Below are 113,604 nucleotides of genomic sequence, written 5' to 3'. Positions count from 1 at the left end.
ACTCAGTAGAAAATCCAGCTGCAGCCAGCCTAAATAACAACAGCTAGAGAAACAAAAAGGTAAAAAAAGATCTAGAGAAAAAGATCTCATCGATAGGAGAGGCAACTTAAATTCACACAAAGTGAGTCTAAGTTATACTGAAAAAGTCAGTGCAAGTTTGAAATTTCCCATGTCAGTAGAATAATAGAGAACTGTGTCTTTCTCATAGTGTTGACCTGTTACCAATCCGGTGAAAAGAAAGGTCATAACATTTTCCTTCCTTTTATAATGAATGTGCAAAACAATTCTAGGAGCACTTTACAGAATCTAGGAAGGTAGTATCAGAAGGAATTGCTTAATAACAGTGAAACATCAGTGTGTTATCAATGCTGTTTTAGTTACCAGTTCAAGACATAGCATGGTACTGGCTGCCATGAAGAAAATTAACTCCATTGCAGACAGACTCAGTACACACCTGAAGATTTGGTTGCTAGTTTCCAAAAGCAGTCAATTTATATATCTGAATCTTATCCCACATCAAGTATTCCAGTCCACAGTTATTGAGTTCTTTTGGCCCAGTGTAGCTATAGCTGCTGCTGTAGCTTTCAAACAACCTTTTATCAATTAACTAGACTGATCCTGCTTTTTGTGGTGAGCTTAGTAAGAAATGCATTCCTCAAGGTTGCAGGTGAACCTTATCCTTGAGGTAGCCCATCCCTATTGACATGATACATCTTTCAGTAATACCGTAATAGTTTTCCCTTCAGCTAGTTCACCCATTTTAGTTTATCTACTGATTTTCACCTTTCTCACTTGATGAGTAGATACCCTGTCTTTGTCAGTCTACATAGACCATACCTACCTAGATGGTATCTCCCTTGTCTAAAAAACCTTTCAGCAAAGAAAACTGTCACATCAATCTGACACAATGTACCTGAAGTAAACTTGTGTTGCAACATATCGTATTTTCCACTTACCCAAGGGCTTTGTCAATTATTCTTTTCTCACCCTGAACGTTATGCCAAGAGAAATCAGTTGGAAGTGTATCAGTAAATGCTTTTATATAATCTATCAATCTATGAAGATATCATCTCCTTGTGAACAATTCACAATAAGATAAACTCTGTTTACTGAATAAATAAATGACTGCAACTGATTTTTTAAATATAGTGAAAATGAATGTATCTTTTCAATCACTTTTGTGGTCAGCCTTTCAATGGTCAGTCTTCATTGATCTCATCCAAAGAACTGGACATATATGAGCTGAATGAATCTTGGTATGGGAAATTCACTACTATCCCTTTTCTGCGAAGTCTGACAGACCTGCTCAAGGTCATGTATAATGTCAGCCTCAAAGGCAAGATTAGAACACAGGGCTCCTTACCTTGACCTCTCCAGAAATACATTTATCTCCACCACTAAAGTGCAAGTGTTATAGTGGTGACTGCTATACCTAAACACACAATTCTGTGTTCGCTGCAGCACATGCCAACCATGCTTTCCATGTGATCTCACCTAATTAGTTCCCTAGACTCCTAGCCTCTCTTTTACTAGCCTCTCTATAGCATGGAAAAATATTCTGAGTTGCAATCTGCTTGGTGGAACTTGAACTTCTGTTCCAGCAGCTTTTCTCCCAGAAAGAGATCCTTTTTGGTTATACTCATGGTTATCTGCATAGGTCTTTAAGGAGCCCCCATAATACATGGAAAAGTCTGTTACCAGTCCAATTACACAAAGATGAAGATGTGAAGAGGTGAGAGCCTGTTCCTCCATTCCTTCATGGTTCCACCTGCTTTTCTATAAGTATCTTAACTGGAAGGTACTGGTGACCCAGTACAGTTGCCTGTCATAGTGAATAAAGCCACCTCATTATTTCCTTGTTCTCCTTTATGACTGTGGCAAATTCCTCATTCTTCCTTTGTGCCTGAGTTGCAAAGTTGCAATTTTCAGGGAGAAAATATGATCCAATGGCTATAGTTATATAAATTGCTTAAATGAACTGAGATTCTAATCCATGAACGGGTTTTTAGCTGCCTTAATTGTATGAGCAGTGTCATAAGTCAGTTGCATACCTTGGTATGGAATTACTCAGATGGATGCTTTCTTTTGAAATCGTCATGGAGGGTTAGGTTCGCAGACACCTGAGCTTGATTTTCTTGAATAGATAATTATTCCAGTCAAAAAATGAGCTTGACATATCTGTAAAGTACCATTTAGCAGCCTCCTACTCATGCTCTGTTGTGCTTCTGATGTCTACATAAGATGCAGGGCAGGAGATGATCAAGCCTGATGCTACCGCCACAAACTGTGTGCCATGTCAGTGCAACACATCAGCAATGTAAGACAAGGATGACTGCACCATTAAATATGCTGTGCTTTGACAGAAAAATGGTCCCCATCTGAATAACTAAACTTAAATTAATTTTGAAACATCTATTGTGCCCAGCAGGCATTCTTGTCACTAACCAGAGTGACAGAGGGCTCTGACTCACGGAGGGTAAACAGCTGCAGTTCAAGATGTTATCATCCTCACTCCCTCCTCTATTTTATTCCACACCTCTGCCGGCGGTTACCACCACAGCAAGAAGTTTGGAAGGAACAAATGTGCACCCACACCTCCCCACCCCACAGCCTCCTGCCCTTCTTCGTAGGAACTCGTCTTCACTATGGACTCAGCCATGCCCTGAGCAGCAAGCCTGGGCAAGTATTCCTTATGCCATTTTGGTTATGCAGCAAACCAGCTGATGTCCCAGCTGGGCAGTGGAGGATCTCAGTCAGATTCAGCGTCTGGCCTGGGGGAGCTTTAATAAACATATTCTTTTGGATATTGTTGGTATTACTTAACACAGCGCAGCTCTGTGATAATGTAGCTCAGCTGAAATGACAAAAAGCTGTAGTTTCAGAGACCTTTCCTGTCCATCTTTCTTACTGTACACAAGTGAAAGTAAAATGAGAGAAGATTGCTGACAATCTGTGAGTCTGACCATCAAAATAATGTCTGAGATAACTGATTTTCAAAACTCTACTTAGTACTAATTTTCTGCTGGTGTGTTATCAGAACCCATGACTCACTCAAAACGCTTTCGTTCAGCACTAGTCAGTGTGCTCCCAACTTAATTTCCTCCTAGGAAATGCTTTATCTTTGAAGCCGCTTTATTTACCAGTTCCAAAACTATGGGTGTTCCAGACAGACCTGGATTAGCTTTATGTTATGATTATCTCAGATCTGGGTTTAGCTAAACTATTAGCAGACAGAGGAATACCGAAAGTGGTCAGGAAGGAAGAGATTAATGGGAAGCACCCCAAAAAAGTTAAACAATGTCCATGACAGAATTTGCGTAACTAATTTTGTACTGAAGTAGACCATGTAATTAAAGTCTTGAGACTATGCAAGTGTTACTAGCAGGAGATTGGGTGTTCTTTTCAGTGTCCTGAGGCTTGCACCACATACCCTTGTAACATCTAGAAGTGCTTCCAGTCCTATTGATTTTACTAAATTATTCTTCAGGGAGAATGACTGCCAGTTAATAACAAAATGAAGAGATTTGTTTTCACTTGGCAATGTGTTAAATAATTTCAGCACATGCACATTGCATTGGCTGTGAAATACTAAGAAATACTATGAAAATTAAGTACTGTGAAAAATGCACACCTAGAGTGCTAAGAGAAACAAGATGCAAGCATACAATTAGATATGTAAGTTTTTCTCACCACGAGATACCATTTGAACTGTTTGGTGTGATTTACTTTGGTCATTTGGAACTAGAGTAAACATTTTTGTAAGAAAATGTGATATTGGTCTTGATGGTGTTCCCTTCAGTGGACAAACACATGTGCACATACAGCTGCTGTACACACAGACTCGTGTGTATGTGACAACTGGAGCACATCAAGTGAAGTGGCTCAATTCTAGACTCTCACTGGCAATCATAAACGTGCTGGATGCTGCACAACTCTGACACTTTGCTGTGGTGCTTCAGTGGCAGCTGTAATCTTCTGAAAAGAAAAAAAAAATTGCTCTTATAAATGTCTGAGCTCTTTGGCCAAGTTCCTGAGATCTTTCGCCTACGCAAAACTGCCTTGTCCTGAAGCTCTGTTAATGCATTAAAGTGTTACCAGAGATCTCCACTGATCTCACTTTGTCATCCAAGAGCTTTTCCAAAATATTCGCTGCTAGATTTTAGCATTAATTGGTGTGTGTTGGTATGTTTTCATTTGTCCTGAAACATTCGATGACTCTCAAGTGTAATCCAAGGATCTTTGTGCCAGACTCTTGCCATGAGCATGTAAAGAATTTTTTGAGATCAAAGGAGAAAATCTGGCTGGACTGAAGAATGATATAACTCCTAACCCTGGTTTATTTTCTGCCTGGTGAGAACGAAGAGAAGAAAGCTTTATACAATATACAATGTAAACATAACAGAAGGCACGAGCCTGTCAGCCTATCATTGACATGAGACATGCATACCTGGATTCTGACAACGATATTTTGTGAGCAAATGCAATAATGAAGCTTTTAAAAGCATGCATTTAAGGATGGTGGCTGGTGTTGAGCTGTGTTCATACAAGTTGTGATTTAAAAGGCTGGAGGCCTCAATGTGAGCCACTAAATTCAAAATGACAGAAACTTTAAAAAATTTATTGCTCTGCATTTAATAAAATATACATTTACAAGCTGTCATTTTGAAATACTGAATAACTCAGAGTTTGGAATGCTGAGCACCAGTTCAGATTGTGCCTGAGGTACATTGCTTCCTATTTACAAAGTTTCTCAGATACTCAGACAATAATCTTTCAGTCCAGGAGATGTCCTTTTGTTATATCTCTGTTAATTTGGATTTGTGTTCCCCCTCTCTTCCCACCCCCCTCCCTTCCCCCCCTCTCCCTCCCCAAATTCTAACTTTGCATGAAGAAATATGTCTTGTCATTAAAAATAAAAAGGCATGATTAAAAGCTCCCTTTCTTCTTGTTTAATGTGCTAATATGAGAACATTAAGGCCAATGTACCATCTACTGCTTGGTTGCTGCAGCTGTCTGGAGCTTTTATTAATTTACAGACTCAATTATGTAGACTCTTAAATCCAGAATATTGGTGGGTGGTAAGGTAGATGGCTAATGAAGAAACATAGGGTAGGAAACTCCTTTAATGCCTGTTTTATGTGTATCTTGAGTAATGGTTTTAGGAGAACAAGGATCAAAGATCATAACTTTAAGAAACTCTCAAGATGAAAATAAATGTACACGGTTTTAGGCACCCCTAAAAATTATGAGATGGCTAATATCCCCATGATTCTGTGGTCTGATCTAAAACAAAAATATTAAGCCAAATGTTTGGCTCTGTACAATAAAAACAGATTATCTAATAGTTTCCAGTGGGAAATATGAGAAAGACCATTCATAAAGCCTCCTAGTAGTTATGAATTATAAGGACTTCCTCGTTTTCAGTATAAACTGAGACCCTGATAGAAACTGTTAGATATTTATGCATATGCCCTCCAAGGGACTGCACATGGACATTTTTAATTAACATTATTTGCAACACCTTCCTCAAGTTGTTCATTATTAATTTGACATGTTTTGAAGTTCTTACCAGAAAGTTTTCATCACTCACTCTAATTATACCATTCTTATGTGACTTTAATACTTTCAAAAGGATATAGTGATTTGCAATTTACACTTATTTTACTTTTAAAAGAAAACTCTGTTTAAGTAATTCAGGTCATAGCATACCAAAAAAAAAAGAGAGAGGAGAGGAGGGAAAAAAGAGGGAGGGGAATGGGAGGGGAGGGGAGGGGAGGGGAGGGGAGGGGAGGGAAGGGAAGGGAAGGGAAGGGAAGGGAAGGGAAGGGAAGGGAAGGGAAGGGAAGGGAAGGGAAGGGAAGGGAAGGGAAGGGAAGGGAAGGGAAGGGAAGGGAAGGGAAGGGAAGGGAAGGGAAGGGAAGGGAAGGGAAGGGAAGGGAAGGGAAGGGAAGGGAAGGGAAGGGAAGGGAAGGGAAGGGAAGGGAAGGGAAGGGAAGGGAAGGGAAGGGAAGGGAAGGGAAGGGAAGGGAAGGGAAGGGAAGGGAAAATTAAACAGCTGTTGGGTCATTCCTGTTAACATGTCAATAGGCCTTCTCTGTAATGAAAAAAAAAAAAAAAAAAAAAAAAAAAAAAAAAAAAAAAAACAAGATAATTTATAATTCGTAAGACTTTCTTCATTTCCAGATATGCCTCTGTTGTCCTCATTTCACCCTGCCCTTTCCAGCTCCCCAAATGTTTCAGTGTTTCCTAGTGGGTATAAAGGAGTATATTGCCCTCAGTTCACCTCATCTGTCTTCCCTGTCCAGTTGTCACTGCCAAGACATGGCAAATACCCCTTCACATATGTACAGCGGGACACTGGAAAGACATGAAGGATCAGCAAAGCCTGAGGTGAACTATGATTGGTGCAGGAAAACCTGCTTCTCCTTTGAGAAGGTCCGATGAGTTCCAAGTGTGCTTAGATTTGCTCTTTAGTTAAGAAGCTCGTGCTGCAGTGTAGTGCCTTGGAGAAAACCGGCACTAGGCACTTCCCAGTTGTTAAATCGTCTGCAGAATCTACTACCGTTTTTATTTGCAAGTATACCTTTTCGTTGAAACTTGGTGACAGTGACCTGTTTTGTAGCTGATAGCGTGCACTGCAGAACACGAGGTGGCAGTGTCACACGCGGTGTGCCAAAAGGGACTGCGGGCGTTCGGCTATGCCCCGGGGGATGGGGCAGAAGTGGGCACCACTGATGGTTTGGTGCTTCCTGTGGGTCCTCTGTGTTCCCAGAATATCCATAAAACATTCCACGGAAGGAATAAAGAAACAGTATTTGCCGCTGAACAAATTTTGCTTCCTTGCAGATCTCCGTAGTCTCCAGGTTTGAGATGGTGCATAGAAACATAAAATATGTATCTTCCGAAGTTACCAAGAAAAGCCGACCTTCTGCCGGTGGGAATTTACTCGTCTTTTTTTTTTTTTTTTTTTTTTTTTTTTTTTTTTTTCCTAGGTTTCTCTTAGCAGAGAACAGAGTTTTAGGTTGTTAAAAAGACGGACATTTTTCCCCCAGATATTCATACCAGCTCCCTCCGTAGCAAGCGAGAGGCACGCATGTAGTAAGCGCCCAATCTTTGTCAAAGGCATACAGTATTAATTAGTTCTTAAATGCCATGTTTTTGTCACATCGCTTGCCTTTGGAAGCTCACTGCAATTAACGTGGGTGAGCAGGCGAAGGTGAGAAAGAGTGAGCGTGATCCAAAACCTGTGACCAAAGTCCCAGATCAAACCTCGTAGAAACTGACCCTTCTGGAGCCCAGACACCTGGCAAGGTCTCGGTGGGCACCACACCAGTGTATCCAACCCAGTGATGGTAGCTAACAACTGTTCCGCTGAGTTTGGGGGCTTCCTACTCAGGTATTTTTCCAATGCTGCCCTACTCCTCCTCCCACTGAGGGCCATGGATCTGTTACCTTGAATGATACAGTTTCAGACCCTCAGCTTCTCGCTTCCAGCTGAGCAAAATTTTCACTGAGTTTCACTGCTCAAACAAGGACCACTTCATTATTGCACTGGCTTTTCTTTATGCTAATTAAATGGCTCTAAGCTTGTCCCTATAAGGAAAGAAAAATGGAAGAAAGAGTAAGGAAGATCTCTGACAAGAAATAGCCAACACGATCTTGCAAAATATATACAGTAATGAACACTTTTCTTGTTGAGAACGTATTTAGAAACATATAAGAGCATTTCATGCAGTTCTCCCATTGACCCAAACCTGGGCAGAGTCGCCAGGAGCAGGAGAAGGGGTGCGGAGGTGCCGGAGGAGCACATGGAGCAGAACAGCACCGGGCCCTCCAGAAGCTGCCGTCGGGGCAAACAGCCGGGCTGCAACCTGTGTCGGCCACGCCGAAACGATGCTCCTCCTCCTCATAAAAACATTCCTGGGAACCCTCAGCCGGGCAACCCCCTCAGAGTCCTTATTTGAAGGCGCGTAGAAATTGAGAAAATAGACGGCTTGCTTCGTTAAAATGAAGATCCGCGGTCCCCAGGCGGCAGGTGTCCGAACGGACTCTCCTTTTGGGGCCGCTTCCCTCGGTCACTGCGGGGCTCACAATGTTTCCCGCAACGGCGAAAACGAGCCGCGCTGTGCGGGACCGCAACGCAGCGCCGGGAGCCGACCTCGGCCCCTCCATCCCCACCCTTCGTTGGGATTCGTTCAAAATCAAATTAAATTAAATTAAAAATGAGGAGAAATGATATTCCGAGTGCGCGTCCGGAGTGGAGGGGCGGGAGGGCGCAGTAGGTGCGCCAGGGGAGTCCCGACGCCCGCAGGCACCGGGGGAAGGATTTCAATGGAAAGCAGCTCTGCTGCCGTTCGTTTTACCGCTCATCCTCCCCACCGCCCTTTTCTTCTCTCCCTCCGTAGGACTGTATGCCCTCACGTTGAGGACTGCCGGGAATCCCATCGTTGTGCAGACACAAACGCGGGGGCATCGCCCGCAGGGCCGCCTCCGGCTTTCGGAGCGTCATCCGCGGCACGGAGCTGCTGCCGGGGCTCTCGATGGCCGGGGCCGGCTCCTGGGGAAGGGCTGGGGCCGGGGGAGGGGGGGGGGGGGGGTGGCTTCCCAGGTGCCGGGCATCCCCGACGGAGAGGGGCGAAAGCCGTCGGGGCCGGCGGCCGCAGAGACACATATGGTGCGTGGATTTAGGTGTCAAAAGTCGGTGAATTAGAAATGGTAATTGTCCGTCATTATGGGTGAAACGCGATCTATCACAACAACTGGAACATGTCTGGGCGCTAGCAAAAATAATTTGAATGATTAGCGATCATTATGGATGTCAAGCCGCGTCCATTAAGTCGTATGAAGAAATTACCCTTGACGTGCGAAATCAAACTACAAATACACACGACGGGCACAGAGGGACCCTCCCCGCTCCTTCACAGCGGCGATCGAGGGACTTGGGGGAGGGGGGGGAGGCCGGAGCCTCTGGCGGTGCCGTCCGGGGACAGCAGCTGAGCTGCGCTGCGCAGCATTGCGCGGTGGCACCGCGAGGGACGAACCCGGGTGTCCTGGCCCTCGGCAAAGGGACCGCGCCGCTTCCGGGGCCTCTGGTAAAGGGCTTTGGGAACGAGATTCTTCCCGAGGCGCGAGCAATTTCTAAGCAATTTCCACTTCTCTATATTTTTCATAAGATAAAATGTCGTTTTATTATTATTATTATTATTACTTTCCCCTTTAAGGAGTGCTTGCTACATATTTTTTTTCGCAGCCTCTCCCTTCGCTTCTAATTCTTCTTTCGTGAAGTCGTTTGTTAGGAATTAAAAACAAAATAAAAATAGAAAAAAGAAAGGAAAAAAAAAAAAAAAAAGAAAGAAAGAAAGAAAGAAAGAAAGAAAGAAAGACAGACAGACAGAAACAGCGAAGCGGATATCTGAGCATCTCCGGGAGTACTTTTGGTCACACTCTGCCATTCGGACGCTGCCATTCGCCCACCGCTCCCGGGGCCGCGATGCCGTGGCTGCAGATCGCAAAGCACCGCGTTAAGGGTTTCGCTGAGAGCGAGCAAAGCGCCCATCTCTCCCAGGCATCGTTATTATTTTGTAATCCGGTAAATTGGTCAAAATGGAAACAAATTAAAGCAGCCTCGGAGACACCTGACAGAGTGACAGCCCGCACCCCGCAGGGCAGCAACACAATCACCCAACGACCTCACAGATCTTTCTCTTGCTGCATTCTCCGGGAAAAAAGCAGCAGAAATCTCCCGTTCGCGACGATTGTTTGCTCCTAATTAGATAAAAGGAGCTGCGAATAGTCCTTTTTAAAAACAGAATAATTCTTTTAATTAGAGAAAGTGAAATAGTTGTTTGCTTTGCTCCCTTGAAGCACCATTCGGCACAACGGCGGCACAAAGCCATCCCCCCTATGCGGCGATGCCACCGCCCAGGATCGGCTCCTCCCGCACCCCCGGCACTGCCCGGGCCGCTCCCCAGCCCGCTGCTACTCGACCTCCGAGCCGGCTCTCTCTCCTCTCTTTTATTCACCCGCTTCGCCAATCTGTATTATTCCCTCGCGAGCCAAAGATAATATTAGTTCTCTCCACGCGCATTTCATCCCCAATTATCACTCGAGTCCTTTGCGACACGAAGGCTTTCTTTCTCTGGCCGTGTGCGGCGCGGCGCAGCGCAGAGCTGAGGGCAGAACGCCGACAGCCCGAGGGCTGCCCACCGCTCCGCTCTACAGCGCGGGGGAGAGACCCTGTGCGGGGCTGGAGCCGTTCCGTGCCGGGATACGGTTTGCGGCTGCAGCCGACCGAGTGAGAAGAAGCTTGTAGAGCCTTTTGGGTTCCCGTGCTTTGGGTGTTTGATTTAGAAATGAAATGATAGAAATAATAGAAATAGAAATGTAACAGAAATAGAAATAAGAATAATAGTAATAATGGTAACAATAACAGCAATAATAGGTTGAAGTTTCCCGAGTACCAGCAGCAGCCGAGCACCAGGTCACCACTTCCCCCCCGCCTCCCGTCCCCCCGCCGTTTCCCATCAAGAAGGACATCCAATAGTTCGTCCCTGCGGGATGCTCCCGGTCTTTGTCCCGGACAAGAAGGGCTCTGCCCGCTGCAGGGCGCTTCTATCCTTTCGATCTCTTTGCTACTGAGCGAGATGTGGGGGCTAAAAGTACCTGAAAGCCCCCCTCAGCCCCGTTTCCAAGAAACCCTTGGAGAGCAGCACCGCGATGGACACCCCGCTACTGCAGGGCACGGCCGCTGCTTGGAGCCCACGGGGCTCGGACAGCCGAGCTATCCCAGACAGAACCATAGGCACAGAACAGCCCTCCTGTGGTCCTCGGGAAGCGCGGCCAAAGGGTGCCGGGCAAAACCCCTCACACAGCTGCCGGGATCCCGCAAAGCAGACGAGCACGGGGCAATTCCGAGCTACGGTACCCGCAGGGCCAGGGAGCGTGCGGGCTGCGGGCATCCGAATTGCGCCCGAGGTTTTCCAGCATCCTCTCTCTCCTGGAGATGAGAGGCTGATCTCTACCTGAGCGGTGTACCATGTGTGCAGGGAAATGCCCACGGTTTCCTGGTTTATGGCCCTGTGGGCGGGGGACACCTGCCTTCAGTCGGCCTCGGGTCTCGGGATCTATCTGTGAGCGCGCTTCAACCCCGACACAGGCGCCTGGGGAGACACACGCAGAGATGTACGCCATTCATATTCTATGGCAACAATCGGATTGCTCGGAGCTGCGGCTGTTCCCTCTCTTTCCCTGTCCTGCTTTTCCCTTAGGTAACTGCGCAGTCTGCACACGGCCGGCTGTAAACCATTCCCAGGGCCTCGAAGCCGATCCGAACTTTGAGGCAAAGCCTAGGGCAGGGACACGGCGACGGGAGGGGGTTTCTGCATTGGGACCGGGGCTGCGCTGCGGGGCCGAACGCGTCCGGGGTTGAGAGCTGTGTCCCTAAACCGGGCGGATCCCTTCGGCCCCGGCGCCGCTCCGGGCGGTGCGCTGCGGTTTGTCATCGGGAAGAGACAGAAAGGCACAGAGCGCTGCTTTGTGCTTCACATCGTACTCTTACGGGGGACAGGAACGCCTCCGAACTGCCGCGAAATTCCGTCAAACGATCCATTCGATTTCCCCGATGCAAATATCGACGTTTCTCCAATTTTGCCAACGCCAAATGACGGCGTCGGAGGAGCTCGGACACTCGGTGTCGAACGTTGCCCCCACAACTCAAATAACAGCATTCGGATCCTCCGTTTTAGCTATTTCCGTCTCGCACGAAGCGCATCTCAGCTGTTCGGGCTCCTACAGCGCAGCTCGAGGCTGTGCCGCCGTCCCCCGCGCGTTGTGCCGCATCGGGCTATCCCTCCCGCGGCCACGAAGGGAAAGAACGAAACGCGGAGCGCTGCGGGGAAGGAGCGCCTCGGGGTGAGCTCTGCCCGCCCCGGAGCCCGCAGTGACATCGAGGGACAGCGGTGTGACAGCGACCCGGCACCGCTCGCCCCGCCGGGGCGAGGCCCTGTTTTGCCCTCAGTGGTCCCATAGGATCCGGCGGCTCTGTGCCCGTAGGGGACGACCGGAACGTGCGGGAGGGAACGGAGCGTTGGGGCGGGTAGCACATAAGGGCTCTGCTAGCTATGGGAAACCCTTGTTCGTTTTCCCGGGAAGGAAAGAAGAGAGAAAGGAGGGAGGAAATGGTTAAAAAGAAAAAGAAGAAGAAGAAGAAGAAAGAAAGAAAGAGAAAGAAAGAAAGGAAAATGGTTTCAGCATAGGGCCTCATCGCTGTCAGCGTTCCCCGAATCGCTGCACGCAAAACCCCACCGGCTCCCGGCTCCGGAACCTACTGCGTCCGCGGCTGCGCCTGAGCCCCGTCCGCCTGGATAAGGGCTAAACAGGTAAAAACGATGAAAGAACTGAAATAAAAATCAAACCCGGACCCAACGCTGAGGCGGGCGGCTCGGTCTCGGCCTCTCGCTGCGGGATCCCCGCTGGGTCCCACCCGCAGGGAGCCTGGGAAGAGCGAAACTACAGCGGGGCCCGAGATGACGGATGGGGGAACGCGGCCCCAGCGCCGGCACCGCGCTCCCGGTCCGGGCCGATTGAGGGCGGCGACCGAGGCTGCTCGAAGCGGCTACGGGGCCCCGGCGGGTTACGCGGGCCGGGCTCCGAGCTGTCTCCGGGAGCTGCCGAGCTGCTCGTCCCGCCCCGGCTCTGCCAGAACGACGGATTCCGTGCTCCCCGCGCTCCCCCCGCCGCATCCTCCTCGTGCCCGCGGCTCCCAACCGCTGTTCCCGGGAGCGGCCCCGGGGCTCCGCGTCCCCCCGCAAGCGGCCGAGGAACGACACACGCGGCACAGCGAGGTGGTAACGTAACATTTATAAATTAAAAAAAAAAAAAAAAAAAAAAAAAAAGTACAGCGGGCTGCTTACACACATTCACAATTCATTTGGAGTCGATAACGTCGTTGAGTGCACAGTGCCATTAAAGGGAGAAAAAGAAAGAAAGAAACAAAGCGATAGGTTACCTCGAGGGAAAGAGACCGTAATTACACTTCTGAGGAGGGCTGCAGAACGACTGCACAAAAGGCACAATGGCATTAACATTTCTCGTTACATCGATTTTTCTTTCCTTTTTTTTTTTTTTTTTTTTTTTTTTTTTTTTTTTTTTAAAGCCTGCCTAGAAATATTCACATTGAATATAAAAATAATAACAACAACTTTAATACAACTGGAAAGTGCGAAAAATCCAGAATCCTCCCTCCCCGAACACGGAAAGATCTCAGGAAAAAAAAAAAAAAAAAAAAAAAAAAAAGAAGAAGAAGAAGAAGAAGCCTGGAGCGTTGGGGCGGGTCTCACCCTTGGGACACGGCTATCCTTCGCAGTGCGCCGATACGGGCGGGGGTGGGAGAGGCTCTGTACATTCAGCCCCGCTCATGGCACTCTCAGAGCCCCCCTGGATCCATTCTCCTCGGAGCTGCGCTCAGTTCCGCGGCGCTTCGGGTGTTGTTTTTTTTTCCCCCCTCTCTCTTTGTCTCTCTCTGGTCAGTCTCCGCCAATCCGACACAGGACGGAGCAAACAAACCAACAAACAGTCCGCAGCCGTCGCACCACAGCGTGGATCCCACGGAACGGCGGTGCCAGGCCGCGAGTCCTCGGCGGCCGGGGCGGATGGGGAGAGGCTGAGCGACCGTCCGAATAATATTATTAATAAAAATAACAATAAAATAGCAATAAATACTGTCCGGGGCGCCGCGGCGCTGCCGTCGGGGCGGTGCCGTCGGGGCGCTCACTGCGTGCCGGCGGCCGCGGCGCAGGACAGGGCCCAGCCGGGCAGGCAGTAGTAGGGGTAGTAGTAAGAGGGCTGCAGGGCGAGCAGCGAGGGCGGCCGCAGCACCTCGCCGGGCTGGTACTGTCTCTGGTCGTCGCGCACCAGCACCTTGACGGCCACCTTCTTGGCTGCGGGGGCGGCGGCGAGCAGGTCGGCCGCCATCTGCCGCCGTTTGGTTTTGTAGCGGCGGTTCTGGAACCAGATCTTCACCTGCGTCTCGGTCAGCTTGAGGGAGGCGGCCAGGTCGGCGCGTTCGGGCCCCGACAAATAGCGCTGGTGGTTGAAGCGCCGCTCCAGCTCGAACACCTGCGCGTGGGAAAATGCGGCGCGGGAGCGCTTCTTGCGCGGCTTCGGCGCCGCCGCCTCCTCCTCGGCCGCCAGCAGCCTCCCGCCCGCCGCCTCCTCCTCGTCGGCCGGGCCGCGACCTGCGGGCAGGGCAGAGCGCGGCGTCACGGCCCGCGGACGCCGGGACACCCCGCGTCCATCACCCCCCCCCCCGCCCTCCCGACTCTCCGCCCGCCGCCCCCCGCCCAACCCCGTCCCGTCCCGCCGCTATACCTGAAGCGGCGGCCGACGCTTCGCTGTCGCTGCGCGCTCCGTCCCGGTCCCGATCCCGCTCCGCCGCCGCCTCCGAAGTTCGCGCCTCCGCCGCCGGCCGCCCCCTGCCCGCCGCCTCGTTGGGGCGGGCGCTGCCCCCGGCGCTCTCCTCCTCGGAGCGCCGCTCGCTCTCGGGCTCCTCGCTCAGCGCCGAGTCCGAGTCCCAGGCGGGCGGCGGGCGCGGGGCGGGCGGCGGAGGGGCCTCGGCGCGGGCAGCACACAGCCGCCAGCCGCGGGCGCGCTCCTCCTTCTTGTTGAGGATGGCCTGGATGGAGAAAGGCGTCAGGGCGGTGCCGCCGCCGCCGCGGACGGCCATGGCCCGGCGGCCCCGGGCGGAGAGCAGCGACGGCGCCGCAACTTCAGCTGGGCGTCCGCATCGCCGCCTCCGGCCGCGGCCGTGCCGCCGCCGTTGCCGGGCCCTTGTGTGCCGCCGGGAGGGCGGGCGCCAGCGGGGGCAGGCTGTGTGCGCCGCCGGCCCGCCCGCCCATAGGGCCGGGGCCGGGCCGCGCTCCACCGGGCGCCGCCGCGGGTCCCTGGCGGCGCGGGCGCTGCCTCCGCCCCGCTCTGTCCCGCCCCGCGCCCGCCCTCCGCTTTTTCTCCCGGCGGCGCTGTCATCCCTCACCGCCGCGTGACAGCGCCGGCCCCGCGCCTCCCCATTGGGCGGCGGGCGCGCGGGGCGCGCTCCGATTGGCTCCCCGCCGCGGGGCGATGCCGCTCCGCGGGGCGCGCGGCGGGGCGCGCGGAGCATTAACCCCTTCTGGCCCGGCGGGGCCGAGCGGGACGGGGCGGCCGAGGAGGGTGCGGGTGGCGCGGCGGGGCCTTCCTGGAGCACGGCGGTCCCGGACCGAGGGCGAGTCGGAAAGCGACGCGCACGGAACGCGACTGCAGCGCGAGGGGGGTACCGCGCACCGCCCCGCGTGGTTCTGGGGACGGCGTCGGTGCGCGGAGGGCTGCGGGAACCGACGAACAGCGCTCCCGTCCGAAAATAAAGGGAGAAAATACAGAATGCCTCTCCGGTAAGCGGTGCGGAGCCGGCGGCGTCGGCCGTCTGACGGAGCTCCCGCTGTGCCCCTGAGCCCGCCGCCCCGCCCCGACGGAGCCGCTTGTGAGAACTGCAGGGGAGTGCGAGGCGGAGAGCGCTGTGCGGGGCTGTGCAGGGCTGTGCGGGGCTGAGCGGGCGCTGTCGGAGGGGCGCGGGGCTCTGAGGCCGGGAGGCACCGGGCTGTGCCTCCCGATTCCCACCCAGGGAGCAAGAGGCCGAGGAGCCGCACTTCTTTCTTTTCCTTTTTTTTTTTTTTTTTTTTTTTTTTTTTTTCCATTTTGATCTTTATTCTCCCACCCAGGGCGATCTCTTCTCCATCGGCCCGACATCAGCAGCTCGGAGGGAAAACGAGCGGGGTAAGCGCCTGGGATTGGCGGCGGGGCCGTCGGCGCCGGGAAGGGGGAGGCGGATGGAAGCACAGAGTCGAACCCACCGCCCGGGTCGCTTTACGGGAGATCCCCGTGTCGGTTCCTCGGCGCGGACCCTCCACGGGCAGCCCCCGCCGCGCCGCTCCCGTGCAGCCGGGGCTGGGGCCGGCCCGGAGCTGCCGGCGGGCGGCTGCCCCCCCTAGAGGTGGTCCGGCCGCACTGCCCGCTGCGGGACGCCGGGGGGGAACGGGGGCTGCGCTCGTTTGCTTCGTTTTTGTTTTTGTTTTTTTTTTCCCCCTTTTCATTTTTTTCTTTCTTTTTCTTTTCTTTTTTTCTCGCTTAAAAATATTTTATTTTATTTTATTTTATTTTATTTTATTTTATTTTATTTTATTTTATTTTATTTTATTTTATTTTATTTTTTTTATTATTATTATTTTTTAAATTTTATTTTATTTTCTATATTATCTTTCTATAAGCCCGAACATTTCTCAGGTAACCAGCAACTTGTGCGCTGAGGCACCGGAACTGAGGACGTGTCGTAGAATTATAGAGTCGTTTGAGTTGGAAGAGTCCCTGAAGGGCCATTTAGCCCAACTCCCCTACAACAAACAGGAACACCTACAGCTCCATCAGGTGCTCGCAGCCTCGTCCAGCCTGAACTTGAGTGCCTCCAGGTATGGGGCAGCCAGCGTCTCTCTGGGCAACCTGTTCCAGCCTGACCAGCCTTATCGTAACACACATTTCCCTTAAATTCGATCTTCGATCTCCCCTTTAGGAGCAGAATCCTGCTTGGGTTGAGCATCACGTTACAATGTCCCCGCTTCTTCTCCCGACAAACACGGAGTCACAAACCCCGCAGCCTCCTCCGGCTCTGCCGGAGACGTCTGGGAGACGGTAACTGCAAGAACGGAGCTCCCCCCGAGGAGCGGCTGCAGGCTGGGGGGAGCCGCCTCCTGGTTGCACCCGGGCTGTGCCACCAACGAATGCCAGCGTGCCCCGTGCAGCTCGCTGCTTCTGTAGGAAAATCTCGTCTGCTTTTGTCTCTATTTCCTAAATGACGGCCATCTATTTCCGAGGTAACGCGGCCGCACGGCGGTGACAGCCCCGTCGGGTCACCGCAGTCCCGTCCCTGCGTCGCTCCGAACTCGTGGGCTCCAGCGGCAGAGGGATGCACAGCCCGTATCTCCCCCTAATATGAAAAAATATTCCTTATTTTTGGATTTGAATGTATTGTCAAACGTGGGGAGCGCGCAGATGTCTTGCCGGCAGCCGGGATTTTCATCGCACCGACGTGACAAACCCTCAGCAAATGAGCTCGGAGGGCTTTCATAGCGGGCGGCAGTGCCCTCTCCGCTCACAGTCCTTATATGGGGAAAAGCCGTGTCCCTGGGGCCGGGAGCTCCGAGCACCAACATTCCTATGGACGTTTACAGCCGAAGCGCACAGCCGCCGGAGCGCTGCCCGCCGTGCGCGGCGCGGTGCGGCCGTGGCGTCGCTCGGGGCCGCGGGGCGAAGCGATCCCACTGCACCTCCCGCTGCTCCGTACCCCCCCTTCTGCCCCCTCCCCCCCCCCCCCGTAGATCTCCCCGAAGGATCCCGGTGAGCACCCGCTGCTCTCGCACCACACGGCACGGGAGGAGTGGGGCCGTCCCCGGGCAGAGCAGCGCCTCGCGTCAGTCCGCTCCTCCGCTCCGTCCCTGCTTTTATGTCGGCTTTCCCACTGCTGCGCCGTTATATGTTGTCATCTTCCGACCTATTTATTTCCCTGCAGGACAGAAACACGGCCCAGGCAGGATTCAATTGATTTGCTAATAAGAGGCAAAAGCGACACATCCAAACGGCCAGGTGCGTCTCTCAGTCAGTAACTGAAGCTTTTGAATTTCCCAGTGCAATAAATACAGCAGTGTGTAACTCCTGCGTTCGGCTTTTCATCTATTTCCAGGAATTTTCAGAAGTGGGATTCATTTGCAGTCTCTGATAGAAGAACGGAAGCAGAAACGGATCGAACAGTGCACCAAAGTCGCACTGTGTCATCTGAACAGCTCTGCTCCATTTATCCCGAATGTGTGCACACTATCTGTTGGAGCACTGTAACGAGTATTTACTGTATTACACTGAAGGTTTCACTGTGTGAAAAGCTTTAGGATCTTAAAAACACCCATAGCACGGATTCATTATCAGTACAAGCACCTAAGGTTTCCTCTACCAATCTCCAACAACATAATATTTCCGACTTGTATGTTCCTTCCTTCCTTCCTTCCTTCCTTCCTTCCTTCCTTCCTTCCTTCCTTCCTTCCTTCCTTCCTTCCTTCCTTCCTTCCTTCCTTCCTTCCTTCCTTCCTTCCTTCCTTCCTTCCTTCCTTCCTTCCTTCCTTCCTTCCTTCCTTCCTTCCTTCCTTCCTTCCTTCCTTCCTTCCTTCCTTCCTTCCTTCCTTCCTTCCTTCCTTCCTTCCTTCCTTCCTTCCTTTTCCCTCCTTTTCCCTCCTTTTTCCCTCCTTTTCCTTCCTTTTCCCTCCTTTTCCTTCCTTTTCTTTTCCTTCCTTTTCTTTTTTCTTTTCTTTTCTTTTCTTCTTTTTTTCTTTCTTTTCTTTTCTTTTCTTTTCTTTTCTTTTCTTTTCTTTTCTTTTCTTTTCTTTTCTTTTCTTTTCTTTTCTTTTCTTTTCTTTTCTTTTCTTTTCTTTTCTTTTCTTTTCTTTTCTTTTCTTTTCTTCTCTTCTCTTCTCTTCTCTTCTCTTCTCTTCTCTTCTCTTCTCTTCTCTTCTCTTCTCTCTCTTCTCTTCTATTCTCTCTCTCTTCTCTTCTCTTCTCTTCTCTTTCTCTCTTTCTCCATCTTTCTCTCTTTCTCTCTCTCTCTCTCTCTCTTTCTCTCTTTCTTTCTTTCTTTCTTTCTTTCTTTCTTTCTTTCTTTCTTTCTTTCTTTCTTTCTTTCTTCTTCTTTCTTTCTTTTCTTTCTTCTTTCTTTCTTTCTTTCTTTCTTCTTTCTTTCTTTCTTTCTTTCTTTCTTTCTTTCTTTCTTTCTTTCTTAACACTCACTGTACACAGAATTTGGACTGACACACCAGTTAACCAGTGGGATGGCATTTAAATATACTCTGTTGCTTCTGGTCCTTACCTGCACAGAGCCAGCCCCTTGACTCACATGGTGCAGAACTGCTCATATTTATATGTGATTACAGACCTTTGTCCATCTTTATGGACGGCAAATCCATGGGTGTACTTGTGTGGAGCAAAGGGTGGGACTCGATGAACCCTGGGAGTCTCTTCCAGCTCAGGATGCCAGCACTCCTTTCATATTCATTTTTCCTCTGTCTTTGTTATACATCGCCCACCAGCATTAAGATTTGAGTCTTTGGGACTCAAATATTACAAGTTTTTACAAAATGCCAATCACTCAAAACCTTTTAACTTAAGATCAGATTAAGATAAGATTAGATTCCCTCGTTCCACAGCCTTTTTGCCCAATGGAATCCTGAACCATGGAGTGCATGGAGGCAGTGCCTGGGTCACGCAGTCCCAGCGACAGCAGCTCTGCTGTGTGTGCTGTTTCCACTGGCACTGATGTTGTATGCACAGAGACTGCAAATTTCATTCAAACACAGCTTTTGCATTAAACCATAGAATCTCTTGGCTTGCCCAGTGACAATACAAATACTTTCACAAACCTCACAATTAAATCAGTGACCCCGTTGTGATCAGTTCCCATGCAAATGGAGTTGGCTGATGGAAAACTAGCAAACGAGCCGTCTGTGGGCGGCACAGCCATTGCCCACAGTGTCTGTGCTCATCGTGGGAGCAGAGGCTCTGAACGTGGCAATGAGAGATATCTGCAGCCTCATCCTTGCCACATGCACTCTCTGCTCTCAGATTTCCCCATTGCATTTGCTACTTAGTGCTGTTTCACCTAAGTGGAGAGGTTCCTGATAACTCGTTCTCTCCTGCTGAGCATTTTTGTGGTGTTGAGTGGAATGTAGTCCGAGTGGATTATGGGGGTATTGCTGCCATAGGAGTAATGCTTGTATGGTTTATTAGTTAGCCAGCTTATATGGCTTATTAGCCAGGTACATTTTGGGATTTAGCTAACAAATAGGATATGGAAAAAAGATGTACACCGAGCAAAGAAGAAGAGCTCAGATAAACAGTGAGAACAGAATGAGAGAAATGGGAAGATATGGGCAGGAAACTGTGACTTAAGTTGATAGCTGATGTTACTGATGTTACACCTCCAAATCCAACTCCACAGAATCGTGAAGACTGGAAAAGCCCACTAAAATCAGCCAGTCCAGCCACCAGCCCATCCCCACCATGCCCACTGTCCATGTCCCTCAGTGCCACATCTCCACAACTCTTTAACACCTCCAGGCACAGTGACCGCACCAACCTGGGCAGCCTGTGCCAATGCATCACCACTCCATCTGAAGGAATTGTTCCTAAAACCCAACCTGAACCTCCCTTTGTGGCCCTGAAGCCACTCCCTCTTGCCCTATCAGCTGGAGTGAACGCATTGAATGTGCTGTTGCTCGGAAAGTTCGTTGTGTCTGTAAACATAAAGCTGTGTTATGCATGGAATACACACATATATGTACATGCACCTATAGGTATGGGAATTTACTGCGCAGACATTGCATCCATATACCGGCAGGATTTGAACCTACACCTGGTGCTGTGGAGCGTGTTCATGAACGTCGAGTTGAAAACAGCCATCCCTGCAGCTCCGCGGGAGCTTTGCCTGCCGCCGTGCCTTGGCACCTCGGGGCCCGCCGGGCGGTGACAGCGGTGACAGCGGTACCCGCTTCCGCACGGCGCCGCAGCGCAGCGCCACCTGGCGGTGTGTGCGGGGCGGCTCGGGAGGCTCCGGAGGCGCGGAAATTCCCGAGTGCTGCGCCGCGTTCTGGGCAGCGCTTCGTGGGAGGAAAGCAAAGCCGGAGATGGACAACAGCACAGCCGTGCGATGTGGCACGGCCGCCTTCTTCCTTTCTTAGAATCATAGGATCATAAAGGCCGGAAAAGACCTCCAAGATCATCCAGCCGTTCACCTGTCACCAATATCCAGAACACTTGCATTGTCTTTTATGTTTCATTCAAAACAGAATAAAACTTGATGTTTCTTTCTAAAAGTGAGCTTTCCTGCTGTTTCTCCTTTTCTTTTTCTTTTTCTTTTTTTCTTTTTTTTTTTTTTCTGCAGCAAGAAGTCACGTGAGACATTGACTGCAGGGAATGACTTTTGATGAGGGAGAATTGCAGATGAGGAGGAATGTTGCGAGTCTGACCAACTTCAATTGAGGAGAAGGGAATGGGGAACAGCCCCAGGCCTGCAGGAAGGCTGAGGTAAGGGCCAAGTGGCAAATTGAGTTCACGATTAGTTGAAAGATGCTTTCCCATCAGCTTATTATTATTATTATTATTTTAAAGCAGTTCATATTGCCTGTTTACTTAGCCTGAATAGAGTTAGGCTGAATGGAGTTAAGTAAGCAGTGTATTACTGCACAGTTCTTAGCCCTTGTTTATACAGAAAGCAGAGTGAAGCTATCGGTGTCTGAAGGGGAAAGCACACGCCAGATCTCTGCTTGCTTTGGGCACTGAAGCAGGAATAACTATTTGATTTTAACATCTTTAAGTTTATATACTGGAATTGATGCCGGGATACCATGGATCAGTGAGCATGTTTCTCCTGTATTCCTCTATATTGTCACGTATTCCTTACAACCACCCATCTTAAGAAATGTTAACAGAAAATGTTGCATCGTGTGTACATGTCACAATAAAATATGGTCAGGAAGGAGTATCAATCCACCAATCTACCTACCTACCTACCTACTTACCTACCTACCTATTTATTTTTAATAACTCACTCTCACTGCAGCATAAAAGAACTTTTCCTACTTTGCATTCGTGGAAGAAAGACCAACAAAGGTCCATCCTTGGTGAAACCAAAGCAGCTGTAGAGTATCATGGCTGTGCTGGGTGATGGTAGAGTCCCCTTCCCTGGAGCTGGTCAAGAAACATGGAGATATGGCAGTGAGGGACATGGTACGGTGGTGGTGGTATGGTGGTGGTGGGTTGATGTTTGGACTTCATTATCTGAGTGATCATTTTCAATGATTATGATTTTTTGATTCTGTGATCACCTCCCAGCACTACACGCCTGTCCCTGAGGAGCTAATCCCAGACGTTTCCTGCAAGTCAGTGCTGCAGCTTCCAGCACAGCTTGCTCAACACTGGGAACTGCACCTGAGGCACCTGTGCTTCCTCATACAGAAAGCTGTGATGCTTTGCTTGCATTCCTTACTTAGGGAACCATTTGGCTTAAATTCAGATGTTTCATACTAGATCTGATTTCAGTCTTGAGCACAAGCCTATCTTCTACAGCTAGAAAAAGGGCATCAGTTCCTAAAGAGCCCTAAAAAGTCTTTTCCTGCATCTGATTTAAAGCATTCCACTAAGGGAGAATTCTTCCCAGCAAGTCATTCCTGCTGGAGGACCTGCATTGCTGAGATCAGCACAGCAAATTACAGCCATTCCAAAATTGTCTTCAGCTTTCAACTATCGCATGCCTTCCTCCTGACACGTGGTATATAACAAGGATCCCTAACTAGGTTGGATAATCTGTGCTTCTCACAGGAAGCCCAAATGCACTGTCACTAGGAAAGGATACAACCCACAACATAGCTCGTTGTGCATTTACACACCAATTAGGAGAATTTTTTACTCAGAGTGTGGTGAAGCATGGGATTAGGAAGCCCAGAGAAGCTGTGGATGCCCCAGTCCTGGAGATATTCAAGGCCAGGTTGGACAGGTTGTGGGCATCCTGAGCTGGCGGGTGACAATCAGCCCACAGCAGGGGATTAGAACTAGGAGATCTTTAAGGTTCCCTCCAACCTAAGCTATTCTGTGATTGTCTGAACCTATAGTTATTTGATACGCATGTGAGAGCCTATGGTGCACCTGGATGACCAACCAAAACGTACCCCAACTATGCTGCAACAGAAGGCTGATTTCTACTTCTCGGCCATATGACACAGCCTTGTCAACAGCTGGTGTAGTGATGTGACAACTTTAGAACTTTTCAGGCTTCCCGACCAAGCAGGCTGTGAGCATACAACCCAGCACTGGCACTGGTCATGGGGCAGAAGACAAGGAGAAAGGCGCCTTGCACTGGCTGCTCTGACCATTAAGCCACACCCTCAGCTAATTAATTGCATACTCGGTTCCAGAGACCTTTTCCTGCCCTTCTACACTGTGACCATTTCAAACCACATTTTTCTTCTCAAGTTATTTGGCAAATGTTTTGTTCCTGGCTTTAAATAAAGTTATCTAGTAACTCCCTCAACTGTGTTTACTTTTATTTTGCTTTACTTTTGAGACTTTTTTTTCCCCTATGAAGGCAGGAAGTGCAAGAGCTAAAAAGCTGAGATTTGAAGAAAGGGTTTAAGTCAGAAACAGTCTTTAGGGGAGATTTGGTGAAATATCAGAATCCAGAAATAAAGATTAGAATACAAATGGAATTTCCTTGGTGTTTGAACTTTCATGCTTAATAGAAAAACAACCTGCTTGAGGCAGGCCTGGATTTTTTGAGAAGCTGATGGAAGTAATGGAGTGTGACCTCCATAGCTGGGACAAGGAGTCTATTGGAAGAAGCAAGCACAGCATCTTTAAGAGGTTGCCAAAACTTGCAGAAGGCTGACATGGACAGTTTCCTCTGAAATGCAGCTGCAGGCAAGAGGAGGGCTGTGGAAGTCACGAAGATCTTCTGAACCAGTATGAGAAATGGCTGAGTGCTAATACCGATAATCGTGGATGCAGTATCAAGCATCTCCAAGATCAAGAGCTTGGCGTAGGTATACAGACTATGGAATGCGCACTCAGCTTACTTCATTAGGATGTCTACATTACACCTTAAAACTAAAAACATTTCACATGGAATGGCTTTAATGGGAAGAGAGCTAAAATGGACCAGCTAAATTTACTCTTTACAATATAAACAGGTACAGCTCCAAGGAAATCAAACGCTGCTTTGGAAGGAAATAGAGAGGTCACTCAGCACATCCCAGCTTTGGGGCAGTGACTGAACCACACAGGTCCCACCACCTCTTCCACAAGCAAGGAGTGGCAGAAATCTGGGATAGAAAATTCTTTTCCCATTACAGCACTTGATAGAGGAATCAGAATTTGACTGTTTTTAATACTGTCATTCAAGCCTGTATTGGACTTGCATCAAGCAGACTTAGGCAAGAAACAGTGGATGTGTGTATTTGGGATCTATGTCACAGCTTTAAAAAATACCTAAGAAGGAGATGTGCTATTAGAGACACTGTTGGAATAGAAAACTGAGGCATTCATAGAGCTGCCAGCATCAGCAAAAGCCTTGCCTCAGCTGCTGAGTGCACCTACTGACTTTGGATCAGGTTCTAGATGGAAATTTCATCAATTGCAAGAGCCACAAGCCTGCCAGACCTCATCAAAAAGTGACAACTGCAAACAAACTTTTACTGATGATCTTTCAGTTAGTTAAAAAAACAATTCCCCCTCAACCCACTTAGGTGATTTAAAACCTATATAGTGGGTAAACCCATAGAGCTTTAGGTTGAAGACAGTGAAGCACATGCCAGAAAATATGAAGAGATCCTGACAGCTTGCCAAGTCCTCTGGCTAACAGACAGCTGAGAGCTGGTGAGCAGGACACAAGTTCTCCTTCCGTAAAACTCAGCAGGAGGCTGAAACTCCATCTTCCACCAAGATCTCTCTGGTTGATTCGGTGTTACAGCATCCAGCAAAATGAAAGAGTTTCAGGAGAATGAGCTGAAGAAAAAACAGGCCCTATAACACTGAAAGAAACCAAGACTGTATAAATTTATTGGGGTCTCAGGGCAGCTGTGTTCTCACACCAACGTAGGCAAAAGAGGTTGGAGCCGCACTGTGAAGCGCTTTAGGGCCACTGCTCTCTCACAGCACAAAGCAGTTTCTCCCTCTACTCTCAAATTCTCAAGAAGTAACACAGGGTAAGAATGCATTTGCCATCTCTACTTTCCACTCAGCACCTGATTGGTCTTCCACAACTGAATACAATCACATTAGCAGCTAACACCTTAGCCATGCTTCTTTCCAAATGCAGCTCAGCTCTTCAGCACAGTGGATATTACCTTCTCCATGTCCAAGTAACAAAAAAAAAAAAAAATTCTCCATTGGAACTGCTGCGATTTTACAGTGATTTTACAAACCTTCTGTGCTGTAAAAGTTGTTTTTTTTACGTACACCAAGGCTCACGTCAGACTACAAGCCCAACTTCTGAACCACACAGATGTCACTGATCTTCAAGGTTGTGTTTCTCTGCTCATTAGGCAAAAGACAGTCAGGAGGCTCTGACACTTCAGCAGGGGCTTAACTGATCACCAAAAACAATGAGAAAAGATCTGCCTGTGAAAAAAGCACATACAGTCTGCACTGTGGCAGGAGAAGCATTACCAGCAGGAAGAGAGAAGCAGAAATGACTGTCACATACAGTGCGGGGGGCAGTTTGTTAGGAATTGCCAGAGCAATCTCACTACTGAATCCAGACGTAAGGAAATTGGGAGAGATGTAGAGGACTCCAAATAAAAGCTGGGAAAGCTCCAGTAGGGGAGGACAGAAGAGACAAATACCACAAAAAGCTCAGCTTGCAATTCTGTGTTCATGTGCTTCCATAGCACACTAGGCTTGGTGGACTGTTAGGTGTTTTCCCTGCTGTTAATAGACCTGACACATAAATGTATGTAGAGTAATTAAAGGCACTAATCAGAATCAGCATTCATTACAGAAATGGCTCCAACCAAGAATATCTGTAAAAACAAGTTTCACAGCAATATGGTTAAAGAGTAATAAAATATGGCAACTCAGATTTTTGGCAAACATTTTATAATTTTTATATAAAAGTTTCAGTAAGAAACCAAGCAGAATATCTGATGGAAACATCTGCCTTACAACAAGTTCAAAACCAAACAAAAATAAAACCTAAACCATCCCACAAAAGAGAGGGGAAAACAACCACAAAAAAAAAAGGAGAATTCCAACCCTCCCAAACCCTTTGTAATTATAAACCAGAATATGAACAGAACACTTAAAATAATCTCAGATTGTTTGGCAACTCATCACATCATTACAAGAGACACATTTGATCATAAGAAAAGTTTAACTTTATATACAACTTCACTTGAACATTTGCTCTTACCAGAGTAAATATACATTAAAAAAAGATTCTGGCAATAATACCAGGTTCAATTTTTAATACCTGTGTATAAAACATAACATAAAATGCTGAAGCTCTATAGTTAGAAGTGATGTTTCATTTCAGTGGGTCCCTCTTTGTTGAAAAAGACAAATTCTGAAAGAACGGGTGTTTAGTTGCAAAATAAAATTGCTGTTTCAGGCTAGAGTTGGCTGACTCAAATAAACCTCACCTAATGCTACAGGTTGGTAGTAAAATCACAAATGAAAAATAGAATCTATTAAGATCATACTTTAAAGTTCTTGTTTCTCACGCATGAAGAGAAAGGAGCCCAGTTGCTTTCACTACGCTAACCTACTGCGATGCATGCGAAAGAAGTGTTTTACCAACTGTCTGAGTTTATTTTAGAGAACTTCAGATTTTAGACAGCTCTGGGGGAGTGAAGTTTCCTACTGACATCTGCATAGAATGTAAAATATATAATTAAAAAAGCCTACAGTATATACTAAAGTTTACAGACCAATGCTTTCCATATAATAAATAAGATGTCCGTTGTTGATTAGATTCATACACAGAGTAAAATACAACCTATTTTTACAAGTTTATGTACAAAGTGTATTAGTAGGCCAGGGGTGTCTCAGGAGTTGGAAGCATCTGCATTAGCATGTCACATTGGGTATCCCCAACTTTCCAAGTCAGTGATAAAATATATAACTGCTTTGTTTTTCATTCTGATACAAAGTAAACTTATTTTTCCATCTGAAATAAATGTACATAATATTCTGTATAAACAATAGTTTATAAAGCTGTTTAAAATGTAACTTAAAAGTACTGCGTCGATTAACTTAGAGCTCTGAAAGAAGCACGTGCAAATCCCTTTGCTTTAAAAAAAATAGAAGCACAGATATTTTTTTCCTCCTTTTGACTCCTCCACAAACAGTACCAGCTGGTAGAGATTATCGCTTTGCTTTCTTCACTGGTGTCTCTTCTGTTTTTTGCTGGCCTTTTCTTCGTACTGCTGTTGGGCTGCCTTCTCTTTTACGCTTTGTAGACTGCACCTTTTGCCTAAAATAAATAAATACATACGTACACACATACAGTCAGAAATTAACAATGGTACAGCTGGAAAACAAGAAGGGTGGTCAGGCACAATCCTGCTTCAATGACGGGCTTAAACGCTCATGTCTGATGAATTATGAGGATGTGTTATTTGAAAGCTTACTGTTACATCTTCATAGAGCTGCACAGACCCTACGGAGACCTTGCACACTCCCATCATGTCTTAGCAGGGTACTGCATACTAGCTCTGCATGTTGGAGAGTGCTTCAAATGTAGAATATGGGGCCAGAGCACTCCTACCTCCTCTCTTCTGGAATGATGTGTGAATCAGAACAGGGTAGTTAACTATATTCTACCTGCTACTCCCTCACACAAAGACAGAAAAAGAGCAAAAGCAGCTTAAGACTTGCATGCACGAGAGGGAATAAAGGGAATAAAGGGCAGACGTCATGTGCCCTTACCTCCAATTAAGCATCTATATAAGCCCACTCTCTTTCAGGTGCACAGCTTAAACTCTTGCCCATTCATAGTAATGCTAAATAATTAATGTCAGGTGAACTGTGGCAGCTGATCAATGCATGATGCACATCCGCCACAGTTCCAGACATTGTTTGAAAACACTGTTGTCTCCACTATGGATCACAACAATGTGTTTGAAGTATAGCCTGCCTGACTACAAACTACAAGACAAACAGCAACTGAGCATTGCATTTGTTGATCCCTTGGGATTTTAATAGTGATCTCAACTTCAAAAATTAATAAGTGTACCAAGGAAGGAGAAAAATGGAAGTACACTGCTGTAAGGATTCAGAAGTTCCTCCTTTCTTATCACCTGATCTTAGAAATATCTTCAAGCATTAGAATAATGACATATGTTGCTTTAACTTGAACTACAGATGCTCTTCCCACCTCCTACTTTCAGGAAAGAACCACAGCTTCATTTAAAATACTGCTTAACAGCATTTTCAGAAAAGAAACTAAGAACTTTCCAAGGACACACACACACAGTCTAGTCTTGCAAATGTTAAAGAAAGGAAGAAAAAACGTAAACAGAAGAAAATCCTTTGAAAGCTTTTATATAACACAAAAGAACAGAACAAAGCAAGACTGATGTTCAGATTTTGAACTAGCATTTTACATCTAAATGTAGTTGCTTCCAAAACAAATAATAAAAGTGGTTTTAGCTTTCATACTTACTGTGTTGATGGAGGAGATTTGTTAACTTTTGCATCACTTGGAGATCTCTTTTTTGCTGATAATTTCTGTTGTTTTCTGGGAGAAACTGAACTCGGACTGTTGCCTTTAGAAGTCGCACGAGTGGTTGGCTTGCTGGACTGCATTCTGTAATAAAAAAAGAATGATGAATGTGTATAACAAAATACTTTTCCAAGTGCAGAAAACTAAGACTGAACAGTATTTGCAACATATAAATCAAAGTTGCCAAAAGAAATGGTGGAAAAATACCATTTGCATGCTTTTAGACACAAAATGACAAGCAGAGCTGTGTGCCTCCATAGCAAATGTAAAATCAGAACTGGCCACGTTATTGATAGTATTTACAGAACAACAAAAAAATGCAGTTCAAAATCTGCAACAATTCTGCTACGTAAACACCCATGGCTTCAGCATTCATCAGTTCAAAAACATGAAAAAGTGATTATTGGCGATCAACTTCATAGTTCACAAGCCAGACTGTTGAATTATCAGGTTTTCTGACCTAAGTAAAGCTGAAAATAAAGAGACATCTCCTTCCATTAAACTATTCCCAAATGCTACTTATAAAACACAGAATATTTGTGGCACTTTCAGATAGAGATGCTTTGTTCTGTTGCAGCCAGAAAGTTAGCACTGGAAATCTGAGAAACAAGACCAACAAGAACATCTGTAAATACAAAGTAGATGTTTTCACAAGCAATAGGAATGAAAATACTAATGTCTTACCTTTCTAGAGTTAACGGTTAGACCGCAACAGAACTGCTGTTCACAAAGTGGTAAGCTTCCAAAGTTTTAGTCAAGAGGATGACCTCTGCTACACTTCTTTAGCCTGCCTTTTTGCACACAAACTACAGATAAATAAGGGCTTCTTGGTATCACACTAATCTTTCATGGTTTGATTTTTTTTTCCTGAGCCGGCAGTTCACTAAAATATAAATGAAATCCTAGAGTACTGCATATTCATGTATTTAGCTGGGCTAATATGTGGAAAAAGAAACTGACATTAAAAATTATATTTTTGCCTTGCTCCAACTCCAAATGCTAAATGGTGAATTGCAGTCAAGTCCTTTTTAACCCGTTAGTTAAATGTGCTCAGACCCATTTTCTGAGACATCACCGAGATGCAAGATTGCTCACAGGATCAGTTCTTCTGACATCTTAAGCCTGTCTTTTGTTACCCTAACACTTTCTCATCTCCTAGCAATGCTGAATTGAGGCAAAACATTGCCTCTTCTGCTTGTTATTCATAATTAGAATAACAGCTATCCTCTGTCATACAAAGACAAAAACTCCAGTTCTAACAAGACTTTCCATTCCTCGTTACTGAAAGGAAAATCTCCTAATGCTAGAATTAGATCCAACCTTATATGGGAAGTTTCAATCAAAACAAATTGCAAAGAAAAGCTCAATCCACAACTGAAAATAACGTAGCAAAAAAATATCTGTGCCTCTACAATGAGTTACCTTTGAGCCTCTAGTCTTGTGGCTGGTCTAGCTGTGGACTCATCTTCTTCCTCATTGTCTTCTTCCTCACCTTCCTCCTGCTCTCTTATCTCCTCTTCAGAAGATGTTAATTTCCGACGTTTTCTTTCTGGCTCCAGCATTTCTGTCCATGTAAAATTGTACACATGTGCTATAATTTTCCAAAAGCCCTCCAAAAGGATATGGACACTTAGTTTAGAAAAGGTATTCTATTCACAAATCCCATTTTAAGCAAGTAATTTTCCATTTCCTTTATGCTTTCAATGTTTTTAATTCACACTTGTTTGACTTAATCTTGTTAACACATTTGCAACAGTTTACTTATGCAGCTCATAGCCAGAATTCATAGAAAATTCATGAGGCTTTATGGAAGCATCTGGGATGTAGCAATTTTGACATGAGATTACAGCAATTTACACATATTTACATAATATTTACACTAGCTGTAACTCAATGATTTTTCCTCAAGAAAGGAAAAATTGAATAAAGCTTATCTTATTGCTATCAGTATACAGAAAGGCACAGTAATATCTTTTCATTCTGTTAGGAATAGCAGAGTTTCTTCTTTTTACCAGTTTCCTCTGCCTGAACCAGAGAACGCCTGGGTTTTCTTCCCCTTTTACGCACAGTCGTCTCTGCTTTCCCAGCTTCATCTTCCTGAAGAAATAAAATGGAAGCAAGCAAGACAAGAACAGTTTTAATAAGACAGACATTTTTCATTACATACTGCGTACAGACTTACAAATTAAATCTCCTGCACTTACATTCGCTGTTTCTTTCTTATTAGGTATGTCTGTACCTAGAAAAGAAAGAACAAAACTGAATCCTGAACTTCAAATCTTTTATTAAGCAATTTTAAAAGGAATTCTTTCAAACGTTGTCAAGTTTGCATAAGCATCACAGAAAGTCAGCCTAAACTAGAACTTGCCTTTCTTGCATTTTGTTATACACAGACCGACAACAATGATTTTTTTTTTTTTTTTAAAGCAGTGAAGCCTTTATATGCTTGATGCAATATTTACTGCTTTGTTGCACATACTTTTTTTTTTTTAATATTATTATTTTTCTTTTTTTAAGTGGAAAAGCAGAAGTTAGATATCTATCAACCAACAGCAGAATCAAGAAGGATTTAGCTTGGAAGGCGTCTCTGGAGATCATCTAGACCAGTCCTTGCTCAATGTACAGCTAAACTCAAAATGTGATCCTACTGCTCAAGATCAATGCAGTTCTGAAAACTCTCTAAAACCAGAAATTATAAAGCTCCTCTGGGCTAATTCTTTACTGTGTCTGCCATGAAGCACCAAGATGGCTGTAGCTCAACAAGGAAATTTAAAATTTAAATCTAAATCCTGACTAATACCTGGCATACAAATTAGTTAACTTTCTCTGTTGAAGAAGCCTGGTTTTTCAATCCAGTGCTTCTTACAGACTGGCTTGTGCACACTGAAATAATTTTATGTACTCTATGAAGCACGTTGTCCCAAGCTGGCCTCCATGGTAAGAAAGATGATTTTATAAAGTTTCAAGTTTGTCAGATAGAGTTACCTGCAATACCGCAGTGATAAAAATCCCCAGTCACTGAAGGAGAGAAGCATCCTAAATAACATGGAGGTTTTTACACCATCTTTTTAAACACTTTTTTATGCGACAAAATTGCTGTCTCTTTTTGTTTCTGAAAGCTGAAAATAAGGCCAAAAACTCTAAATTCATTTCTGCTTAGACCAACAGAGCAAATACAGAAGAATGTCAATTTGGTGCATCAAAACAGAGGTCTCAAAGCAGAGACATATTCTTAACTCACACACAGGTCCTCTGAAGTTAGGTTGTCCAAATTACAGGGCAAATCTTTTACACAGAAACAAATGAAATAAAGTACAAGCATGCAACTATTTGATGAAGAAGCACAGTAAAATGAAGAACAGTACACTGTATTAAGTGTTTTACACAAGATAAGTCTAATTAACATATTAAAAAGATTTATTAATTCTTTCATGTACTGAAGGCAGGTATTTAAAATCCTGGCAAATGTTAGCAAATGTATAGCAAAACACCCTGTGACAATTTAACTACAAGTCACGTCCTTCTTAACAGACCCAATCTTCTCCTCGTATGTGAAAAGGCTGTACTTTTACCTTGAGTATGAAAACAATTAGCGATAATAATAACAAAAGCCATATCAACTTTCCAGCAGCAATTAGTGCAAGAATAATTTTGGTTTCAAGCCTATTGTCAGTTGTTTCTACTTACACAGGAAGAGTTCTCCACAGAAGTCCTTTTCCACTACTAATTACATAAGAGAACTGTTAAGCTGGGACGCTGCCTCTAGAAATCAGTTGTTTCCAACTGTATGAGTTCCACTGACTGAAAACTTCCCTTCCCATTATGTATGCGAATGCATCTACTGTAAAGCCATGTGCAGAACAACTTCCAGTTAAAAGGACATGAGTGTTTGTATTTGTTTATAAGCCGTTTTTCAACTTCCTTTCAGCTTCCTGAGTGAATTTTAAAATATATTCATGAATGGCTTTTACTAAAAAGAGCCTAAGCAACCAGCGCAGTACAGATCACTTATCGTAATTAACTACACTGCTTAAAATTCACCACAATTTTACCTCTTACAAATGACAGTTGTCTGAATGAAAAAGAGAAATAGGAAAGTCTCTTTTGATTTGACTTCAGTTTATAACAATAAAAGCATTTCTAATGGAAGCTAAGCAATCATCTTATTAACGATTTTATAGTAGTTACGATAGGAGAAAGAGATATCCCCTCAAGCTACCACTTACCTCTTCGAATTCACATCCACAGATAATGTAATTAACTGAACATAATTAGATTGCTTTCTGATATGCATTTTAAAACACAATATTTAAGAAGGACTCATCTGATATTCTAGATCACCCCCTTGGATTTCTCTCATGGTTTGCTTACCTTTTTGAGGACTTTTCCCTCTACTTGCAGAGGTAGGAAATTGCAGCTAGAAACAAAAAAGAAAGACGACAAATCAGAAAAGCCCAGATCTGTATTACATAAACATGGAAACTTCATTCATATATATGTGCATATATCTGCAGTCTCAGAAAAAAAAATGAACATTCTAATCAACAGGCAGAAAGTTTGCACCTAGTTACCCTCCAAACAAATGAAATGACAGTAGTTTCAGTAACCTGACAGAGTAATTGACAAAGGAAGTCATTACAATAATAGACACTAACTTAAAAGTAGTTTCAGTTAAATACATTTCTGAAAAAAACTTAATTCTTGGTGATACAAAAAGCTTAGCGCAGTCATTTTATGTAAGCACAGATTTACAAATTACAGCCATGAGAGTTTTGTATTTATTCAGAACACAGAAAAAGTCAGTTACAACCACATGATCTCCTATGATGACTGTTATAAAATCCAATTGCTTTAATCACTGAATGACTACACTAAGATGTCTATGCCATCTCTGAAGTAGTAACAATTCTCAAAGCAGCCTGAGAAGACTGTCTTGCAAAAACAGCATGCAGCCTTGCAGAACCATTTTCTCAGATGACGGCTAAATACTGTTCCTCCTGAAGCCAGCCTGTAGCTGACTGGTACAAATACCCATCATCAGTGGGAAGTATAAGACCTTTAAAATGGCTACCTAGAACAAGACAACTCAGTTTCAGCACTGTGTAAAGGCATATGTATTCTAGAGGGGATTTTAAGTTAACTCTAATTTTTATTTGGGACAACTAAACAAACAAGACTGAAACACATTTCACTGAAGAAATACTGAAAGATACTGATTAGGAAAATTGATTCAGACACAAAACTGTACCAGACCTGCAAAAGGGACAGGACCCTGAACAGGCTGCCTGAAATACTGCATGGACAGAATAAACATAGGCAGAAGAATACCTGCTATTTATAGACTAGGTAAATTCCCAAGACTTTTGACAACCAGCAGGTGCTTTACCAGGCAAGCATGCAGAACACACAAGTTTCAATATAATTTCTTTGTTTATTTTTTAATCATTACCTCTTTTTATGCAAGAATTTTTTGCTCAATCCACGCTTGATCACAGTGCTGTAACCCAACTGGACTACAGAAGCACTTTCAACAGAATACTTACTTATTTAGCAGTGACTTATGGCTCATAGCTTAAGAAATCAAGATACTGCTGAGCTTTAGAAGACTGAGTTGTTTCAGGAGTGCTTAACTTACTACCAGCATATCTCTGTCTTATGAGTTAACCACACACAGTGTAATGGAGATTGCACAAGTTTATTTTAAAGATGTTAAGAGCTACTATATGCTGTTACAACAATAGGCTCAGTGAAGACAAGAGCCTTAAATTTTCTACATTAAGTCATCCTTGAACGTTAGGTCAAATTTATTCACAGCACAAACTAAAAGACATGTGCATATGATCAGAATTTCATCCTGCTTGCAAGTATACTGCTAGACAGTGTAACTATGCTGTACTAAGACTAATCCTGTTATTTGCCATGTTCAGACTTAATAGTATATTTTGCTTGTAAACTCTATTAGAACAGGATTTAGTTTTTATAGTTTTATTATAGTGTGAATTCAGTTATCAAGCTTGCTATAGAATGTTTCTGAAACATTGTTACCTGTTAAAACAGAATAATGGATCTCATGCTTAAATGCACTCAAACAAAATAAAGGCACTTACATTGCCAGTGCTCATATCAGCTTTTGACTCCCCACCTGAGGGAAGAAATATGAATTCAGAACTTGAATGTTACTATTTTTACTCTTTCTCCACACAAGTGTTATGAATTACTTACCACCATCACCAGGCTGTACATCTTCAACAGGATGTTTACGAGGCCTCCCTCTCTTCCGTTTTACTATCACGGGTTGATTATCCTATAAAAAGTAAAAGTAAAGTATTTCAGTTACTACAACTAATGTCCAGTATTGGGGCAATATAGTATAAAGACTGTTGTCAATATAATGTGATGTGAGCAGAAATAGTGCTTGTCTGTTTAGAGACATAACTTAGGTGAAAGAGGTTTTGTACGAATAGACATTGCTTTTCATAAAATTCATTGACAAAGCTAAAAAGAAACAAGTCAACTTCTGATTATGCAAAATTCTCATGCCTTTTACATCCCTATCAACTGTATCACCTCATTTAACAAATGCTTCTAACCTTCTCCTGTACATCTCACCATGTTTTTTCAGTCTTAAGAGAACTCCCAGTCTGATTTCTTCTTCTAGATAGTATAGGCAACATCTTGTAACAGCTGAGGTAGTGCTATTTAACAGTCAGTATCCTAATTATCTCAGTGCACAGATTTGTGAAGCTTGCTACATACATCAGGCCTTTAGTTTGAAGGAGGAGAAAAAAAAACAAAAGCTCCCTACTTTGAAGCTGCTGAAGCTTAAGGTATTAAGGACACCTACAAGTAATGAAGATGGTCTGACTGTTTCCAATAACAAAACCATTGCTCCCCTTTACATGAAAGAGAATTAAGTGCTTCATTCAGCATTTACAGAAATCTAGAGGTGTCCTGATCCCCCTACTGGTGACTCAAACATTGAGCCCACATAGGTGGCAATTTAAACTTCTAAAAGCTTTTCCACTTTCAATGCAGAGGCAAAAAAAAAAAAAAAAAAAAAAAAAAAAAGCAAACCACAAAACACAAGTTTCTATAACTGTGTCCACTTCTAGACTCAGATAACAATGTTATTCTCAAAGTATGTTCAGACAGACTTTTACAACAACCACTGCAGAATATCACAAGTATATGGTTAAAAGATAATTAAAAAGAGCTTAAAAGTGTTTGAATGGTAATATTTTTGTAGAGCCAGCTTGGATTTGATGAAGTGATACAACTGTCCACACGTCAATTATGAAGCTTCCAGGAAACATGATTTGTATAGAATTGTATACAGTTATTTTATATACAATTTGTAAGCACCATTAAATGCAGGAAGGAAGTTACTGCTACGTTAATAACAACCACTGACGCCTTACGGTGCATGTTTATGCTTTGTGACAGATAATTACAAGAGCCTTTGGCACTTTAGAGTAGCAAAAAAAACTCACCAAAATTTGTACAGCTATTTATACACTGGTTGAATCAAAACTGTAGTATTGCTGTCAGCAAAATACAAAGTACTTGTTTTCTGTCTGAACCAACATTATCTCAATTAGTTAACATGAATAAGACCACTCACCTCTACAGAATTTTCATTTGATTCTAGACTCTGCTTCGTCTTTTCAAATATTTCCTGCTCAGTGGTAAGTTCATCTTCACGTGCACATAGAAAAAAAAAATAAACTGTGCATCTTTATTTTATTAGACAGAGTAAAAGGTACAGGCCACAATCCTGCACTAAAAGTATTGTATCACATTACAGCCTCAAATTCAACTTCCCTATAAACATCCATCTCATAGCAACAGTATGTTGGACTGCCAGAATGCCTCCTTAACCCTAGATGATTCAGAAGTGATTTTTAATTTAAGTTAAAACAAAGTTCAACAAACAACTATTTAATTTCCTCACACATTCTCTGAAACAGTAACCTGAGGATACAAGCTCACTGCTAAACAGTTAAAGATTTTTCAACAGAGAGCACACAACTGTTAATACAAAACAGAAAGACAGAATGAAGTTACATCCAAGTCAGTATTAGCACTGTGGCCACAACACTTTTTTTTTTTTTTTTGAAGTGTTTTCACAAAGTAAACTACAACAGCTTAACTCGTACACTCCTTCCTGGTTGGTTTTCCTACATAAACAAACATAACTGTTTTTGACAGTGCATTTGTCATGATTTTTTCTTAGAACAACTCTCCTCTTATTACTGGTTTGAGTTAGAAGTTCTTGCCCATGTCCTGAACTTGCTGTATCATTTTCCAATTGTCTACTTGCAAGTGGCTTCCCAGACTGCACAATGCAGCAGATGCATGATATCCCCCATAACTCCTTATCTGTGTCAAGCTACCTCCACAGCAGGAACATCACATTTGCTCTCACTATTAAAGGAATTAAGAACAATGCATTATTTGATAGCAAGAACAGAACACAACTACAGAACTTATGCAACCATTTGGCTGGGATTGGATTTCTCATTGCTCTCAGAAACATTCAAATAATACTAGCATTCAAGTACAGGGTCAGTAAATTGCAGATTCTTTACTTTCGTTACCTTTTTCTTCCACAGCATTTGCAGGAGGTGTATGTGTTACAACAACTTCTTCGGAGACTTCAGCTGCATCACATGAAGTAATTTCCTGCATTATTTTGAAACAGAGCATCTTACTACAAATTAAAGATTACAGTCAATTACTTGCATTCAGAAAAAAAGCAGTTATTTTATTCATCAAGATTTTGTAGTGTCTCTTGAAAACTTGGATGCTGAGAACCTTAATCAAAATCAATAGGTGAGATAAAGTAAAACATTCTGTACCTTCTCTTAAAAGGGAGATATTTTTCATTAAGTACCTATTCTGACTCAAAGGGGAAGTGCAAATACAGAATTCAGGTCAAGTCTGATAACATTTTGCAGATTTTAAATCAGTACAAGCATCAAGATGGTGAACTTATTGGGCAGTTGGAACCCTGTGGTACTTCACATGATTCCAAGCTCTTAACTACAGTGCAAATTGGCCCACAATGCATCAAAGATGTATTATATAGATATTTCATAGAACACCAAATCTACCTTTTTTTTTTTTTTCCTGAGTACCTCCTGAAAACTTGAGTTATCATTCCATAATCATTTTCTATTCAACACGATGTAAGAGTAATTAACAGTTAAAAATGAAAACACCTCCCAAAATAAACTGCTATAGAAATAAACACTGAAGTCTTTTCCACGTTAAAATTACACAAAATTAAAAAAGAAAAACATTCTCGAAAAATACCTTCATATTATTAGGTTTTGTTCTGGAACACGGACTTGGATCATCATCTGTTCCTACATCCTGAGCAATCAGCTGGCTGGCTGTAAAAACAAACAATTCAAACAGTTTACCTGTCAGATTTTATATGGCTTTTATACCAGCACACTATTGCAAAGTTTTTTTTTTGTTTGTTTGTTTTTGTTTTTTTTTAAATCAAAAAGCAACATCTTAATTTCAAAGCTATGAACAGAAAGTTAGGCTAGCCTATCTTGGTAAAGGAATATAAAAAAATTACATAAAAGAATTCCATGTCTCTTGCTTTTTTTTTTTTTTTTTTTTTTTTAATTTTGTGATATGGTATCTGTCAAATTCAAACATGAATCTTATCTTCAAACCAACCAAAAAAAGCAGGTAGTGCTATGAGGTACACTATAATGAATACCACATGGTTTCCAATCACACACTTTAAGAAATCAATATTCTTGGGAGCAGAACAAAAAGAGTTATCACAGAAATTATAATACCAATTAGCCTCATGCTTTTTTGTTGTTGTTGTTCTGATGCAGAAAAAAAAAAAGCACAAAAAAGCACAAAAACTTATAGTAAGGTTTTTTGCAGTAAGTCTTTCCTGCAGTTAAGAGCAGAGGTTGAATAGATATTACATAGACCCATAACAATTATCTTAACAGAAAGTCTAAATGAATAGATTAACTGAAATATTTAGGCTATTCAATGGACTACCTTCCTTCTCTCCTGATTCTAGACAAAGATGTCAGTCCTCCCAGTCTAACAGTAGGAAAAACCAGCCTCACAAAGTTCAGTGAATGGCTAGATATTTCCCTGATGATCAGCTTTCTTCAGCTTTATTCTCCACCTCTGTTTTTTTCGTTTAATGATAAAATTAGTAAATATTTTATAGATTAAAAGTGAATTGTTCCCTCTATGATTAAAATCTACTATAAAACTCCTCTGTGTACTACTGACTGAATTTACCACCATACATTGATAGAAACATTAAGTTGCATCAAATATATTGAGCTGTTTTCAAAAAAAAAAAAAAAAAAAAAAAAAAAAAAGAATTGCTATGGATTTTGGAGTTCCCCACTGCCCTCTGTCCTCCAAAAGAGAACTGTACGGACTGCTCACAGCAGGACTTTCTTTTGCAGCAGCAAGGCTTTATACACATTTGCGTAGATCTGGATCACTTACATTTTTCTTTATCCATTATTCCTGAAGTTTTACATTCTATTACCCTAGGTTGCTGCTCTTCAGCTATCTGGGTGTCCAGGTTTTCCACCTATGAATAAAATACAAAGAAATATAACTCCTCACCTTTCCTCCTCCACCCCCCTCCACAATTAAGTTTGTAAACACAGAAGGGGAAAAAAGTTATTGCTACTAGCTACTTCTAAATTAAGCAAGTACCAAAATGGAAGGCAGTGATATTCTAAAAGCAGTTTGTTCACAGAACTCAAACAATGTTATCATTAGCATGAAAGAACTTCTGACTTGTCACATTTTCAGATTTTTTTAATTGATCCTTTTAATGAAAAGAGGCTTAATTTTAATTAGGCATCCAAACGTGTGCTGTAAAAGCAATTCATCATAGCAACTTACACAAAATATTTTCAGATTTAAAGTAACGACACTGTCCTACATGCAGGATCAAAACTGATACCTTGCTAGAACCAACACAGAACCAACCAGCATGGGCATATTAATTGGCAAAATTAATATATATATAGTTAATAAATTAAATTAATAAATTAAAATTCAAGTTAAAGAAATCACAGACTTTTTTTTTTTTTTTTTTTTTTACTCGTCATCTGTGTTCAATATCTTGTTTCTGCTCCCTAAGAAAAACTTGGTATTGCAACTTTCCTAATCATCCTCATTATAATTACAGGCTCTGTGTTCTTTTAAGACTACAGTGGACTGCATCAAAACAACAGCTTTCTAGATCTGACTCAAGTCCCCAGTATAATCCCTATTTTTTGTTCTCTGTTCTCAAGGAGGACAATTAAGCTTTTCTATCAGCTAACAATTGTGGAATAGTCATAGACTGTTAAATAAGACAAGATTTATTTACTAAATTCAAAAGAGTAATTGGGCATCAACGTATACAGCTGCACAGTCTCAATATACATAGGCTCTGCTTATATAAGAAACAGTATTTTCTTTTAAAGAATATTTAATGTAAATAGAAGTAAATGCAAGCAAGAAGAAAGCAGCATAAACAGAGTAAATTAAATAAATCTTACGTGAATAGTTTCTCTTTCCACAGCACTATTCTTCTGCAGTGAACCTATTAAAAATAGGAAAAAAAAAAAAAGTCAGAAATGCTCAGCAATAGCAAAGTATGATAGTATTTTCTACTTCGCCTCCCTAGAAGGGTCCTAAAGTACTAACTATGCAACTTATTTTCACTACTGGAAATGATTCATCCAAGCACATTAATCACCTCTTTAACCATATTTGACAAAAAACAAAGAATACGATTTTCCAATGCATAGGATGGCTGAGAATCAAGTTAAGGCTACAACAAATCAGTCGAGACACTGGGACCTATGAAATACCTTGCAACTTCAAAATCTCAGATTTAGTTTAGCATTTGTGTAAGTCATAGTTTTGTCCATCACAAATCTAGATGCTACATCATAGGATAAAGTAAAATACACTGAAAACTAAGCTGTAACAATGGGCTTGGCAGAGAACTGATGCTTGCATAACCGTAGCAGTGACTCCAGTGATACAGTGCACATAGAAGTTACTAGATTGCTAAGCTCTATTGTCCTATAATTGGATCTAATAAAACAAAGCCGTACCCTTACATACCACATGAATCTGGAAAATAATTAGAAATAACTAATGAGCCCTTTGCATCTTTTAAAGCTATTTCATGTAAGTACAAAAGAAAATAATCATAAAAAGGCTGTTCTACAAGAAGACTCTACAAATCCTTTAGATCTGATTCACATAGGAAACTGAATTAATATTTTTACTTTAAAAAGCTGCTGAAACAGTCCAAACATTTTTTCTTTCAGTTAAGTAAGAACACAAACTTAAAATACAATGGAAACATTTATGTACAACTTTATATAACATGTACTCATTTCTTACATCTTCATATTTTAGAAACAATTTATGCACAGCTATAGAGCATAGTTGCACAATATCTTTTCAATTTTTAAAGCAGCATCAAATGAAGAGCTAGATCCTACCCACTCAAACAGCAATGATTTGTTTACATTCCAAGGAATCTTGGACTACTAAACTACTGTGTCTGCTGTTCATACTCATGACAGGACACACATTTGTCTTTTAAACAACTTCCTTTTACGTACGTTGGGCCATATGCATATATACATATACGTATATATATAAAAATAAAAGATTATTGTATGGTGGAAGAGAAAGAAAAAACTCCATGAAGAGCTACGAAGCATTATTCTTCTGTGTGTGTCATAACCAAGATGATTTACACAACAAATGGATTTTTGTTAAACATTTTACATGGAACAAGATTATCACAGCCAGTTCAATCTGCGCATTTTAAAATGTAAGTATTGTCTGCTGCACGACTGCATGATATAAAGTGGCAGTTTTTCAGGCCCTTGGAACAAATCTCAGAGTAGAGGAAAACTGGTTGTAGTTTTGGATCTGGTCTCTCCAAGACAACATTCTTCTGATCGATTCTCAGGATTTACATTTTCTTTCTTGTGAACAGAGCACGTCTTACCACCTAAAAGAATATGCTCAGACCAATTAAACTAGCTATCTGACCTACCTCAAGAATAAAAAGGAATCTAAAACTTGACACCAACACGTGTATCACCTTACTCAATTTGTTCCCTATTTGGTAAACAGTTATTTTGGTATACATGTAAAAATTTACAATTGAGATTTACAGTTTGTCCTTTCAATTTATGCTTTCAGCAACATTCTGTAATAGGAAACGCATCTTTCAACTCTTTGGACTCTATACAGCAGTACTGTTGGTACCTCCTGGAATTCATTTTAGTTTTGCTTTTTACTCTACCAACTGAAGATTAACTCTCATCTGGTAGTGTTGTAAACATCTTTGTAAAGCATCTGGAGCACAGAATCCATCAAGATGGGAACAAAGCAGGGGTTTGTTTCTGCTTTAATAAGAAAGCCAAACAACTGCAACACATTTTAAAATAACGTGCTTCTGGGAAGGAGGGCTTTTTCTTTTCTTCCTCCATTTAAGAATAACATTATGCATTGAAAAGGAATTACTGAGCAGAGATGTAGAGTTGACTGAGATTTCTAGCGAGGTGACTACCTACTTACTTCAGTGGATGACCAGAAACACTTTAATCTTCTGGAGAGCAGGACAGAACAACAGCAACAAGTAAATACATAAATAAAAATCTTCCTGTTAATTCTGACTTGATCATACAGCACTTTTGTCACAGCCCCAAAGCACCTCTCACAACACCAGAAACAAGGACATTCTTAGGTAAGAAAGAAGCAAGTCATTCTTTGGGAAGTCTCTGTACCTCAGCTGAGCAAACTTTTTTTCCTCCCTCAAATATTTATTAATGTCAAATAAAACATTAGCAGTCTACTTTATTTTTTTTAAATACTCAACGCTTTCCACCTTCTTTTAGTACTTCCTAGTAGAAGATATATTCACCTCCCTCCTTCTTGCAGACCAAATGCAAATGAGTTCCAAAGCAACATGAACTCCTAGAAGCCTGTCACAAAAGGTTTCTGTAGGCTTTACTTCAATCTCTCTAGAGAGAGTATTTTTCAAATCTAGAAATAGATTTATGGAATCACCTTTCTGTAGCTCCTTAATACGAAGATCCTCATATACTTCTTCACTTTTTGGACTTTCAGGCTGTGGTGGCTAAACACAAGATGAAAGGAAACAAAAAATATGACAGACATCTAGTACAAACACATTTAATTCCCCTCCCTCACATAATTATGACTATTGTTTTATGGTGTGTAAGTCTTCAAAAGCATTCTTAAGATAGTAATACAAATATTAATAACAGACTGACGAAGATTAGTCACGTTACTGTTGAACAATGTAATACCATGAGCTTGACTTCATAGTTAAAGCTGGTCAGTAAGAACAAATTAATATAACCAGATCTCAAGAGAAACCTCAGGAATTCAAGGTGCAAATTCCTACTGTGAGAGGAGTTCCAATCACTATAAGTATTATAGAAATGTTCACATACACAGAAAAATATGCAACTGCAAAGCATAACAAAGTGTAGTGAAGCCTTCCCAACTCGGGTTTTTTTTCCCCTTTACTTTTTAATTCAAGCTGTAGATCAGCTATATGTTAAAAATGCATAGGTAAGTATACTTAACTCCACATAGCATTAAGTCAAATCCAGACGTTGTAAACTCGAACACAACGCCACGTGAATACGAGCGTAATGACTGTAGGACCATCTTATCCCAGCAAACAGTACAGCCACTTGCCAGGGGTACTCAAATCAATAAACCCCACTAGACCAAAAATGACTCAGGTTTTCCTGAAATGCATTTCAGGCTTGATTCAGAAAAACTGAAGTGGTCTGCCCTGGAGCTGAAGGCAGCATCCCTATGCAAGTCCCAGGTGGCCCTATTAGAGATGCTTGTGAGTTTTCTGAACCATACTCTGAATCAAGCGAAAGATGCACTTCTATTCATTTTGTTGTATACCACTTCAAAACACTAAACCAGCGACTGCCAAACATAAGTATTAAGGCATATATAACTATTTTTACAAGTAAGATCACAAGCAAGCATACAGTATGACTAGTTCTAATGAAAAGCAATCTTGGATGTCACTGTCATAGAAGAAAACACAGCTAAGGAAGGGAATTGGTTCTACCACAGAATAACATGGACATCACACAACTTTAATGCCAATTGTTTAAAAGAATACAGCTGAAAGTTCTGAAAAAAATGACTCTTTGAAAGTTTTGAAATGTAGTTCTTATTGAACAGAAATAAAAGGCTTAGTAAGAAATCTTAGAAATTAAAACCATGCAAGAAATAGTGAAGAAATTTAAAATATCATAAATACCTCTTCAGTTCTCAAGTTAGTTTCAAATTCTAGTTCTTCTGCCAACTTTGGTAAAGCTCCATTATTGCCTAATGAAATACAAACATGTTGAAATTATTCAATTACATTACACTGTATTTAGTTCAGTACTGTATTCAGCTACAGTAGAACACCATCCTTTAGCATCATCTCATGAGCACAACATGCGAAGACAGCCTCATCTTGTAGGCAATGGAAACTACAGCAAGTTTGTCTGCAGCAAACCAGTTCAAAAGAATAACTCAGCATCTGCAAGAACACACGTATTTCTCTGTTTTCCTTAAATACAAGAAGTGGTGAATATAGGCTGTCAGGATTTACCAGCTTACTAATGACTTCTGACTTTGCCTTATTTCCATGCTTTTCCTTCAAAAACATCAATAGATTTTCTGACCCAATTCTAAATAGCAAATTACTACTGTATTAATGAATCCACAGGTACAAATTAATACTAAGAATAATATTTTTTCCTTTAAGTGACAATTAGGTCTAAACCCATAAGCTCTAAAACCACAACCACTGAAATTATCCAATTTCCATAGACTCAGTACCTCCTGTCAGTGATGGTTGTTTCACAAAACCTTAAAACCCCACCCATTTAATTCTGTATGGGAACTACATGCTTTCAACATCTGAAAAAGAAGCCACGCAGACACAAACTCTGTATGATTTATACAGCTATTTTGGGCACCTTTTTTTATAAGCAAAGGCAACTAGAGAATACAACCAACCCTTGAGAAACTAGACCCAAATTTACACCATAAAATTTTAGTGCATTTTTGAAACAACAGCAAAGTCAAACAGGAAAAGGAAAAACCTATTAAAATAAATATATGAATAGCAGTCCATTCCCATTGGTGTACACAAAGATAAGAACATTTCTCTACTGATTCTTCTACCATTTAGTTTCTCCAAAATTTACAACGAACTTGATCTTTAAAGAATTTACTATTTCCTAAACCTGGTGTTGCAGCTAATCTGGAGAATAAGAAAGGCTGAAAACAGAAGAATGCTCATTAGGTGGTATTTTAAGGAACTTGCAACCATGCAAATTCACTTGAAGTAATAACCTCCTAAGAAAAATTGAACTAGAAATAAAACATGACGTTCTTAGTGCCAACGTATTCTTAGTGCCATATGCTATCACAAGCATTCTATCTAAAATAGATACCTAAAATCATTGGCGACTTAAAATATTTGTGTATTTAGGATCATTGCCCAATTCCTCTAGTAACATAAAGGATGACTATTTCAAGTGTATTAGTGTATCAGCAAGAAAAGAATTCAAAAATTCAGTGTAAAAGTTCAGTGTAAGCGAGCCCAAGTCCACAGCCCCCAGTACAGGAAGGATGTGGAGTTGCTGGAGCAGGTCCAGAGTAGGACCACATAGACGATGAAAGGGCAACAGCACCCTTCCTATAAAGACAGATTGAAGGAGTTGGACTTGTTTATCTTGGAGAAGGTTCCAGACAGATCTCATTGTGGCCTTCCAGTACCTGAAGTGAGTGCATACAAGCAGGAGGAAGACCAACTTTTTATGTAGTTTGATAATGACAGAACAAGGGGGAATTTAAAATAGAAGAGAGGAGATTTAGATTAGACATTAGGAAGAAGACACTAGGGGTTTGTTCTTTTTTTCCCCCCCCTTTTTTTATTTATTTATTTTTTTTTTTTTTTTTTTTTTTTTTAAACTCAGAGGGTGGTAAGGCACTGGAACAGGATGCCCAGAGAGGCTGTGGATGCTCCATCTCTGGCAGTGCTTTCAAGGCCAGGTCAGATGGGGCACTGGGCAGTCTGATGTGGTGGGTGGCAACCCAGCCCACAGCAGGATGGATTGGAACTAGATGAACTTCAACCTAAGCTGAACCCTCCCAACCTATGCCATTCTATGGCTCTATAAAGAGACTGAAGCAAATTTTTTTTTTTTTTTTTTTTTTTTAAAATATAAGAGCTCCTGAGAAAATCTGCAGTTATGATTAAGGATGGTCATTCTTGATTTTCAAAGATCACTACAAAGTTGCCATTTTTAAACTGCTGAACATATGTCTAAATAAAATATATCCTCCTTCCTATAAAAGTATTTTTGGATTTCTGAACGTTGGTAATGAAATCTCTTGCAAACAACATATTAGCTCATAATTTTAAGTTGATACATTTTAGTAACCATTCTGCAATCCAGTAACATTTCTTTCAACACGTATCGGATACTGATTTCTTTAGTCACACCAATACAGACACAATTACATGCTTAACTATTTTTCATTAATTCATAATTAGCAAGTATTTGGCAAACTACAAAGAAGTCTGATATATCTGAACAGCATAAGTTACTGCTAATTCTAGTCATGGTAAAAAACATTTATTGAGGATATCTATAAACTCAAGAGAGAACAAAACCCCACAGAAATCCTTACCTGAATTACAGGTTGTATTAGTTTTCTGAAAAGTAACTTCAACTCCTGAATCATCTACTTTAACCAAGTTCATTTTATCATCGCTGCCATATAGCTCTTCTACATGCAACACAGGACAGTCACTTTTCTCCCCCAATTCTGCTTCTATAGTCTCTTCACTGTGGTTATTTACAGTTAATTCATTTGCAGAAACTAAGGAAGGAGACCGTTCCCCAGGCAACGGAGTCCTTATTTCAGAAAAGTCACTTTCTAAAAGCACGTCTGAGTTACAGTTTATATCTCTTAATGTTTCACCCTTTACTGATGCTTCTGAAATGACGCAAGAGAGTTCTGATGCAACATCCTCATGCAACACATCTTCAGCTTGCTCATCATCCTCGTTTACCTCTGAGGAAGGACTTGGGCTCACAGCAGTCTCTGTACTAATCTCCACGCAAAGGGCTTCATCTACACTCATGAGATTGACTGAATTTTCATCTGCCTCTGTGATTTCACTGTCTACAGTCATCTGAGATGCTATTGATGCTCCCCTCACAACACTTTCATGGGTCTCATTCTCCTGACCAATTACAAGCAAAGAATTACTGCTTTTTTCTGGGCCCGCAGTTGATAGGATGCATTCAATCTGGTTAGCAGTATTAAAAACTTCCTCACTTTTGTCTTTTACTTCTGAACTCTCAGCATCAAGTTGACTTTCTTCTATGACAGTAAATGTGAAGAGACTATCACATTCTTCCATTGTGCTCAGAGCGATCACTGCTCCTTCCTCTTTATCTCCTATACTTGAAGCAGCATCCTGATCTTCACTGTTGGTGGCAACCCTCAGCATAGGACCTCCACATTCTCCCACAAAAATCACAGAACCTTTGCCTCTTGCATCTGTATTGAAAGCAGCTAGTTCAAACTGTTCATCTACAGTAGCAGTGGTCTCCACAATCTTACATTCCTCAGATGCATTTGGAGAGATATCCTCTTCATCTCTTTCTGCTACAAGGAGTTGATCTTCAGCTTGTGGTGCTGCACTGATGAGTACTATTTCACATTCCTCTGTCATACTTGTGGTGATCACAGCAGCTTCATATCTCCCTTCTGTTTCTGAAGCAGTGAGTTTATTTTCATCTTGTACAGCTACACTAGACATAGGAGCTTCAAAACATTCTGCTGTACTTGTAGAGATCATTACTGTTTCATTTTTAGATTCTGTTTCTGAGATATGTTGAACTGTCTCCTCTGCAACTTCATCTGACATCAGGATTACTTGTTCTTCCACAACACTTGTGGAAATCATAGCACACTCATCTTTTTCTTCTTTATTGCTAGCAGTTGGATGCCTTTCATCATCTTCTGCACTGGATGCACTGGGCATGGGAACGTCATATATTTCTGTACCTACAGAAACCACAGTACTTTCACTTATTTCTTTTGTTTTCACAGAGGGGAGCTGACCATTGTATTCAATAGTGGCACTAGACATAGGAGCCTCAAATTCTTCTACAATACTAGTGGAAATCATTGTGCACTCATCTTTGTCCTGTTTACTGCTAAAAGCAAGCACACTTTCTTTAAATTCTGTAGCTGTGCTGGGCATGGGCACCTCTGTACCTTCAGCATCGACTGAGATCATAGAGCTTTCCCCACTTTCATTTGCTCTTGCAACGGTAAGTGGACCATCCTCAGTATCCACGGCTGAATGTAACGGAGCATCACTTCCTTCCACTGTACTGGTAGAGATGATATCACCTTTAATTTTTTCCTCTCTGTCAGCAGGAATAAGAGAATTTTCATCTTCCTTTGGAATGGCACTACTTATAGAGCCATCAAGTGCTCCACTGCCAAAGGTCATGGGATTCTCATGCTTTTCAGCACCAGGCTGACCTCTATCTTGCAGAGTCATAACACTAGTCATGGGGCCTTCACACTCCTCAGCATCTAAGGGAATTAAAGTACCTTCATGTTTTTCTATGCATGCTGCCACAGCATCCTCATCATCTGCACTTGCACTGGTTACACTGCTTTCAACTATCCCTTTAGCACTTCTACAGTTTGTGCCACAATTAGCTTCTTTCTCTACATCTGTCATGCTGTCAACAGTAAGCTTATTTACATTTGTGCCAGCCAGCCCTGACTCAGCTTCCATTTGTTCAGCAACTATGCAGATAATGGAACTTTCACCTTCTTCTGCACCTATACAAATCAGTGTATTTTCACCTTCTGTTCCTGTACAAGTAGAAGCATGCTCAATTTCTTCATTTCCCCTTCCAGTACTGGTCACAATACCCTCACCTTCTTCATCCTCTTCTTTTGAGCCTGTACTAGTCACAAAACCTTCATCATCACAGGGTCCAATGCTGACTATAGTGATACTAGCTTCCTCCTTTGTCCCTGTGCTGTCCATTGCACTTTCACATTTTTCAGTATCTAAACAAACTGCAAAACCTTCATTGCTGTCTTCTAGTCCTGTACAGAGAACTGAAATTTCAGCATCATCTTCTGGAGTTATGCCTGTGCTGGTCACTGTACTTTCACCATTTATAGTATCCTCACATTTGTCACCAGTAGTTCCAGTTGTGGCACTGTTATTTGCGACCACTGCAATACATGCCCTACTTACAGAACCTTCTCCCTGGGCATCTGTACCAGTTACTGAACACATAATGAAGTTACGACTTCTTTCTTCTGCACCTGTGCAAGTCACAGTACTTTCATGTTCTTTTACTTGGTCAGCTCCTATATTGCCCCTAAATTTACCTGAACTGCCACCACTTGTTGATCCTTCACCTGATTCTGTACCCGCGCTAGTTACGGCACCATCACTCTCTACTTCACCTAAGCAGGACACAGAACTTTCTAATTTGCCTGCACCTACACAAGTCAAGGTCTTTCGCTTCTCTTCAGAGCCCGCACTAGTTACAGCATCATCTTTTTCTTCTGCTCCAGCACTATTCACACTATCTTCATTTTCTACTCCACTTCCATTGACTGAATCCTTACTGCTTTCTTCTGCATCAACCATAGTGCAATCATCATTTTCTTCTTCTTTTGTACTTGTCAGAAAGCTTTCACTTTCTGCTAATCCTTCAGTGACGACACTGCCACCACCTTCTTCTGCTGCTGTAACTGTACATTCACCAATATCTGTTCCTGTAATGAAACTACTCCCCTCACCAGTTTTTACCCATAAGCCTGTTGTGAAACCTTCGTCAGCTTCTATGCTTGTGCAGATTAATGCCATCTCGCTTTCTTCTTCTGAGCAAGTGGTTGTAGCATCACTTCCCTTTTCAGAATGTGATGCACCTTCAGCTCTTTCTTCTCCTGTACTAGAGGCCATTACAGTGCTTTCAATCTTTTCTGTGCTAGTTCCTATCACAGTGGCTGGAATTGTTTGTATACTGCTGTACAACAGACTAAGTTTATTGCTTCCTGCACTGGTACCTACAGCACTGCTTTCATCTTTATCTTTTATGCTACTATTCTTTTCTTGCCCAGTAGCTGGAACAGAGTCTTTGACTGTTTCTTCAGGATCTTTTTTAGATGCTAGCACAGAGGAAGATTGCATCACATTACAAGTATCACACGTCTCATTCTGTTGCACATTATCCATCATTGTGCTTCTTTCTCCCTTTGTGGAATAATCTGTATTTAAGCACTCTTTTTCTTTCTTTTTCAGTTTTTTTAGAAGTGCTTTTGTTGGTACATCTCCACAGTCTTCAGTCGCAACAGTCCTCAAGCTTTCCTCTTTTATTTTCAATTTGCTTCTTGGAGTGCTTTCTAATTTTGATGCTTTGTCATAATCTTGACTAGGTGAACCAGCTGCACTGTTTTCCATTGCTTGCTCATCAGAATGGGGTGTTCCATTATCTTTTTCTATATTGTTTGTCTTAGTGTTGTCATCACCACCTTTCATAATAGAACTCAACACTAAACTATCTTCTTGTTCCATGTATACAACCTGTGTTGCATCATTCTTTGAAGCTGCGTCATCTTCAAACAAAGTAGTCCCATCTGAATTACGGCATTCTTCTTTAGATGTACTAGACATACTACCCCAATGTGTAAAATCAGAGATCTCCATATCCATGGACTTTGGATCAGCAGCATCTTTTCTGGGAGAATTAATTGCTAAAGGAACATTATCTGAATTAGAATTTACCACAGTTTTAAAATTCTTTGGTTTTCTGCTGTCTTCTGAAGTTCGGTCCTTACTGGGAACATTCAGTAAGATTCCACGACTTTTTCCAGATACAATACCCATTTTATAAGCTCCTTCTTTATGGAGTCCTTGATCCATTGACGTTTGTTTGGATAAAGCATCTAAGGCACCAACTTGCTTATTAGGGATATCTTCTTGTTTATTAGCTTTTTCAACCGCAGCCAGAAACTTCAATTCAGAAGCTTCAAGATCTGCCAAGGTGTGTTTTAACTCCTTACTTGCAGAAGAGATTTTTTCTTTTGCTGTGTATTTGGCATCTGTGGCTTGGACTGAATTTAAAGTGTCTTTTCCTTCCATTTTAGATTCTTCTTGTACTTTTTTTTCATCCAAATCAAGTTCCATCACTTCTCCCTCATGACCAGAACACATGTCATTACTATTCATATTCGACTTTTGAGGAACAGGAAGAGAGCTGCTTACAGTTACACCAACTGATTGCTTTTCCTCTCCAAGCAAATTGTGGTTTGATATATTGCCTTTTCTGTTTTCACAGGATACCTTTTTACTTTGTTTTTTATCCACTGTCACTGTGATGCCCATTACTTTCTCATGTCCACCATCCATTTCTTTCATATCTTTATCCTCCACTTTGGCACATTCTTCCTTTTTCTTTATTTCCTTGTTGCTGTGCTTTATGCTTCTGCTTTTGTGACTTTCAACAGATAACTTTCTTTCTAGTTTGGAGTTACTTAAATCTTTATCACCTCTACATTTCTCTTTTACAGATCCTCTTTCTCCAGAGTGCAATTTAACTCTGTGACTGGAGTCTTTTTGTGATCCCTGAGTTGACTGCATTCCACTTTCAAACTCAAAATCAGCACTGCTCTCTTCAGATATTTTATCTTCATTTTTGGAATTGTGTTGTTTATCCGAATCATTCTCTTCCATGTGCTTATCTTTGTCCAGTTTCTGACTAGTATCTTGTTTTGCTAAATTTTCTTGTAATTCTGTTTCGGATACTTTCAATTGTTTACTATGACTCTTTGACTTAGACTTCAATAAAATTTTGTCTTCTGCAAGGCTCTTAGATCTTCGTCTGTCTTTATGAACACCATCTTCTTGCTTCAAATTACAGTCAGAGTTAGTGGATTTTATTTCATGTTTTTCTTCTGAGTAACTTTCACTTCTTTTGTGCGATGCAGAAGCAAGTTGCTTTGAGGCACTTATAGAATCCTTCTGCGGCCTAGAATCACTCAGAGATCTTTTGGATTTGTATTCTGCTCTTGATTTTTCTGTTGAGAGATGCCTGTCTTTTTTATTTTCCTTACGAAGTAACTCTTCAGCTTTTAAAGTGGAATCAGAAATACCTTTTCCATCTTTTCCAGTTACTGATATTTTCCGTTCACTTCGGTGTTTACTTTTTCTTTCAGATTTGTCATCTGAGGAATTCTTCATTTGTTGATTATGTTTCTGAGCACCATCCTCTCCTTTCAAACTTTTCTCAGAAGAATGGAGCTCAACATCTTCAACTGATTTATGAATATTATCTCCTTTACATTTATGCTTTAAGGAAAGTTTATCTTCTAATGCCGTTACTTCCTTTTCATTTTTATCTCTGTAAGACTTGGCTTCTTTTTTGGCAGCATTTCTCATATGTTGAATTTCTGTGTCACTATCTTTTTTGGGGTGTTTTTCATTTTTGAATATGGTTTTCTGCTTCTGTAGTTCATCAGTATTGGCTTCTGATCTTTCCAGTTGTCTTTTTGGGTCCTTTGTTTCAATGTCCTGTTGGTTTCCTTCAGTATGAAGAGATGTGGAAATTTTTCTTTTATGTTCTTTTTCCACTTTAGAATCAGTTTTGTTTTCCTCAGCTGAATGTATCGATTCCGAAAGTCTTCGAAGTGGTTTAGAGGTTTCAGTTTTGCCATGGTTATGCTTTAATTCTTTTGAAGAATTTTTTTCACAAGTCTGCAAAAGAAAGTTAAATATACGTAGGCAGATGTCAGAGTTCCTTCACTACATGACTGACAATTGTTGAAGGCAAATTAAAAACAATGCAGTAGGGAACCCTTATCATAATAAGAATTGTAAAAATTGATGAGAAAAAAATTAATCTCATTTCAACTGATTGCTATTGTAGGAAAGCCAAAAGAAACAGAATTTAACAGTCTGCCTGACCTTGAACTTCTTTCTAAAGTGAACTTTCCTTTTAAAAACAATTTAAATATATCTTTAAACGGACAACAACCATTTCAAATATTCCATGAGTCGCTTCAAAAATCTGATACAATGTTTAAACAAAATTCAGAAACTCATACCAGGTAGTTCTAGACTTCCAGTTAAACTTCTGCCTGTCACTTTCTTGGTAATAACTTTGTTGCTAAAAACTCAAGAATTGTCTTCTACTAGTCAGACTACATTTTTACAACTTCCCAAGGAAAAGTTCAAGAAAATCAAATTTATCAACTCTTTGCATGTAAGACAGACTGCTGTTTGTGAAGTACAACATAATTTACAGAATATTGCTCAAATCCCCTCCTTCCAGTACAAAACAAATCAGCACTAAATACATAAACAATGCAACCTAGCATTTAGTAGAATTCAGAAAACAAAATTGATTTAATGTTAGAGCACTAGAAGCATGAATAAAACAATTCATAAGAACAAATGCTGCAATAGTATGCAGTTTGGTATGGCTGTATGAACAAGCATTACTGCAATTAAAAAGCTCATAATAGTATTTCTTTTTGTAATTAATTTTATTAGCCTTAGAGACACATACCTCATTTGTCTTTTGCACTTCCTTAGAATCATCTTCAGATGGCTCATATTTCTTTTTCCAACTGTCTTCAACACGCCTGAAACAAGTATTTGGACAAGCAATCAGAAAAAAAGACAGCAACTCAAAACATGACTTAGTAAAATTTCTGCTCTGAAAGCTGAAGGCGAGATAAATGTACACTGAAATACTGAAGGAGAACATGGTTACAAAACTTATGACTATGTAGTTTGTCCAAATTATGCGTACTGACTTCATACTTGTCCTCTGGACAACACTGCTTTAAATCAGAGAACATCAGGATTTAGGTTGGATGTTATGGGGAAGTTCTTTACTAGGAGAGTGGTTAGGCCCTGGAACGGGCTGCCCAGGGAGGTTGTGGATGCCCCGTCCTTGGACGTGTTTAAGGCCAGGTTGGACGGGGTCCTGGGCAACCTGATCTGAGTGTGTATGTTTGGTGGCTCTGCTAGGCAGGGGGGTTGGAACTACATGATCCTTGGGGTCCCTTCCAACCTGGGTGATTCTGTGATGACAATATTAGTAGTACAGTTGTCCCTGTAAAATAGTTAATACATTTTTCTTAAAAAAAAAAAAAAACAAAAAAAAAACAAAAAAAAAAAACCTAATGCTCTCCATTTAAAAGCAAGAAAAATTGCAAAAATATTATCTTTTAGAAATATGGCTCATTTACTATATCTACACATGTACATAGACAGCTATGCATGTTTGTACAAATAAAAAATATGAAATTAAAGATCAGAGTGAGTTGAACATCAAGCAAGTAAAGTTATTCTTCTGGAACAACTGCAGAGCACATTCCAGCATGACAGCGTGTAACGCATTTCTTCTTTAATGTATATGCAAATTATAAAAAGCATACACAAGCAGTCAATTAAGCTTCACTACTATTGATCTGAAGTGTGTTTTGTTTTTTTTTTTTTTTTTAAATCTTACTTCCTTAATGAGGTCAAGAAATAAGGTAAGTGAATGAAAATGTAGTAATGAAAAGCTTGAAAAAAACAACAACAACAAAACAAACATGACAGAAGAGAAAACGTTAAGTATGTACTAGGAACTCTGCCACTTCCAAAAACGAAAGTTAATGGAGATACATCACACATTTCTTTTCTACTAGATGCACAAACATCTAACAGCTAACCATTCTCATGTCCTTTTATTATTCTGTGCATAAGAAGTCACACAAATGCTGCTGAGTTGCTGTATATTAAGCAGCCATAACTTTATACTTATTAGTAACAAAGTTAACCAAGTATCTTAGAAAGAAATTGTTTAAATAAGTAAGGTGAGCAGCAAAGTTGAAGAGAAAAAATTCAATCTACAAAAATAAATTTCTGAAGATTTCACTTCATTTGACTAAATACACAAATACCTTGAATCTCTTTTTCTTTTTCTGCTCAAAGCTACTTTTTTTTCTAAGAATTTCTGTTCTTTAAGCACATCCTTAATGCTGGTACCAGTAGCTTTTGACTCAAGACTTCTTGCTGATGGTTCTTCCAAATTCAAGCCACTTTTTCCTGAAATATAATACCCAAATGGTGAAATAATTATGTCTGTAGAACACTAAATGTATAAAACTAACATATACGAGCATACAAGCAATATAATCACGGATAATCCAGCAATTTAAATATGTATATACTGAAACGAGAAATCAGATTATACAAACATTGGACTTTCAAGAGAAATGAAGAAAGACCCATTGTCGTCATTTTACCCTTATTTTCCCTTAAAATAAGATCTTGTCTTAGTTTCAGCTGGGATGTAATTGCTTTCTTCGAAGTGTCTGGTATGATGCTACATTTTGGTTCTATGAGAAGAACAACACTGATAACACACTGATGTTTACAGTTACTGCTAAACAATGTTGTACAGAGCCAAGGCTATTCACAGCAAAGGGCCTAACAAGCTCAGAATGAACAGAATCAGGAGAGCTGTCTTAAACTGGCCAAAGGGATATCACATACATTATGACATCAAGCAGAAGGAGTTTTTAAGGAGGGTGGGAGTTCATCTCTCTCTCTGATCCGCTGCTACTTGGAGGCTAGCTCGGCATTGATCAAGGGATGGTGAGCAATTTCTTCTGCATCACTTCTCTCTCTCAGTATATAGTTTTATCTCAATCCATCAGTTCTACCCACTCAATTCTTCCTTCATCTTAATAGGAAGAGAGGAAGTGAGCAAATGACTATGTGGTTCCTTAGCCACCTGCTGGGTTAAACCACAACAGGACCTTAAAAAAAAAAAAAAAAAAAAAAAAAAAAAAAAAAAAAAAAAAAAAAAGTTAAAATATTCATACCTTTAGCATTTTGACTTCCACTTTTCAGGGACTTTGTTTTTTCTGCAGTTTTCTGTTTACGTTTCTCTTCAAGTCTCTCCCTATTCATTCGTCTTCTTAAAAGCCTCTCCTCTTTTTCTTTGGCCTGGAGATACGCAAGGAAGAAAAGACAATTTATCATTAGGTCAAAGAATATTCTACAGATATACAGAAATTATACAGAAAACAGAATGCTTTGGCTTGAGGCAAAGAAAAAAAATTAATAGTACTTTGAAAGCTTTACGTCAAAGCAAATGGAATCCTCTAATACTCCTGTAAGGTGAAACTAGCTGACTCCCAGAGTTACACTGCTGCTCAACACAGCAGATAGAGACCAACACTTCTTAATCAACAAGCATATCTAATTTATATAAATATTTACATAAAAGAAAAAAAAAAAACAGAAAAAACCTCATAGTTTATAGGTGTTTCCTTGCAGCTTTTTTTTTTTCCCCCAGATATAAAATAATTAAAAGGAGGCAGGTTTAACTGATTTACTTTTTTTTTTTTTTCCGGCTCTATGAACCTCAAAATGCATAAACAAAATACAGACCCTATCTTACTCAACACCCACAAGTCCCCAGCATTAGCTTGGATTGAAGAATGCTATGTTACAAGCAACATGCATTCAGACATAACAGAAAGTCTAAAAGAACAACTGAATCCTGCTTTGTGTGCTTTCTTCCAGAAGAAACATACTTAAACCTCTCTTTTCACTGCCTGCAGAAATTTTACAACTACTTCAGGGACAGTGAGAAATGCATTTGTAAAGAAATCCTTGGCCCACACTACACAAAACCACACTGAAGGAAGACCATAGGTAGATGAAGGCTACTTCTTCCACTTAAGTTCTCATCACATGTACTAAAGCCACTGCGGACTTTTTTGTGTGTGTGTGTGTGTGTGTGTGTGTGTGTGTGTGTGTGTGTGTGTGTGTCCGTAGCAGTTCCTAATCTTCACACTTAATGACCCAAGCAAGAATGAACGCACCTGTGAAGAGCTTGTATGTACTTAGTAAACTCTCTATTAACACCAGAGCACTGTTCATTTGAAAGTCAGGGAAAAGATGTCAAAACCATTACACGTGGATTTTTTTTTTGTGGTTTCATTTTCTAGTTTTTTACCTCCACCAGAAGCCTTTTTAACTACACCCAGCAGAGTGTTTCCGTGGAGTGCATTGCTCTATATCATGCAATACTGGTTGAAGTCTGAAAAAGGAACAGGGGTAACACCGAAAACAAAACTAAAATCCTCCTTACAAAGCAGGGCCAAGTAAGAAATGAAATTTTGGTGCTGGAGGAAAGTTTAAGGAATGAAGACACTGAGCAGTAACAAAACTCAAACTTACAATGGACTGGCGACGTTGCTCTACTGTTCGTTCATCATCAGAATCACTGAAGTATTTGGAGTACAAAAAAGGCTTACGAACATAAGCATGACGAACCGGCTTGGCTCTCCCATCGCTCAGTTCATTCGCGTGAGGCTTTGCCTTATTTTTATTGTTTTTCTCCTCTTCATCTGAAAAGTTTTTTTTAAGTGCACGGAGAGATTAATAAATTAAGGCAGTACTTTCAACATCACTTTTGAAGAAACAAGCCTCCCCAGACTTAACTTACTTTCCTCAAAAACATAGTTAAAGTTCAAAATACCATCAAATTACTGAAACCTGGAACGTATATTAATTTATGTATGCTGCTCAGCTAAAAAAAAATTTTCAAGATGTTAAAAGGAAAATAAATTATAACGAAGGGCTTAATCCTTGTACCTGAAACCTTGTTGCATTATATCTATAGTATTTAGCTACTTCCAGGACTGTGTCAGAATATTACTTCTGCTGAGTATTAAACTAAGCTTCATTCCTACGCCAAAAATTTGTACACCATTTAAAATCTTCAACTAGATAGGTTTGCTGAAAATACTTAAACAGAACATACTTGTTTACACTAATGTAGCATTATTTGAGTAAGACAGAAATAGATTTTATTTATCAGCACTATCAGAGATATTGCAAAAGCACTTATGCTTCATACCATAAGAAGCATTTACACCCTTGAAACATACTTCAGGCTTGTTTTCACATCATGCAATCTATCATCAAAAGAAAAAATCAAAGCTAGAGAACATAAAAGAAATTGAGTGCTTCTACAGAGTATTTTTAGAGCAGAAAAGATACGCTCAGAGTAATATTTGCAGAAATCATTAAGAACCTGTGGTCTGTTCAAGACAAAGAAAACTACAAAATGTAACCCAGCCAGAGAACAGGTTTAGCGTTTCCCAACTCTTAAAGCTAGACCAATTCATATTTCTTCTGCTGCGACCAAGTAGAATTTGAAAATACAAGCAAATCTAAAGCTCTGAAAACAAAGTCAGCAAAGTCAAGTACATCCAGTACTGCAGGAAAACTAACAAATCACTCCAGTGTTTGCTACATTTCTGGCAAAAAGGAAGGTAAAAATCTCACTGCAAACCCTCATATCCATCACTTAAGTGGTTCTGTTCTCTATTATACACTGTAGTAGGAGTGACAACATTTAGCATATATAATACTATTACAAAAAAAGAGACTCAAAATATGTCTTCTATTCATCCTTCATGATTGCACAAATACTACCAGTCCAAATTTAAAATCTCCCAGGTAAACACAAAATACTGCAAAACATCAAATTTGTTAGAGAACATATTCAAATTACAATTACTATTTCTTGCAATTTTAGCACTGCCATTAACAATCTAACTGATTTACCATCTGATGTGATCTCCCCCTCTTCAGTACTGTCAGAAATCACAGGTTCTTCTTCGCTTTCCTCTTCAAAGGAAGAAAGGTCACTTGTATGGACAGAGCTGACAGTGATGTCACTGAGTACATCTGTATCTGAATCTAGTGATGTATGTTCTTGCAAAGGAGAAAAAGAGAGAAGTTGTAATACAGCACATTGTATTTGAAAAGCTATCCTTACAAAAAAAAAAAAATTAACATTGAAAATAAAGTCTTAAGAATAAGAAATAGCAAAGGAAAAAAAAAATTAACACCTTAAACTGCTGAGATCTTGTTGGAATAACACATGACTAAGGAGGAAAATGCCTGAAGAATCAAAGATCCACATTTCCTGATTCATGTACCTCAGTGAAAGGAGATGAGCCATGAGCTAACTGTGGCTAGTATGTCAGAACTAGCAGAAAACATATTTTCCCACACACATTTCTAATTCAGCTCCTGAATACACTTTAGCATATCCATATTTTAAGAGCAAGCATTGCCCATACCTTACCTTCTTTAGCACTTTCAGATGCTTTATGTTTATTGCTATTTTTTTCTGGAACTAACTGTTTCACTGGTTCTGACTCTTTCACTTGTTTTTCTTCTTTTGACTTAGCAGCATCATCATTTTTCTTCTTGTCAAGTTTTTCTTTCTTTTCTTTTCTCCTATCACCCTCTGGTTTCTTTTCACATTTATCTATTAGTTTACTCTTCTGATCTTCACTATCCTGTTGTATTTCTTTACTTGCATCTTTAATTATAACAGATGAACTACTGGCATCCTTTGTTGAATTTTTCGTTTCTTCACTTTGGCAAGGAAGCTCATTTGAATCTTCACACTTCACAAATGTTTCAGCCCCTTCTCCAGAAAGATCAGAAATTGCTTTTTCTTTATCTGGCATGTCTTCCATGTTTCTCTCAGTGCCACCATCAACACTCTGCTGAGATAACAGTCTTTTTGCAGCTTTGTCATTGTTTTTGGAACTTGAGTTTTCTGTAGAAGCCCTGGCAGCACTTGCTTCTTGGTTTAGAGAAGTTATTGTTTCCAAAATTGACATTGCATCACTAGCTACATTGCCACTAGGAGCAGTAGTAGAAACACCTTGAACAGGAAGAAAGAAAACAGTTTAAGTTAGTTTCTACCATTTTCCATGATGGTAATGTTTGAAGGGAAGTAGCCATTTAGCTAGAATGACAATGACATTAAGAAAGTCAAAAGAAAAATTAACTACTACTCCATTTAAGATAAATAAGATTAACCAAAATATTTCAATAACTTTGCATCTAGAGATTGCAGTTTTTTAAAAAAATAAAGAACAAGATGTTACAATCTTCAAGAAACAGCAAGAATGGTCTATGAGAAGGAAGTTCAACTTTATCATCAGTAGGCTAGGGAAAGCGTACTGCCACAATTCTACATCTCTTCCCCTTATATCTTCATAAATGACAGCAGAAATGAACTCAGTGTACTGATTATAAAATAATAGAGCTATCAAAAGAACATATCAGTTTCCTATTCTCTTAAAATGAATTTTGAAGATTGATGAGAAAGGGTTAACTGGACTAGCACGGGGAGGTGCAGCTGGCTTGTTAACCCACTTAAAGGAAGCGGGCCCCACAGGAAAAGAGCTAGGATTTAAATAAAGGGTCTGGTTACAACTAAATGAACTGCAGTGGAGTCTCTTAGGAAGAGAAAGAATGGACAAATACCTGCCAAAGCCCTTAGAAGCTGATACAGGGCAACATAAATAAAAAACAAATAAACTGATGTGTTTATAGACAAACAAAGGATTAGCTGATTTGCAGCAGAACTTAAGTTCCTGAGAGAATCTTAGCACAGAGCAACCTAATTAAATGTCTTCCAGATAACCCTTTTGGATCTACCAAAGGATAAAAAAATCAAGTCATTCTTTTCGTACAGCTATGTTTCATTTGACCATACAATACTTACAGGGCCAGAACCTAAGACCAACATTCCTCCCTACAGTAAATTGATCTCCTGTAAAGCTGAGTGGAAGTGACAGTGATACATGGTGACATCTCTCTTGCCTTCTAACTTTATAATTGTAGCAAGAGACAAGTATAATCGCAGGCTGCCTGGCGCTCAGCTTGCCAATATGGATACCAATGATTCTGTGCCAGCAACAAACCTAGTCAATGTTCCCTTTCCTGAAGAAAACCAACTTTTGATAGTAGACTGCTAACAGAAGAAGTAGAATACCTTGCACGGCAACAGACGTGTCCGTTTTCTCCTCACTTGCAGCTGTACTGGGGCCTGCCTCCTCTTTGTGATTCAGTGTTGCTAAAAATTCATGAACAGCTTTTTCCACCTGAGGTCTGAATGTGTGGTTGATCTTTGGGTCCACAACCTGAGAAATAATTCTGTCAATTCCAGATTCCAGCATTCCAGACCTAGAACAATAGTTACATTCACAGTTAATAAGAAAATGACTCTTGGAGAATGTCTTAATGACATGTTCAGTTAGATATCATGCAAACACTTCTAAACACTTTAAGTGAAGCACTAATGTTTTCTGAACATCACTCAGGTATATATTTAGTCAGCTGTATTTCCACAGCTCTAACACCTTATAAATTAAGAAAAAGTCTAAGAAACGAAGTGATCCAATTGCATGGAAATGACACAACAGTACAACGTGTGGCTATGTCAGTACAGGTTATGTCTACAAATGTTAACTGTAAAAGCATATTTTGGAAGAAACATTAAGAAGGAATCTGATCTTATCAACTCCTATGGCATAAAATAAATAAATTTTGGACAGCGTGAGGAACAGATTAATCAGCCTCCATTGTTCTAATTCACTTTTCACACAATACACTGCGACAACTACGAGTTTGTACAGCTTTATAGAACACCTTTAATCTTAAGTAACAAAATTAGTGAGAATGGAGAACTTCTTACCTTAAGGTTTTCTCCAGACCCCTCTTTATAAAAGATTACACAATGATGTCTTTTGACACCATTGCTTGGATTAAGAAATCCCCATCTCTCTCTCTCTGTACCAGTTACAAAAAGTCACTAAATCATAACTGAACACATTTGTTCACAAATCCTTTGTATGAGACCCAATTCAGTGACAAAACTCACTCTACTTAAAGAAACTTCCCCGTGCTTCTTATGACTACTTTTTAAGAAGTAAAACTAACGGAACATGAAACAATCAAGCATTAGATAAGTGCATGACATCATTTTGATGTAAGAGCAGTCCCACAACAGTTTTTCTCCCTCTAGACAGATTTACATCCAGTTTTGTGTTTTGTGATTTGCACTTTGCAGGGCTTTATCTGTCAAATTCTATTTATTATCCTTAGTTCAACATCAGATAATAGCAACTGCGTTTATTTTTAAGAAATAGCAAAGGTCATCCTGAGCTGGGATGTCACACCCCAAGTCAGAAACAAGCCTTCCATCACCAGATAAATTCCAATCAGTCAAAATAACATTTGAAGCCTAACTCTGAGTAACGCTGATGACAAAGTGCTAACTGAAATACCGTTTCAGTATTACCGTTGAATACACCGTTTGTTTAAACTAAAAAAAAAAAAAAAAAAAAAAAAAAAAAAACAACAAAACCCACTTATCTAGAAGTCCCTTGAAAGAAAACAAGCAGCTTACAACTGACCTACAGCTTCAGCTAGCCGTCACAGAACACAAGTGTATTCCAACAGAAACCCTAGAAGTACCACTTACTTGAGAACCTGCTGCCTAATGTTATTTCTCAGCTGGTTCTTGTTGAGATGAGGACTCCAGGTATGAGTGGCCAAATGGTTGCAAACAAAGTTATCAACACGCTGTCTCAAATTCTGATAGGCAGGCTGAAGAAAAAAAAAAACAACAAAGCACAAGAGGACAGAGAGGTTGGACGACGCGCAGCTCTCCGGAGTAGCCGGAGGCCTCACGGCGGCAGGCAGCGGCCGTTCCCGGCTTGCTACGAGCTTGTAACGCATTTAACGCGCGCTGCCGGAAAGGCTCGGCACCAACAGCCGCGCTCGCACCGCCGCCCTCCGAGAAAGCGGCCTCAGCTTCGCCCCGCATAACAGCCGAGGAGGCGCGAGTTCCAACGGCCCGCGCGGCCGCCCCACACCTCCCTCCCGCCCGGCCCCGCGCCCGGGGAACGGAGCCGGCAGCCCGCCGGGCACCGCCGCCCGCCCGCACCTTGGTGTCCACGTCGGCCAGGCAGTCGCGGCGGAACTGGTCGAAGAGCCCCTGGCTCTTGAGGTGACTGACGATCATGGAGACCAGCTCCGGCTCCGCCGCGCCGCTCCCCGCGCCGGCTCCAGTCCCCGGCAGCGGCGGCTGTTGCTGCGGGGGCGGCGGCGGGGGAGGCGGCGGCGGGGGCTGCGGCTGAGGGTTGCTGGCCATGGGGACGGCGGGACGGCGCGGCCTGCGGGGAGCGCGGCGGCCGGCTCTCCCGGCCGGGCCCCGGGACGGGGCTGGTTCCCGAGCGGCGGCCGCGGCGGCTGTGACCCCGGAAGCGAAAGGGAACTGAGGGAGGAAGCGAGAGGCGACCAGAAGGGAAGCAGCGCCGCAGCCGAGAGCGGCGCCATCGGCGCGAGGCGAGCACTGGCAGAGCCGCGCACGGCACCCGCGGGCCCTTTAAGGGGACGGAGGGGGCGGGGCTGCCGGCGGGCCGCCGCTGCGAGGCCCCGATCCGACTACGGCGGCGGGGAGCGGGCCGGAGAGGGGTCGAAGCGGCGTCCCCCGCGCAGCCCGCAGCGCCCAGCCGCGCCCGAGCCGCAGCCGGGCGCCGCGGGCAGCGCGGGGGGCCGTGGGGATCTCGCCATCCCTGCCGTCCGCCGCCGCGCTGCTGCGCGCTCCCCGCCGGCGCCGTCGCCGCTCCGCCCCGCGCGCCGCCCCTTCCTGCGCTGGCCGCCATCATGGTGGGGGCAGCGCCGCGCGCTTCCTCCCTCAGGCGCGGGGCGGAGCCACGGCGTGGCCTGGGGGCGGGGCTTGGGGGTGCTGCTTCCGGTACCGCTGCTTCCGGGGCCGCCTGAGGGGCAGTGGGCGGAACGTGGCCGAGCGGTGGCTGCGGTATGTGAGGAGGGTTGCGTGTCCTTTTGCCTCTGCGGTTACCCTAGCAAGTGTAAACATTGGCTCTTTAAGATTTCTGGATGCTACTGGGTGACAGTATTACAAGTAGTTCAAGCATATTTGCTTTAGATTTTACAGTATTCCCATGCTTTTTCTTTTAATGGAAATTTTTCATGCTGTCTCTTGTTTGCAGTTTACTTACTTACCTTTATTTTTCTCTGTATTACATTCACAACTGTTGAAAATTAAATCTCTTGACTGCTCACGTCAGTGAATATCTCCTGTTGCTTTGAACTTAGCATAAACTGCAGGCTAGTGATCTCTAGGCTGACTTACTGTGAGTAAATCAGGACATCAAAGCCAGTAAATAAAAAATGTGAAAGTCGCAGAATCGTAGAATGGCCAGGGTTGGAAAGGACCTCAAGGATCATGAAGCTCCAACCCCCCTGCCACATGCAGGGCCACCAGTCTCCACATTTAATACTAGACCAGGCTGTGCAGGGCCCCATCCAATCTGGCCTTGAACACCTGCAGGCACGGGGTATCCACAACCTCTCTGGGCAGCCTGTTCCAGCACCTCACCACTCTCTCTGTAAAGAATTTCCTCCTGACATTCAACCTAAATCTTCCCTCCCTCAACTTAAAACCATATCCCCTTGTCTCCCTGTCTTTCTTGTACTGGGGGCTTCAGTACAGTACTCCAGATGGGGCCTCACAAGAGCTGAGTAGAGGGGGACAATCTCCCCTCTCCCTGCTGGCCACCCCTCTTCTGATGGACCCCAGGATACCATTTGCCATCTGAGCTGCAAGGGCACATTGCTGGCTCATGTTAAGTTTTTCATCTGTCAAGACTCCCAGGTCCTTCTCCACAGGGCTGCTCTCAAGGACCGCTCTTTCCAGTCTGTATGGATGCCTGGGATTCTTCTGGCCCAAGTACAAAACTCTGCGCTTTGCCATGTTGAACCTCATCAGGTTCACCTGGGCCCACCTTTCCAGCCTGTTGAGGTCCCTCTGAATGGCATCCCTTCCTTCTTCTGTGTCAACCGTACCACTCAGCTTGATGTCATCAGCAAACTTGCTGAGGGTGCACTTGATTCCATCATGGATGTCATTGATAAGGATGTTAAAGAGCACCGGTCCCAAGACAGACCCCTGGGGGACGCCGCTCATTACTGGCCTCCACCTGGACATAGAGCCATTAATAACCACTATGTCTGCGGCCTTACAACCAGTTTCTCATCCATCGAGTGGTCCACCCATCAAATCCACATTCCTCCAGTTTGGAGATAAGGATGTGGTGGGGTCAAAGGCCTTGCTCAAGTCCAGGTAAATGACATCGGTCGCCTTTCCCTTGTCCACCAATGCCGTCATTCCATCATAGAAGGCCACCAGATTGGTCACGCATGACCTTCCCTGGTGAAGCCGTGCTGGCTGTCTCAGATCACATGCTCATTCCTTATGTGATCAAGCATGCATCCAGGATGATCTGTTCCATGATTTTCCCAGGCACAGTGGAGAGACTCACCAGCTTGTAGTTCCCAGAGTCCTCCTTGCTCCCTTTCTTGTAAATGGGAGTGACATGACCCTTCCTCCAGTCACCTGGGACCTCACCTGACCGCCAGGACTTTTCAAATATGATGGAGAGCGGCTCAGCAACTTCAGAACCCTGGCATGCATGCCATCCAACCTCATAGACTTGTACTCATTCAGTCTCATGAGGCAGTCTCTGACACTCTTAATGTTCTTGTTACACAAATTTTATGATGTGATGAGTGGAGATCTCGTTCAACTACAAATGTTAATCATCATTAAAAATCTGTCTGACAGTAAAGGCCGGAGTCTCAGGATTCTTACTGCAGACTTGAAAGCAAGCTAGAAGTATAAAGCTTGTCTCTAGGTGTCCTACTGTAAGGTAAGTTATATCTATTAGGAAAACATCCCTCTTGGAACAGTAGTGAAGTGCTGGAACAGGTTGCCCAGGGAGGTGGTGGAGGCACCATCCCTGGAAGTGTTCAAGAAATGTGGAGATGTGGCAGTGAGGGGTAAGGTTAGTGGGCATGGTGGTAATCTGTTGAGGCTTGGACTTGATGGTCTTAAAGTTCTTTTCCAACCTTAATGATTCTATGATTCTATCTAGATGATTCAGATTTCCATAGAATGAACTAAATCTGACAAGTGTTTTAAGAGTATTGTGATAGTATTATCTGGAGTAATAATTACTGGAGTAATTTATAAAAGCTGGAATCTCCTGGAAGACAAAAGCACCAAAGTTTAAAAGCATTGTGAAGTCTGCAGCTTGAAGCCTGGTGCAGTGCCTACTGGTATATGCCAGCATGAGGTCTATTGTATCTGTTACATCTTTTCTCAATAAAGAAAAGTATTGTCACTGCTGACTAAAGGTCATGTAGCAGTAAGCAATAAAGTGCAGAAGTCAAGGGCGTCATTTTTGTAAATGCATTGCTAACTTTAGAAATTGTGTGTGACTATGATAGAGGATGAAAAATTCAGACTTTGTTGGCAAGTTAGCAACATCTTAGGTTTTGGGTTGTTTTTTTTTTTTTTGTTAGGAAAAAGCAGTGCAACTTATATTTATATACATCCATCCATATATTTCTCTTTTCACAAAAGAATAAGAATAATGCAGAAAATGGAAAGAAAAAAACCCCACCCTTTTAACAGCACAAGTGATATACTTGTTTCACTGAACAGCATACCACTCACACATAAGACATCACAGCCTGGACTACCTGTGGTATTCGTCTCAAGCTGTGTTAATCAGTGTGCCATAAAATAGTAGAGAGCAGGAATCCATGAATGAGATTTAGGAATTTTAGAGTTAACAAGGTTCAGTTATGCCCACTGGTCTGACACTATTGTAACAAGCAGTCCATGCCCTAATGGACTCAACACTTTAATGTGATTGTTATGTGCTATGAGTTTCCTACCATCCCCGGTTACACACAACTTACTTGCTGTTGCAGGCTTTCCAGATATTTTATTTACCAAATTAAGTAATCCAACACTTCAGAACTTTAATCTTAAATGCTAGCTGACAATGGCTTTTTTTGTTGTTGTCTGGGTCCAGCTGTACATTGTCCTTTGGAAAGATGCTGTAACAGAAACTAAAAGCCTCTTGATAATAAAACAATAATTTAAATTAAACAATCTTTATAATCACTGTAGTCTTTTTACAAATAAGTATACACAGAAGAAGGAGCTGTTCAGAAGAATTCAAGTTTCATCAGGAATGACTGAAATACCTGAGTAGATTCTTGGATAGTAAAATCTCTAAAGCTGCCTAACACCAGCCAGGAATTCACCCCAGCTGAATTGCTCAATTCATCTTCTACATATGTGGTAACGTCTGTGCTTTGTACCATCTGTGTTGTCATTGTTGCTCCATTTTGTGAGGCTGTTTTCTTTTGTTGTGTAGCTTATGTATTGTTTATTGTGGAACAATAAACCACTGAGCCTTCAGTGATGAATTGATTTGTTGTAAAAATGTGCATCCCTGATGCATAAACTTTATATTTCATGATTATCTGGCTAAAAAAGTGTCTGATTTTCTTATGTTTGCTGATGGGGGACTTAATACAAAAAGTCAAAATCATTCCATCTGTGAGCAACACCAGTAATCAGAGTCTAATCCACAACCTGTTTTGAAACACCATAAAAATGGTGCCTCAGTATTGCTGAGGTTCTGTGCTACATCCATAAGGCAAATCTGGCTTCAGCTGAGCTGCATAAAGTGCTCAGGTTGTAAGACTGAAATGTAGACAGGACACGTGCTGCATCTTTAGCTGTGATGCTATGTGATAGATACCCAAGTGCGGCAGTAGTCTTGGTGTGTGAAGCGTTCTTGGACTTCCAAATCTGGTGGATATGATTTTGTCATACTTTCTGCATAAAAATGTTTTGATAAACTGTTGTTTACTAAAGCATGCTTGAAATGCTTTTTCTGCCTTCACAACCGTGTTTTTCACAAGTGTTATTAGTGTTTTTATTTGTTCTATCACATATAAACACTTTTTTTTTCATCTGGTGCTGACTAGTAAGGCATGAGTAAAAGATACTGAAGTTTGCTGGCTTAAGTGTATTATTGAATGAAATGGCAAATGTATTTTTATACAGTAGGAGGCTGTCTGTCCAAAGGCAAGCTGTTGGCAGGCTGAAAAATTAAAACAGTGGCCAGACAACAATTTCTGAAATGTTGAACAAAAGCTTTTATTTAAACCAGCCCATCATGACCTTGGCGCTGACACCTCTCTTACTTTTCAGTCATTTCTGAAAGATTCCTAGAAAAAATCCTGAAACTGCATGATATCCTAGTCCTCATGCACCAACTGAACAGAGTGATTGAAGTCAGTGACAGTATAGTTCAAGGGAGAGGGCACACTGTAGCTCCTCAAAGTGGGTAGTCAAATAGATAAACTGAAATGTGCAACACTAATACCAAGGCTTTCATGTTCAGTAACTAACATTTTTTGGTTGTATTTGCTGGTTGAAAGTTGACTGGTTAAAGTTTAAAAAATTTCTGTCACATTCCAACGAACTACATTTTAAAATAGTTTTTCTTTGATGTGAAGAGAAATGAACTCATTTTTATATAGCTTTTAAGATGTAAAAATACTTTAAGCTTCTGATTGTAACTGCATCTAAAAGTGTAGTGTTTTTTTTTTTTCAATTTCAGACCTTCAACATGGCATCCAGTTTGCACATCATGCTTTTAAAGTACATTATTTTGCAGGTACAGCTAAACCTCTTTTCCATTTGTTCTCATTTTATGTCTCTGCTAAAAAAAGAATTTCATCAACCCAAAATTTTGTGACAAAGATGAGTAGAGCATGTTTAACGGATGACATATGAGAGCAAAAAAGATTACTGTCATAAATAGCTTTAGCTCACACAGTTATTTGATTTTTTTCTGTTACATGAAAGAAATCTTCAGTGGCAGATGGAGTCTTGACCCGACCATGAGGGGAGCACACATCTACATGGTTGCAGTGGTGACTTATGACATGTTACTTTGCAATGCACTCTTCCACGGTAACAAGGAAAGGGAGACAAGCACTAAAGCTTTCTTACTTCTTCACAAGTAATCAATGACTAATTGATGCAATATGGCTGGGATTGTTATTGGCATCTAAGGGACTGGACATCTAACTCCTGCTAACTTGATTGATGATCTCAGTATATCTTTTTTTTATTTTTTGTCTAAATCTAGGTTCTTGCCCACTGAAGAAATACCACTTTATTTCACCATTCACATGAAAAATATTAGATTGAGTGGAGTGACTGCACTCCCTGTAATAGATGTTTTACTTTGCTGTTTGTTGTTGACTGGAAAATACGTGCTTCTATTTGTGTATAGGGAGACAAAGAAAAAATTAATAGAGGCTTTTTCTCCAGAGAGAGCACAAGAGATTATACACTCTTTCGCTTTTGCTTAAGTGTAATTTCAACAGTAAGGTAAAACAGTATAGCTTAAACATGAAAGCGTAGTGAGTGGATACACAAAAGCATGATACCTTTTATATCAGCATTCTTTGCTGACTGCAGCAAGGTGAAATCAAGGTGGAAGCACTGCTTAAATGCAATGCATGAAGCCTAAAGTAGAGCTGATGGACTGAATTTTGCTTTAATTTATACCTAGTGCAGTTCCATTGAAGTCAGCAGGGAGATGGATCAAAGCAGGACTTTGCTGCTAAATAATAGGGTGCTCAAAATTGCTCATGCCATCTTTTTACAACCTTGGTTGTAATCCTCAAGGGAAAATTTGAGTTATCATATTTAGTATGAAAAAAGTGTTTTCTGTGGAAAATTGAAAATGTTTAAAAAACAGAATTTTAAAGAAAGAAAAAAAAAATTGAAAATGGAAGTTTGGTCTTTTGGCTTGCTCTTTTGTGTTGAGGTGAGGTAAGATCAGAAAAGAAAGGGCCTGTGAGTCATCTTCCAAGAGCATTCTTTTAGGAGAGGTGGGGCTGGATAGAGGGAAGAAGATGAGTTATTTTGTCACTGCTGACCTAGTTGGTTCACTGTACAGCTGGGCAATTGAGATCTCTTGCTGTGATTCTTGGGAGCCTGCAAAGAAAGAGCTGGTAGGAAATGGGACCTGGTAGGACACAATGTCCTGCTGGCTCTTGGTCGGGGATGTGGGTAAGATGCGGTCGGTGGTGTGTCCCTTTTCCCAGCCCACTTGTTAGTGTGGGTGTGGAACTGCTGGGTACCTGAGCCTGAGATCCTGGCCTTGCTCTCCACTGAGCAGGGATAGGGGAGCGGAGCATTGTCCATGAGGCTGGTTGCTGTGGTGGGCCTGAACAGAAGACTGGGACCCATAAGCATTACACTTCAAGGCCAAGTGCAGCCCTCAGAACTCATTCTGAATAAGGTGGGTGTATAACCAAGATGTTATAATTGCAATACAATCAAAAGAGTAAGGCAAAGCAAACAAGGATCACAAAAGAGAATAAGTAGAAGAGCTTACCCTTGGGTTGAGCTCACTAGAAGATACCCAAAAGAGGAGGATCTCCAGAAGAGATCCTTCCCCTCTGGTAGCCAGCTCTTAAATAGGTCCAGGAGGGCTGGAGCCAGGCTCCACCCCTTCTGGCAGCACAGGTGAATTGCCTTCACCTGTGCTCCTCTGGCTGACTCATGGCTCACCTCAGGTGATCAATCAGAGGTTCAGGCCGTGACTCAGCAGTTCCCATACAGTGGGATATGAAGAAAAAAAATCTTCAACAAACAGCGGAAATGATAATGCTAATTTCACATCAAGTTCTAAACACATTCAAGTCCTAAATGCTCCATCCTCTTGTCTCTCCTGTGCTCCCAGCTTTACTGCTCTAAAGCACTCCTTTATCTCCATCAGCTCCAACAGAGCTTGATTTTTCTTTGAGCAAACAGATGTGTGTTGGCATGCACCCTGACTGGGTGATTGCTTTTGCCGAGGCTGGTACCCTTTCTTCAGCAGAGGCACTTGTTCCAAATCTTTCCTTCTCACCTATTGATTTTCACAAAGATGATAGGAATTTAATGTCTTTAAGAAATTACACTTTTCTGCCAGACTTCATTAAAATTGACCAGCAGTTTCGAAAGTTATGGGGCAGGGGCTGAAGAAGGATAAATCGTCCAAGAGTTGTTATCCAGGGAAAAAAAAAAAAGGAAGAAAATAAATGAAGAAAAGCTTGAGTCTGCCAGCATATATTGTATATGGAGATAACTGGCTCTGAATGTATTCAGAGACCAGTTGGTTTCTGAATAGGAACTGATGTAGAAGGCAGACAAGGGGAAAGAATCCCAGCTAGCACACCACTCCCCAGTGCACAGGAGGCATAGGAGAAGGCAAGGTTTTCTATTTCATTCATTTATCTGGAAGAAAACTGAAACTCAGGGAAGATTACTGTCAGCATTGTGAAGACCAGTCCCAAACATTCAAGTGTTCCATGTTTGATCCTAGAGTAGGAAGTGAGTATTTTTTAAAGTTTATTCTTGTGAATGTGTACGAGAATAACACACCTAAGGTATTTTTTGCATTCACTTGCTCCTAAGAATGTTTGAAACCTTTTTTGGAGCGGAGAAATGCAATATTGCCCCAGAAGTGAGATTTTTATAAAACAAAACATTTTTGTGCTCAGTAAAAAGGAGCTACTGAGGCTGCAAACGAGGAAAACAATTTTGAAGAAGCCTTTTTCTCCGGTTTTAAGTATGCTGGCTGGAAGAAGGACAGGCTGCTGAAGCACAGCCTTCCACTAGCCTCAGGCTGCTGCACCCAGCTGGCTTGTCCACCAGCCCCTGCCGAGCACACAAAAAGACAGCTTCATCTGCAACCTCCTCTGCAGGAATTGCCTCAGGTAGCACCAACCTGGTCTTTTTTTTGTTTGTTTTATTTTACCCCATGGTCTTTGTTGCTGCACGTTAATTGACCATCACCTCACTGACTGTGTTAACACCAAGCATACAGCTTCTTTTGTAAGAGCAATTCTTAAGAGCAGTGCTGCACTGCAACAGATTTATTTTTCTAGTTAGAAGCATCATTCACTGCAGGATCTTTTCACTTCTTTTAACTTTTAACAGGATCTTTTGTGCTGTACATTTTACTTAAAGACAGTTTTAATTCCTTCTATATGTTGACTTAAAAGACATATTCTTCAAGTTTTTATCAGGAGAGTGTTGAGAAAATTTTGGGCAATGCCCATCTCTCCTGTATGGTGTTATGTGACAGTGGAAACTTGTCACAGAGCAGAAGTATCTGCTTGCTCAATCACCACTAAAATATCTCAGAATTTAAACTGCAAGAAAAGCAGTTAGAAAAAACAATTAAATGTTTAGAGAATTTAAATAGAAACCATTTGCTGGTAATTGTCTGCTCTCCTCAGCAGCTTGAGCTCTCCTTGCTCCCATATTATAAGGACACTTGAACAAGAATCCGCTCTCAATCTTCTTCCATCTTTGATGTTAACATCAAAGAAAATGATTCAAAATGGTTATGGTTTTCTCAGTCACAACATGAAGTATGGATGGAATTTTTTTTTTCTTTGATTCTCTATAAGTCTTAAGTCATTTCCCAGGACTGTTTGTTTTCTCATGTGAGAAAAAGTAGTTCGAAATTTTCCAGAGTTTTTATTGTATCTACTTCTGTCCATTAATGTAAAAAGCACTAGCTTCCCGCTCTGCTGAGACAGAATGAATAATTGCCCTTTTTGGATGAGAATACTCTAGTCTCCTTCTTGCTTTCTAAAATAAAGAGAAAGGTCATCATGAATCTTCTCAGAACTGGTACCAGAAGGCTTTTGCTTCCAAACAGGTGTGTTCCATTCATGATACGAGCTTGGGTCATTTTCAGCTTTGAATACAGAGTTACTGTTAAAATCAATTTTATTTAAGAACCCTCACAAAGATTACCCTGGAAAGCTTTGTGTATGCATGTATGCACATTATGTATGTAAGTATATGTAGTTTAATAAAAATATATTTCTGCCTTTGATTGTTTCAGTGAAAATTCTGAATAGTCTTGAGGCACCATTTCACGCTTCTGTGCTTGTTGAAAAGACTCTAAGGAGTCAAGATGATCACAAATAAGATGTACACACTCCCCATAAACTAAAACTCTCTACAACATAACATAAATCTCTTCAAAAGAAAGCCTGCAATAAACGTCTCAGGAGAGGAAGGGAGTGAGGAGAAAGATACAGAATCTTTCAGAACTCTATCAAAGCTGATAATATCGAAACTTTGTGAAATCTGAAAAACATATATAGCACTGGATTGTGCTTTGACTTTTCCTGTTGCAGTTCCATTAATTGTGCTGGTACAGTAAAGCATGTAAATCAGAGTGGGACTTCACGTATAGCAGAAGAGAGAAGGACAGAATTGCCATATGCCAAATTTCTCACTTTGCCTGAGGGATAGATTAAAATAACTTATTACACAAGCAATCCAAACCTCAGGGGTAGGTAAAAGTATTTCTAGATTCTCCTGGGATGTGTATTATAGATTACTCCTCTGATATTAAAACAGAGTAAATGGGGGGAGGGAATGGGCTCCCACAGCTGTTTCCTTTACAGAGCTGTTCTCAAATCCTTTTCCTGCCACAAAATAGCAGAAAGAGAGTCTTAAAAGTATTCAAAGAACTTTCCTTCCTTCCTCCTTTTTCCCTAAGCTTCCTTCCATCCTACCCTTCTTTCTTCCTGCCTTCCTGCTCTGCTTCCTTCCTGCCCCGCTTCCTTCCTGTTCACCTTTCTTTTTCTCTTTTTTCCCCTTTCTCTCTTTAACTGCAGTTTAATTGTGCTTGGAACATGCTTCTCACATTTTACTGAAATACTCCTCTGTGTAACTGCCATGCTATTTGAGATGGCTGTTTGCAGTAGCGTGTGAGCAAACTATGAGCATGTAAATACTTCACAAAACGATCAGGGATTTTGGATAATTTCAAATTTTATACTTTTTTTGGATCATTTTTCTCATAGGCAGACAAAAGAAACAAAAATTATGGATGAGGAAATTATTCCATATATTTGTTTAGGCTTATTCTTCCATTCTTCAAACCAGCTCCCCACAGACACGTTTGTATAAACAGAAACATGCTAATTAAAATTGCTAGGGAGACACAATCTATTTAAAGTCTCAAAGCACAATTTTACTTTTAGGCTTCATATGGTGATAGTGCAAAAGAGCAAAATTTGTCTTCAAGGTTTAAATATAATGAAATGAAATTTTTCGTTAAGTATGAGCTATTGGGCTGCATGCTGCTCTTATCTCCTCTAGCACGCACCTGATTTCCTTTTCTATCTCGCCTTTGTTCATTTTTAAATCTCCAGTGGTCTTTCATGTTTTTTTTAAGAACTGCAAAACTCATTAAAACTTTTCAATTGTTTACTTTCTTGTGCTTTCTCATCTCACTGTCCTTCCACAGGTCCTTCAGCTTGACATAAAGGAACAAACTTTAAACTGTTTGTTTATGCTGCTGTCTATACTGATAGCATTTACATGTCTATTTATTGTAACCCTATTTATTATGACATCATATATGCTCAGATCTGGTGTATGATTTTTTCAGTCTTATATCTTAGGTTTTCAAACAAGGACCATTTAATTCCATTCCTTCAGGTCTGCAGCAATTGTCATCATACGTTTTTTCCAGGATGACAGTTCTCCTTTGCTTGTTTTCCTTATGACTTCTCCTGGAGACTGTTTTGAAGTCTTCCCTTGGGGATACTTGTATAACTCAACAGCTAAGTGTATTTTAACCTTATTTTCAGTTCTTCAGAAGAAGCTCTCCTGTATCTAAATAAAGGAATATATTCATGGCTGTAGCCTGAAAACTTAAATTTGTTATTGAAGAAAGTGTTCCCATATTCCCTGCAACAGGGAGCAGGCGGTAATCCACAGATCTCATCCAACCTTCCTCAGCCCCAAATTCACTGACATGGCAAAATGTTCTGTTTGTGCAGCTATGTGTGACTCGCACATTTTGGCTAGATTCTCTGAAGTGGGCAGAGTTTTTAGGCTCTCATAAAAAACACGTGCAATGGCCAATTTGAGATTTGTGTGCCACTTGCAGCAAAATGGCAATTCAGAGACAGGCATCAACAGCTTGTTTAGTGGGTGATAAGTCCCTTGGCTGAGAGGACAGGAGGAAGCAAGAGAGCGGATGAATGAATGACTAATACATACTTCTCCAAAATAAATGACTTGCTAAAAAGTCAGGAATAAGCTGGTAGTGGCAAGAAGCCTACAGGTTTAGTACATATTCTTGTGCCTAGAGAGCACAGAGAACTTCTTTTCATTTGTAGCATTATTCCAAAAATGTATTTTTTTTGCACAAGAATAAATTGTTTTCTGATAATTTGGGTACTCCTGGTTTTGCTTAACAAGTGTGAAGCTCATAGCATTGCAATGCCTCATTCACTTCCCTCTGGATTTGAGATTTATACTGTAATATAAGTGATATAAACTTGATCCAATTTACCCTTTGTGTTATCTTAAAGCATTTTTGCTGAAATGCTTTATTAATAGCCTCTGCCTCTCTGTTCACCCAAAGGAAATGCAGGGTAAATCTTACTGTGTTGCTTCAGACTATTAGACAGCAGCCACAAACACTTGATCCCATAGTTTCATGATATGCTGGCTTTGATACTGAAGCTGACCTAAGGAGTTTCATGAGTTCTTTCTGTTTCAAGTTGCTTATTTCTCCATTTGCACCACTACTTTATCTGAAATCACATCTTTTGATGGTCACTGGTAAAAGATATGCTGGCTTTGATACTGAAGCTGACCTAAGGAGTTTCATGAGTTCTTTCTATTTCAAGTTGCTTATTTCTCCATTTGCACCACTACTTTATCTGAAATCACATCTTTTGATGGTCACTGGTAAAAGCCAAATCACTGAAGTGAACCAGGTTAAAGAAGTCTTCTCTGTGGCCTGGATCAGTTCATTGATTCAGTTTACCACTGTGGAGGAGGAAAAAACTGTGTTGTGCTTCAGGCACAGAGAAAAAAACATTTGGCAGAGAGGCAGGAGAACAGAAGGATTGCCTTAGCACAGGTAGAAGTTGGCTGTAGTTCCTGTGGCATGGATGGATGCAGGGGTTAGGTGCTAATGGCTTAGGATGAGTCTATGCAGGAGTTTATGGGGCTGTGAAAAAGTCAGAATCATGGAATCATAGAATCATTAAGGCTGGAAAGACCATTAAGATCATATACTAGTGATTATCTGACATCTGTGGTTAGGAAGTTGTCTTCTTGGAAAGCTTATCTGGTTTACTATGGATTGACACAGAAGCGATGAGCTTCTATATTTAGGAAGATGTGAGCTCTGTTTTGAAACTGCTTCAGTGACTGAGGCATTTTCAAGGTCCCCCTTCAATGTGGTACTCCAGCAGTAGTTAGTGAGGAGGAACATACTGCTTGAAAGCTGAATGGGAGCCCCCTCTCCCCATTTTTACCCTCTGTGCCTTGGGAAATAGTTGTAATGTAGCTCAGGCCTTGAACTCACCAGCAGCCGTTGCCACGTTGGGTGCATTTGCAGCCTCTCTGAGCAGAGTGCCCCCAGCACAGTAAGTGGGCAGTGCTTGGTAACCACAAATAGGACCTTCAAACTGCAGAGTGATTTAGCAGATATTTCCCATCACTTGATCAATACTAGCTGAAACTGACAGAGTTTGAGGCCTGTTGGCTGAATATGTTGCTTTTTATGTCAGCTATTTTTTCTCCTCACTAATTAGTTTGGTTGTCCAGGCTAATTAAGATCCTGCTGCAGCGAATGGCATAATTCCTCTTGATTTCAACAGAGCTTGGATTTCTCTGCATTTCCCAGCCTGTGTTGCTACTCTCCATTTTGTCAGCAGGTGGCAATATCTCCTTTTCGTCTGAACTTTGGAAAAGTTCTGCGAGCAAACACAAACTGTTCAGATAGCTGTTGCAGCGGGTATGCAGACCGGGAGCTAGATAACATCTCCTTCCAAATCTCTTTTAACATTTAAGTGCTTCCTTAGTCATCAAAGTATTTCTAAAAGCGGAGCTCAGGAAGCCTATCTCTGTACAAGACATTGCTCCTTTCCAAACCTCAGCCCTCAATTTCGAGCAGGAACTCCCACAACTCCAAATCGAAACACGATTTATGTATATTACAGTTTTTTAATGTGATCCACAGACATTACTAAATATGCCAGTGCTCAGACCTCATAAACTTGTGTGCTCTAGCACCCAGACTTAATGTGACTTGTTAAAATATTTCAAATGAATCTGATTATGCAAACAAGAAAAAGTAAACAAATTTGAATGCCTGTTGTTAAGTCTTTGCCTCACTTATTTAGGCCCAAGCAATCCAACATGCAATGTCTGTTCCTGGTGGAGTGATTGGCCGATATCATACCCAAGGTCAGCAAGTCCTTGAGCTGTCTGCTGTGTAAGTGCCAGTCTTGCACAGCAGCTCTGCATAAGGTTATCTCAGTATCGACATCCCCTTCTCCTGCCCCATTCTGAGACCTCTTTTATATGCCAAAATGTACAGCAGCGTATGGTTTCATATGAAAATGAATGAATACTGATGTGTGTGCCTAAGCTCTGTGGGAAATCTGAATTTCTTTTTGAAATCATGAGAGACATAAGTAAATCTTTTCCCAAAAGTTATTTTGATTTCAGCCATGCATTCTGTGGGACACAAAGAAATTAAAATACCTTGTATTTGCTTGTGCACTGGCAGTGGCTAGCAAAAAAAAGTTTTCCATTATTTAACCATCATTTGCTCTGGATCACTTATACCCTGAATCTGCTGTTTAAATACAGTCTGTATTCTGACAATTCAAGAAAATTTGATGAGGATTATTGGGAAATTAAGTTAAGTTCCAGCTAAGTTAAACAATTATGCTAAGGGCATGCAGTCCCCCAGAAGAAATGAACCTTCACAGATTTATTATGTCTGTTGTTTGAGAGCAGAATATGGAACACTGCTTTTGCTCAGGTAGAGAAGTCCAGCAGTGCCTTTGTGAAGTTGCTGTGGTTATTGTGATGCAGAGACAGGTACTGCTCAGAATGTGCATTATGGAAGCTTCATACCTGACGGACATCTCCTGGGCTCACTGTGCATTAACAGCACGCTGTCAGCCAGGGACACTCTAGATACCTGCAGATGCACTTGGCACTGCATTGTCCTTAAGGCTTTGCAATTGCTGCCTTGTAATTTCCATCTGGTCACTTAGGTGCTTGTTCCAGGTTCCTTGGGTGCCATGTGATAATTTCTAAGCAGACAGATTAAAGTAGGAATGCTTGCTGACTTAAAACAGAGTGATGGCCAGGCCTAGGAAACCTGCTCTTTTGTGGCAGCACCTGGACAACAGAGATGTTGTGCAGTCCCTATCCTTGGAGGGTTTCGAAACCCAAGTGGATAAGGCTCTGAGTGGCCTAGTCTGATCTCACAGGTCCCTCACCAGAGACTAAGGAGCTGTGATCCTGCAAATAGATCAGGCAATGCCTCAAGGCTCAAACCTGGTCAAACCTAGCTGTATATTTCAAACAGCAATAACCTTCAGCAATCCTATGGGCTATCTCATATTGCCACTGGGAAAACCATGGAAAAGGTGACCCTGGCTGAAGGCTTAGGCAGGCCTCCATACAGACGGGGATTAGAATTTGGTAAGGCAGATGGAGAAGGGACTTTTCTTCCATCCCAAATTCCTTTCCTGTTCTGGACTACAGTGATATCAGAGCATTTCAAAGGAAACAGAAAGACCCCCTCCACAACCCCAGGAATAACCCATAACTGACTTAGAAAGATGCACGTAATCATGAACTAAGAGTATCGGACAACATGGTATCTTTCTTTTAGGAACGAATTCTTTGAACTGAGTACTTTATGTAGGTGGAAATCACAGTTCACTTGAACTAGTGACTCTGGTTATCAGTAAATGAAATCCAGACACCACAGAGTCTAGCAGATTTTGCATTCAGTTGAATTAACATCCCCTTAAACTCATGTATCTTGCTCTGTTTCTAGTTCGCCTACAGCCATCAAATGCTATAATCACTTTCTATAAGAGTAAAAAGACAAATCATCCCTTTTTTAGTTGGAGCAGTTTTCCTATAATACAAAGGAAAACAACCCCCAAACAGCTGCCGTTGTCTTTCACATGGTTTTTGCTTTTCTTTTAAATGTACTCCTTGGTGCAAGAACATTCCCTTAAAAAAAAAGAAGAAAAAAAAAAGAATAAAAATAACAATAATCCTCTAACCATCCTTTTCCAGCAATTTGTGCAGTTATTCTGTCTAGGTAGTAGATCAGATTTAAAATCTAACTGTAGTGTTTTATATTCAAGTCAGTGTCAGGTTCCACAAAGGCATTTCAGGAAATTGTGAGCTCCAACTAAATGTGCAATAAATGGCCACAGATTTTTCTCTGATACTCAGACCTAAGAATGGCAAAGTGAAGAATAATAAAACAGGCTCACTAAGAGTAGATTTTTCTGGACTTCTCTGATGTCCCTCCTTGATAAGAGCAAACATTTAGCACGGCACCAAAGTGAAAGTTCTAGAGTAGGGAATACCTGAAGGATCCAGAACACGGCAGCAGTCATCAGTGGTGGTAAAGGAAGTATCAGGAGAGAGAATGAAATACTACTCACGGTGCTTTTCCACACCTCCACGAATACCTTCAACAAAACATAGGGGAACATGCTGTCTGACCAGAGCTGAGTGGTGGCTCCATTCATAGAGAAAAAGTCTAGGATATAATGTGGAAATAAGGACTGGAGTAAGAGGAATGGCATGAAATCCCACAGATCAAACTGCAGTATTGTGTAATTCTTCTGTACCTAAGGTTTTTATTGTTGAAAAATGTTGAAGAAGAAAAAGATTCAGGCATACTACCTAAATGGATAGTGAATCTGATCTTAAAATGATGAATCTGTGAGTAAAATAGTATGTTGCACACCAAAAGAGGTGCTTCCACTGGAGACAGGGAATTCTTTAGAAGAATTGAAGACAAGAAGGGACTATAATTTTTCTGTACTGTACTACACAGTCACAAAACTTCTGTGTCTGGTTCAAAACACTGTGGTAGGTTTCTTCCAGAAATGCTGCCATTGGGAACAGGAGATCAGTGTTTTTGCAGACGGCTTAGTAGAGTCAATTACCTGGGAAAAGAGAGCAGATTTGCTCAGTGGCTACTACCCACTCTCTTTTTGGAGCATGTTCAGGAAATGCTGCAAGATGAGCCTTGCAGAGGTTTGTGAATATTCTTGTATCACAGAGAGGAGCAGTTTGGCTAAGCATCAGGTACATTAACTTTTGGGTGACCTTTTCACTGTAGATACATGGCTATTGCAGAAGCAGGTAATGAAATGCTAATAATTTTGCAAAAACCAGAAAACATTCCACAGATGTGGCTAGAGGCAACAATGCAAAATCGAAAGAAATAGGTTTCCTGCTTCTAACTTGGAGTTCAAATATAAACCTGAATTTGAAGACAAATTGTCCAAGATTATGAATATAATTTAAAGAGCACCACTGTTGTTGGGGATTTTGTTTTGTTCTTAGCATGGAGACACAGCATTTTCATTAAACGGGTGAATAATAAACGGATTAACCTGTCACGGAGGCAAATGGCATATTCCGCTCAAACTCTCCAGCTATTATGGGGAAGGTGACAAATGGAGATTGTTTGTTTTCCTTTTAACCCCTTCCTCCCTCTTTAAAAGCACCTTGTCACTGCAAGCAGAAAAGGCAAGACAGGTACCTGCATAAGCATTCAGACAGCTGTGGATGTGTGCCTTATTTTAGGGAGAGCACCTGGAGGCCAGTGGGAGGTGACATATAGGGTAGCCTGGAATTCAGGAGTGGAAGAACAGCACATGCAGAGATATGGTGTGTCTGACAGTATCGTCCTTACGAAGAGTCTCATAGATCTCACCTTTTTCATTGGGCTTGCTAATGGTTTATGACTAGCAATACAGCCCAATAGTTAGTTTTGTTCAAAACTTACAAATCCAGAGGAATGTTGTTAATTCATATGACCAGTTACCTGTGACAGTACTGTCAAAGTTTTTTTTTTTTGTTTGGGCCCCAATGAACAGAAATAATTAAAATACATCAAATTTGATAGCGTGCTCTTAGTGGCACTGTTTTTAAGCAGAATGGTTACTATTCAAGAAGTGAGATATCAATTCAAGAAGTGAGATATCCAGCCTGTTTTTTGATTACAGTGGGTTTGGAAAAGTGCTGGAAAATTACAGTCGGACTCATGAACATGTTTGTGTGCAGCTGCTCGGGAATTAGAACAAGAAATACATTTGTCATCTTCTAGTCTTATAATGAGAAGTTTTGAAGAGCTATCTTCCATGAGCGAAATTCCATCAAAGACATTGTAAGTAAATGTGAAGGGGTTGTGAGTTTCAGATTGTCCTATAGAATTCAGAACTCTGCTCTAAAATTTGTTAGCTTGATGCCCAGGCCTTTGAGGATGGATGTGTTTCTGCAAAACCCACAGAATTACAATGCTAGAAGCTTAGTGTTTCTATTACTATAAACCAAAACTCTGTCAGCCTGATTATAATCATTCAAGTGGCAATCATACAAAATACAGCTATTTCTACGTTCGAACACATTGCCAGAGGTGGGGCTGAGCCATCGTCCCTGACCTCTGGAGGGATGTGGGCTGAGGCTCTGTGGATCAGCCTCCTCACCAGATGTTTTCAAGCACAAAACAGTGCATCTAACATGGGAGGGAGAGGGGAAGGGATTATGAAAATCCCAGTGAGCCACCCTAGATTTCACATTAGCTTATTTGGTTTGCTTTTCCAGAGTGCTTCTGTGTGGAAAATGACTAGAAACCTATAGAGGTGTCATCTTTTGGGATCAGAGCATTTTGGGTTTTTATTTGTAACCTGAATTAATTTTACAGTAGTATATATGGCAATAATTTGCCCCTTATAACATTTCACCTGATGTAGTACTCTCCCAGGAACACTTTGGGTTGAGTTTGCTACAGATTGTTAGCAGATTTTTAAAGGAGAACTTGCAGATTCCACCATCTCCTTCAAGAGTTTATTTCTTCTTACCTTGAAGACTCATGGATTTTATAACCTCCTAATTCAGAGTTCAACTTTGCCATTTCACAACACTGAAAACAAATGGAAACACGTGCCACTCCTGTGTAAATGCCCTCAGACACAATTTAAGAGACTTGAGTTTTCTTGATGGAGAACAGCAAGGACAAGTCTGTGTAGATAAATTCCATAAATTTGAGGCTCCCTGCCCTCAGAGGTGGTCTGTATGGTAATGCTGTAACTTGGACATTGATTGCAGTGCCCCAGGCTTTGTCAAGGTGCCCTACAGAGAAGACCTAGTTCATGCTCACATAGTTAAAACAGAGACATAGAATCACTAGGACTGGAAAAGACCTTTAAGATCATCTAGCCCAACTGTTCATCCATCACCACCATGCCAACTAAACTGTGTCCCTCAGTGCCACAACTTCAAAGCTTTGCCAGTGAATTTCAAGGAGTGCAAGGTAAAAGTGGGCTAAACATTACTTTGTGCTCTGTACTGTGTGTTATGGCTCCATTTGGGGCCAGGGCTTTAGTAGAATGATAGCGTTAGAGCACTGCTTTTTCATCTTGAAATCTCATCTGTGAGTGCATAGGCAGGTAACATTTCATGCAGACATAGAGCTTGATTGAAACTAGTTCTTTACTGATTGTTGATGCTTGCTTATAGACCTGAAGTTTGTAGTTTGCTTGTGCTTCTTTTTTAGATTCTTTACTCCAAAATAAGTAAATAAATAAATAAAAAACCAACCCCAAACCAAAAACACCCAACTCTGCATTGCAGCTAAGGAGCCTACCTAATAAAGCTGAATTCTGACAATATCAAGTCACTTGGAGTCACTTGCCAGATTAGACCCCAGGGCAAGGATATTTTCTCTAGTACAACGTCACATAGGTTTTCAGCATTTTTTTTTTCTTTTTTACTGCTTTGACTGTTTTATGAAAATAATGTCCAGAATGACCTCCCTTAAAAGTGCATATCATTAAGGGGGACGTTTAAGAAAAGGACATGCATTAGATGTAATGGGAGTGTGTTTTATTAATGCTTTGTGATGACATATCAAATGCCACTTTTGCAGGGTGACAGATATTGTTTCCTTTTTAGGGTACATCAAGAGGTGCTCTCAGCCCACCTAAAGTGCAAGTGGAATTGAATTGGGTGTAGGTGAGGACTGGAAAATAGAAAGTCATTAACTGTTAGGAAGTCCTGATGGACAGGTGTTGGAGAAGACAAGAAAGTAATGGGTAACTGAAAAAAATATCCTAGCTGGAAAAGGATTTTGAAGCTCTGCCATGTATAAAATACGGTTGTGGGGACTTTTATACATTCTGATTTATAGCAAAGAATGAGCAGAATTTTCTTTTTACCATCCTATTGCTCATGTTAGAAACAGAGAATGTAAAGTTCATTTTCCTCTTGGAAGCATGGCTCTCCGCTTTGTTTCCCTGCCCTCTGATTCTCCTACTCCAGATTGCAGCCTAGTTGCCTGGCTGAAACAAGAATTAGTCCTCTAACCACAGATAATGTCAGAGAGAATGAGGTTTTGCAGGGTAGTAAATGTGTGCAGGAGGTGCCAGATGGCTTTTACAGTCCGGTTTGGCCCATGAGCGTTTGCTCATGTGAGTACATGTGTGTATTTAAAAAAACAAAAACAAAATCTAGTAGCTGCTGCTAACAGGACCATCTGGTAGCTGTTCCATCCGCTATAATGTCATTTACTTTTTTTGCTTTTCAAGCAGGTCTGTTTTTAAATGGCTTATTTTAATCACCAGAAACCACATATGTGCCAGTCAGTTGTCTAGTAGTTCCCAGCACTTGTCCCTCTATGCAGCCTCCTTCTGTCAGCTGGGGTTTTCCCCAAGATGCCACTCACACTGATATCAACTTCGTCTTTTCCCCTAGGCATCTTCTAATTTTGCATATGTGGCACATTTTTTCCCCTGCAGAAAGCAGTGTCTGTCTGCATTGTTTCCTCCTTGTAAGGAAGTCCGTTCCTTCCTAAAGGCTCCTGTCTTTTGTCAGCCATTATACGGTCTCACTCGCTCCTAGGATCTGATCTCACCTACTCTGATGAACGCTTTAAAAATGTAAACAATGCAACCCAAGTTTCTTCCAGCTTTCCCCTGTGCAGCTGGACCGGCTACAGAGCTGTGCAAGTCCCCAAAGCAGGTGCATGGAAAATCATGCCTAACTGCCTCTAGCAGCAGGGAAAAACATTTCAGTAAGTAGATGAGGAGGAAGGCATAAAAGGCCGTTGGCCGAGATAGTTTCTCCCATATTGCCCTTGGGCAAGTTGAGCACCTGAGGCTTCAGAAAGTGCTGTTGTTTAACCCTTTGTGCTCTTACCTAGCATATACAACAGGACTCAGGGTCATACAGGGATAGATAGCATGATGTGCCTCCTTTTGGCAGAAAAAAGCTTACGAAGTGGGACTTCTACTGTGAGAACTGATGTTTGGCTTTCCCAGATATGGGTAGGGAGACGGGGGAAACAGATCCCCAAAATAGCTATTTGTTGTACCACCTCAGATGCCTCAGCTGATTCCCCTTGCCTTTAAAAAGCACTGCAGATCTCAGAGTCTGCTAACCCTTGGAAAAACACACTGCTGTTGGAAATTTTGTTAATGTGGTACCAGGTAATATATATTTTCTTTTTCCTTCTAATCTAACTATATTTTACATCGGTGAAGTACTGCAAAGGGCTTGTAAACAGGGCTGTACCTCTGGTATGCTCTCACCCTGCAGTTTCCCTGCAGTCACAGCACAGTCTGTGTAATGCAGAGGTTGTAATGCGCAGTGTTGCTCTTAAGATCTGCTCTCTTGATTTAAGAACTCCGCATTGCTAGCTCACCCATAGGCATCTGTGAGCTATACCCACCACCCCATTGCAGCTTTTTCAAACTACGCGATTCCTAAAAGTGAACAGAATGAATGGTTGGTTGAAATAGAAAAAACAAGAAAATGGAAGCCTTCATTTTTAGACAGTCTCTGTAGGACAGCAGGTAATAATCTGAATTTGATACTCTGCTAATATTTTCTCCATTGTAATATATGCGGTTTCATTTAAATGAGTTTGGTTTAGTCAAGAGGTGAAACTGTGCCATTCCAACATCTATTCACATGAAATGCATTTCATAACACACATTTTTTAATTTGTGCCTCCTCTTGAGAGCTAGCATGACTGCACGCTACTATTGTGAGCAAGACTAAAATACATGGTTGCAGTTCCACCCTTTATTTTAAACCATATAATATTTTATCTTTTCATGTGAAGGCAAAGTTCATGTTGAATGAATGCATGATTAGATAATTATGATGTGAAAAACGTATCCTTGGATGGAACTGCATGAAGTCAGCTTTAAATGCAGGATTCTCAGCAACAACACTTACTGTCATTAAAATACCATGGCATTACTGTGAAATAGAAATGCTTTGTTTTCTTACTATTCACAGCATTGTCTGAGACAGTCAACTGTGATCAAGAAATTCAATTTGGATTGGCAATGTCTTGTATCTATCACACTGTACCACTATTGAGGCTGAAAATTATAGCTGATTGATTTAAAACCAGCATTCACAGGGATTTTCACTTTTGAAAAATATTACAGAAGTAACTCTAAGATAGATGCACATAGACTGGGGCATTTACTGGCGTTTGGAAGAAGTCTGTGGGCACAGGTCCATGGCTTTGTGCATGTGTGAGCTACTGTCTACAGTTATAGATGTACATCCCTTTCAAGAGATTTTTAGTCTGAGTTTTAGAAGAGAGAATCAGTGGTGTGAGAAACTACCAGTCCAATGATATGTTTCTACTGTTACTGGGGTATTCATGAACAAACTACCCTACCAGTGGTTTGCGGCCTCAATGTGTTGTTACAAACAGTCTCAACAGGTGAAATCACACTTTCCACACCCACTTTGGTGGGGAAAACTTGAAGGGAAAAGCTGAGGTTCTTCACTACATCATTTTCCAAAACATGAATGCATGCAGGAAAAGCAATAGTAGAGTCAAACAAATTTGACAGAGAAACTCCCACTGATCATAGTTCTCAAATTAAATAAAAGACCTCAAAGTAATGATTATCTCAGTATATATTCACCAATACAAGTTTTTGTAGAACTTGGAGAAGAAAACAGTATTTAACTGTTCTATCTGCTACTTCCTTGGTGCTGATGGTCAATCCAGAATGAGAACAGCACTGTGTAGCAGGATGTTATCTCTGAGAAGAGAGCAGGGTACACTGCAATGACACCAACAAAGAGGAATAGCAATCTGCATGCTTTTTGGTCCTCTTTAAACAGCAACAGTGTAAACCTGTATTGAGAACAGTATTCAACAGCATAAGCCCTGAGGAGTATATGGGACCTGACAGTTTCTTCCCACTGCGCTCTTCTGGAGTCCCTGAAGGATCAGTTCTCTTTCCTGCCTTATTTAAATTATGTTTGCAGCCATTGAGGCTGATTGGACAATAGACACATCCAACAGCAGACAACAGATTCTTCAAGCAAGCTGCTGCAGAGCAGCAAAGTTGTATGTAATGCTTTCTACCACCTCCCTTTAATCCTGAGGACGCTAGCTCAGCCTAAAAATAACCAACCCATTCCCTAAGAATCCATTTTCACACTGGTAGTAGCCTTCCTGTAAACCTTTGTGCGAAAGCTTGGCACTCTGGGTGTTCCAGCAAGTACCAAAACCAAGCATATTGCCGCAGCAACAAAAACCCACTTGGCCTATAGCTTTTTATTTTTCCAAACTGACTCATTGAGCTTCAAATGAAGATCAGGGTTTTGGCTAGCAGACCTCCAAGAGTTGGGATTCAGCTTACATATATGGTGTAGCTAAGGCTTCGTGATAAAAGCTGAGCTCAAGGATTCTGTGTCTCTGACATAACAGAACTTCCTACAGATAAAGGTCGCATTTGACTGTATTGGAAACAGAGATTTCTTGACAGCCTGTCTAAGATTAGACTGAACACCCACAGGAAATGAGGATAATCCCAAGCCAACTATCTTCTCTTCGAGTACAAGTCTTTGGACTTGTCTAAGTGGCATAATAACATTTAGAGATGATGTATATACTCCTACGCTGCACACATCTGCGTGTACAGCACTTCAAGGGATGGAGCAAGAGAGCAACTGCTGCCATCCATCATGTTGCCCTGGGCACTTCTGCTTGGACCTTATCTGGAACAGCTGGAGTAAGCATGGCTCAGCCCAGCAGAAAGTATGGCTGGAGGGGGTGAGCAAAGGGAATGTGAGCAATAGACAGCATTGACAAATCTCTGAAGAAGAGAGATTGCTAGGAATTGACTTAATTTAAAATCTAAGAAAAGACATCAGGAGAATAATGGATGGTCTAGAAAAGAATACAGAGCAAGTGATGTGTAAAACTCTACTGCATTCCCCAGTGATTCTTGTTCCCTTCCCACAGCAGATAAAACACTCTCCATTTTGAAAAATGCTTATTGAACACAATATGAACAGGGACAGCAGAAAACTGAGAAATAGCAGTATGAGTGGGGTAGGCAAGGCAAATGTGTGGGTAATAACAAGGACTTAACAGTGTGAAACAGCAGCTGATGCGACACTTGGAATTGCCTCTTTCTGTTGTGACACTCAATAGCTAAATTTCATTTTATTTAGCAAGCAGTGTCCATTAGTGTCCTGTACTACAGGTGACCATTAATGTGCACTGGTGGCTGCAATCACCTCCTTTCCCCTTCTGGCCAGAACTCTTCTGATACAGCCCAGGACACTATCCCTGCCCACCCGCCTGCCCTCCACCTCCCCACTTCCTCTGCATCCTCAACTGAAGCTCTCCTGCCTTCCCTCCACCCTATGCACTCTTCTCAGTTACGCGTCCCTGCAGAGCACACAGGAACCCAGGGCATTGCTTATATCAACTGAATTATTTTCTATTTGCAGTAGGTTTTACATCATAATGCAGATTGCTAACCTGTTGTGAGCCTTTGCATAGACGAGGTTTCATTTTCCGATGATAAAAAATGCTAGAACAATTTATAATATTTCCATAATGAGATATCATTCTGTTCCAGCTCCCGAGGCAGTTTGCAAGAGGTAGACTATCAGCTCTCTTCTGAGAAAATCCTACAGATATTGATTCAGGGGCTCATGTAACTATTTTACATAGTCTTTTGAGATTTTCTTGCTGCTGAATCTGTCCTTGCAGCTCCGTGAGGATCAGGCTTTGGGCAGTTTGTCTTTCTGTAGTTTTTTCATCAACATAAAGAAATGGAAAAAAAAAAATATCCCGAAAGAAACATAAAAGGAAGCATCCTTTGTCCCTTTGTGTATATAAAAAAAATATCACGCCTTAGAAATGGCTTAGTTTGAACCATGCAAGAAAGGGTTGTTCTACTCCAGCGGTCCCATCTCTATTTCATCCATTCAATGGATGGTTAGAACAAGAGTAGCTGAAACCAAGCATTTCTTCCAGTGAATTACGAAGAATGTCTGTTCTGAGCCAGCAAGCTATAAAAATGAGCAAAATGATATAAAAACCTATTAGAGGTAGCAAGAGATAATGATGATAATATCCATAATGTACTGTTTCTGCCACTTCATTCTGCATTAGAGTCTATTGTTGACAATGATGTGTCTCACTGGGTTCCTGCCTGTCCTGCTTCCTGCATGCCTGCAAGGGCTCGCCTTGCTCTGTGCTCCCTTCACTGACCAGACACAGTAAATCAGCCCCGCTCCAGTGAACCCACAATGGAACATGCAGTAAGTAGATGGTAGAACCCGATTTTTTTTTCATACAGCATCTGCCAGACAAAGGTTCAAAGAGATGAACTGACAGCAGGTCCAGTCCAGGGGCAGGCCTGCAGGACTCTATGCTATTTACATCCCCAGAGGGGATGGGAAAACATCCTCTTTAAGTTGTAAAGGCAGCACATGCAGCTATTTTGATTATTGCCCTAAGTGCTAGAACAAACTACCTTCCTATCTGAACCATTTCATAGCCAATATTTTCTTAAGGACTCAGCTCCATAGAACCAGTGGTTGTGGCCTCAAGTTGCACCAGAAAGCTTTGGGTTTGAGTTTAGGAAAAGTTTTTTCCCAGAGAGTGGTGAAGTATTGGAACAGGCTGCCTAGGGAGGTGGAGGAGTCACCATCCCTGGAGGTGTCCAAGGAAAGGGTAGATATCACAATGAGTGATATGGCTTAATGGTAGTGTGGTGAGGGGCTGTTTGGACTAGATGACCAAGTGGTCTTCCCAACCTTAATGATTCTATGACTCTAAGTAAGGCTTCTACTTTTCTCCTAGGCAAGGATATATGAATATATGCCAAGTAACACACATGGAGATTATATCAGTGAGAGGGGTTTTATATCTGTTGATGTGCTGAGGGTGGTAATACTGTAACCCAGGTCTGTGTAGCACTCATGCATAATGTTCAAAGGAGAGAAGATGGAGGATATAAAGAACAAACCCAAATGTAGAGCTCTCTGTGTAGGCACTGTAGAGTCAACCCATATACAAGAGATTTGCACTTACTCTGGAAAAGCCACAACTGCCATGATAACTAAATTGGCAGAGCACTTTCTTGAACTGTTTTTTTTTTTTTTTTTTCTTCCCTGCCAAGAGCAATAGCAGTCTTATTTTCTAGGGAAGAAGCATCTCTGGAGAGGAGACCACATAGTCAGAAAGTGCTGTCAGACCAACACCTCTGGAACAGATATGGTCTGGAGAAAAGGCTCATCAAGGTTTTATCCAGTCTCCAAACAATGAAGGAAAGGGTAGGAATAAGGGAAAGTCTCCTACTACTTCCCAGCCTTCCTCAAAAGGCAAGCTTTGGTTATAATAGAAGAACAGAAAAAGCTCACTCATTCTCTTGACCTATTCCTGTGCGAGTTTTATATCAGGCAAAGATTAGGCAAAAGGCTATTACTACATTTTAGTGATACAGACATGGAGGTTTTTGGACACCAGGAGCTTGGTGACAGCCCTGTACCTATTAAAGAAACTGGATGAGGGAGCTGAGCAAACACTTCTGTTCTCTAAGAGGTCACAAAGGCCCCAACTCTCTTTACTAAGATGAATTAATTAGCTAAACTGGCATTACAGAATACAGCTTCAGACAAATGCTTTGTATTTGCTTAGAATAGTTTTGGATTTTCAGCCCATATATCATTGTTTGTTGTATGTCAGACATCCAATTATTTTTATTTTTTATGTTTATAAAAAAAACCACATTAGTTAAATCTCCATTTTACAACAGAGTAGCCATTGCTTTTGAAGAATCCTCTTTAGCAAGCATTTGCAAGCAAACATATGCTTTTTGATTGGGCATTTCTCCCACCTATTCTATATCATGCAGATAGCTCCATGCCTAACCATGTAAATAACTCAAGATGACTGCACAATCAGTAAAACTTCCTTGTGATACACAGTAAAAATACATAAAACACCACTTATTTTATGTTGGATCCCTAAAAACTGTTTAGGCAGAATAGTGTTCAAGCCTTACTCTTAGTAAGCATCTAATCAAAGTACCCCAATGCTGTAATGTTAAATGCTATCATTTTCATGTATGTATGTATCTGAAAGCAGCAAGTGCTTGCTTCTAGTTCTGACATAGTTCCACGCAGCATTTCTGAAAAGCAACACCAGCTAAGATTGAAGTTTTAGAAGAGAGTGAAACAAAATGAGAAAGGAACTCCCTGTCTTCTCTGATTTTGCCAAACATAGTTGGGAAACAATACATATACAATCAGCTTTCTCATTCTCTATGTTAAGTTCCTTACATAATGAATATAAATTAGAACTTCAAATTAAAATAAGTTGTAATAAGAAATACACTGAAATCTGAGAAGCATCTTGGAACCCAGAAAACGTTTACTGTATGTAACACTGCAATTTGATGGAAAACACAGCAAAGACAGCAGAGTAACAAAATTCTAGGCTACAGTAAATGAAAACTTGCTCAAATACAACAGCCAGGGACATGGAAACAGAACAAAGAAGCTACTTACCGTCAGAAAGCCTCCAGTACACAGAGAACTCCAGCCAAATACCCTTAATTCCACTGCCAACCCTTAAATGAGGCCTGGGAAGGGGTGCATCCTGGTTCCACCTGTTCCAGTCACTCAGATGCATTGCATGCACCTGAGCTCCCCTGGGTTGGCCCTGCCTTCCCACCAGACGTTCAATCACTGGTTCAGGCCCTAACTTTGCATTTCTGATACACTGTAGTGGCGTGGTGGCACTTCCATGCTTTCCTGTATATTTCTTTTTTTTAATTATTATTATTTTTAATTTATTTGAAGCAAAGTTATTTCAAGCTCTGTGTTTGTGAAGAAGCTAGTGAAATACACTAAATAAAAAAGAATGACACATGTAATCGTCCATTAATATATACTCTCTATTAGCATGATTTCAGACTGAAAGTTAGGGAAAGAGTGTGCTCAAAGTTTATTCTGCTGATATTTGGAGGTAGTGTTTCATAACTGCCATTAAGAGTACCACTAAATTCTGTATCATTACATTCTGAGTTCTTCCCTAATGATCTGGCTTAAAGGATCACCACCTAAGCTATTAATCCAGGCGATATTTGTATTACAACATGGAGTCATAGGATCATTAAGGCTGGAAAAGACTGCTAAGATCACCTGGTCCAACCACAAACTCATCCCTACCATGCCCACTAACCAAGTCCCTCACTCCCACCTTGAACATCTCCAGGGAAAGGGACTCCACCACCTCCCTGTGGAGGGCAGCCTGTGCCACTCTTTTGGAGAAGGAATTTTTCCTAATATCCAACCGGAATCTCCCCACATGGTGAAATTGGATTTTTACTGTCCCTCTGTGTGCTTTGGCTTCTCCTACAGGAATATCTGCTGTGGGATGCAGCCCCAGGAGCACCAGTCTTTCTTTGGGGTTGTTCTGCAGTACAGACATACCCCAAATCAGCAGAAGAAAATGTCCTGCAGTACAGACATCACTTAGAGACGGAGACAGTGAGTTGTCTGATTGTGCCTGCATGGGATAAATAGTCCCCTGTGAGCATCTCTCTCCTTGTGTTGACAGCATCCCCTTGAGCAGGCACTTAACCTTCAAGCAGCTGAAATTAGGCAAGGTGAAGCCCGCCCTGACTGACAAACTGTGTTTTTTTAGTGGCTCACTAAGAGAGTAAAAGATACTAATGTGAAGCTTGTGACCCTCCTGAGATTTTGCCACTGACTTTTATTGCCAGTGGCTTTCCTCTGAAAATCCAAGAATGGGATGGTGGGGATCCTTCCCTGAGCTTGTTCCCTATGGCAGGATATGTGAATGTTCTGATTGGTGTGCATGATGCTGTGCTCAGGGTACGTGCTGTCAGGATGCATGATCTTATCAGGCTCATGGCAGGGACAGAAATGGGAATTTGCTGGCAGCTTGGTGCTGAGCTCTTCATTCTAGAGCACAGTATTATTATTATTTTTTTTTGCCTAGAAGCAAAACATTGAATGCCTTGGGAACTTAGTTCTTAGCTGCTTAAATGCCTCAGGACAAGATAAAAGCTTTGAGAATCTGTGTTTTGGCTATGTACAGTTTTGGGTGTTGTGGCCCTCAGTTGCATGCCAGGAAGCTCCTTGGTGGGCATTGATTCTCCATCTCCTGTGTTTCTGCTTCTTTCCTCTGCAACACCTCACAGTGCTATCTTCTTCACCATCAGGCATGTAGAAGCTTGTTGGAGTCCTTGTAATAGTCTTTTTATGTGTTTTGTCACCTGAAAATAAGTTCTGACACTGCCTTTTACTGCGTACAGTCTGAGGCAATAAATCAAGTACACTGTCATGCACACAGACCCTCTTGGTTTTGTCACTGCCTGGGGTCTAATTCAGCTCAGATGGGATATTATTTCTGCTTTTAGAACAAGTACAACAATTATATGCTTGCTACTTTGCTGATATTTTAAGGCAAAAAATTCAATAGCTAATACTGTGGATAAATGTCCAGTATGTCCAGTGCGCTAATGACAACCTTTTAGGGTGGAGTGTAGCTAAGAGATAGAAAATATGATGTTTTATCACAGGAGAGGCCAGCTACTGAGGATGTGCAGCCTGAAGTCAGCCACTAAAACTGCTACTGATTAAAGGGGATGATCTAGTAAAATCTGGATTTTAGAAACACCCTCAGCTGCTGTCCTGCTGGCTAAAGACATTTCCAAAAATCAAGTCTCTGCATGTGCAACATGTTGGGAGCTCTTGGTATGATGTTTCCTCACTCTGTTCTGCAGGAAAACATGGCAAGGCAATGTCACAGCATCTTCATCTATTTTGATACAATTTCCAGCAGTGGGAGCCCACGGTGTTGCCTTCAGTGTGGCACTGGGGAGCTGCAGGATTTACCAGCTTGAAATGTCTTCCAGAAGGGAGGCAATAGCTGGAGAAAAAAGCAGCCTGTGCGTATGCGCTCTCTTTGTCTGGTTGAATCACAGGCTGGATGCGGCAGAGTATCTGCTGCAGGCTGGCTGCTCCTTTCATGTGCTCTGTTTTATCAAACATCGGAGGAACAAGATTAATATTTTTAGCTGTTCTTTTATTTTTACTTTTTGAAGAAATGAATCCTTTCAACACAATTTCTCATAGAATCACATCACCTAATTTCCCATGTTTGAAGTGGCCTTTTTCTCTGCTGCTCTCTAAATGAAATTACTGCAAATTCATTACACATAGCGTCCAGGCAGAGACCCATTTGTAGAAAGTCCTGGGGTTTCTTTCTTTGGAAGTCTTTTGAAGTCCTCAGACTTCACTTAATATGCCAGTATCTCATGATGGTGTCAGCAACATAGTTCTAGAAAAGTATGATGTAGGACAACTTGGGAAGATTAGTATGTTATCCATTTCAGAAATGTGTTTGTGACTCAGGTGATATCTTTTCCTCTTCTGTGACAAGTTGCTGATTAAAGAATCTGGAAGCTGCACATACTAGATAATCAACAAACATACAAATAAAACACTACTAGCTCACAGGTGTGCACATAGTTTTTTGCAATGATCATCTTTTTGCCGAGTAATTCTAGAGGTTAATGTTTCCTTGCTCTGTAGCTGTGAAGATCCAAACAGTGATTACAGACGATGAATTATCAGACCTTTAATCTAGATATAGATGTATTAATATTCTCTAGATGTCAGTTTCAAACAAATATATTCAAAGATGCTTGTTTCAGACTGTGCATTGATGAAGAAAAGGAAATCTCACAAATTTCTGGATTTAGCTTGGAAGTTTGGTTCAGAATAACAGCTGCAATATTTGGATGAGTAATGGGCAAGCTTGTCTTCTTCTGACTTGTTTTAATCTCATAGAAAATATTGGTCAAGCAAACTTTTGACTAAGATTAGAGTGCTATTTCCAGTATTGTGATAATGTGATAAATGGAGAGAAACCAAATCCCCCAGCCTTTTAGAAATTAAAGCTGTATTCTAATATATCTACAGCATTCTAATATGTTTTTATTTTAAGAATATATATTAGCAAGGAGAGAAGGAAAGGCTTTTCCTGAAGCATTTTGGTATGAAAAGCAAGAGGAAGTCCTTCAGATTTTTGTCCAATGCTGAAAGAAAATGTGACTTATTCATTTTGGGTTAGATATTAGGAAAAATTTCTTCTTCAAAAGAGTGGTGATGCATTGGCACAGGCTGCCCAAGGAGGTGGAGTCACTGACCCTGGAGGTGTTCAGAACCGTAGAGATGTGGGACTGAGGGCATGGTCAGTGGGCGTGGTTTGGACTGGCTGATCTTAGTGGCCTTTTCCAACCTTAATGATTCCATGATTCTAGGATTTTTTGCAATTATGAAATTAAAACATGATTGCTTGTTTAGGCTGCACATTTGAGCTATCTGAATTACTGGGGATTTAATTCACTTTCTAAGCCAGAAGAAAACAAGTCTCTGTCTTACCCATGTCCTGGAGGAGGGATCTCACTCCCAGTTAGCTGAAGAAGGGCTGTAGCAGGCACTGCAGATGTCCAGAACCACCATTTTCTTGCCTGCAATGACTGGGTCAGTTTTGGAAATGTATGACAGCATTTTGTTTGTCAATTCAATGCAGGCTTGAATTTTTCCTTAGTTATGCTACATGCTGTATGTGAAGGTAATAGAATCTTTGTAATTTGTAACAAAACACGACACTATTTTTTTCTTTGTTGCTTAACATGGTAGGTCTATGATAACTGTCACTCTTCTTACACGCAACATACACAAAGCCAGCAATATTATAATACAAAAAGTTAAAACTCTTGTGGTGTGCCAAAGAAATGACTGCTCATTTTTAATAAGCCATCTGTTTCATTTAGAAATTGGCTGTTTATAAATTTCCTTTTGTCAGTAAAATATTGGCTTCTACTCGTAACATTGAGGAAAAACCCACAGCTAATAAACCGTATTCTCTTTCCACCACAAAAAAAGAAAGAAAAAAAGAAAGAAAAAAATAGAAAAAAATAATCAGAGACGAACAAGAATTTCAGGGTGAGCCATCACATTAAGTATTTGGGGCCAGGTGAGGCAGATAGATAGGGCGAAGAGGGGTGACAGTACCTGTTCACCCCATGGGGAAACCTTCCCTTTGCTGGTGAGTTGTCATGCTGGGGAGAGGTAACAGAGAGAAAAGGGGATCTCAGTAATTATGGTGATGGTCTGCATTTCCCATGATACCTCAAGGGGAGATCCAGCAAGCAGCATATTCATCAGTGAGATTTAAAACAAGTTGATGATGTTTAAAATAGGCCTCGGTACTGAAACTGCTATAAAAGTTTATTGCTGTAATGCCATTTCCGAGGGCAGAGAAGACGCAGCAGAAGGTCATATTTCAGCAGCTAACAGCTGAGTTTCCCTGAGAGTTCTGCTTGAGAAATTATCCTGATGGTGCACTGGGGAGGACTGCAGCACAAAGGGAGAGTGCATGCTAGACAAAACAGAAATAATATTTAATGGGCAGGACTGGGAAGGCTGCAAAGCAAAGAGAGGATGCAAACAAGATGCTGTGGCACAGACGTGGAGCATCACGACGTGAGGAGCTGTGAGCAGATTGAGCTCCTTATCAAAGGGAAGGCTGAGCGATGGCTTGGAGTAGGGGTGCTTAATGCATAACAAAATGCCACTCAGCTCTTTTGCAAGAGCCTTGCTGGGGATTTTTCAATCTTGCTGAGAAAGTCATAACAAGATGGCTGCAAATTGAAGTTAGATAAAATGAATCCTGAAAGAAGATGCAGTTTCTTAGCAGGGAGAAAAGGAATAATTTATCAAGGAATGTGGTAAATGCAGCATCTCTTGATGTGTTTATGGCAAAAGTAAAGTACATCTTTTAGGAGAATATTTAATCAAGCACTCAGAAGAAGTTATACAACTAGCTTGTGCAAGGGGTTATGCTGGGTGGTTATGATTATGTTTTCTTGGCTTTGGAGTCAGTGAATATATGAAGATCCCCATTTATTTTCCTCCATAGAAAGAGAATAAAAAAACTCTTCATTGTCCCAGCATATTCACTGCTGCTGCTGTTCTACATTAAGAAATGCCTATAACCAAATCTCATTACTTAGGGTTTTTGACAGTTGCCTGCAGTGGTCAGAGTTTATTCACATTCAGTAGCTTTTTGCCTGGAAACATTCTGGTTGGGGCTGGGTGGAGTTGGCAAGTATTTGCTCTCAGAAGTTAAAATCTCTCCCAGTGGTTGCTTTGTGCATTGTTTCTGCACACTCAGGCTCTACCTGATGGTCCTGTTGGGGGGCAGAAAGGAGTTCCTGCCTCACCAGAGGGATGTGGCCCATGTTTTTCTCCTTGTGCACTCGACATTGGTGCTTATGACTGGTCCACTCCTGTGTGAGCTCATCTAGAAGAACTATCCCATCCTCAGCATGGAACAGCAATGATGCCTGGGGCTACCTCGAAGCAGCTTTATCCCAGAGAAGCCAGGAGAGCTTCTCTGCTCCCTTTTTGGGGAGAGAGATCCTCAGAAGTACAGGGGGGCCTGGGCAGGTGGCTCCTGATCCTAGTTGCTCCCGGGCACTGGTGGTCATCTGCAGCCCTAGGGATGCATGCAGGTCGTGGGATGGGGCCTCAGGTGGGCACCCCAGGGGTAATATGCAAATCCGTGTTGTAGTTCAGCTGCTTTCTCCCACCACTGATAACACAGTGTGTTAATGTCATCTGTCCACCCTTCGCTAGTCATGCAGTGCTCTTGCAGGGTTGTAGGAGAATGGGGCCAGTGAGTGTCCCCCTCGCTGAAGTTCTTGATGGCAAACATACTCAGCAAAGAAAAAAGTAAAATGCTACAGCTTTGCCGTGTAGGAAAACAAGTTAAATGATATGTTTGTCTGCTTTGGCCAAACACTTTGAAGTGACAAGAAAATCATAACATTATTAGAGGTGTAGTGACTGTGTAACAGAATACAGAACTCTGTCCTCCTATGAAATCATCTAAGATACAGCAAAACTGGAGACTATTTGATCTGTTCTACTTAGAGAAAATATTAATCTTAATATTAAGCCAAATGATTTCATTCTTATAGTAGAGTTTAACCTAGAGAAACAGATATTTTATCACAGTGTTTGTTTTGAATGTTAAAGAATTGGAGTTTTAATGAAAGCAATTGTTTTGTTACCAAAAAGCTCAGAATGCACTTGACTGAGATGAAATTCTTACTTTACTATCCAAATAATTTTCACTTAGTTAGCAGAAAAATCTGGATCAGAATTCTACAGTGAACTTGTAATCAGGTAAAAATAAATAGGGATTTGGTTTGCAAAATATAGTAACAAAATCATCTACTCATGTCTCTGCACAGTTTGTAGGTAAATATCTTCTGATTTGAAGGCTTTTAAATTTATTCATTCTTTCTTTTATGGAAGCTTTTGATAAAACTCCTATATTAGGTAATACCTGTACTGTTATAGTATAGGAACAGTGGGAAATGGAGTTCGAATTTCCTTACTGGAGCACTTCTTTGGAAAGCGAGAAATCAGGCAGCATCAAAAATAAGATTTTGAATGGTACCTTCATGGTCCTATAGTTACAGATTCATTTAAGTACTATCCACAGTTTGACTGATTTCTTTGTTGAACGCAGGTCTTAATAAATCATGTATGTTTCTGTAGTCCATTAAGTGAGGCACAGCTCAGTGTTCTCTTGGGAACACTGGGTGGAATCTTGGCCCTACTGAAGTCAATGGGAGTTGTGCCACTGGCTTGAGCAGGTCCAGGTTTTTCACATCAGGTTTGAATGTGCGTGACTGGTGTGCTGGATTTGCAACCTTAATGTTTGGTTTTGCACTTACATTGGAAAAGAACATTTTAAATCCTATCAGGAAGGAAGCCAATGCGTGTTCTTAAACCTTTGGTATTATTTCCTTTGGAAGATCTAGACAGAGAATAGTATATATATTTTTCTTTATCTGATGGCAGTATACTATATTGTAATGAAAAGCATTTCAGCCGGAATTCAATTTTATTTTTTCATATATGTGTATTTGCCAGTGTGTGTACTACTGATGTTATTTCTTATTGACTTAAAATACAACTAAATGCACTCATATTTATGGCTATTATTATGGGCGACAGACACGATAGGATGCTTCTTTGTGAACATTTGTCCATTAGAAATTGAAGTCTGGTAAGAAAATCTTTCACTTCTTCAGCTCCTGTTTGGTGTCTGCAAATTCACAGCAGATTGCCCCAGTTCTCCTCTCATTTACAGTGATCTGACTTCATTAATTTAGATCATAGTAAATCCTGATTCAAAGCAGGATCAGGACCAGCATTTTGGCAACCGGCCCTGTCTTTGAAAACAAGTGTTTGGTACAAAGTGGTAGTTTGTGTCTCTAAAAAAACCTGTGGGAGTTTGCTTCCCTAGAATCAGGATGTCACCAAAATTTGGTGGTGCTCTTCCAGAGAAAGCTCAGTGTGCTTTCCTGTGATTGATAGAGAATTGCGGAGAAACAGAAAATGAAAAAAGACATTGCTTGCCAGTTATAGAGCAATCTGATGTACTCAGTGTTTGCAACCTTTGCAAAAGTGAGTTTTGTTTGTGTGATTTTTCACTGCTACTGCAACTTCTGTGAGGGAAGAGTGGTGGAATCTGTGCCCAGCACATCATAGGCAACGACCTGATCTGACAAAATAGAAGAGCAGATTTAATTTCCATTTAGTGTGAGAGACATTTAGCATCTTTGCTAAGCTGTAATATGGCACTGTGCTGAAATCCATAAATGCATAACTTTCCTGAATTGCAAATTTATTTATACTGAATTTGCTAAGTTTCCATAAAATTGCTGTAGAAGCTTTGTGGCACCAGAATTCTACATAAATGCAATTTGCAGGTTTGTCACTTTTTCAGCTATATTTTCCATCCTTCTCATCTTTGTGTTACAGAGAGATACTGACTTTATGGAATCACTGCAGAAAGTTATAAATGATGTATGAAATGAGAAATCCCTGCTCAGAGCACAGAGCTTAATCTATGCTATTTGCTGCGAAAGTCAGCTCAGCTGCAAGCAGAAAAACCCACCCAATCCAGGAGCTACAGCCTAAGGAAACCAAAGACCACTCTGAATATTTTTTCTCCACTTTGTACCTGGGATAAGTTGCAGCACCATGCTGTAAGGGAGGGAGGGCAGGCGTGCCCAGCAGAGATGCACTGCACAGACTAGGGGTTGAGCGAGAAACTTCTGTGCCTGCATTTAAATGGGAAGTGGGGATATTTGCTGCTGCAGTGAGATGAATTCATCCCACGCACGCCTGTCCTGCTCAAGCCAGGCAGCTTTGCAGTTATCTGCAGTAGGAGTAGGGCTGTGCTTTGTGCTGTAAGTCCATTCCTGCAGCTTGCTGGGGTATAGCAGTACCCAAATGAGGGAAAACCTATCCTGGAGAAAGGTTGCTGCAAGACCACTATGGGAACACCATGAGAAAGACATGAAGCCCTAGAAAAGGGCAAAAATGCTGATGAAGGGTATGAGGCACATGTCTTATGAAGAGTGGCTGATGGAGGCGGGATTCTTTAGTCTAAAGAAAGGGATGCTCAGGAAAGACCATATTGATGTCTACAACTGCCTGAAAAGAGATTTTGGCGAGGTGGGAGTTGGCCCTCTTCTCACAGGTTGCAGTGATGGGACAAGAGATGATGTCTTTAAGTTGTGCCAGGGGAGTTTCAGGTTAGATACTAGGAAAAATTTATTCTCTGAAAGAATGATGAAGCATTGGCACAGGCTGCCCAGGGTGGTGATGGAGTCACACGATCCCTGGAGGTCTTCAAGAAACGTGGAGATGTGACACTGAAGGACATGGTTTAGTGGGCATGGTGGTGATGGATTAATGTTGGACTAGATGATCTTAATGATTCTATTATTCTATAAATTTATGTATATTTATACTTTAGTGCAAAAATCCCCAGCATTCATCCCCTTGAAAAGTTATTTCCCCTCATTACTGGGATGTTTTTAAGGTCTTGCAGAAAACTCCATCTTTGCTCTTGGGCAAGGGAGGTTTCTGCCTCTCTGTGGTGCCATTCTCTAGGAGAAGCTCCTTGCAGGTCCTGCCATCCTGCTGGGCCCAGCTCCAGATGCCGTGCATCACAGTGCAGCCCAGGCCTGCAGAATGAAGTGTTTAAATGTGTGCAGAGGGTCAGCTTGAAAAGACAAGAATTTATTTACAGGACGGTTGGCCTGCAGTCTGGCACACAGAGCTACTGCTTGATTCCTACGTAAAATAGATGACTTGGCACTTGGCAAGTACTACAGTTATTGCTAAAGAGGTGTTTCTTGGCTCATCCATCTCTTGCAAGGTGCAGAGGAGTTGTGGCAGCTATATAAAGAGTTTGGGGAAAAACAGAGACACATGAGTAATGGAGCAGTAAAACCCAGTTCAGCTCTTTGGCACTTGCAAACTCACCGCCAAGTCCTGTAGTCTTAACTTGGGAAAAAAAACCAAAACATCTGGGGAGTTCAAGAATCTCAAGGAGCCTTTTATGAGAGGTAGGTACTCAGTAGTGGTGTTCTTGGCTATAGGCTCTGACTAGGAGCAAGTGGCTCCTAGCATCATAACTTGCACAAAATTAATTGGAAGCTTAAACAATTCTAACAGCCAGAGAAATCTGCCATATTATTAGGAACAGCTTTTAAAACACTGGAAAAAAAAAACCAGCAACAACAACAAAAAAACCCAACTATAATCAAGCACTAAAGCACATCTTGGGGAACTGAAGGGGCTTATAAATAATCATTAGAATAAACTGCTCCCTGCCATGAGGCACATCTCTTATTTTGTCTGCTGTGTCCCTGCTGGCTTTCTCAGTGCATCATCAAGCATGGATTAAGGTCAAATAAATTTAGGATGAGCAAACACAACAATCTTGACTAAGTTTCCAGAAATGTGAAGGACATGATCCTCTGAGGGAGAAAGTGCAATGTGTTTTATTACAGTATTTGGATTTCAAGACTGCTTCAGTAGATGATGTCTCAGAATAAAGATATTGACAACATCGCTTTGTCAATAAATACACATGTAAAATTTAGAATAATATGTACAGCAATGAAAATGTATGAGGAGCCATCATTGTAGAAGTGAATATGCTTTCTTTTGATTTTCAGAGTACTATTCTTACAACATTCACATCTAAAATTGTGTTGGTTGCACTCCTGTGTTGGTGGCTCTCCTTATCTGAGCAAATATTATGTTGCAGAATCTTGTTCTTGACTTTTCTCTCAAAACAAGTTAGACTCCCAGAACAACTTTGGTTGTTTGTTTCTAGTATGATGTGGTTCATGCATCGTTTACAGCAATGATGGCAAAGCATACTCAATTAGTTTAAAAAGCTTCTTCCTTGTGCTTATCCTCAGACATATTAGCAACATACCTTGACAGAATGAGGGAAAATGGTTTTAAACTGGAAGAGGGTAGATTTAGACTAGATATTAGGAAGAAATTCTTTACTGTGAGGGTGATGAGACACAGAAATGTGTTGCTCAGCAAGGCTGTGAATGTCCTCTCCCTGAAAACAGTCAAGGCCAGACTGGATAGGGCTGTGAGCAACTGATCTAGAGGGAGGTGTCCTTGCCTATAGCAGGAGGATGGAACTAGATGATCTTAAAGGTCCCTTCCAACCCAAATCATTGTAGGGCATTCCACCAAAGCTGTCCAGTCACCGCATTGCGAAGGCTGGGATTTTGGTCTACTGTTGTGGAAGAAGTTCTCTCTTCCCTAGATGGGGAGATGTAGATGCAGAGAAGTCCTTCAGAGCACCAGAGCTGAAGGAGATGGAGGGTTGGAGTGATAGCCTTCACAGCCCTATCTCTTGCAATGAGACAAGATGAAGGAACTTGATAGCCTCCTGGACAGATGGATGGCCAAACTTGAAGAATTAAATCCAATCAGAAGATATAAATGAATCAGGTGCAAGGAGTCCTGGTGGGAGGCCTGCACACCTAGGCAGGGAGAAAATGGGTTGATGGCTGAACTAGATGATCTTATTGGTCTTTGCAGCCTTGGTTCTATGATTCTATGAAAGTGAAGCCTTAGAGAAGGAAAGAGGAGTGTATGGAGTACAGCAAGGTGCTAGCTGCAGGCAGAAAAAGGCTATTAACTGCAATAGAGAGCCATTTCCTTACAGAGCAGCCTCCAAAGAAGCTCTCTGCTCTTCCCTAACGCAGGCAGAGGGACACCTCCCAACTGCAGGAGCTCTTGTGCTCAGACAGAATTGCAGGTTCCCCCAAGGAGGCTAGCTATTGATTGCAGCCTGTCTACTCTTTGGCAATGTGCTGAATGCATTCTTCTCTCTATGCTGTTATTCAGCTTCACTTCTGAGCATTAGTTACCAGAATTTTGTTGACATGTTTGCCTTATGCTAGTTTCTCAACTTATTTATTGATGTAGCAAGTTGTTTTTTGTTTGTTTTGAGAATAGAATCTGTATAATTTTGTAGCCCTGCACACCAGTCTTGCATTTTATAATGGGTCCTGCACTGAGCAGTTGTTAGCTGTTGATGCTGGTTTTTTGTTTTCTGTTTTTGTGTTTTGTCAAGTTACAATATTTTTTTCATCAGTTTATTTCTAGCATCCAGAGTGATTAAAGTGAATGGGTGTGGGTACAAACCTATAACGTGTCCAGTGTTTGTCCAGACATTTTTCTTTTTCTTGCCTTTTCTTTTTTTTTTTCTTGTTTTTTTTTTTTTTTCCCCCTCATTTTTTACTCCGCTTTATCCTTTCACCTGCAGGAAGGGAACTGATTGCAATAAAAGCAGAAAAAGATGTATGGTAAGTTCCACTTATAAATAATGCCACGATGCTTCACCAAATAATGTAAGACATAGCATGTTGCATTGTTCTGTTCCTTTTATAATCTATCACGCTATATGGCCTTAAAAAAATAAGACTATTACATGGATTTCTGCAGGGTAATTGGCATTGACACACATATATTGATTGAATAAATGAAATAACATGCACAGTTCTGACAATCTTTGCAGATTTGTAAGATTATAGTGGAGATGATTCTATGTCAGCAAAAAACTCCATAGGAATTTCTAATGAAGCCCAAACCGGTTCATTAATATACATATGTTTGAAATTGCTGCCCTAACAATTGAGTTCTCCACACCGAACAGTATAATATATATTGTAGTGAGTGAGCTATATGCCCTCAGATCATTTCTGTGAATTACAAGAAAATTATGGACTGGAGAACATTTTATTATTGTGCTTTTCATCCAGAAATACAGCCTTTCACTGATGAAAATTGAAAACACTGAAAATTAAAATGTAAATGCATTTATCATTCAAAAAGCAAGGAAAAAATGGAATCCTGAACTTTAACTGCTTTTACATTTTAGTTCTTCAAAAAGCAATTTTCATATTTACATCTCAAAAGCATGAGTAGTCAGACTCCACAGTATCCATTGGGATTCTTACTAATGAGTGACTATCTGTTGCTGGGGGTCTGAAAATTTGTTTTAGTAGAACAGCATTGAAAACCCAGTGTTTTTTTGTGTGTGTTTGTGTTTCTTTCTAAGAGACAAGCAAAATAATGGTATGTTTATTTTGTGCTTCTCTCCCTTCTGTTAAATGTGTTCTTTGTGTTTATTTTTACAAGTCAGTACTATAGTAGATAGGATGTGAATTACTCCTATCTTTGTAGAGAGGAAAGAAAAGACAGAGAAACAGCGACACATCCTAGAATTATCTTTACAATGAAGCTTAGTAGTTAATAAACTGAGTAGGATCCATAATTTAAGTTTGATTGATGCTGGTCTAATATTTTTCCCTATCTTCAAAAAAAAACAAACATATAGCTCTTTAGCTGGCATCCTGCCTTGACTGATGAGATGTTAGCAGTCCATAAGAAGAAAAAAAAACATACCAAAGAAAGCTGCGGGCTCAATTTCTGTGGAAGAGTGTTGGATGAATCATGGAAGCAGGTAGGCCGTGCAGCACACCGAGACAGCATACACCTATGGTACTGCTGAGCCATGTAAGGAAATAGAGGTTGATTGTATAATCTGAATGGAGACCATGCTTATTTGTGCAGTCCTTACAGTCAGAATAGCTGACTCCCTGTAGTTCAAATCCATCCAAATCCTCTACAAGCTAGACAGGTAGAGAACAGATACAAATTTTGTATGGTATTTTCAATGCCACTGTAATCCTTTTCTCTTTCTTAACCCTGGAAATATATTTTCTCTGGGATGCATTTTCTAAACTCTTTAATTCTGGGTAATAATGCCAGACATCCCTTGGCAAACTACCCCCCTCAGGCCACCATGGTGATAGGGTGCTGAAGCTCCTGCCCATGTTTAAGTACAGAATAGCAGCCAGAAGAGCAAACAGGCACTGCTCTCCCATCCCTTCCCTGCACATATCCACGGTGGTTTTTACATAGTGGGATGCTTTAAGCTGTGCCGCCCTGCTTCTCCCAGCCCTACATCCAGCACCTTCTGCTCCAGAAGGACCAATATCACATTGGTGTGATACCTCCATGTGTTTAGACAGAAAATCTCCAATTGGCCTGGAATTATAAGGACAGAAGCATTTTTTCAGTCCCTTATAACAGTTGTCTTTGATAAGGGGATATCACTCTCTGTTGCCGTGGTGAAGGATGAGTGCCACCTGTGGCTGACCCTCCCACCTCGCTGTGCTGACAGAGGGGAGGTAGCCTCAGGTGGGAAATGATGCTGCATCAAGCAAACCCATTTATGTTTTTGCTGTCTTCTTTTCAGAATGCCCTTTATTTGGTTATTAGCACAGGCTCATTAATTTCAAACACTTTCGTGTGCTTAGCTTGGAAGAATTCAAACTAAGCATCCAAAATGGAGTAGCCGTTTTTTGAAGCTTTGGTGTTACCATGCCTGTCTGCCTCACTTAGTGTAGCTGGAAGACGATTTTTGCCTGTTCTTAACAGTGTTAAATATCTTTCAAACACTAAGATGATAAGCATTGGAAACTCACACACTGAAATAGTGGAGAATCTTCTGGTTCACTTTTCAAAGAAAATAGCTTGTCAAGTAAAGCAATCTTTAAATGATTACCTATTTTTCTGAAAATATTCATAGAATTTTTTTTTTCATAAATGAAAGGAAATCTGGCCTCATTATCTTTCTGTAAGTTACTCAAAATTGTTCTAACTTTTTTTTTTTGTCAAAAAAGCTGGTTATTGTTAGTTCTATTTCTGTATTTAATATTCCTTTTTACTTTGAAAGGAAAATTACTTCAATGCTTCAAATGCTTCAGACACTGGAATATTCTGGGCTATCAAAACAGAATACAACAGTCATGATCAAAGGCATTTTTCTTTAGCATGTAAGCAATTATTTCTATAAAATCATTGGTATTCTTATGATATAAAAGACATGTTTCACAAATTTGTTTACATCTTTCCAATGTTTTATGCATTTCTTGTTCCAGTTTCATCTTTGTTATTTCTGTTCCCTTGTCTTTCTTGAATTTACGATTAATGTTTCTTTAGGCAGGAAAACAAGACATTCCAGACAAAGAGTTATGCAAAGTCATAGTATTTTTTGAGAAATAAAACGAGTCAATAAAATATCAGTATTCATAGCAAGTTTTCTCTCCATGTAAGAGATCTTGTAGGCAAAAGATAAGCTCAGTCTAAAATTACAACTGTCCAAATAAGAAAGAAACAGAACAAGCAATGGATGTTCATGGAAAATTCCAGACACCAACTAGATCTGGATACTATTGATAAAGAGGACAAAGAACCAATGGCACGGATTTAATGGATCAAGTTTCTCTTCTGCAGTTCATCTCTTCGTTAATGGCCCATGAAAAGTGAAGACAAGAGATTTGGACCAAAGAGCTGCCAGAGACTAAACCAAGCATTACCTCTTGAAAGATTGTATCATTGATGCTTTAAATTAAAACTTTATTGCCATTGTAAAATGTCTGTGAGTTACCCAGAAAAAATAAAAGATATGATTTTATACATGATATATAGGTAGTGGTCATTACTTTTTCAACTAAAGTAGTTTCCTTTCTTCATAATAGTATGTGACTTGCCCTTCTCAGGTGAGGTTCCTGGCCCAAGACCTTTCCCATCTCCATCAGTTTTGTTGTATCTTTTGTAAGAGATGAAGCAAGTTTTGAGTCACATTCTCGCTTCTTATTCTAACCAAAAAAAAAAAAAAAAAAAAGAAATGTATCTCAGAGGACTAAACAATCATTTTGCAGCTTGTATGGGATGCACACAGTGCTCCTCCTCCTAGAGAAGCCCTGTGATAGAACCCCTCTGCCTCATCTGCTCCACACTTAAAAGGTAAGATTTTGAGACAGAAATATCAGCATGAAGGTTTGGTCAGTGATTTCTGAGCTGCAAAATGGAGTGGCTCAACACGTGGGGAGGACCAACATATGTATCTATGGAGTGAATCAGCTGCCTGTTCAATAGCCAGATTGAATGGTCAGCTGTCAATTTAAACGGTGAGGCACTTGCACAGACTGCCCAGAGAGTTTGTGAATGCTCCATCCCTGCACGTGTTCAAGGTCAGGCTGGATGAGGCCCTGAGCAGCCTCATCTAGTGATGATTTAGTGATTGGCAACACTGCCCATGGCAGGTGGGTAGAAATAGATGATCTTTGAGGCCCCTTCCAAATAAAACCAATCGATTTGATGACTGAAATGTTCCTTTTGCAAAACAGAAGTCAATGTTTTAATGAAGATGTAGGAGTTTGGATCTCCGTGTTATAACCCAGGAGCATTCATGTCCAGCTTCAAAGTATTGCTATACAAGGGAAATATCTGAATGAAACATTTCTAGTCTCAGTGGCACAGCTTAGCTCCAAAGAACAACTTTATGCTGGATAGAATTGCCCTCACAGGCACTAAACCACAAGACCTCCTGTTTCTGAATAGCAGAAATACTCTCAGCAGAGAAATTTGGACACCTGTAATATCCAGCCAGCATGAGAAACAGCCACTTCTCTGTCAATAGCAGGGAATGTAGCATTTGTAACAGAACTAATAGGACTGCTTTCTAGGATAGAGAGATTCCAGCCCAGATCTTTTGCCTTTCCCCAGATGAGGGGCCCAGCCATGACAGTGATGGCTGCAGGAGGCAGTATGGGGTGTGAGGGGCATAGAGCAGTTGTATTCGACTGAAGCTGTTCCATCATGAAGAGAAACCTTCAACATTCAATAGATCAAACAAGGACTAACAGCAAATACAATTGTATCATCTAGCGATTTGTACAGTGGCAGAAGAAATCTGCATGTCTTCCCTTGTTCTACATGCATCTATGAGCTTTTGTATGCAAAAAGTACTGAACAAAATTTGAAAACAGTGTATCTAACCCTATGTTCTCTGTTTTCCCCTTTTATAGAAAAGAATCATGGAATCACTAAAGTTGGAAAGACCACTGAGACCATCTAGTCCAGCCATCAACCCATGCCTCTGACTGCTCTAGACCATGTCACTTATTTGTGACATCTACCCTCTCCTTGAACAGCTCCAGAGACAGTGACTCTACCACCTCCAATTTACAGCTGTATTGTCTATAAGCACTGCCCAGGAGGATCCCTTATAAGAAGTATAAAGCGTTTCTGTCTGAATGCAAAGAAGGAAACACACTCAGGAAGCTGCTGTACTTGCCTCATGAGCTATGCTGCAAGTTGACCCAATGATCCTAGAAAATAAAGAACGGCTTAATTTTTAGAGAAATTATGAAATCAAAACCAGTTGCTAATGGAAATGGGAACTTCTATATGTCTCTGCTACAGTCTACAGAGAAGAAAGCATAGGCAGTCTGAGAGATTATTCAGTTGCCCACACCCAGTACAGATTTCAGAAAAAATTCAAAAGGGTGATGATTGTTCTTTCACCCCATCTCTGTTTTTACCTGTTCTGCACAGACATCCTGGCTTATACAGCTGAGAAATTCAGCTCTCACTGTGTTTCTGGTTGAGTGTAAAGATTTTATTCGGGCTTTACCCTGTTTCCTGAATTTGAGCCTTTTGTATATTACTGATGTGCATTTACAGCTGGACAACTCCCAGTATTGAAAAGCAGTATGCAGAGCTTTTCATGAGGTTATAGAATGAATCTTAAACTTAACAAGCCATTGTTTCACTCATTATATGCATCTTCAGAGAGCCAAGACCAACCTACGCAGTGCCACTGTTCTGTGCATTAATTCATGGCTGATGAAAACAGATTGTTCTTAAAGCAAAAGCTCTATTGTTCCAGCCCTGTCCTGAGCCTGGCTGCTCCGTGTCACCCATTGCCTGCAGGAGTCATTACGCCTTGCTAACAAGTTTACTTAAAGGAGCAGGATGAAGGTTCGAAATATTAAAAGCAGAAGTCTGTTGCTAAGATAATATAAAACCAATTGTTTTGCAAACATATCTCTGAGGAGAAAATGGGCTAGACGTTATCATGAGATTTTTTTTCTAGCTGTTAAATTTTGTTAAGATGCAAAAAAAACATAACAAAACAAACACCCAAAAACAAAACCACAAAACCAAGATCCAACAAAAAAAAAAAAAAACAGGAAAACTATCAAGCAACTCAGTTCTCAAACTTCAGTCTTAGGACAATTCTGTTTGAAATCGCCACATCATTCAGTTTTAAGTGATTTGCATACCAAATACAAAAAAAAAAAAGATTAACTGGAAACTTCCCCCCTCCATTCCCTCAGAGACAGCAACAGAAATGATGGATGCAGTGGATGATTGCTTGCTGAACCAGTGCGTGAGAGACTATGGTAGGAATAATTCATGGCAAGATATGGTCTTAACTAAAAGACATATTAAAAACAACATCTTGACAAGTTTAATATCTTACATGATACACATAATCCATGACTTCCAAGGCATGTAATTATCACAAAACATGAGAATTGGGTAGAAGTTTAAATTTATGAAAAGATCTCAAAAGATGCTTGATCTAATGTTAAATCAACCTTTCACAAAAAAAAGTTGAAGTAATTCTGAAGTGTGGTATGGCCTTATCTTTATCCAGTACTGCTTAGAATCAGCAGTGATTCCTAAGGGAAAGTGGAATAACAGTTGTATAAAACAGGTGAAAGAGACCTAATAAGCAGGATAATAAGACATTTTGGATGAACATACACTTCATACATACAGAGGATTTACTGCTTTGTCATGTAGGGAACTCCCTAAGGAAAAAAATAAATTAAAAAAAAAGAAAATCAATCCATGCTACCTTTACAGACGTAAGTTTCACAGGAATTTCTTTCACCAGTTCTTCAAAGAGGAAATTTCACAATCCTTACAGTGATGAAAATTAGGCCAGATATTTAATAAGTACAAAAATTAAATGATTGCTAACTGGCAAAACTGGCATTGTTTTCAGTTTGCAATTGTCTTTTACGCAATGAAAAATCAAGTAAATTACGAAGCAGCCTTGTGGTCATTGCAAGAGTTGTGAGATCAGTAGCTTGTAAACTGGCTGCCAGCATGTGCCTCACTGTGAGCAGATATCCGAGTCTGGGATCTGCTGGTCCTGAACTTGGCTATGGAAATTTGCTTTGCATCCCCACTTGTTTGTTCCATTGGTTTAGAAAGCTATCCTTAACCAAAGAGTGTCAGGACACTTGCACAAAGATTGTCTCTTCCTCTCTCTCATCTCTCTAAGATGAGCTTAATATTTTAAATTTTTCTAAAATTTAGGATAGTTTAACAGCAGAGGAAAAAAAAAGTCTTACACATTCTGTAGTGACATGGAGCCTAGCAGATGCCAACCAGATGAAAAATATGTTCTGTGGATTTATTGTATTCTCCTCTGAAAAGCTTGCTCTACCTTTCCAGAAATTAGGCAGTCTGAGGTTCACCTCGTGATGAGAGTCTAAGGTGCATTCTAGTAAACTGGGAAAGCCATAACATAAGCCCTGCAAGCAAGTGTTCAAAATGCCCAGCCTTTTCTTATTGCTATTGTTTATCTGTGTATAAGTCTTGGAGTAAAAGAATCCAAATCAGAAAACGAAAAAATAATTGTTTCCCATCATGTCTTCCTATCCAGCAAGTAAAACCCTGGCTTCCTGTGTCCTGTATGAAATGCTGTTATACATATATATATATATATATATATATGTTTGTTTTTTTTCCCTGCCAATTACCATCTTGTCAGCAGCTTCTTATTAATACCTATAGCCTGCTAATCTCTTAACTTAGGGAGCACGTATTTCAGCACACAAACAGGTAGACATAGTAACGACGGAAACATGCTTTTGGGGCCGAATGGCCAACAGCCACAGCTTTTTGAGAGTCTGATTTATCTCTTCAATTGGCCTTTACAGTAAACTAATAGAAAAAACAGGCAGGACTCTCAAAGTGGCAAGGCATAATGGAAAGGCAACAGATAACTCAGAAAAATAAACAAATCAATACCAACCAGAAGTGAAATAGGAGCAGACTAACCACATATTGTTAGAGGAAACCAGAGCTTTATCGAGGAGCCTTTAGCTTGCTCACTGTTGTATGATGGAACAGTTAAAATATTTAGCATTATAAACTTTGCTAAAATCACACTGCTGCAGCCTTACAAGAGATGAAAATTATTTCCATCCAATTCTCAAAGGGAACTTTCAGAAATTAAAAATTGGAATCTGCCTTTGTAAGGAAATATCAGTGTATTGTAACATTTGAGAACCTAATTCAGTCAAAGTACCTTTTTGATGTTTCCCTTGGAACTTATTACATGAGAATCCTTGTATGCAGCAGGAGCCCAGTGGGTGAGTAAAATAGAAGCACAGAGCAGCCAGGGTTCTCAGTTGGTTGGCATGGGGCTTTGGCTTGGCTTTGCAGCAGCCTCTGGAATGAATCACTTGATGCTACCTGTGTCTGGCCCTAATTAGCTGCAGAGCAACCTGGGGAGATCATTAAGCTGAGTGAGGGCAGAGGGAAGCAAAGAAAGAAAGAAAATTGTGGAGGGTAAAGAAGAAAATGTTAGTTTGTTAGCTGGAACTATACCTCAGGAGGGGAAACCTGGATGGCAGTCACACTTTGGTTCATGGACTGGGGCAACGAGTAAAGCTAGGAGTAGTTAGATGTTTGTCTCATCTTTCAATCTTACCTTTAAAATGATTCAGGTCGTTACTTCTTCCATGTGAAATAAATTGAGGGGTATCTGGATCAGTAACTTTTCCATTCCAATGTGCATATTTTGCTAATATTTATTTATTTATTATCCTGCTGCACTGTGCAAAATGACATCCAAGATGAGCTAATTAGACCCCAGAAATGAATTTTAATTCTTTTCAGGTCACCTGAACACACGAGCCAACTCCAGCACTTCATATAAAGGAAGGGCTAATAACCCAAAACAAAATAGGAGAATCAGTCCTTTCAGCTGGAACAAAGAGTTCAGTATCTTTTTGTTCAGGACCTTGATGAACTGCGATGGCCCATGCTTTCACAGACAGCTCTCTGCATTTCAGATGGATTCAATGTACCAGTGAAGTTAGAGGTGAGCTGAATCCAAGCTCAAAGAAAATTGCAGCAGCAGCCAAGCAATGAGAAAGCACCTTGCCATTTTGTCTGTTTCATGTGAGCTTGGAATGCAGGAACAACAGAAACAGAACTAACAAAAAACATCACAAAAGTAATGAGCCCTCAATTAGTGTACTCAGCAATAGGTTGTATCCAGAAGATTTGCACAAGTGCAGAAGGTGTGTTTCTCTGAAATTAGAAAAGTGTAAGAAAAACACTTCGGTTTTCCAGGAATCCCACAGGATGGGACAGAGCTGAGATACATCAATAGAAATTGAATTAGATTTACAATACTGCCCTATAACCTAATTATAGCGTGGTTGGAGATGTATGGTAATTTATCAGTAAAGAGAGTCCTATTGAACATGTTAGTCATGGGCTTCGCACCGCAGCCAATTTTCATTAATCAAGTAGCTAGATAGCTGCTCTCACCACTTATAAAGGAGGGTGAGCTAAGTTTCTTCTGTGGAGTTGGCCTGGCTCAGTCCCCAAACAGATAATGCATGAATCAAGGAGAAAAAAACCCATCTTTTTTAATATGCAGGCCACGTTTGCAATATGTATGAGTTTAGCGACTCCAGTGAGTTTACAGCAGATGGGAAGTTAGCTCTGTATGTTATAGTCTGCTTCACCTATCTGTAATGTGAGCAAGGCAAATCCTACACATAAAAAAACCATTCCATAGGTGGCAAATAAAACCACCAGATGTTTTGGGGAGGAGGAGTAAAGGTTGCCCAGCCATATTTAGAATCATAGAATCATTAAGGCTGGAAAAATACCTGTATGATCATTTAGTCAAACCATCTACCCACTAACCATATCCCTCAGTGCCACATCTACACATTTCTTCAATGCTTCCAGAGACAGTGCCTCCTCCCTGGACAGCCTGTTCCAGTGCCCAACTGCTCCTTCTTAGAAGACGTTTTTCCTAATATCCAATCTGAACCTCCATTGGTGCAACTTGAGGACATTCCTTCTTGTGCTACCACAGTTACCTGGGAGAAGAGGCTGACACCCCACCTCATCACAACCTCCTTTCAGAGAGCTGTAGAGAGCAATAAGGTCCCTGAGCCTCCTCCAGACTGGGCAATTCCAGACTACACAATCCCCATAGCTTTCCCTTGCTCAGAGGTCAGGGGGAATGGAGTGAGCTTGGCCAGACTGTGCTTGGCAGCTGCTCTTTGTAAGAACTGGGCACCCTTGTGCAACAACTACATCTGTACTTCAGTCAGCTTGTGTATGCTTTATTTATATTTACATGAAATATATTAAAAAAAAGTTACAAAGAGAAGAACATGTGACCACACAGTTCATAAGCATAGCATCAAGCAAGAGGAAGATTTACTGCTCAAACTCAATTGTGGCTCTGAGAGCCTCACTTTTCTGCTTAAATACAACTGTATTTGCTGACTTCACTTGTGAGCTGAGGATACAAAGCATGAGTTCAGCCAGGTGCTCCGTATCTGCATCTCTCTGCTTTGTGATGAGTGCTCACAGAGTGGGCACTTCCTTCTCCCACTTATTTCCACAGAAAATTCACTACTGGGCAGTGTTACCTATCAGTATGCTATAAGCTGCCCAGTGCATGCCTGGACTTTCCTTCTCACCCTGATGTTCCTCTAGAGCTATCATTTCACTTTGAGGATGACAATCTGAGTGCCTGCTCTGTGCCAGGGATAATGAACAAACTATGCAAGTGCTGGAAGGTGGTGGTGCAGCTGCTGCAAGGTTAGGAATCATACTGAGGAGATTAAATTGTTTGGGACACAAAATTTACAATTGTAATGAGGATTTGTCTGTTGACTATTGTCATATCATCCATCAGCTATTTCTGGCCCTAGGCAATGGACGTACTGTTAGCCAGTTAATAACTTCTGCCTGCTTTCTTCTACTTTAGCTCATTGCTTTATTTTGCTTCAGCAAGTTTCAGCACCTAAAATAATGAAGTTAAAAATGGATGTGAAGCTTTAATTTCTGAGTGCTTCATACATGCGGATTCACCCACAGAAGTGTAAAATGCCAATTGCTAATTTATTTTCTTACGTGATGCATAAGGCTTGGCAGAATAAAATAACTATATTTTTCCTCTTTAGAGCATCACTTTTTTTTTTTTTAAGCCTGAAAATATGTTTCTTTCTCAGCTTCTGCCATATGAGGCAGCACATATTCCATGTTCTCCTGATCTAGACTTCTCAATTACCTCCAGATCTCATAATCTCGGGACCATACTGAATTTCTGATTTTTCCTCTGAACTTATCTGTCTTCCATGATTTCACATTTAAGTACCACCACCTTTTCAATTGCTTGTGGTAACTGAACAGTCTGTCCTTAAAGCTGACACACCTATTTCATTAGTTTCTGTATATTTGCCAGGGTAGTGCTCAGCGTTATCTTGGTGAGAAGACAGCGTCCCTTGTCTTGTGTCAGGG

The 113,604-nt window shown here is 41.3% G+C and overlaps 3 protein-coding genes across 4 annotated transcripts; 1 reads left to right on the top strand and 2 right to left on the bottom strand.

Moving 5' to 3' along the window:
- Window positions 1–13,128: 13,128 nt before the first annotated feature.
- On the bottom strand, window positions 13,129–14,722 carry NKX3-2 (NK3 homeobox 2). The gene is given in 4 exon segments (XM_048942211.1): window positions 13,129–14,234; window positions 14,368–14,425; window positions 14,427–14,467; window positions 14,470–14,722. Coding segments are annotated over 4 exon segments (819 nt in total). The 3' UTR covers window positions 13,129–13,767.
- LOC125692562 (uncharacterized) lies at window positions 14,721–17,202 on the top strand. Its single transcript, XM_048943243.1, has 5 exons — window positions 14,721–14,844; window positions 15,183–15,422; window positions 15,750–15,804; window positions 16,296–16,493; window positions 16,595–17,202. Exons 1-5 carry the CDS (start codon window positions 14,721–14,723, stop codon window positions 16,875–16,877), a joined length of 900 nt encoding a protein of 299 aa, XP_048799200.1. The 3' UTR covers window positions 16,878–17,202.
- Window positions 17,203–25,690: 8,488 nt separating this feature from the next.
- On the bottom strand, window positions 25,691–62,535 carry BOD1L1 (biorientation of chromosomes in cell division 1 like 1). Of its 2 annotated transcripts, XM_048941622.1 has the most exons (25): window positions 62,314–62,535; window positions 61,849–61,973; window positions 60,358–60,548; window positions 58,648–59,238; window positions 58,122–58,271; window positions 56,727–56,896; window positions 55,361–55,484; window positions 54,434–54,578; window positions 53,047–53,122; window positions 46,115–52,232; window positions 43,683–43,750; window positions 42,434–42,503; window positions 39,889–39,932; window positions 38,837–38,924; window positions 37,649–37,728; window positions 36,931–37,015; window positions 35,955–36,028; window positions 34,556–34,637; window positions 34,441–34,475; window positions 32,705–32,750; window positions 30,538–30,572; window positions 30,346–30,430; window positions 29,756–29,897; window positions 28,274–28,417; window positions 25,691–27,082 (listed from the first exon to the last, which is right to left on the bottom strand). In XM_048941622.1, exons 1-25 carry the CDS (start codon window positions 62,518–62,520, stop codon window positions 26,974–26,976), a joined length of 9,084 nt encoding a protein of 3,027 aa, XP_048797579.1. In that variant the 5' UTR covers window positions 62,521–62,535; the 3' UTR covers window positions 25,691–26,973. The 2 variants fall into 2 exon arrangements, 1 of the variants encoding a protein (XP_048797579.1); XR_007376250.1 differs by lacking the exon at window positions 25,691–27,082 and having other exon boundaries at window positions 28,304–28,417; window positions 29,756–29,943.
- Window positions 62,536–113,604: the final 51,069 nt, after the last annotated feature.

Source organism: Lagopus muta, chromosome 4 (genome assembly GCF_023343835.1).
Source record: "Lagopus muta isolate bLagMut1 chromosome 4, bLagMut1 primary, whole genome shotgun sequence".
NCBI lineage: Eukaryota > Metazoa > Chordata > Aves > Galliformes > Phasianidae > Lagopus > Lagopus muta.
Note: the sequence above shows the minus strand (reverse complement) of the source record. Positions and strands in the feature narration are given on the sequence as shown.

Bases quoted from the DNA above. Each gene is read 5' to 3' on its own strand.
- LOC125692562 (XM_048943243.1), top strand. From the start codon at position 14,721: ATGGCCCGGCGGCCCCGGGCGGAGAGCAGCGACGGCGCCGCAACTTCA. The intron at 15,423-15,749 runs GTAAGCGGTGCG...TCTCCCACCCAG, and splicing joins AAATACAGAATGCCTCTCCG to GGCGATCTCTTCTCCATCGG. The intron at 15,805-16,295 runs GTAAGCGCCTGG...TCTTTCTATAAG, and splicing joins TCGGAGGGAAAACGAGCGGG to CCCGAACATTTCTCAGGTAA.
- BOD1L1 (XM_048941622.1), bottom strand. From the start codon at position 62,520: ATGGCCAGCAACCCTCAGCCGCAGCCCCCGCCGCCGCCTCCCCCGCCG. The intron at 60,549-61,848 runs GTAAGTGGTACT...CTATTGTTCTAG, and splicing joins ATTAGGCAGCAGGTTCTCAA to GTCTGGAATGCTGGAATCTG. The intron at 30,573-32,704 runs GTAAGCAAACCA...TTTCTTTTCTAG, and splicing joins AGGGAAAAGTCCTCAAAAAG to GTACAGACATACCTAATAAG.